The following is a 144,179-nucleotide window of genomic DNA, read 5'->3' as shown; positions in this document are numbered from 1 at the left end:
AATACTGTTCTGCTGTGGCACTCGAGAGCCCACATCAGAGAGCCTGCTGATTGGACAGTTAAGAAGCTAGGAGTGACAAATAGCCCAGAAAAGTGATTTGGTCAGAATATGTATGAGGGAAGAAAAAGTAATGCAGCCTTCTTTGATGCTTCTCAAATTCGGTTGTTCAATAAAGTATCGTATACACACCATCATATTGTAACATTTATTTTGCTAGTATGAATGCTTCAGTAGTGTGAAAACAATATCCTCTGTCTGTTGATTCAGTAATTTTTCCTTCCTGCAGTCTTTTTTTTTCCCCCCTGCACCCTGACTGAAGCAGAGAGAATTATGGCACCTGTGACTGAACACATGGTTTCAAACCTATTGATTGTTGCTGGTCACAAGAGAAATCATCTACAAGATGATTAGGTAAATAGGAAAAACGTGCTGTAATACCGATTGTGATCAATGTGGATGAAAGATTTTTTTTTTTGATAAACCTGTGTTGTGTTTGCAATTGTTTGATATCCATGAGGGCAGAGTATTTTTGTGAATTTTTTAAAAATAAAAGATCAAAAGGTTAAACAATAAAGACAATTTTTCACAGCCTTCTTTGCTCATATTTACCAAGGGTGCCAATATTAGTGGAGGACACCGTGTACATTATGTGTTTTGCAGCATTTTCAGCAGGTGTTTTCGAAGGCTGAGACCATTTTAGACCATATATGTAACTTACAATATTGGTGAATAGTACATACTCTTGGTGTAATTCATTTAGCCTAAGTTCCATTTATGGTCTAAAACGGTCTCAGCCTCGGACAACACCTGCTGAAAATGCTGCAAAACACAGAGAGTGAAGTGGTGGAGGGGGAATCCTTTGTCTCTGATTTACAATAATGGAAACTGGACAATCAGCTGATCAATGATGTCACTGGGGAAGCCCTGACCTCAGCCATGCTGAACAAAGCCAAGCTGGAATAAGCGCAGCAGCTGCAAACAGAGTTCACTGGTGTCCCAGGTGTTGATCCCCAACACACACACACACACACACTCATCAGGGAGGGAAGGAGTGTAGTATCTTTTAAAAGTTCTCCCCGTTGCAAGTCGACCTCTTTTGCATAGGACTGAATGAATGATTTTTGCAACTCAGCAGTAAGGATAGTTCACCTCACTTCATTCACTTTGCTGTGTAGTTGATCTTCACAAACCAAACTCTCCTGTGACTTTAATGTATTGTCGTGCAATGGCCATTCTATTGAAACTGTCATTTTACTCACTAATCTTCTATTACGCTTGTCCCTATATTGCCTTGTATTTTGCAATATTGGGGGTGTAGGGACAAAACACACGGTCTGATTACACAATCTGGATCTGTATAAACCTCTAAAATATCAATATCTATATTCGTATCTGTATTCAGAACCTGAAGTGGGCGTGGCCTAAACCAGAAGAGGATTTTTTTTTTTTTTTTTTAATTCACTATAAACCCTACCACTATGCTCCTGGAAAAACACTGGATAAAAAACCCCCTGAGGTTGAAATGGAAGCAGTGTCAGCATGCTGTGTGAATTCTGGCCCTGACAGTTCTTCAACCGCTGCTACATCACTCAGGTTTATAATCTGTCTCAGATTTAATTTATCTGGAGATGTGTGTGGGGCTGTTTTTTTTTTTTTTTTTTTTATCCAGCTCACACAGCTATTATTTTTGCTATATGTTTGTATTTGCCTGTGATATTTTCCAATGAATTTAATTGAGTCTGTTTCCCAAAATATAAACAAACCAGGTAGTTGCTAAAGATGCTCTAAATGTCCTGGAAGATTAAAATCTGACCACTCTCTCACCAAAAAAAGATAGTGCACCTCCTATTTACATCTGTATATGTACCTGTTTGCATTAAATGATCTGTTCATTTCAAATACGGTATTCAAATTCGGTTATATCTGTATTGCACTATAATTGCACTTGATCTATATTTTGTCAGATTGTACAGTATGTGTGTTTATAGATTGTAACTTCAATAAAAATGACTTGAAGCAATAGTGTCTATGGATTTACCATTTTTCAATGAAAACATTTAATCGGTTCATATTTTCATTTCACTTTATTTAAAAACCCATTGAAAACATATATATATATATATATATATATATATATAAAAAAAATTCTCTCATTACTTACTTACATCACATTACATTTTTGTACTGTTGTGAAGATTTTAATTGGCTGATAATTTGTCAATTTGCTAATTTGTCTGTCAAGTTTACCTGAGTAAACTTTGTCTAAGCACAGTTTACCTGTGCTTAATCAAATGATTAAGCACACTGACAGACAACCCCTAAACAGCTCCTAGCTAGATACACTACACCCCCATCTCTTATAACTCATTATCATTTTAGTTCCATGCTGACATTTTAGTGCGCTTTTTATTTTATTTATTTATTTTTATTTTTTTAAAAAATGTTTATAGCTATGGCACATTTTCAATCTTTCCATCTTCTGATATTATACAGCATTTCAACTTGATGCTCCAAGCTTCAAGTAACTTAGCTTCTTGTTTTTCTCCCTATTATAACATTATACAATCATTCCAATAATACTTATACAAGTAATTCCAAGGCACTAGCTAGCAAAATAGCCATGCATAACTAAATGAAATTGTCACCACTGAATGTCTTCATATAGTAGACCTATTTCATATATTTGTATTAAATGTCATTGGTAGTTTTGTGTTTGTGATGGTTACAGTTTGGCAACCAGGCTGTTGCTAAATGCACACCACTTGCAACCTAGCTATATACTTAGCTAATTATATACTTGCTAATCAGATTCACAATTAAATAGATTAAAAGTGTCAAACGAGATATGTATGGCCAAGCAACTATTAATTGGCCATTTTCTTAAGGGGGAAAAGAATCTAGTTTAATTGAGTTGTATATATATATATATATATATATATATATATATATATATATATATATATATATATATAAACTGTACAGAAGTATGGTTTCAACACCTTTCTATTTAACCCCTTTTCGGAATGCTATTGCGTCTTACAGCTCCATATCTCAGTTGGATCTAAGGAATCAAATGACTGCAAATTGATTTTCCAATCACAGACAGAAAGACAGCGATAGAGCTACAGAAAGCTTTGAAATATCCCGCTGAGTTTCTTCCTACCTTCAGTAGGGACTGGATCGTCTCCCTCGTGAGTTCTGCTACTGTAATCAGTGCAGGATGTATAAAGCAGGATGTTCGACTCCTTATAAATCATCCTCCCTGCTGCTCAGTCTCAGAACCACACTGTCAACTCTACACTTCTGCTTACGTGCATCGAGTCCATACCTGGAACGCAAGTATTAAAGCATAAAGTACAGTTCTTATAGAAAATAGTTTGGTTTCTTCTATCACACTGCAAGGCCAATAAGACAATGCTGGAAGTAAAAACAGAAGGAAGAACAAAATGATTGGGGTGATTCCATTGTTGGCTTTTGTAACTCTTTACAATGAAACTTTTAAGAGATTTTATTCCATATATTTCATAGGGTCGAATGTGTTCAGCTAATAGGGTTGAGTGAATGTTGCAAGGCATTAAACGGTACAGTTTTACTTAATCTATAATGGATGATTCACGGAACAGGATGTTTCAGGAATGAGATGTTAAATGGATTCACACAATAATGCAAAAATAATATAATTTTTGAAGTAAAGTGATGTGAAAGTGTAGTTATAGTGGGATTGGCAAAGTGCTGTAGATAGAATTTAAACATGCATATAGGTTGTTTAAAATGTCTTTTACCTTTACTTTACTAATTGCAGAAGTGTGACATAACCATAACCCCATAACTTACATAACCCAAGTTATGGAATCACCAACTGGATGTCCTTTCAGGTTCCCCAACACAGATTGTATACTCTTAACATATAAAGTTTTTTGCATCTTGAGTTGAAACTTGTGGTGTGGTTAATAAATGGAGCCATTCTTCCTTTTTCTCAGTTCCGGAATGAAACCAAACCACCCCGCAATTTCGAACTGGTGCTCATCCAAAGTCATAGGGCGCTAAACAGGACTGAAGGAGAGCATTAACTGCCGCCTTCTGTATACATGAGCTCACAGATGCTTGTTACTGGCTAGTGTCACTCTGGTCCACAGGGAAGAGAGAGGAATGCCAATAATGAGAGCCAATTATGCTCTGTTGGACTGCCAGACACGGCCGACTTTGGCATTGTGAGAATTCAAATCTCTTAAGGTCATAGCAAATGCTTTACAATTGTGCCAAATATATACCATTTCTGTGAGAAGGAGTCATTGAGAGGAACCTAGAGAAATACCCAGAGCTAATCTTTGTGAAAAGGCAGCATGTTGGCACACCATTACTGCCTCACGGTTTGATCCTCAGCTGAGGTTATTGTCCGTGTGGAGTCTCGCATTTTCTCTTTGTGTCCACGGAGGTTGCCTCCAGGTTGTCTGGTTTCCTCCCACCTCACAAAACATCGCAGTAGGTGAACCGCCCAAGATAAATTGCTACTAGGCATGAATGTGTGAGTGTGCATGGTGCCCAGTGATGGATTGGCATCCCACCCAGGATGTATTCCTGCCTCATGCTGTGTATTCCCGCAGGATCCACTGAGCAGGACATTGATGAATGAATAATATTTCTGAAATCTGGTGCCAACAAAGGAACCTTAGGCATCGTCTAGCCCCTAACATACTATACAGCTTCCTAAGATTTCAGCATTGATCCAAATTTAGCAAAAGGATATTTTATATATGAGCTACAGCGGTGACTTATTTACGTGGGGTAGGGGTATATTTCAACACGCTTGACCAGAAGGTGGTTAATGTCGCAGCAGTGCGGCAGAGGGCGGTAAGATCTGCAGAACAATGACATAGACAGACACATACCCCCATCAGGCATGGAAGGGAAAAAACATGACCCCTCTAATTATCAGTCTATCGACCCATGTCTAATAGGATTTGAACTATCCAAGTCTCCCATTTATAATCCCACTCTCAGTGTGTAATGAATGTCTTTTCTGCTTTGTCCATTAAATATCCCCCCCCATTCCTACGACACACCTTTCCTGAATCCACTGTAGCATTTTTCTACCGTTAGATGGTGTAAAACTGGCCATGGATTGATTCATGTGTTGAAATGTAGAAGCAAGAGACTTACTTGCTAATCAAACAAGAGGTTCAATGTGTTGTTTTATTGGATAACAATGATGAATTGCCTTATTAAATGATGAAGCATGCTTGTGTGTGTTGTGCTCTTGCTAAAGCTGTTGTGATGAATCTAAACATGGTTGATGCTTGCTGTGAAAAGACAGCAAACTGCTACCCCAACCCCCCAGCCCCTCACATCCAGATCCCACGCATGCAATTCTCTCCCACACACTAATCCATTCGTATGATGGATTAATTTTGATGAAAGCCGGGAATTTGAAGCTTTCCATATGCCCTGCGCAGCATGTGGCCTGTGATTGGCTCCGTCACTCGCTGATATCTTTGCCCTCGCTAACAAGCCATAGTGTGCCCGCACCATTCACTTCACTTCCTGTTTTGTTTTTTCACAAGAAGTTTCATTGTAAATGGAAATGTAGACATACTTTTTCATTGCAATTTGATGACTGCAAACTGCTTTCAATAAGGAGTAAGAACATTACATTAGCCGTACTACATCATGATGGTTTGTGAGATTATTGGGTTTCATTTGCAGGAATAAGCCTGTGTTACAGGGTAAAGAGCTAAACGCTATGTTTACATTACAGTCACCCAAATTGGATTTAAAAAAAAAAAATGACTTCAGTGGGACACAGATATAATTAGATTTTTTTTTGCTGTGTGAACACAAAAATGAAGATCTTTTCAAATCAGATATGAGCCACTTTCATATGTGACCATTGAATTGTAATAAGAATTCTGATAAATTCACATAAACTCTTCTTTTGGGCTATATTTACATATCCAGTGACACAAATCTGATTTTCTGCCATAATGTGACTCTCATCTGATTTTATTCAGTACTGTGTGGACACAGAAATCTCATTTAATATGCAGTAAGTGGCCATATGCATGAATTAGAGCACTCAGAACTAAATTTGTGGGCTTTTTTTCATGACAGAAGTCCAGAAAAACAATAATGAAGGACAGCATCAGCAGTGACTATATTAAAGTGGAAGAATTGGTGATTTACATGATATTTGGGGAATTGAACTGGAAGGAACCTACTGAAACCAAGTAGTGTTTGAAAGAACTGGGCAAGAAATTGATGTGCGCATGTGGCACATTTCTGGGAACAGGGTCATTCATATTAAAGACAGAAATGGGTTACTTGAGGTTATGACTGTGAACTATGATGATACACAGATCCAATCTGAGCAAAAAAAACTGAATAGTGTAGAGAAAATTCTATGCAAATTATTTATAAAGGACTGAAGCGACAAATCCAAACAATGGACTTGCACAAGCACTTCCGCATTATAGCCAAGACGGTTTTTCTGCTTCCAGATCGTCCACTATTATGGCAGTGTAGCACTATTATGTACTATTTCACGCTCAGTGTCTGCAGGAGTTCCTGAAATATATATCAACGATGCTCATCATATACTGCATGCAAGAACACTTGCAAAGAAAGGCATCAGAGTGTGTGATGTGCCATACATAAACTATTATGAATGTAAGAAAATACCATCCATCCTTTTTGCATACTGCTTACCCTACACAGAGTTGTGGGGGAACCAGGAGCCTATCCCAGGGAACTAGAAGCACATGGAGGAGGACACCCTGCATGGGGTTCCAACCTACTGCAGGGCATAATCACACACACCACAGATGATTTAGAAATGCCAGTCAGCCTACAAGGCATGTCTTTGGACTGGTATAGGAAACCGGAGTACCCAGAGTGCAAAGGAGAACATGCAAACTCCTCAGACACAGGGCAGAGGATTCACAGGTTTCAAACCCCCAACCCTGGAGGTCTGAAGCAAACATGCTAACCACTAAGCCACCGTGCCCCCGGAAAGAAAATACCTATTAACAGAAATGTACACCCAAGCTAACCTCAGCACAACACTATGACTTTATTGTGAGACCAAACATTAAAGACCAAACATTATCAGAGATGTAAGATTCCTGCTATTTCAAAAAAGAAATACGGCATAGCCCAGACTGCAAGCAGCTCATTGGCTTGAACTATTGACTTGAACCAATCATATGGCACGTGTTGTCTGAGATGCCTTCAGTTCCCCACTCACAACTTTCATTCCCACCTGCAATTAGTTCCCATTTCCTGTTTGACACCCAAAAAAGGAAGAAAAATGTATAACCGCTGTTTAATATTATCCTGTCATATACAACCCTTCAGTCAATGTTTCTAGAGACGTTACAAAGGAAAATAAAGTTTGGAAGTCATTTATGAGCTAGGTGATTGTATGTAGCAAGTACAGTTAGCTTGCTTGCTAATCTGGTAATAAAGCTAGATATAAGCTTGGCTTGTAACATAACTATGTAAATCAAAAACAAAAGTGATGAGTATAAGTTGTATAGTGGGCTGTCGGCTATACTTTTTGGCTGCTACTGTTTTTCAAAAAACTGAACAGTGCATTTCGACAAGTGACAAACTGCAAGTGTCACAAACAAGCTAAACAAACATGCTAACTGCCTAGGCTGTAATCTGAGCAAAATACCAGAATTTAGCAAGAAGACTTGTAACTGGACATGGCTCTGGCTCAGGTGGTAGAGCGGGTTGTCCACTAATTGTAGGGTTGGCGAAGTGTCCTTGGGCAAGACACTGAACCCCAATTTGTTCCGATGGCAAGCTAGTGCCTTGCATGGCAGCTCTGCTACCACTGGTGTATGAGTGTGTGTGAATGGGTGAATGAGACACAGTGTAAAGCACTTTGTAGAACTGCTAAGGTTAAAAAAAAGCAGTATGTAAGTGCAGACTATTTACCATAACATTAATGTAATAGATGAATAAGGACACATTTGACCTGAGTGAAACTAAAAATGTCCTCCATACCAAAAACTGACTCTTTCTTTTCTTTTCTTTTCTTTTCTTTTAAACAGGTGGCCATGGTCTTTATAGCCATGCTGTGACTCAATCAGTGAATGAACTCCACCTGTGTCTCATTCACACAGCCTGAATGAGGAGCTGGACCAATTAGTTAGAAGTCTCTGGTCTGGGTCTTCAACACTAATAAATGTCTTTTCAACCATCTTTCTGGTTTTAGAAGAGTTCTAAATGATTAATTTATTACCAAAAATGCATAGAATACATATTTATACACAGTCTTGACTATAAACTAGATTCACTTGGAAACATCAGACAAAACGAGTCTCTGTGTCTCTTTTTCAAACCAGGTCATGCTTAACAGCTCCAGTATTTCATATAACTCAGGCTGTACTCCTGATTTATGGCCGTCACTATTAGTTACTGAAGCTTGTGCCGTTAAATACAGAGCTGAAGGCGATTAGGGAACAGGTCAGGCACTGAGATGCATGGCCTTTATAGAGATCCAGAGAAGCATACTGAAACTGGGTCGTTCCCTGGAGCTTGTTCCATACATAATTATGTAGAAATGCCTCAGTCTGGATACTGTCCTCTCTGTCTGTACTGCACATTCTGTAATGGACACTTGGCACAAAGTGTCTTGGGTAGACTATTGGGTAGGAGCTGTTGAGTAGTATGGAGAAGACATCACTAGTGGAGAAAGAGACAATTCTCAATTCTGATTGGTCAGAAGGTGTTAATTAATTTTCTATAGCAGTAGCAGCTCTGACACTCACGGTGCCAGCTGTAATTCAAATCACTGGTTTATGTTAATGTGTTCTTTCTAATATGTTATTGTTTCTATAGTAACAACTTGTTTACAGGGACCTGTATGGCAGACTCTCCACATAATCTAATAAGACTAATAATAAATGTGGTCCCTGTTCCCCAAGTTCCCTGGGATAGGCTTCAGGCTCCCCGTGAGGGGGGCACAGTGGCTTAGTGGTTAGCACGTTTGCCTCACACCTCCAGGGTTGAGGGTGTGATTCCCGCCTCCACCCTGTGTGTGCAGAGCTTGCATGCTCTCCCTGTGCTTCGGGTGCTTCCTCTGGGTACTCTGGGTTCCTTCCCAGTCCAAAGATTGGCATTGTAGGCTGATTGTACTACCAAATCTGTCCATTGTGTGTGAATTGGTGTGTGAGTGTGTGCCCTACGATGGGTTGGTACCCCGTCCAGGCTGCCCCCGTCTTGTGCCCCGAGTCACAAGAGATAGCCTCCAGGCTTCCCGTGACCCTGTGTAGGATAAGCGGTATAGAAAATGGATGGATGGATGAATGTAGTAAAAAAAAAAATTATTTAACAAAGAAAAATGTATAATCATTGTTACAATGAAGCTTTCTGTACATGTATCATTTATCTGAGGAGCCTCCAGTGTCAGCACTTTGTAACAGTCAGTTTTCCGCCACAGGAAAGTCTTCAGGATGGAGGACTGAGGTTTCTCAGTAGTCTGTTGTTGATTACTTTCTTTAACCAGGGAGATGGTGGAGCTTCAATTATTTCAACTCTATTTTCAATGTTTGCCTGATTAAGAAAAATAAACTTGATTACTGTTACTATTAATGTTAGCAAACTACTGGAAGATCAAAGTTCTGTCCATGATCACGTTTCACAGTTATCACCAATTTAGTCCCATTTTCTTTAACTCACAGCAGGCAGGAGACATTTTATAACTGCTGAGCTACCTACTGCTTAAATATATCTACTTGATGTCATATTTCTTAGTAAAATATTTTCAGAACTTCTTAAGAAAGTGGGAATGGACATGTTTCCAGCAACCCCTCCTTGGCAGTGTAAAACGGACAGACCTCCTGATAATATTTTCCACCTGGAAAATGTGAGACATGTCGGTCCATCTGGTTTGTGGGTTTCTTTGTACTTCTTTGCAATCTGGAGGCTGGCATCATTAAGTACATAAACCCTCTTCCACTTCAATTGTCTATTTAAAAAAAAGAAAAGAAAAGAAACGAAAAGAAAAACCTTTTATGGCAGCATAACACTTCATGTTGAGTGAAATCAAAGCGCTCTCTCTTGCATTTTCTAAATTAGGCGACAAGATCACTAAAGTCAGATGCTGCAAATGTTTATCTGACTCATGTGTGCCTCCGGGGATGTTTATCTTAATACGTAATAATGCAAAATGTCCTCCTGTAGTGCGAGAGGCTTCTGAATGTGATGTTTTATCGCTGTGTCTGTATGAATGAAAATGCTTTCCAACAAAACACTTCTTTTTGCTATTACAGATAAGAAACCACAGCTTGATAAATGTAAGACTTCATCCCGTGTATATATCTAAATGAACATTTCTGTGTTTATAAAGGACAGGATAATGAGTAGAATACTAAATTTGGGCATAAAGCATTCACATTCTTGAAGAGTGTTTGTACTTCTGACTCATGTTCCAGTCTAGATATTTCCTAATGATTTGCAGTTCCCAAACAACAGTTTATGTCCCAGGCTCACCCTTGGTTCAGTGGATAATTGCATACATACTGTAAATTTGTACCTAAGAACTGCTGCTGTAATAATAAAGCCTGTTCTGTACTCATCCCAGAACTCATACACATACTCTGCTCATATTTCAGTACTGTTCACCTTTTTACGCCATAAAATTGTAGGAGTAATGATTTATAATCTGGTGTCACCCAGAAGAGGATGGGTTCCTATGGGTTTGAGTCTGGTTCCTCTCAAGGTTTCTTCTTTATGTCATCTCAGAGAGTATTTCCATGCCAATGTTGCCTCTGGTTTGCTCATTAGAGAACTAAATCTACATCCTGATTTCTGTAAAGCTGCTCTGTGACTATGTGTATTATTTAAAGTTTTAACTGAAAGTTTTAAAATGTTGCTCGCAAGAAAGTGAATTTATGAAAGGACAAAGGACTAAAATAAAAAATGGAATTAGCTTTCTTTTAAACGTAGCCACACTAGCTTTTAGTCCACTAAATTACAGCTAAATTACACAGGAACTTTTGTTGCAGTCAACACTCGAGTATTGCAGATTTCCACTGCTAATAAATCTTGCGAGCAAAACATTGTTGAACTTTGACACGCTAATTCACATCCATGAGAAATAGCGCAACTACTTTGGCTATATTGGCCTCTGTACACACATTCTTTCCTATTTCAGTGTATAATATCCCAAATAGAGTAGGTGCTAACGTTAGCAGAATACAAACGATGAGGTGTTAATACTTCCTGATTGGACTTTAACTTATTCCGTAAAAAAAGAGGTGATGGTATGTTGTCTGTCATCAGGATTAGATTAGGATGGATTAGATGTTTTGACCGTACTTTACTAACTTTGCTACCTTCCACAAAATAGGAGGTTTGTTTTGTCACTAGTCTACCCTACCCTGTCTTAGTCATGCCACAATTTCACAAGAAAAAAAAATCTAGTATTAGACAGAGGTAGTAAAAGTACCCAAATTCTCTAATCAAGTACTTAAGTGCACTTGTCTAAATAAATCTTTATAGTAGTGAAAGTCTTAAATTCCCTTAATTTAGCAAGGGCTTTTAATTTACTTTTACTTAAAGTAAAAGTACAAGAAAGATTCCCAGAAGAAAAAGATGTCTGCTTCAAATCACACACTGAGTTTAGTTACTGATGTTAAAAAATTAGTGCCTCTTTCACCAAGGAACCAAATAATGTATGAAAACATCAGCTAACAACAGCTTTTTCCTCTCAAATTTTAGCTAGCATGATGACTCTGACTCATGCTAATAGCTAGCTGGCACAATACAAACTGCCTTGGTAAAAACAAAGTGAACATAACAACGGATAAATTACAGTGACAGGTATATGCTCTCATTCTTGCTGTTACGTGTTTAAAGTTTAGATGTGTTAAAGTTTAGACTTGTAATGTAGTGAAATGTAGTGATGTGTTTGAAAATGTATTGAGTAGGCAGTTGAGATTTTTTTAAATTCCTTTTGAAATGAGTAAAAGTCAAAAGTTTTAGGTGAAAGATGCTTAAAAAAAAAGTATAGTAACAAATTGATCCTACCTCTGGTATTAGATTTCCCTCAATTTTAATTTGTGAACTTTAACCATGCAAATGTGAAAGAGTGGAAGCATGAGTGAATTGAAAAGAAGAGGGTGAGTTTATAATAATATCATTATTCCTTATTCCTAAAAACACAAACAGATGAGATGCTGATTATTAAATAGAAGTCAAACCAGATTTTGCCTGGCTAGCTAGCTAAAGGTCACAACATTCCTTCCAAAATCCTTAAAAATGAATTCAGTGCACAAAGCCTATGTCAATGTGATTTGATAGCTTTAGCTATTTACCCAGACCCATGCCATAAGAGACTCGGAGTGCATTTGTGGTCATTAAAAGCCTTCTATAATGTGTCACAGCCTTTCCAAGTCACGTAGTGATAAGATCTTTGCAGAGTGTGAGGTGTGAAGTCTGGAAGTGAGCGCAGAGCGGCAGTCCTCTGGGAGCTTCAATTTCCACATGTGTGCATGCTGCTGGTTAAGAGTACAGTAGCTCCATTGAGCCCTAACATCTCCACTTACCTCAAGTCAACAGCTCCTGACAGCAAGCTGTAGATGTAAAGGGACGCTGATTAGGGAGTAAGACGGATCAAAATGTTCCACAGTCCAAATGACTTTATGGCAAGCCAAATGATAAACTTTGAGGGAAATTTGATGGGATTTATAGACTGTTGAGAGATAAGTGTTGGAAAGAGTGGGCAGAGTGGATAATCTGGAAATGAACATAGTCAGTTTTGTATTTAAACACTCTTTATGGTGTTTGGTTCAATCCTGAGCTCGGGTTACTGCCTGTACAGAGTTTCCCATGTTCTCATGTCTGTATGGGTTTAGTTCAGGTTCTCTGCTTTCCTCATATCTTCTAAAAACATGCTGGTAGGTGGATTGGAAAGTCTAAATTGCCCCTAGGTGTGAATGTGTGTGTGCATGATACTCTATGATGATCCTATTCTGCATGTATTCCCACCTCATGCTCAGTGTTCCAATGATACTTTCTGGATACACCCTGATCCTGACTGGAGATGAATGAATGAATTAATAATTATTATGAATCTAATCCTGGTGGCAATATAATAAATATTAGTTGCAGTTAGAGTTGAGTGTGAAAGATTGTGTCCCAATAGTACATGGTGAAAAACATGGAAAATGTTTTGGAAAAAACAGAATGTACAAAGACCAAATAGACCTAATATGAGCTAATGAAGGAAGCTTAGTAAAACTTACCACGGTAAATGTCCATCCAGCCATCCATCCATCCATTCATGAATCCATCCATGAATCCATCCATCCATTCATCCATTCATGAATCCACCCATCCATTAATCCATCAATCCATCCATTAATGAATCCACCCATTAATCGATCCATTCATGAATCCATCCATCCATCCATACATGAATCTATCCATCCATCCATCCATTCATCCATCCATTGCTTATCCTACACAGGGTCCTGGACAGGGTGCCAACCCATCACAGGGCACAATCACACACACATATTCACATTCTACAGACAATTTAGAAATGCCAATCAGCCTACAACGCAATGTCTTTGGATTGGGGAAGAAACTGGAATAACCGGAGGAAATCCCGCGAATCGAAGCATGGGGAGAACATGCAAACTCCACGCACACAGGGCGGAAGCAGGATTTGAGCCCCCAACCCCAGAGATGCAAGGCAAACGTGCTAACCACTAAGCCACATGACCCCCACCCCCAAGTAAATGACTAAGTTTTACACATATAAATTTGATATTTTTTATACATGTCTACATAAGCAGTAGCTCTTACAGCTTAAGCCACACCGCATATGGGAAACCTTTTAAGGTATTTCTTCAGACATCCACGTAAGCACCTGTTGCTTTTAGGATTTAGTGAAAAAGTGACTTGTCTCAGAAAGGAAAATGTGGTATCCTCTTCTTCAGGTGGAAGAGAGGGGGGGGGGCCTTGGAAAGAGGGTTTTGGTATATTCTATTTATCTTATGCATAGAGAAAATCCTGGATAAAGGGTCTCCCTCCCTAGGGAAATTTGCTCTCAGTTCGGTGGCTAAAATCTTCTTTGTGCTGATGAGAAAACCAGTGGACTCCTAACTGAAAAATGGAGTGCTGGTGAAGGAAGTTTTACAGATGTTATACAAGCTTTCTACGTCATCTATGAATCATTATTTATCATGGCATTTCAAATCCTAATATGTCGATCTTCAGTCATATTTTGATTAACTGATGTACTGAGAGTGACTGCGATTTCCTGCACTTATGAATTTTTAAGAAAACATTCAATGGAACAGATTCACAGGGAATAAAGTAAGTGTTCCATGACTTGACGTGCAGAGACATTCAGACATCCGGACCCTTACATAAGGTTATTTCCTGATATGATAAATGGAGGCTGTTGAATAATAATGGATTCTGTCTACATGCTTCCTGAGAAATCCCAAACACATGCCTTTAGGTCGTCGAATCCCTTTCACCATGGCTCCCTTCCATATGGTACAGGTTACCTGACACATAAGAGAGGTGGTTCAGTGATCATTACATTTCTATTCCTCATACCCTGGTCTCTCTCTCTCTCTCTCTCTCTCTCTCTCTCTCTCTCTCAGACTACTGTGGATACAGTGGATTATTTGTTATAAGACAAAACTCAGACGAAATTGCCACAGCTGAACCATCAAGACTGCAAAATAGGACTTCCTGTTAGGACTGATGCTCTGTTAAATTTCCCCGGCATTACAATGCCAAAAAACTTTCTGTGAAAAATTATCTGAGTGGAATCGTACACAAAGGTTTTATAACCACATTAAAAAGCTGCCAGGAAAAATAATAACCAAAGGAAGTTAAAGCGGTTCTAAGAGAGGATTAAACTGTTTACTGCATTTCTATTATTAGAAAGCCTTAACGTGTTTTAAGTAAGGAACAATAGAAAAATAATCAACAACAGGGTGGTGTGATGTGAAGCCCATAATGACATGTTTTTTTTTATTTTGTTTTAAAGAACAACAAATTGTAATGTGGAACGTCTGAAGTTAGTTCCTGTTATCACTTAATGTATGTTGTAGCAGGTATAAACAGCATCTCGTAGCATATCATATAACAGCATATCAGCGTTTTGTAAAAGTACAAAACTTTTAAAAACAAATAAAAAGTCCTCCGTCATGGAATAATTAAATGAACAGCTTTACTTTTTACTGTGATTGACATAAATGTTAAATAAACATTCTCCTTACAGAAATCCTCAATTATATGATTATAATTATACTTTGTTGTAACATAAAAAAAAATCTGTTTATTGTTGGGCGTACAATAAATGAGTGTCCACAATACCAAATAAAAGTCCAAGTGAATTCTGAGCGTTCTGAGATGCTTTTCTGTTCACCACAGTTGTAAAGAGTGATTATTTGAGTTACTGTAGCCTTCCTGTCAGCTCAAATAAGTCCGGCTTATCTCCTCTGACTCCTCATCAACAGGATCAGCATCAATATCAACAACTGCTGCTCACTGGATATTTTTAATTTTATTTTTTTTGCACCATTTTGTGAAATCTCTATGACTGTTGTGTGTGTGAAAATCCCAGGCTATCACCCATCTGGCACCCATAATTATAGCATGGTCAAAGTTACTGAGATGATAGTTTTTCCCCATTCTGATGTTTGATGTGAACATTAAATGAAGCTCTCGACCCATCTCTGTAGGATTTTATTTATTGCGCTGCTGCCACATGATTGTATAACTACTAAACAGGAACGAGCAGGTGTACAGGTGTTCCTAATAAAGGGTTCAGTGAGTGTATTATTATGATTGAATTGTTCATTTTTAATTATTAAATTAAAACTAAGTATAAACCTGTCTTGTATCCTGCATCTGCACTATTGCCAGAGCTGCTGTGCAAGTACAAATAACCAACAGCACTGTGGTATAATAGACTAATCATATTGAGGTGCAGAGAAATATAAATCAGTGTTAACCACTAGAACCATGTAACATTAGCCCATAAATACGTTTTTCATTAAAGAAAAAGAAGTGTCTGGTATAGATGATAAACACGCATACTGTATCTCCATTAAAAAAAGAAAAAAAGAAAATGAGAAATGTCAGTAGTGGTATGGAGGAGTCTTAATAAATAAATATGAGGTGTCATAATTCAGGCAAAGGCTTTTGTCTGATCCAAGACAACCTCAGATTCAGACAAAGAAAACCCATTCACAAAGAGCACGATAATAAACCCCGGATCTATGTTATCCTTCCTTCAACACAGCTGTAGAATTAGATCTGGCAGAATCTTAATGAAAACCTGAAATAGGACACGATCGAATTCGCTGTCCTCCTTTCATCACGATAAAACATGAGCGAGAAGAAGAACAGCCTGCAAATTTGACTTGTGGAGGAGGACACTACAATACAAAGTGTCTCTTTGTCTCTTTCTGCCTGTCAGTTTTCAGGCCTTAATGATCCTCAATCAATTTACACACCCACCACTCCGCAGATAAACACATTATAGGTGTTCATTCATGTTCATGAAGTAGGCCTTGCTCATTGCACCTGTCAAGCTTGATTCATTCATCTCCCGACATTCCAGCAGCAATATATGACATGGACATCTTATTTGACACCCAGTTTGTCTCAGATTACAGAATAGAACAGAAGTGATACCTCTATAACTATATAAATATGGGACGGATTAAATAAACATACAGTGTGCTGCATATTATGAGTTCTGAATGGATGCACACTTCAAGAGCAAAATACAATCCTTTTTTATTTATTTTTTGGCCTTGTGTTAATATGAGCTGGTCTGGTTCAGATAAGGCGCTCGCTCAGGGACTTACTGATAGCAGGTTATTAGACTTCATCCATGCTCCTCTGAGCCGATAGGCTTTGGGTAAATGAATGAAGGACTGATAGAAGTCTGATAGCAGGGATATATAGAATGAATTATTATCATCATGTAATCGCTGTTAATTAAAGTGTCGGATCATATGAATCGACATGCTTTGAAAAGAAGCTTTTATTTGAGAAAAAAGTGACCTTGAATGATTTATTTTATTCTGCCTTTGTGTTTTCATTAAAGATCATTTAATATCAATAAATGTTTATATTAAAATGCAAATACACTACACTGCTGCAGGACTCACATACTGTTTTTGTAACATTACATAAAAGAAATAAAAAAAAACATTACCGGTTGACTGCAATGGAGTGGCGCCCCATTAAAAAATTGTAAATGAATGTAATAAATGAATTACATTAGCTCGTTTGGTTGATGCTGACAACTGAGACTGGATACAATCGAACTGTTAAGGGTTTTGCTCAAGGAGCCAAATTTGATAGCTCGACAGTGCTGGGATTTGAACTCATAACCTTCCAATCAGCAACCCCCGAGCCACCACTTCCACAATTATCAGTTGAATAACATCCGTAAGCTTTAAATGGATTTTAAGCAAAAAACTTACATTGCTAATGTCGAAGACAATGAGATACAATACACACTTTCTGCCAATGACAATGTTTCCAGATACATGTTTCATGTTCGACTGAGAGGCAAAAGTTTCCACTATTGATATCTATGGTGGTGTAGTGGATGTTGCCGGATTTGATCCTGAGCTCAGGTTACTGTCTGTACTGAGTTTTTCATGTTCTCCCAGTGTCTGCTTGGGTTTCCTCCAGGTTTTTTCTTAGACATCCTCCATCTTCTTTGGTTTCTTCCAATTTCTTAGGTTTCCTCCCAAAAACATGCCAGTTGGCAGTGTGAATGTGTGAATATGTGTGAATGATGCCATGCAATGGACTGGCCTTCCATCCAGGCTGTACTCCTGGCTCATGCATAGTGGTATATGCTCTTATACACTCTTATATAGCGCTTTTATCCAAAGCGCTTTACACTGTGTCTCATTCACCCATTCACACACACACACACACTCACGCACGCACGCACGCACGCACCAATGGTAGCACTGCCATGCAAGGCGCTAACTTGCCATCGGGAGCAACTTGGGGTTCAGTGTCTTGCCCAAGGACACTTCAGCATGTGGAGTCACGTGGGCCGGGAATCGAACCACCAAACCTACGATTAGTGGACAACCCACTCTACCACCTGAGCCACAGCTGCCCCGAGCATAGTGCTCCCAGGATAGGCTCTGAATCTACAATGACTCTGACCAGGATAAAGAACTTACTGAATGAATGAATAAATGAATGTGTAATTACAGTAATTTTCTCTTTATGGGCTTTTAGTGACTTTTTTTTTGTTTTTGTTTTTTTGCATTTTCCATACTGTCCCAACTTTTTCGGAATTGGTGTTGTAGACTGAAAAATATTTAATTCATAATAATTTCATAATAAGAAATATTAGATACTTTTATTAGATATTTTCACTTGCTGAGAAATCATTTTTCACTGATGTTCCACAACATCAATGTTACTATAAATCAAAGCTGTTTGGTAGATTGCCTGTAACCACAAATCCTTCAACTGACAATTGTTTAGATAATAGTTGGGAAGGTGTTGTGAAAGGTTCTGTCCCAAATCAATTACTAAGCAACATACACTGAATTGGCAATCTACACTTCCTCAGAGACATGGCTATCAGCCCCTTTATGCCTGTGCGACTATTCAGATACTGACACGATAGCTTGGGAATCTGTAAAAACACCAAAATTAGACATAGACATAGATCAAAATTAATTAAAAAAAAATGTGTTTGACACACACACACAAAAAAAGAGTAATAATTCATACAGAATACATGACTGATGCACAAAGCCGTGCACGTATCTTCTCTTGTCTTTTGAGTTGCCTTTATTTTGACTTGTGTTTACAGCTCCATTTCACTTCTTCGTCTTGAGAGAGTGTGGGTTTGAGAGATAGGACTGGGGCCATCCGTCACACGCCAGCGAACATTTCAGGAAACCTCTACTGAACCCCGAGTTAAATCTTCACTTGCTTTTGTAGGGCAAGCTGGAAATTGTATAATACTTTCATGTGGCCACTTCCTCCTACTTTCCTCCCCAACACGAGGAGAGGACACAGCAGGTTATTTATTTTTACAAATAGCCATCTGCTGTGGCAGATTGTCAGATGGCTGCTTGCTAAATAACCTACCTGACCTGAACCTTGGGAACTTAGCCTAGTAAAATTGCTCATGGAGGTAGAGAGCTCTTTTCTTTTTTGTTTTTTTTATATAGTAAGACATGCAAACCTAGGGGAAAGACATTAATTAAGGCTTTGACATTTCTGTTCAGTTTTAACTCCAAAAAGTGTAAATATTTCATTTTGTCACATGGTTTGTCACACAGGTTTATCTCAGAGAAGCAGAAATAAAAAAGCAGCCTGAAAGAAATAATTTAGTTTAACGTCTCTTGGAAACCAGCCCCACAGCCTGCCTATTTCCCCTATCGCAACTTCACAGAACAGTTCCAGAGATGTGATTTAGATGGAACTTGTAAATGACATCCTCTGAGTCACAGCCATAGCATATTTCCAGTCCATATCATTTGACGAATGCTAATGATGACCCACCTAACTCCCAGAGTACCCATCTGTTGTTTGTCCAGAGTCCAGAGGGAGTGGCAGAAAGACAGAGAGAGCAGCAGGTAGAGGGTGAATTAGCTCTGAACCATGACCTTTGCTTGCAGCGAGGAGCCACAGGTGTGCTGGAGAGGAACGATGCCAATCCTGCTGTGTCCTCTGTAGCAGATTGCAGACTGGACGTCAATTACTTGGGCCTGATGAGAGGTGCGTTAGTGTAGACATCCTGTGTGCAACGACACTGGTAAGGAAATGAATGAATTATTTAATTCACTCATCAAGCCTATCCAAGAATTCACCCTGGACAGGACGTCAGTCCGTTGCAGGACACCATGCATACACATGCATTTACGCCCTGGGGCAATTTAGAGTAGCCAATCCACCTAGCATCATGTGTTTGGACAGAAAACTAGAGAACTCACAGGATTGAACCTGAGACCCTGGAACTGTTAGGTGGCAACACTACCGACTTGTAAGGATTTCCACCCATCCATCCATCCATCTTCTACTGCTTAGTCCTTTTCAGGGTCACGGGGAACCTGGAGCCTATCGCAGGGAGCATAGGGCACAAGGCGAGGTACACCCTGGACAGGGTGCCAGTTTGTAAGGATTTACATAATCAATATGGGTAGTTCAAGAAAATGTGCGCTGACAACCCCCAATGTTATCATAGCAACTACAACTAGACACCACTTCACTAAAATTTCAGATAAACAGCACCATTTTGCTTGTTCAGTCAGCTAAACTGTGTGCTAGTGGGCCTGTTGATAAGTGACGTAAAAGAATTATTGTGTAAATGAGATGTAATTATTATTTCAATGAGGATTTGCATGTGCAAACTCTTCTTGATAGCTGTGCCAAGCTCAGAAGAGTGAGCTAAAACTTGCCAAACACATTGTACTGTATGCATAAATATATAGTAATATGTCAAGTATAATTGTCAAGTCGAGTTTAAAGATCAAAAACTGTCTAAAAACCAATATAAAATGTGAAATAAAAGAGTTTAGACAAAAGTATTTAGAGTATGTATTGTTCAGAAGGTTTTGTGTAAATGATAATAATAATAATAATAATAATAATAATAATAATAATAATAATAAAACTCTCTATTTAAAATGAAGCTCAGTTTTAGTACAATAATAAGCCATAGCTCATTATTTTGAGATACTGGCACAAAAATCTTGTTGTGCATCAGCATGAGATGAGGGAAAAGTGTTTAATTTAATACCTGCCCTTTGCTTGTATTAATTTACACATGCAATCACTGTTATTGACATGGCTTTCAGAATCACATTGTGAGTGCTAAATGAGTCAATGCATTGTCATTGTCATTGTCATTGCATTGACACCTGTCTGAATTTATTCCCCCATTTAGGTAGAAACAACCTAAATAATAATTGTCAGGGCAAAATAGGCAAGAAGACTGTGACCTAGTTTTATCAATCTGAGAAGAAGCAGCCAGGACTGGATTACAAAACTGTCAATCAAACCAGGATGTGAAGATGAAACATCCAAACAGATGGCTTGCCATGGTATCTTGAGAGCGAAACCTCCTCACCCTCCCCCCAGCACCAATCCAGACAAGAATAAACCATTGGAGGGATGCTGTAAGTAAGCCCCTTAGATTTGCTTAAAGTCCTTCTCCTCATCCATCTAGTATGATGAATGTGTATAGATCATTTATTTAATGCTGTACAGACAGACAGATTCTTAGATATTAGATCAGGTAAACCAAGATATTGCTTTAGGGTACCGCTTTTGGCATTTAGAATAGCAAAGACATTTGACATTATAGCGTGTGCATGCATATTATTCATACATGCATGCGTGGTTGAGGTTTGGACTCGACTGTCAGAGACAGGAAGCTGACCCTTTCGGCCTATAGTTAAAATGAAGACAAGACCGGGTCTTATCTTGAGCAGGTGACCTTGCTGACATCTGCCGCAATTCTCATCATCATCAGCGAGTAGCAAAATCCTCACAATAGACGGCATGCTTTTGTGGAGCCTATCTGCATAGAAAAAGGTACACTTTCATTGTTTTTAAAGGGAAATTGCTTTTATGATAAAGCAGGGGCGTTCTGATGACCGAGCAGTTTTCACATTTAATTGCCATTGTATAAATTCTTAGGTTTTTGCTAAATTTTAAATCAGCTTGTTTTATGAAATACCATCCTGCATGCTTTGAGCTTAAACTGTGCAATACGATTTCTTATCTGCGTTACAGTGTAAAATAAATCCTTTATCATTTTGAAGATATGGAAATGAATTTAGTCATCAAATATTGCTTTTCATGAGCCTATTTTCCCCCCTCAAACCTAACTAAGTGGAAAAATATCATTCTTGAAAAAAATATCGATCTTTTCCTGTCTAAATTTAAGCACTGACCTATAATCATTCATCGTGGAGCAGTTGGTTGCACCCTCCCCCTTCTTGACCTGGTTAATCAGATTTAAAAAAAGAAATCTCTTAATCACCAATGCATCCAAATGTGCAGTGGGAATATTTTTAAGATGGGATTCTTGAATATTTTGAAGTTGGGATTCTTGTGTAGTGTGCTGGAAGCTCCATATTGACTGCACATAACAGTTATGAATAGTGGAGCCACGTTACAACTGGCAATGACAGCAAAGTAAAGAGTCATATATATGGTGAAAGGCCATGAATATCAAGAGGATGAGATAGGAGCGGCAGAGACAATGGAAGAGCTTCTCATAACAATTCAAGGCATGCATGTATGTGATATTGAATCTCAGTCTCATGTACAGCCTATAAATAAACATCTACAGCAAACAAAGACGTTGCAGTATGGATTTAAGCTGCCCTGAAAGACAGACAGTGAGGAGAAGAGGATTAGAGATTGAGGTAGATAGAGTTCAATCGAATAAGGCACTTTGGTATTCAGTGCAAAGAGTCACTCAGAGAGGGGGTTTGACTTTTTGAGATCTGTTGCACTGAGAGGGGTCACTGAAAGCCCACAGCTTCCAGATGTTCTCTTAACTGCGAGCAAGCTAGATGAGTCCAGCATTACAGACATAGACATATTAATTTGCACATGCTGATGAGAATAAATGTTTCCAAGGATTCTTTTTAATTTTGTTTGAATACCGAGTTTTTGAATTTTCCAGGCTGTAATTTCTTTTTCTGGCAAGAAATCTGATCAAACTATTACGTCTCATCTTTGGTTTATGTATGTATGAACCAGTTAATGCCCTTGAAACTCTTAAACTCTCAAACTTTATTATTATTTCTTATCTTTTTTTTCCCCAAGTTTGAATGAGCTTAATTGAGGGTTGAGCTTTTACATAGAATTAGCAAATACAGAAAATGTAGTTAACTAGCATCCATGAAAACATTCTAAGAATTTACTGAAATTATTTTTCAATATATTCTCTATAATATATTTTCTATTTATAATGTGGGTAGCATGGTAATACTGTCAAAATGACATTGTCAGTCAATATCACTGAAAATTAAAAAAAAAAATTGATGATGCAACTTCCTGTTGTAACAACTTCCTGTTGTTAAACTTCCTGTTTTTTTTGTTTGTTTGTTTGTTTGTTTGTTTGTTTTTTACTTTTTTTCGCATAGACTTTGCAAATACACAAACTATCTATCATCCATGCTAATGGAACAAGGACATTAAGGAGTTTCTAAACTAAATTTACTTTGTCTATAATTGGGATAACAGGATCATATGTTCAAAGTAACCTCTGTCAGTCCATATCCCATCATCAATGATAATAAGAAAAATAATGTTTGATAGAACTTACTTTTCTTCTTCCCGTGATCTTCAGGAAATGTGTATGATGCAACCTCCTGTTGAATATGTGACTTGTGGAATATTCGAAATCATTCCTAATATTTGAATGTGTTCAGGTAACACAGTTGAGTGATATGTTGTGGGACTAAAATGTACATTTTTATAACACGGTATTCATGGATTTTTCAAGCATGAGATTCAAATAGATTCAAACCTTAATGCAAAAAAAAATATATTTATGTTTATGTTAAGAATACATGACTTGTGTTCAAAATGTATTTTACCTTTACTTCACATACAGTACATACAATGTAAATGAAATATCCATGGGAGACGAATGGCACCCCAATTATGGAATCATCTATGTAACTGACATAAATATATTAAGAGATGTATGAAATAGCTAGACCAAGGTTCAGATCTGGTCCATAGTGTACACATTTTGAAATGAAGTTGTGCTGTGGTTGGAAATCCTGAGCTGGATTCAGTCTGTCTGGGCTTGGGATTAATTGTCTGAGATGGCAGAGGAAGATTTGAAGGCGACAGCCCTGAAGTCGTTTCCATGGAAAGGCAGGGCATTTGTGATTAGCAATCCTTCTGGAGCCATCAGTTATTGGTGCAATGCAAATGTCATTGTTTATGTGAACTAACCGACTGTGGATTTGCAGTGATGGATTGACTCTTATGATCTTTTCATGAGGTTTTGTCCTTCCATAATGGAGTAACTCTTGAAAATTGCTGTGCGGTTTCCTATGAGTTGGATGATAACATGCACACTCCCTCAATGTAAAAATGTATCTAGTGAACATTTTGAGGCGTACCTCACCACAAACCAGTGCATTTTCACGTAATGTTTGAAAAACCTACAATTTCCTTTCATTTATGTTTAAATCTTTGGTTTATAGTGGGTTGCCATGGAGACTGGGTGGAGATTGAAATGATGAAAGATGCTCAGAACTGGAGATTTTTTTCTTTTTCTTTTTAGGAATAGAAGTCTGGATTCAATTTGCCAATGAATTCAAGTCTTTGTAGCTTTGGAAACAGTAGCCTGCAATTTTAACCCCTCATTAATATGATCTATGGGACAGCCTCAGAACTTTTATAAGTTTATTTTAAGTTGCTTGCTTCTGGCTTGTGTAAAATCAAAATGACTAACTTGCGTTACTAATGTGCTGGTGCCTGATCCTGACACACTTCCACTGCTGTGGCTCGTCTTTCCCGCCGGACATGCCTGATCCATCCTGATGCTCTACTTGAAGCTTCTGCACTTCTGACACACGTTCTACTCTTATAGATGGCCTCACCTTGAAACCATAAATGTTTGAACATTCTAAAAACAATCTCACTCTAGCAGTTGTGGATATGATCATCTGCTGCAATCATAAAGACTGAACATCCTGAACATACCGAACATCATTTCAATACATTTAGTATTGTTTGCCTTTACAGTATACAGTTATAGAATAGTAACGATTTATAATCTCGCTATCTGGTGTCACCCAGAAGAGGATGGTGACCATTTTGAGTCTGTTTCCTCTCAAGGTTTCTTTCTCATATCATCTCAGGGAGCTTTTCCTCACCATTGTCGGCTCTGTGTTGCTAAATAAGGATCTAAATCTTCCTCCAGATTTCTGGAAAGCAAATTGAAAAATTGCGCATTAAGTCCCTTAGCTACATTATTCTAAAAGGTGGGTCATATTCAATGCATTCTGTAAATACTAGGACCATTTTTGTTCTTGTTGTTGTCTGTAAGTCAATAGATTTGAAATGAAACAAATTGAGTATACTGTGAAAGAGCAGAACTTCTGCCTGAATGCTCGATTGTGATTGGCTGGAAGGTGTGTGTTCAAACCGTATAATGCACAAGTAATTCCAGTCAGTTTAATCACTGTTGTAAATGAAAGTACTGCTTATAAACACTTCTAACCATATTTACATACAGTTACAGCTGGATACAGTAGTTAAACTCACAGCTTCATTATTATGAGATGCGGCACAGACGCAGGTAATTCACTGGACCTCATTGGTCAATCTTTGAGTAAATTTATGTGTAAATACTTTCATAGGCCAAACTGAAGAAAAAATTCCTGCCAGATTTACAAACGTTTCATGACCACTGTTTTTCTTTTACCTATGTGTGTATGGTGATGATAAAATGCCAATCACCAGTACATTACCAAGCACTTCCATGACACAGTTGATTTACAATTAGTGACATCCACAAAACTCCATAAAAGGCAAGCTGAAAGTGAGCTGAAAATAACACAACGATGACTAAACAGTGAAAGAGCACCTCCGAAGCATTGCATGCGATAAATCTTCCAGTAATGCAGCTCAAACACTGCAGCGAGTCAGCTAACATAAGCACACACTAACTCTTCCTCCATTACAGCTCTAGTTATTTTGTCCTAACAGAATAGTTAGTCTTATTAGTTTTAATTCATGGATTTGTTTTGGATTGCTTTCTTTCAAGTCATGTCAAGTCAATATGAAATAACTGACTGTTTTCTTTTAATCCTGAGAGCATAATCTGTATATAAAATTGCATTAACTTATCACCAATTATACGATTTGATGCTGATCAGACAAGTTTTTCATTAGTGAGTCTCTCTTATATGTAAATTTTGGACAAAATCAGGAGTTCAAATGTTTTTAAAGGGCTTCTTGGACAAATTAACATAATCTTTGTATTGTATTCTTTGCAAATCAATGATATTTTCAACTCCCTTTGTATTTTTTATTTTTTTTTGGCCTCATATTTAGTATTCAGTCTTGCTCAGTTGGGCTCAGGTCAAGTGATTAACAAAATTTTCACTCATAGTTTCACTCATCCAAATTCCACACTCAACGTTTTTGCACCCATAGCAGCATGTTAGAGGTCCTTAGTTTTCTGCAAGGTTAGCCAGGATGTAATTAAATTCAAAGCCTTTAGTTGCATCTGACCAATTAAGATGCTTCTGTTCACTTCAGACTTCATCCCACTGCTGCTATTGGCATCAAATCATTAAATCGAAATGCATGAGTCAGTTCCACTGATAAATTGACATGCTCAAGTCACCATGTTTTACAGATAAGATGGCAGACTTTGGATTAGAGCAGAAGCAGTGCCTGTTTTTTCTCATGTCATTCTGGTCAATCTTCATTCATTTTGTTTATAAGTCTAAGAACTCTAAGTAGTCTATTTTGATTAAATTAGCCTTTCTATTCTCGAAACATGTCAGTGGTTTGAGTCTTGGGGTGAAGCCTATATTTATGCAAATATAGATATTTTAGGCTTGTCTTTGGCACATCTCTGCTTCCATCCTGAGAAGTATTATTAACAGTTCAACGGTTTTTCTTTAAGACTAAAAATATTCTTGTCTTCCAGCACCGCTGTTCTCTTCACTGTGGTCTGCCAGGGTGTTTGCTGGTTGGGAAGAATGTCCATAAGGTTAGATGACGTTACAGCTATCTGATTATCTAGCTACACTTTGCTAATATGAACACATTGTTTGGATATGATAACAAATTCAACCATAAATACAATTATGGAGGAAAAATAGCTTCATACCTAGTCTAAATGCTTAAAACTGGGTATACACTTTCAGGAATTTCAGCCTGGTTTCGCTGTTGCAGACAAACACTGCATATTGTAAAATAATTCTTTGGTCTTGAGATGAGATTGGTGGTCTGAGATGGCATTATGTAATGTTTAGTGCTAATGCAACTAAAGACAGCCAATGACAAAGTTCTTGTAGAGTCAGAATGTTTTTAATTAAAGTCTGGGGGCCTACAGCTTGTATAATATGGCATGATGTTTGTATAAAAGCTGCCAACAGGAGAATGGCATAGGATTTCACTAAATTCATGAGACAGCTACAAATACAGTAGTGGTATAATGGCAAAATGGAAATAAAACATGTTAACGGACAGCAAAAATATCCATATTGCCGCAAGCTCATTTTCTTTTGATGCGAGCCCATTTTCTGCAAGAGCCTGAACGACGCTGATTGATAACATAAGATTTTTCTTGAATCACAGGTCTATCATTAGGGCATCTTCATTGAACAATCTGACATGTCCCGTATAATGAACGCATGTCATAGCAGCCTGTTATAAAATGTGGTGAAGATTTTATTAGGATCACGTCATACAGTGTGACAAGTCAATCCTAAAAGACTGCTGTAATCACACAAGCGTAAGGTCTTGCTTCCTTTGGTTTATTCACCCTTTTGAAAACTCTTCATTGGCAAGCACCTCTAACGCATGATCAAATCACAATGTATGATTAGCAAACTTATAATGTTATTTTTGTTTTATAAAATGTTTGCCTTAGTTCATAATGTCATGAACTGTTTTTTCTTTTCTTTCTGTGCTGTAGTTTAGCCTAGAGGAACTTCGATCCAGCAACAGGGCCAAAGCACAAGAGATGAAAAAAATGGCAAGGCAAATATTTAATAAGCCACAAGGCTGTCAGTTAGTGTGGGAAAATCTGTTTGTACTTGTGTATGAGTATTTTTAATACATGTGACAGCATGTATAAGAGAGAGTGAGTGAGAGAGAGAGAGAGAGAGAGAAACAGAAAGAAGGCATGCAAGCCTGCAGGAATGGCCATGAGTAAATCTTATCAATACATGGTAATGCCTAAACACAAATTTCTCCCTATGCATCACTCATTTAGCATTCTAAAGGTTCAAAAGGTTTGTCCAACTGGAAGAACCCTTGCAGCATCCAAACAGAACCGCTTTAAGAAACTTAACCATCCAAATGCTTAACCATCCAAAAAAACCCATAAGGAACTGTTTGTCTAAGAGTGAACAAAAGCATCAGCTGAAGGCTTCATGAAAGCGATCAACAAATATGTTTTGCATAAACACTTCTTGAAGCTCCAACAACTGTGTTTCATTATAAGTGAGTTTTGAATATATTATTTTCACAAAGAAATGCAGAGGCTTAACTGACACTGGTGACACTGAAGACAAGTCCTCACAATGCTTTCCCAATGCCTTTCACAATGCCTGTTTTTTTTTTTTTTTTAAATTAAGTTAAAAATGTTTTAATGTTTAATGCAAATGCTTTCTGAAATCTATACTCACAGTTTCTCAAGATCCTGATGTCTATACATTTCCATCAGGTTTCTTTCTCTGTGAATCCTGATGTTTGATCCAAACATGGTGAAATGCATGGGCGTTTATAGAGTTTGATCACTTCTGGGACACAGGCCACCAAAGAATTTATAGGGGGGTCCAGGGGCATGTAATATTAAACTAATGAAATGTTCTGCAAGGGGGTTCAAAACATTTCATTAGTTCAATTTTTTTTCTCCTTTTAATTTACTGTAAAGGTTTTTCCTGAATGCAGTACTTAATTACAAAAATAATGGTTGCATTAAAATAAAACTCACCAGTTGGTGCCCAGATGGAATATTTGAAACTTAAGTGTGAAAGGGTTAATGCTTTGACAGTTTTTACCATATCTGGGTAATTTGTTGATCTTGTGATTGTAGATTAAGGTCAAGGTTATGAAGGATTTATTTGAGGGGTCGAGAAATGAAATTCTGCATTGAAATGTAGATCATTCAAATGCAACGTTTTTCCCCGCTGTCTGCCAGGAGTGTAACCTGGCCTGGGCTTTGAGGGCTGTAGCCCTAAAGATTTTTTCTTTAACCCTGAATAATTGGAGCGGTTTGTCACTACTTAACTGAATGTCAATAAAAGAAGATTGAATCCCTTGGAATTGTGTATCTTCAGTGAACGGAGGCGAGACCAATCAGACAGGGTTTACAGGAAAATACGTGGAAATACTCGTGACTTACAGGTTGGCTGACAGGTTGAAACTGAAATACTAATATGCTTTCAAGTCTCATGCCCAGTGAGGGGGGTGAGGCGTGTGATTGAACCTACAACACTCCATATACTGAAGATAAAATACAACACTCCATTCAATAAAATACAAAATTACAACACTGCCGTCTTCTTTTACTGACATTCATTTACGTAGGAACAAGTCAATGATATATCAGGAAACATTTTACTGGGGTACAGCAAAATTTTACTGGAGCTCGTGCCCCAGTTAAAAGGGTCTAGTGATGCCCCTGGTGAAATGTAACGAATAAAATTCTTCGGGTTGCGCTGTTATAGGAAAATAATCACTGGAGACTCCTCCCAAAAAATGCAAAATAAACGTCTCAACACAAAGAATCCGTTTTATCATTATATTCTGGAAGTGTTTAAAAGTTCTGGTGTGGATTTCATTTGATTTAAATTTTTTCTTGGCAGGCGCTCGATCCTGATGAATAAAGAAACACATCAGAAATGCTTTTGGTTAGTGAATGAGAACTGCCAATGACCAAACTGTGAGAAAATCGGGAGATGCTTTTCCCCGTGCTTATTCCTGTGTCTTGTAGAAAATCACCACAATTTTTGTCCACTATTTGTCACACATGTGCAAGGGTCTACTGTTTAAAAACAGCACTATTTGCATACGAGACTAAGTGCAATGGAAATGAGTGGAAATGGATTGGAAAGCTCTTCTCTAAGTGACCAAATACGATGAGATTCCGCTCTCCTTTTAATACTTAATGAGCTTAACGCAAACGTAGTAGATGAGACGGCGGCTGAAACATACCAAGGGACTCTCCACACTCTCGTGTGGCTCATGGGTTCCTGAAGATAACAGTCAGCTTAAAGCCTGAACTTAGCTGCTTCAGCAAGCTGCTCACCAGAGACTGGAGGCTTTCCAAAGCATTTAACTGCATTACCCCTGCATTACCATGGTATACATGCAGGTTACTGTCCTCTGGGAGAAGACTGAGGGGGTTTGTTTTAAACAAGAGTGGGCGTGTATTATTAGCATATCATGTTTAAAAGGTTTTCAATGTTTGCAAACATTCAGTAATCTCCATCATACTAATGGTCTTCTCATTCTCCATCTCCTCATTCTGCCTGGTATTTTTTCCCCCTGGCATTAATGCATGAAGGAATTTTGTTTTAATCTTTTTGATGTGTGTTTTTGAATGAGCATGAAACTCCCTCTGGAAGCAATTGTAGAACGTATACAAGTAGCAACAATTAGCCTGAAGCGACATGGCTGCATACTAAAATATGTAAAGACCCTCTTTGACTACACTACGTATGTTCTCTGACATATATTGTGGAGCTTGGGGCAAGTTTGGAAGATTGAAAGATGTTAAGATGTCGCAAGTCTTATTTATTCACATTTAATAATGAATAGCAGAGCCGTTTGTTGTTCTGCATTAACATTTCTTCGCTGTGTTACATTTTGGCATCTCATTTGGATTTTTCTTTACTTTGTATATTCATCCTCAAACCCCACAGTTCCTTCATTTCTCATTTATGAAGTACTACAATAAAAGCCAGGACAGGATAAATGACCAGTTTGACTGCTATTTGAAAATCAGTTCCCTTTCAAATCAGCGACAGAAGCATGCAATGTTGCAGTGAAGCAGGAAAAAAGATTGAGTTGCTCACCCGCTTATCACACCGTAATGAACAGCCATTAGGTAGTTGAAATGGGCAGGTTAATGTGCAGTGGCGCTGTACCGCATCAGGAAATGATGGAAGAGCAATGACTGAAAAGTGTTTTCACTTAGTGCTCATGCTTAGCCTGAGAGTCTAACCTTGTTTAAATACTGACCAAAATGTGAAGGGAAAACAAAAAAGTAACATCTTATAAAAGATACAGATTTCTCTCCGTTTAAGTATCCCATAAAGTCATTCAAATGGGTTATATAGCTGAAACTGAGATACAAGAACCAATCGTCTGACTTTGTGACAGCTTGGAAGCTAATGGGCCCAAGAGGCGATGTTTTCTCCAGCTTCTCAACGTCCAAACAACTTGTCTTGCCTATCGCTCGTAAACTGACACTAATGGAACGACCATACTGTGAAGAGTTTTCAGCAAATTAGTTAGCTGATCTAAGCAAAGTCAACACAGGTCAATACTGTTCACAAAAATAAAAGCAGCATAAGCAAAGTGGAGATGGACAATTGAGCTCCATTCCAATGGAAAAAAAGAGATGTTAGGCTAAATTGAGCATGGACTTGTAACTGAGACTGACCTGAAGTGCATGCAGCATGGAATGCCTGGGCAAAAGGAACTAGCGACATTCTGGTTTAAATCCCAAGTGGGGCAATAAGAGAATGTAATAACTTTTTATTGACCAGTCTTTTGGACCCAAAGATGGATTGCTAAGATGATTCCTTTAATGTTTTGTGTGTCATTAAAAAAGAAAAAATGGTTATCATTTTTATTTTATTTTATGACTTCTACATTATTGAGTCAGTACAAAAAAACATTTTAGATTTCCAAACTTTAGTTTTCCAGCACAAAGTTAAATGCTACAGAAAAATGTTTGTATGTCATTAAAGAAAGCAGCATATTACATAAGAGACACTTTTCAGATGATAAACACAATGAAGGCTGCTGGATTTTGCTGCAAAAATAAGAAGTGAGTGCGACAGTCAAAGTCTCCAGAAGAGCCGTGTCTGGTTCTGCAAGATGCTCAATAAACCTTACAGCTCATTTCCTTATAAAACTGCACTAACTGTACTGGAGACTAGTATTTTTATTTTTATTTTTTAGTCACACCAAATATTGAGTAGTAAGTTTCATTAACTACTGTTCACTGCTCTTTATGGTATTTTTTTTGTTTGTTTTAAATGTAGAAACAATTAATTTAATTATTTTGAAGGCAACTTTGCTCTACAGCATTTCTTTGCATGTGCCTAAAACTTGTGCACAGTACTATATATATATATATATATATATATATATATATATATATATATATATATATATATATATATATATATATATATATTAACATGTTATCAAGTACCAAAATTCTTAACTCAAGTAAAAGTGTAATTATTCATCTAAATAAATCATCTGGTAAAAGTTACAGTTGGATGTAGGAAAGTATAAATTGTTAAGTTTACTTAAAGTATGAAAGTACAAGAAAAAACAAACACTGATTTTATTTACTTATGGTAAATAAGTGCCTCTTTCACCAATAAACAAAATGGAATAAAAGGAATGTGAGAAACATTAGCCCAACTAACAAAAGCTTTATTCGTCATCTCTGAAATGTTAGTTAACGTGATAATAACTCTGACGATACAAATGAGTTGAGTGCAAATAACTTGCTGTCACAATACAAACTATCGTGATAAATATGAATTGTTCGTAGGAGCAGATAGGTTACAGTGACTTGTATTAGGTCTCACTCTCTGTCACATCTCTTAAGTTTAAAATTGTTAGGAATTTGATACTAAAAAAAGTTGCCTTAAGACTTCACAAATACTGTATATGGTTAGTGAAAGTAGTGGAAAATATATAAAACATGATTAAATTTTAATTGTTTAAGCAATGGCATCAGCATGATTGTATTATGTGGCTGAGAAAACCCATTTGGAAAACTGCGCTCTAGGCCATATTGCTTGTGTGGTTACATAGGTGTCCTGTAAGTCGTTTTATATTTGCACCTCTTCACTCAACCCACATCTTAGTTTGTTCCGAAGGAAGACATGGGGAAACCCAGTAAGCGCCCAGATCCTTTTACTGTAGCAAAAAAATCGACGGCATGCTTCAAAAACCTTAACCACAAGAAATGCTGTAAAACCAAAATAAACATTGGTAGCACTTTACCAATAAAATAAAATGTATTAATGTTGAAGGGAATTATAGACGTTCTTCTTATAAAGACTTTAATTGTTTAATGGCCGGCTTTACATAACGAAGTATATACACTTAGCTAACACCCTATTAAGTATAGTAAAGTAATCATACTTTGATACTTCCAACCTTGGGCTATATTTAGTTAGTAACGCTGCTCACATTTTTGCGATCCTCTTCAATGAAATTTCTCATTGGACACAATCCCATTTGGCTTTCAAACTGAGGAATTTCGTTTGTGTGACACATAACGGCTATGTAAAGCCACTGAATACACTCCGCCCAGCTGTCCATGTGCTCCCCACTGGGCACTGGCATGAACAAAACTCATTTGGCTCCGGCTCCTATGAATCAAACATAGTGTTCGTGGAGAGAGGTTTCATCTTTTCACAGTCACGTGCATTTGGCAGCCAATTACTTCCCAAACAACACCTTTCACAGTATATTTTGCTGTGCCACTACTTTCTCTGAAAACAAAACCAGGTAGCACCGCAGGGTCCTTGGGGCTCAATTAAATACCTGTCTCCATTTTCTTGGTATTGACTGACGACTTTCAGTCTCTGCTGAGCGTGAGGTGTTTTTTGCTCACCTCTTTCGAGGGAACGCCTGCAACCCGTTTCTGTTTGAGATCTTTTTCACTCTCTGAGAAAAGGAGGCAATCTGCACAAACTGAAGCACCAGCACTTTTTCAATCCTTTACTGTTGGTGTTAGTCATTGTTATCGAACTTGCTATGTAGCTAAAACAAGAGAGCTTTCAGAAAGGCATATGTTCATGGATTGAAAAAAACCCCTCACTCCTTTAAAGAAATGTAGTTCTAGAAATGACTACTTTGGTTTGGTTTCTTTTGAAACCGACCTCAGCAGAACATCCCTTTTGGTGAAATCGCAAATAGAAGTTCAATCTAGACTTCATAATTCATTTGAATTCAATTTATATCACATAGGCATTGCCGTGAATCAGCTCTGGTCTTAAGTGAACATTTCAGCATTACAATTCTTTTTCCATTTGGCAAAATGACCAAATGAGCATATGCAGGAACAGGACCCTTCGTGGTACAAATGTGTCCTCGTGTGCTTGGCCCTGTGTTTGGCGTCTGTTTTGCTTCATTCAGTAAGTAATGCTAATGACCAGACTCTGGCTAGTCTTCACTGCAGTCCAAAATAGGATTTAGCGTGACATGGATTCATGCCCTCTTCTTACCAACAAAGGGATCCATGGCTACTCGACTTTCTTTTGGCAAACTCAAGTGGTGCAATCTGATCTGTTGCAGAATTTGCAAGAATTCTAGCAAACTACTACTTCAAACCCTGCCCTGAACTCTAACCCTGCTGAGTGGTGAGGCAATTTCCCAAATAAACTTATCCTTATTTCTCTCTCAGTCAATTTACCAAAACTCACAGGGCAGCACAGTTAGATATTATCTTTGACAGCACGTTACATTATACAGTATTTACCCAAATTCTCAATTCTGACCTTTTAGCTGCAATTAAAAATGAGCTTAAAACATTAAAGGGACATTTTGAAACACTATATCTTTACATGTAATGGAAATGACAGACACATCACACCACACCAAACTGATTTGCCCAGTTGAAGCAGATTTTTGTTCCAATATGCAGTTCAGTGATTCATTGAGATTTCTTAGATAAACCACTCAGCAATGTCCAACCTCATATAAAGAATAAAACACTACTGGGCATGCTGTTATAGAAATTAATCATTGGTGGGGTGGTGTGATGCGGCTGAGTGAAACGCAGAGCTATTCGCACAACCTTGATAGTTGATTATTTTCCAATAACAGCACATTGCGAAGTGTTTATTCCTCTTATACCACAGAAAATTCCCAACAAAGCCCAACACATCATACATTTTATTAATTTATAGTTACATTTAATGATGTGGAACATCCATGAAACCAGTATTTGCTGGTTATAGCAGCTATAAACAGTCACACTCTCACAAACAACTATTTTTTTCGCTCTCTTTGTCACAAGTGCTGCTGTCATGTCATTCTCTTTTGTTCTTTATAGTCTCTATCAATAAATACATCTTGATACTGGTTCACTTGGTCACAGACTAAGAGTACTATCAGACTAAAAAAAACTCTGTTGGGGAGGTATTTATAATATAAAAAGCATACAGACAGCACCAAAAAGTTTTTTTAAGTGATTATATAAGTGAGTTAAATGACTAATATAGAGTGTTCAGTTCCAGCTGTGCATTTCCTACTCATCAGTCACTACCTGTCTAACATAAATAGTAAAATGAAGAGGTAGGAAATGTAATATCCCAATTTGTGTAATAAAATGAAGTCAGCTCAAATTTACATTCCCAGTAGACCCCCACTTGCTGGAAAACACTGCAGGAGAAAGATTCCGCCAACGTAATACACCTCAGGAATAACAAAGTTCTAGCCAAGATAAGAATACACTCATTATCACCTTGTTGACTCGCAGGTTTATCTAATCACTTTCCCATGTGTGTCTGCACTCTGCCTTGCATCTAAAGTAGAGTTGTACTGGTGAGTAGAATGCAGGAACAGCAGATCATTTAACCGCAATCAAAATTGCTCACAGAAGCGGTGCTCGTTTTTTAACCAGAGTCGATGAAAACAGGTCTGTTGCTGACTTCTCCATCAAGGTGTGACAGATTTTTTTTAGAAGATGCAAATCCTTGTTGCGGTCAAAATGAACCAAATAAATTATGTGATTCCATCTACATTTACACATACAGGGGTCCTAGGGGTCTGTCATGTAGATCCAGGGTGTACATGACTGTATTGTTTCTTTAAAATTGACATGGCTGTGGTGGAGATTACTATCAAATAGTATCAAGGCTGTTATGGTTATTATTTCATCATAGCTATAAGTCTAATTGACTGATATAATTGAAGTGAAAGAGGTTAATCTAAACCAATAACTATGAAAACAAGTGTAAATAATCTTCATTTTAATCTAACTGAAATTTTAATTAAAAAAAACAAACAGGAAGTGCTGGAGCTGTTATGACTCAAATCAATTAATATGATGGAAGTTAATTGCCTTGCTGTTCTTAAAATGAAATCTGTGCTGTGATCATAAGGGCAATGCTTTAATTCTTGGAGGGGTTACTGGATGCAAAAAAATTTGGGAACCCCTGCTCTAATGAGTTTTCTTTGACTCATAGATCTTCCGAATATGATTGCAATGGCATCTATTCTCCATGATGGAACTGGTCACAAGCAATATGGACCATTTTTACACTTGGTGAGGAAAGATACAAACACTCTGACACCATTTCACATGAAGCATGAAACATCTTTTGGTTATTATGGAACTAGAGTTAAGTGTGACTTTTATTGTTTGGGATTCTCAGTGTTTTTGGCCATTTATTGTTCCTATATGTGCTGGATTATATGTGCAAGGCTCAATTGCATGCAAATCAAGATAAGTAGTCTACATGCTGAAACATGCTCAAAGCTAATGGGGAAACATTCTGGAGGAGGTAATAACTTAGTTTTTCATTAGACAGCCACATATCCAACTCAAGTACTGTGCAGCCATATGTCTGCTTCCAAAGGAAGGCTCTTGTAAGAAATGTATCTTAAGGAGGCCCAGGCAGCCAGGGTGATTGTGGGGGGACAATCACCCATTCAACAGCCCCCCTATTCCTTCTCTATGAGCAAAGGAGAGGAGAGATGGAGGGGAAGAATGAGGGAGGGGGTGACCGGGTATAAGCAGAGGATAATATTTCAGGGCTTAGTGATTTAGTACCATTCACAAGTGTGTAGAAATGCTTTTGCAGTGCAGGTGACTGTTTGGCAGAGGAAAAATCATTGAACCCATTCACTGGCTTATTAGACACAGGACGCTTGGAAGACACAGGACTATCCATCTATCCGTCTTAGCTATATTACATGTCATAGAGCTCATGCTGATAACCCGAAGCGTCTTATCTCTGAGTACGCTCCAGTGGTCTAGGGGTCCAAGCACTGATTGGAGTGGTGGACCACAATGGAAATCTACCACTCAGATGATTTTAAGCGAAGGCTGCTATAAATATGCTTGTCTCACATTTTCTCTAAGGCATATGAGTCATGCAGAAGCTTTATGTAGTGGGACTCAGTCTCTTAAGTCACGGTAGGACATCAGCCTTATTAGAGACTCCTTGGTTGAACTTTTTATGGTAGTTTGGAAGTTTGACTCCGTCTCGGTAGTGACATAATCAACAACAGTTGTATTTCGGTATCCTTGAATAGCACGCAAAGATTACTGTAATTTCCACCAAACACCACATGGAAGTGTATACAAGGTCTCCAAAGAAATGTTTATTTTTCACAGTGGTTGCAAGAATTAGTATGTGCTAGCGTGTGCTTTTTTTTTTTGGTTGTTCTTACACCTTGAGCCTGAAACAGTGTGCTCTTTGTTTTGAATCCTGCCCAGTGCTACACACATTGGAGGTTACGGGTGGAAACGAAAACAAGAGGACCACCATGCCCATTCATTCCTCATGATACTCCTTCAGCATTTTAATGCACTAACTCTTTTCAGTAATGGACTTTGCAGGCGTCTAAAGCTTAGACCCACAATGGGATTGGGGGTCTGCTGTGCATGTCAGTCACACACACGAATGAATCATGTAAGCCTAACCCCTTTAGTCATTCTTCATGCTTTTAGAGGAAATATTAAGATAAATGGAGGGTGAGGAACAGATACTGTATGACAGACTTGCGAGAGTGAGACCAGCAGGATGTGAGACCAGTAGGGTATTTATTGCATATGTTGCCTCCATATCCTTACAGCAATTCCAGACCGTAAGAGCAGATATTCATCTCGCATTTTAGTACAGTATATGCATAGACTGGATTGTTTACCAGCTTTACAATGATGCCCAGCAGATTGATTGTCAGGTCTGACTGTCGAAGTCTGGAGACATTCAGTACATTTACATGGACAACAATAATCCGATATTAACCTGATTAAGACGATACTCTGATTAAGAAACTAGCATATAAACAGCAATTTTTGATGACCTTAATCCGAGTAAAGTCACACTCGAAGTAAACACAAATCGCATTAAGACATGTGGAGTACTCCTCTTTAAGTCGCATTATCGACGTGTATTACAGACATGTACACACCTTAATCACATTATTAATGCAGTCGTCATTTTGCACGTACAGCATGACAAATAATTAACTGCACTTGAAGCTTTCGTAAAATTAAAAATTAAAATAACGAAGACCAACTGTATGTTCCATCTATCCATCTTCTATACCGCTTAATCCTTTTTCAGGGTCACGGGGAAACCTGGAGCCTATCCCAGGGAGCATCGGGCACGAGGCGGGGTACACCCTGGACAGGGTGCCAATCCATCGCAGGGCACAATCACACACCCATTCACACACCCATTCATATACTACGGACACTTTAGACACGCCAATTAGCCTACCATGCATGTCTTTGGACTGGGAGAGGAAACCGGAGTACCCGGAGGAAACCTCCACAGCACGGGGAGAACATGCAAAGTCCGCACACACAGGGCCACGGTGGGAATCGAACCCCCAACCCTGGAGGTGTGAGGAGAACGTGCTAACCACTAAGCCACCATGCACCCCCTAACTGTATGTTAATACGTGAAATTCTGGAAGGAACGTCAGACGGTGTGGCGTGGGGACGTAATGACGTGTGCCGTTAATTGATCTCTGTTCTATAGCATGTACAACGGGAACATAAAAGGAGTATTCTAAACACGACTCATATAAACACCTTAATCACAATATTGTCTTATTCAGAATAAGGTAAATTATTAGAATATTGCTGTCCATGTAAATGTAGTCATTGAGAGCAAGATCTAAGATCTGGTCAAGGTGAGTGCTGAAGAGTGCTAAGGTGAAAGTGACAGCGATATGCATTCACGTCAACCCTGCCCAATCAACCTTAATTCCTGTTGCCAAGCTATCATATACTTTGATTTCTGAGCATTATTCATAAACTCTTAGTCTATATTTTCGTGCCTGTCAGAGATGCCCTGATCTCTCTTTAATCCCTTAAACTCACAGGATCCTGTGATGGGTTCAAACTCCCATTTATCACCTATTAGTTTGGTTTTGATTACAGAGAAATTCATCGTATGAACTGATGAATAACTCTATAGTACTGTAGTGCAGTGTGCATTTCATCTCACAGCTCCAGGATCCCCCAGTTTGACCCTGAGCTCAGCCTACTGTCTGTGCAGAATTCGTAATGTTCTCCCTGTCTGTGTGTGTGTGGGTTTCCTCCAGGTTCTCTGGCTGACTAACAGCTCCCAAACACATGCTGCAGGATTAGCTATGCTAAATTGCCTTGAGGTGTGAATGTATGTATGCACAGTAGACTGGTGTCCCATCCAAGGTGTATTCCCGCCTCACGCCCAGTGATCCTGGGATAACCTTCAGATCTACCACAACCCTGGTCAGAATAATGTTCTTACTGAAAATAAATAAAAGGATGAATGAATGAATGAATGAATGAATAGTAAGATAGGACTATAAAAAGTTAACCTCATGTACACTTTTATTGGGTGGATTTTGGCAATATTTTATGCATCTCCTGTAAAACAGGAGCAGTTCATTGTGCCCATTCAGCATAAATACTAGAGTCTCTTTTTATAGGTCTTTTATTAGGTTTTAGTTAATCTCTGTTGGTTGAGTCGGATATGCATTTAAGAACTGAGCATGTGCAACGGTACTGTCAGTAATGAAGACCCAGTAGTTTGAGTGATTTTTTTGAGAATGATAGCTGATTCAAATTGAATTTGATGATGTGTGTTGGAGCACAGTTAGAGAAATCTGTCCAGTTCAATTCCTGTTTTACAGTCATGGAGGTCTGTGAGAATAGGCGGTTATGGGGTGACAGAGACAGGCCTTGGGCTGTAACCCAGCTGGACGGTGTGTTATGGTTTCAGGCCACCACTGAGGAGTTTCCTCCACTATTAAACAAACCTCAGGTTTTGAAGCTAAACACTCAATTATAGAGGCACTTTATGAGTGTGGCATTTTGAAGGGCAAAGATCTTGTTCTGTGCCAAGCTGATGTCATGAAATAAGCTGGTCATTGCAAGAAATCTTTTTTTGACTTACACATGCACCGAGAAATACATCAACATCAGGACACAAATATATCCAGCTTTGCTATTATGGCTAGTCTATGGGGTAATGGATATGAAATAGAATTGTGTTTGTTTGGGTGCATTGTGGTTTCGTACCCTTGAGAGTACTTTACTTGAAGGTTAGCCCTGCTAAGTGTGTATCTCAGATTACACTCACTTTTGGGGGCCAGCACTTTTGTGTTCCTTCCATAAAGTGATTTCACCTTCATCGAAGAAGAACACTTTTACAACATCTGATTAAATGTTCTTATAATACCTTAAATATGAATAGTTAAAATATTCAATGGAAGCCTCAGCCTCAGAAGAAGTTCAGGTTCTCATATTCTAGCACAAAAGAACCCCCATCTGAACTGACGGCCTTCATCAAGGCAAGTGCAAAAGTAATAACACGTTGCCGTGGCAACCACGCTAGGTGATATATCGCACTGTAACTGCATTAACAGCAGTATATTTTCCAAGATTGAATAACTGACTGATATTTTTCTGCAATAAATTTTCATTTGCTCTTTTCCCCAGAGTGGGTAAAAAAATATATATCATCCTGTATAAAATTAATCTGAATTGGATTTACTTCCCATACCATAGACAAAATTGCCAATGAATTTTACACATTCACTGAAATATAAAAATTGGTTCCTCAGTACAAGATATGAGCATTTTTATACATTACATTTGTCTGTATTGTTGCCCATGCAGGATTGTCGGTCCTGTTTGATCCATATCCTGACACTTCCTGCTTATTATCACCTGCACCCACCCTTATTGACCATTCCCATACTACTGAAGCTGACAAACTGTGTTTCTGCCCTGCTTTCCTGTTTTTTTGGTTATCTATTCGCCTGCATTAACCTTGTCTACCGCTACAATTTTGACATTCAATATTTTATTACCAGAAATATTTATACAGTCATAACACTTCTTTTTGTATTTCTTGACACAGAAATGGGCATTCATTCATTCATCTTCACACCCTGGATACACCCTGAATGAGACAACAGTCCCCTGGAGTGCTCCATGTTCACACATTCACACACACCTGGAAGAAATTTAGCATAGCCAATCCACTTACCTTGGGGAAGTACGTGGGAGGAAACCAGAGAATCCAGAGGAAACTCAACATGGGGAGAACCCAAAAAAGTTCAAGATCGAACCAGGGACACTGGAGCTGTGATGCAGCAATGTTCCCCAGCTTGAAAAGTTGCAGACCAAAAGTACATCTTTTTTAAATAAAAGACTAATAAGCCTAGTTGACATTACAGTTCTTGTGTTTGGTTTCTCAGTCAACACTATTTTCATTTTTACATCAGACTCAGTAGGTCCTATCATCTGAAAGGATGATTTCATTCCCTATAAAGATTTTATTGTGAAATGTATTGCAAATTATTTTCTGAATTGGCCATTGTGGGCTCTTTGTTTCATTCAGATAGCCCTCAACATTTTGGCACAATGAACTCCTGTGGTCTCCAGGAGATGGCTATATATTATAATATGCAGGAGGGACATTAACTGCTATAAATTATTACACTTCTCAGACAAGGCTGTAACCTTTCACTGCATTTTCCTAGTCTTCAGGGACAGAGAGAACTGGCCAGAATGTAGTGGGAACTGAAGGTAGACGATAGCAAATCTTTGAAGTACCTCCAACGATATAGATCTATTTTATTTATAAAGATAGACAGTACTGTGTAGGGAATAACTTATCATAAACTACAGGTATGCAGTATGTATATGTTTGAAATTACAGCACAGTGCTCTCAGATTCAGTGTTATTTGTAATCCTGTATTGTTAAGCATGAACCAGAGACGCATTCGTCACCTTAGGTTTGTAGATATTTGTGTTCGTGTCTTTAAATGCATTCAGGACAAGCAACAGCCTTGAGGAGTAAATTAACTTGACTCCCTATTACAGTACCAAAGTCATGTCTGTAATAGCATTCATCTCAAAGCTCCATGCAGTCTTTTCTCTTACTACACAAACACAGCGGCAGGACTGGAAAGTGAGAGAAATGAATGTATGATGACAGCATGTGTAGCATCTCATGAAAGCTATACAAAGAGAAAGCTCATCTTTATTATTAAAAAATAAAATGAGGATTCTTTATTGAGTTGCTGTCAACAAGGAGTAGCAAAGTCGCAAAGGAATTTTTCTCGAATTTATATTTAAGCCTGGGAGCTTAATTAGGAGATCCTGTTTTTCTTCCTCTTAAGAATTTAAGTGAAAGGATGCCGAAGGAAATTTGAGATTAATGACTCTTGCTTTAGTGTTGCTAAGCAGCCAGAAGTCCTGTGGATGCCGTGTTAGTGCTTGGTGAATGTTTTCAATATGTACAATGGAAAAAGGAAGGAGTATGATTCAGCAGGTCTGGTTCTGGCAGGAACGTCTGTCTGAATGCCGGATAAAAAGTCATATGAGTCAAGTAAAGTCCTTACTGCCAAAACGCAAGCTGTGGTGAGGTGAAAGCCAGTTTTGCAGAGCTTGAACATTCTTTATGAATTAGGCTCAAGGTTTGTACCTGAACTACGGCACAGCTGACTGAGACGTTGAAAAGATATCAATATTTAAAAAATAAATCGATCCTTTTTTCATGTTTTTATTAAAGACGCGTTAGTCAAGATGAGACAAGATTGCAGCTGTAGTGGTTGGGTACGTGAAGTACAAAAATGTCGGAATGATATTATTTTACTCCTCAAACCCAACTCCCATTCCTGTCATGTACAAAATGGCATGCCCCAGAATCTGCGCTGGTTAGCGGTGTTCAGGTAGATGGAATTTAGCATTGTTTAGCGTTGGTTTTGCCCATTTGGCCTTTCAGCTGCGTGATAGCCAAGTTATACCAATATAAACATGTGAAATTCACTTAAATTGAGTAGAGAGCTCTCATGGGTTTTTCAGCAGACCATCACTTCCAGTGATAGCTAGTTAGCCTTGTTAACTGTATGGGGGTTTGATGCAGTTGTCTACCATTACATGAATTTCAATGATGATATTTCATCCAAAGCATTACCTTACCTGGCTCTCTGTGATAAAATGCTATCTCCTTGATTTGGTATGTAAATCCAGCCATTTGAACAGTGCTCAATGCTTTATACATATTGCGTTTACATACATATCCAGGAGAAACTTTCCATGTCCAACTCCTTCACTGGTAAATAGTTTCTCCATGTTTGAAAAATTTTAATTTTCTAGATGAGCTACATTTCTTTTTCCTTCTATTGTGGTCAACCAAACCACCAGTTCTCCCCTATTATATGGCAGCTACCGAATGGGGAGCATGAAGACAAGCACGTGCTTCCTTTGACGTGTGAAGCCAGCCAACCAAGTCTTTTCAAACTTTCGCTCATGCTTCATCACAGGGCAGTCTAAAACACTTGGTGGAAAGTGTTATCTGCCCTCTTCCACATACCCGATCTTACAGATGACCACGATTGACTATTGTTGCTGTGATTGACAGGGGAGAGATTATGCCATTCCATCCAGAAAGCATGGTCAGTTTTGCTACCTTAACTCCTGGGACTTACTACATTTCTTGTCATTATGTATTTTAGAGGCATAACATATTTTTTCGCTCAAGTATCTGGGCACTTACAAATTCATTTTCAAACTAACTGAGACGGGAGTGAAGAGTAGTTGGAGCATGTCTAAAAAACACTGATAGGAGGTCCATGTAAACACAGATAAGCATTTCACAACGGACTGCAGTTTTCCAAATTAATTTTTCTCAGCCACGTAACACACGTGTTGAACAATGTGTTGTTTAAACAACGTTTAAACAATTTCCTTTTTTTTTTTTTTTAAAATCATGTTCTACATCTTTTCCAAGTACATGCACTAGTAGGAAATAAAAATGTAGTTAAATTAAGCAGCTATTGCACAAAAAGTTTCAGAAAAGCTAACATGCTAATTTTATGCATAGTAATTACCAGTGTTCTGTATTTTGAATGTGGAGAATAAGCAAGAACAAATATACATGAGGAGCATCCTGTGATGATAGTCTACGTTTGCATTGTAATGTATGTAATTATGCTAGGCCTTTTATTTTCTAATGGATGCTCCCCTGGGAAACTGTAGAGAATGTTTTTTGCTCTTCAAACATCTCTGAGAATGCATGCATTTGCATAGGAGGCCATTTACATGCTTTTCCCACTTTCTCTCGCACGCATATGCAATGTAGATGCATATAGATGTGAACTGGACAGAACAATGGCAAGCTGCACTGCAAAATTACTGCATACAAAGGCCATGAGGACGGGTTAATTTTTTTTTTTTCCAAGAAGCATTAAAATAAAGAGCAGATACAACAATCCAGGAGGACTCCACTCCTGGCAGAAATCTCAACTGTCCGTTTATTGTAAGGTAACATATCAGGGCTTCTGTGACTACCACCTGCTTTGTAGGAGGGAACAATAGGACAGTTATGTGGGGCGAAAAGCAAATGTAACATAATTTTGCTGGAGGTTTTACTATCACTTACAAAAAGAAAGGCAGAAATCCCTTACTAATGCAGGATTAGATGTGTAAACCATCACTGTTGGTACAGTGGGATTTCTTAGGGATTTGTGGAGTGTTACCGCTAGAAAGTGTTCAGTCAGTAATTGCAGATTGAAATTTCTCTGGAGAAAACTTAAGTACAAACAATAGCAGTGATTGGCACTTGAGGTGCCCGCAGCCAATTTTATGTTCTGAGTGAGGACACGATGAAAGAAAGCAGCAGGTACAATAAAATGGCTGCAGGGATGGAAAAAAGGACAAGTGAAAGGCACAATGGGAGCGGTGGACACCTGGTGCTGTTCAAGCACATCTCTGTTTGCAACAAACATTGTTAGCATTTTGATGACGGGCCACAAAATGTCCCACTTCTACAGGGTTTGCATTTGTAAGGCAGCACACCTGCAAGACGTGTACCTTTAAATCAGTCAATTTTAGAGTGGTTAAAAAGAATTAAAGGCACATTGATTACAATTTGTGGTACCAAGCACTGTACACCAATTCATATAGATTTTCACACATCTGATCATTTATCATATGGCAGATTGCAGTTTGTGTCTGATTATATTTGTCCATCTTGGTGCTTGCTTTGAAAATGCCACAGCTTATTGTGCATTTTGACCTCATCTTGCATCCGCCTAATGGTGCATCCATTTCATCCATCTGCCTTCCCGTAATGAATGTTTGAAGCATCACTCACCGACGCTCTTGAAAGCACCTCATCAGATCTTCTGTGACGCTGCCTTCATTTACCCAAGGCTCCTCGTGACCTCTCCTGTGACCCCTTTTGCCCTGAAGCTGTCTGTTTGTTTGAAGTTGCAGAAGTGCTCTCTCCACAGCTCAGCACTGAATTAGTTATTATGAAATCTGCTATTAAAAAGCACAACACAACAGATTCTGTAATTGAAGGTATTCTTCAGTTACCCTCATCTCCAGGGACAGACTTTCTCTATGGATGCTATGGTAATCGTGAAACAAAGTGATAGGGAGACATATGATAAAACCAAGCTGAGAAGAAAGGCCCTGAAAGCACCTTAGCCACCAAAACTGACCCTCAAAGACCTCCTGTTCTGACTCTAAACCTGTAGGTGAAGGAAGACTGGTCAGAAATGTTGCCTGCGCTCAGATGTTACTGAAACGTTCAGTAATGTACTTCATCCATTTCCCATACTGCTTATCCTAGACAGGGTAATGGGGGAGCCTGGAGCCTTTCTCAGGGAACTCGGGGCACAAGGAAGGGGACCCCCTGGGTGTGGTGCCAATCCATTGCAGGGCACAACCACTCACATATTCACACACTGCTGACAATTTGGAAATGGCAATCAGTCTACAACGCATGTCTTTGGACTGGCAGAGGAAACTGGAGGACTCCCAGGAAACCCCCAAAGCTTGGAGGGAAAATGCAAACTCCACAAACACAGGACTGAGGCAGGATTCGAACCCCCAACCCCAGAGGTGCGAGGCAAATCTGCTAACCACTAAGCCACCCTGGAGTAATTTACTTGACATTTTATAAAAAAGGTTACAAAAATAACCTACAATGTTTTGAAAATGTGACATAATAATAACAACTGACTTCACATTGTTTCAAATGGAACTTCATGCTGTTTCTAGACAACAGGCAAATAAACCAGCAAAGCATGAACTAGCTAATCACTGAGGGAAATTGTGAGTTGGTAAACCTCAAAATAGGTGCTATGATGACACGTAGAATTGACTGCAAACCAAACGTTCATGGGCCGCCATATTAAGAAGCAACACTCGACCTCACATGTAATGCTGTGAAAAAGCTGCTGCTAGGCAACTGAAAAATACATATGGCTAGCAAGGTCTTTTATTTAGATAATGTCAAGCTATAGCGAGAGTGGAAAGAAGACAACACTGTTGGGAATATTAACATTTTCCTTAGATATGTGGGCAAGACTTCATACGACTAAAACTACACTGTAATTACTCATCACATCAACCACAAACCAAATTTCCATGGGTTTCATCATTTAGAGAAACATCAACATTGTGTCACAACTTGAACTCTGATCTGTCAAGACATTTCCATTTCCGAAGTGGAAAATACCACAAGAGAGGGAACACACAGCAGTTTGGACACACTGATATACATGATATGACCACTGTAAAGTTGTTGCTAGGCAACAAGGAAATATAGATGCAATATCATCTATCTAAGACTTTAAGACTTGACAATGTAAAGGCATGGTGACAATGAAAACAAGACATCCATCCATCCATCCATTTTCCCTATTCCTTATCCTACACAGGAGTGTGGGGGGAGCCTGGAGCCCATCCCAGGGATTTGGGGCACGAGGCGGCGGACACCCTGGACAGGGTGCCAACCCTTCGAAGGGCACAATCCAGTCACATCCATTCACACTCTACAGACAATTTAGAGATGCCAATCAGCCTACAGCACATGTCTTTGGACTGGGGGAGGAAACCGTAGTACACGAAGGAAACCCCTGAAGCACGAGGAGAACATGGAAACTCAGCACACACAGAAGGTGCGAGGCAAACGTGTTAACCACTAAGCCATAATGTCCCCTTGAAAACAAGACAAAATTGGTAAAAGGTTGACTTACAAACATTCTGCTAACGTGAAATTGTTAGCATAGTTTTCAAAAGATTTCATTAAATAACTTTTATATTAACCTCCGAGTGCTCATTATAGTTACAATGAAAAAAAGTAACAAGTTAAATTATGTGATATTTAATATTGAAAATCTATTTAACAATATTTAATTATTGTTATTAGTATAATAACTATTATTAATATTACAGTGCTTTGCATACATATTCACCCCCTTGAACTTTGCAGTGTTACAATCTGGATTTGACTTCCATTTGTTTTACACTTTATATATTTTATTATGTCACAAAGGTTAATTAAAAGAAAAAGCAGACATGTGTTGGTTGTATAAATATCCCCCCAAAGGTAGATTTACCTTTGTTTGCAATCACATCTGCAAGTCATCTGGGATATACTGTATCTCTATTAACTTTGAACATCTGGATCCTGAATCTGGAGCCCTTTTTCCTTGGGAAAATTTCTTTAGCTCTGTCAGACTGAATGGAGACTGTTGGTGAACAGCAATTTTTCAAGTCTTACCACAGATTCTCAATTAGATCGAGGTTCGTGCTTTAACTGGATCATTCTAACACATGCAGGTTGTTGGTTATGAGCCACTCCAGTATATCTTTTGCAGGGTTGTTCTGTTAGATGGTGAACTTACTGGATCAGTCTCAAAGGGGGGAGGGGATTACTTATGCAAGTCCTACAAGTGGGAGGTTTCTATTTTGAAGCCAGTGGTCAAATATGAGCCATGTGCATTAACATGCGGCAATCTATAATAACTTAGGAAAGGAACTGTCAAAAGTCAGAGTTCCCAGGCCCTGCTGACAGTGATGGCGTTTCTAGGTCTGGGTTTTTTTTCTCAGTGTTTTCCACAGGTTCCAGGAGCGTAGGTCCGAACCCAGGACAGATACAACAATTTAACAGATGTAACAGATACAAATACAGATGGAATTTCATTACACTCCTACGGAGCGCACATTTGCAGTGGATGGCCTGGTAATTAAATTGATTATTTTGTCATAGATAAATGTTTGAGGTACACTATATGGCCAAAGTGTTTGAACATTCAGTTGCAGATTTAATCCCACCCTTTTATTTGTAATAACCGCCACTCTTCTGGGAAGGCTTTCCACTAGATTCTGGTGAGCTTAGGCCCCAGAGAGGAGGCCAGGTGTGCAGTCAGTGTTCAAGTTCATCCCAAAGGTGTTCAGGTTAGGGCTCTGTGCAGGCCACTAGAGTTCTTCTACACCAACCTTGGCAAACCATGTCTTCACACACCTCACTTTGAGCACAGGGGCTCAAATTGTCCTGCTGGAACATGCTTGGGCCCTTAGTTCCAGTGAAGGGAAATTATAATGCTACATCATACAAAGACATCCTATACAGTTGAGTGCTTCCAACATTGTGGCAACAGTTTGGGGAAGAACCACATATTGGTGTGATGGTCAGGTGTCCACATACTTTTGTCCATATAGTTATTTATTGTGAAGAAGCAGCAGGGACACTAACTTAAATAGTGTTGGTGTAATGAATGAGGTCTTTCCTGAAGTACCATATTTTCAGACACTGACCTTGGCTGCCTGTAGGTTAAATTTATTGAGTTTCTGGCTCCGTGTGTAAATCTGATCTGGTGAGATCACATAGTAGAGTCTGCACAAGACATGCTGTCTGGAAGCAAACAGATTTATTGTGTAAATGGCATGGAACATAGTTATGATAAACTCAACATCCATCATGGACCTTCATTTACTCTCTAATGACATTTGGATCTGATCAGAAAGAATGAATTTGCAAATGGAAATACTCTTTAGTCAAATTTCATTGGTTTAAACTCCATGACCTTAGCTTTACTTCACACCTGATTGCAGTAAAATAGCACATTCAATCATTTTGATGAGTTGACCTTGTCACGCTATGGTGTTATGAAGGTGAAAATGACTTTATTGCTTTTTTCTCCAGTAGTTATTACTGTATACATTCTGTATAGGATATATTATCAGATAATATGCGTTTGTGGAAATTAAATTCAACCCAATGTAGTTCGTATTTGCACTTGTTTATGAAGTAACCTAAAGCTAATGTCGAGTTCCATTTATTGCTGAAAGGAAGGAGCTCATTAAGGATAAAATGGAATATGATGGTGATCATTTATACTGCATAGCCTGTGCTTTGAAATTCTCATTTATCTTCATGTTTCCATCCATTGCCATGGATGAGTACACCTCTGATAAATTTCATGTCGTTAAACAGCTAACACTGCAGAAATGTATACTGGTGTTTCCAGTATATAATGGGAGAGAGATCTGACGCTGTGTGTGGTAAATGATAAATGTTGGATAATCCTATAGCAATAATAATAATAATAATAATAATAATAATAATAATAATAATAATAAAACCATTATACCTTTGATATATTTGTTTATGTAGTGTATATCCTGAGTATATATATATAAAGTCCACATTATTTATAGAGTTGCATAAGGATTTAAAATTGACAATAATTATATGGCAGAGATAGTATTGCATAAATGTTTGAATATGATAAACCCACTCAAATTAATTAAAAAATATTGGACAAGTGTCAAGAATTATTCACAGAACACCAACTGCTACCTAACCACACATTGCCAAGTTGCATGTCTTCAGAGATAAGCTATATTAGCATGTGCGCTGTGTGTGCAAGCATGCTCTAATATGTGTGCATTTATGTGTGAATACGCACACGGTGTGTGTGTGTGTGTGTGTGTGTATTTGTGTGTGTGTGTGTGTGTGTGTGTATGTGTGGGGCAGAGAGGGAAAAAGAGCGCTGCCAGTCCTGGTTGGCGGTGCTGAGGCGTGACATGTCCTCTATTTAACACCCTGCAGGATTACTGACACGAGGGATAGTGATGTGCAGATGAAAGGAAGTGGTGATAAGCAGCAGAATGAGAGATGATGGGAGGGCAGGATGGTGGGAAAAAGAGATAGATGGCTAGAGAGAGAGAGAGAGAGAGAGAGAGAGAGAGAGAGCATTGGTGCGGAGACAGCATACCAAAGTGGTAAGGAATTTTCATTTGAAATTTCAGATGAGGGACGAGAAAAATTGAAGGAAAGATGAAAACCTGCTGAATGACAAGCCACTATATTGAAAAATGACATTTCAGGGAATTGCAGCTCATTCCAGATGGGAAAAGAGGTTGTAAATAAATGCATATATGGGGTTAATTTTTAGTCTTGGCCTTATAAATGCATGAATATACAAATGTTGAAGATCCTTTATTTACTATGTGGTATATCATAATACTTTTTAAATACATATTTGCATTTACATTTATAGCATTTGCCTTATCCAGTCTCCATGAAATGTTCTCTATTCTCATGCTCGGACTATCAATCTAGGACTATCATGCTAGGAATACTATCAATCTCTAGAAACATATTTAAAAAAAGCACAGAACTTAATATTGTTTGAATAAAAGCAGCAGATAGACCCATCAGCATCCATCTCACATACTGTACATCTCTCTGGAGATTTTGCTTTATCTGGCTTCTTGGAAGACGGCTATGTGAAACACAGGTAGGAGGAGTGTGTGAAACTGAATATATATTTTTACTAGGCTGCAGAAGAAGCCCTACCCCAAAGACAAATCTTCTTAACACATGATTACAAGAAATATCCTTCAGTTCATGAAAAGCTTTCTAAAGCTACACTATAAGCTACTTGGTAAAAATAGTACTATATTGAAACAGTATGCATTATGTAATGCATAATTTACAGGTGCATCTCAAAAAATTACAAAAATAATAAACGAATAAAAAATAATAATAATAATCTGAGTGAAGACACCAGTTGGTTAAGTTTAGCAAGCGGAATTTTCCCCCATTCATCCATTATGCATTTCTTCAGCTGTGCAACTGTACAGGGTCTTCATTGCCTTATATTGCGCTTCATAATGCTCCACACATTCTCAATTGGAGACAAGTCAGGACTGCAGCAGGCCATGTTAGCACTCGCACTCTCTGCTTACGCAACCATGCGCTTGTAATCCGGGCAGAATGTGGTTTGGTGTTGTCCTGCTCTGGATGGCAGCATATGTTGCTCCAGAATGTGTACATATCTTTCTGCATTAATGGTGCCATCACAGATGTGCAAGTTACCCATGCCATGGGCACTGACACACCCCCATACCATGACAGACGCTGACTTTTGGACCTGACGCTGATAACAGCTCGGATGGTCCTTTTCCTCAGTTTTGTCCAAAAACTATTTGAAATTTTGACACGTCGGACCACAAAACACGATTCCACTGCGCTACTGTCCATCTCAGATGAGACCAAGCCCAGAGAAGTCGGCGGCGCTTCTGGACCAAAGTATTCTCGCGCCCTTTTTTGGAGGCTCCTTATATACTATGATTAGACTATTTCCTCACCTGTTTCACATCACCTTCTTATTTCACCTTCTTGTCACATCGCTTAGTCCTAAATTGCCCCTGTCCCAACTTTTTTGGAACATGTCGTATGCATCAATTTCAAAATAAATGTTTATCTTCAAAAAAACTACGCAGTTGATTAGGTAAAACGTCAAATACCTTGTCTTTATAAGTTTTTTTTGTTTAAATACAAGTCAAAGTACATTTACAAATCACTTCTCTTTGTCTTAATTTACATTTTCCAAGTACATTCCTGTTTTCACTTACGTTATAACAGCTAAACACATTCTTTCCCTCACCAGCTGTGTTTTTTCTCTATTGTGACGTTAATAAGACACAAAATGCAGCTTTTTACCAAGAAACCACAAAGCCCTCTGTCCTGAAAACTTTACCACTGACTGGTACAAAATGCCGACACTGGATACTCCTTCCAAAAAATAAACTTCTCCTCATAGAAAACTTCACCATATCTACAATTACATGAGTTGTTTTATAATCCATTTATGCCAAGGTTCCATCACTGAAGTTCCTGTGTTAGTTGTTCATAAAGATATGATTACTTTCTGACCAATCAGAATCGAGCATTCAGCAGCACTGTGGTATAAGTTGGTACAATGTTACATTTTAATTCAAAGATTAGCATTATGCTGAAACAGTTTATAAGGTTGCATATTTTAATATAAATTCAAGACTATTGAAGTGGAACATTAACCCTGATCTAAAGTCTGTTCCATTTTATACCAGTGAACATGTAGGTTTGGGTGAAGGGAGCTGACTGTAGGTCAGTGTTAAAAGGAAACTCCTACCAAGCAATCCACAGCAACGGGGGTTATATCCTTGGCTAAGCTGCTCTGTCCCAGTAAAGAGCCGTGATCTGCTCTTTGTTCCCCGCCTGGCTGTCCCATTCTTTCACAGAGAGATGCATCGCAGCGAGTAGACAAAGGGCACGGAGGGCATGACTCTCGCCACAGACAGGGTTGGGAAAACAGATGCACAAAAGCTGCTTCCTCAATGAGACCATCCAGGAAATCTTCAACCCTGCTGAGAACTCAGTCACCTCAGCTTGTTCTTTAAACCTTTTAAGACTTGTGTTTTTTAAATAGCAGGTGCCATACACTGTCAGCTCAGTGTACAGAGGTAGTCTCTGTAATCAGAGTGAATTGCTGTGTACTTTGCCTCATTGGCAAGAGGATCGCTTACATTGTAAATATGTTCTCTGTGTAGCTTTTTACAGTGTGCTGTCGGCAGTGGCTGTCGAGGTGAAAACAAGCTTGCGGCTTGTAGACTCAGAGACGTAAACCTCTGGGACATCTTAATCTCACCAGAAATACACCCTGACACTCAGCCCTGAGGCTTTACCTACATGGCATTAATAAATCAACCAGCCTGCCTGTCTTTCCACTGCTCTTGCAAAGAGATAAAGCATCGTTCTTGATTCAGCCAGAGACAGGCCTGTATTCTCGGAGGGCTTCTACAAACAAATCTGTCTGCCCCAGTGTGGATGCGGTGGCTAACTTGAAAAGAACGACTGCGTAGCTGTGATGAAAATGTCTCAGCATGCCGACGTATTGTGACATATTACAGTGTTTATTTTATGGAGTGAGGAGAGAAAGACAAGACTTTTGTCCTTGACTTGGAGGTCACAAGAGGTACCAGTCAACTTGCCTTGCAGGTGAATGGTGGAGTTTCAGGCTATCTGGTCATTTTTTAGCCATGATGTAATGCCACCAGGTAAGACTGTGGAAGGAGAATGAAAAAGGTATGGACAGGATAGAAATATTAGACAAGTTGGAAGGTCGTTCGAATCAGATCAAAATTTTATGTCAAATCAAGGCTAAGGTTCTTAGCCTTTTGAGTCATGTTTTCCATGACACAGGTGTCTCATTGGTCTACAGTGTCCACTTTCACCCACCAAAGCTATGTGGCAGCACCACAGTTGACTCATTTGATGAAGTCCCTGGGACTCAAGGTCAGGTCTCAGGTCCCTCAGGTCAGCCTTTCTCTGCATTCCTTCCTCTCTCTGCCCACATTTCACAGCCTTCATCAGATTAAGTGGTGCTTTCCAGTCCCTAGGGCCAATTTCTTGAGCAGGTGACAACATTGCATCTCAAATTCCTCTCCATTTCAATCGAAGGCATCTTGTTCGATCATCTTACAGTAATCAGATCCCACTGTTGTTAAAAGCAGCTGTCACATGGAATGGGATAATCTATTGATAGGATTCCTAAAAAAGAGGGCTCTACTTCGACAAGGGTCAGTGATGTCTCAGGACTGCTTGAAGGAACAGTGAAAAGCTGTTATCAGGTGTAACTGCTCAGTCCTTTCTCGTTCCTCGCAATAAAGTTCTACTTCAGCACTTTCATTTTGGCCCAAAGGTCCCATTCACCGAGCTGCCATTGCTGCAAGTTGTTTAAGAGGAAATCATTTATTTGTCTTTGTGTGTCCAGCTCAGCCCTGTTTGCTTTAAAGTATTGCATCTCTATCTCAGTGAGGGAAAAACATTAAATCTTCACTTTTGCAAAAATATACAGAGCATGATTAGAAAGAAAGATGTGCACTTTCAACCCACAGGATTGTACTCATGACCTCCTTAAATCCACATGATCCATTGTTTGAGATGTTCTCAGCAGTCCTGGACCTCATTCCACCCCCTATGATGAAATGGAAAAGAATGAAAGATCCTTTGAAAGGCTGGAAACATGATGGGGCGTGTTTTGTACAGTGAAGCTTCATGTTCTCAGTGGTGCAGATCCAGACCATAGTCATTAATCTGTGATATTTATGGGTCTCCATGCACCAATTTCAACAGGTCATGGTGCTTTAATAGAAAGTGTGCTTTAATGAAAACATAGAAGCACCATGGAAGCAGATAAAGCTCCCCGAGCCTGAGGAACACAAGACTCGCAAGGTCACAGGGGTCAGGGTAAAGTTCTAATCCCCTGTCACAGTTAGCAGAAATTTACAGGCTTTTTAAACACACATACACAGAGGTTGCTGGCCTGTGTGTGGTCCAGGACATCATTCAGCCGGTTTTACCCTGCCTTAGCAATTAAGCCTGGGTCTGCAACTAATCTTTCCCATATACTAAAAATTCTTGCTTTTCTTTTGCTTAGATTTCACTGCAGAGCCAATAAAGGTTGTTTTTCATTAGTCTAAACCTAATGACAATTTATCGCTTAGTCTCTATAAGACTAATAAGCAGCGGATATAGATAGGAAATAGCTCTTTACTGCTGTATGTTGCTCCTGCTTTTTCATTTTTTTTCATCCTTGTCTTTGTTTTAGGAATGACAAATCCCCAATAGATCACTTTTCCTTTCTTTAACTCACAGATGGCATGACCCTCATTTGCTGAGAGTACATTTTTATTTCATCTGCAGACTTTACACTTTAAACAGACCATTAGTGTTAATATCTGAGCACATGAGCCAACACCAGGGTAATAAAAGTGACAGGAAGTGACGGGTTCTGTAGCCAAACTGGCCAAATGACCTGTCTTGCATTAACCCATCCGACTCTGGCTCCCTGCTGCATAATGGATGACCGCAAGGCTGAAAAGGGAAGGGAGGTTGGAGAAATGGCAATATTACCTGGGAATTCATTTTTAATGAGGTAAACAGGTCTGTGCAGGTCACCGGGGTGCCTGCGAGCTGAGGCCACGTCCCTCCAGCCCTCTGCTCTCTTATTGCAGTCTTGCGGCTCCTGACACTCGACTATGCCATAGGCAGGAGCCACTTCCTCCTATAATTAGATCCCACTAGCTCTGACAGAAAGTGTCTTGCTACCCGTTGAGCCCTTGTGCTTTTCTTTCAGTGGACTGCCACCAATTACAGGGAGGAAAAAATACTGCCTGAACTCAACTACCTTTTTTTTCTCCCTAAGACACAAACCTGTGGATGGTACTTTGTTAAGGCCACTCCAATGTAGAAAAACGTGAACATAGTAATTGTTTTGCTAAAGTGCATCACAAACGTATGGTTGCGTAATGGCCTGTTGCTTGGGGATCAAGCATTTTGCTTTAAAAGCCTTTAGGAAAACTGTTGAAATCAGGTCTCAGTAGTTGAAAAGAAAAGCTCACACCTAGTCTCGCTGTAAAAACCACATTATCTGTTGGTGCTGCTGAGAATAAACCTGGATCACGCAAGCGAGCACCTGCTATAGAAATTGGAAAACAGGGGGAGGAGGTGAGCAACACTGTCATTTGGGAAATCAGGACTGCAGGATATGTCTTTCTCTGAATGCCTGAATCATGGGAAAGCTTGATGAACTGAGGCACGTGTTTCTCTGAACACAGTTCCTCATGAAGGACGAGGGCAGAGAGAACGTGTGAGAGAAAGGTGAGAGGTGGAACAGATGGAAAGAGGTGCTGTGTGTTCTTATGAGGGCAGGGAACTTGTCTACCTCCCCCTGAAGACATAGATTCACACACACAGAATAACAACCAGTCATTCTTGCAGGTGGTCTACTGTGGTGTGAAGCGACTTTGGGAATACTGTCGACTTCTTCTTTTGGTGTGAGTTTGGCCATAGCAGAAGACATGGCTTATTATGAGAGTGTAATGTGTGTGGGTTGGAACCTGTAATAGAGGATGAAGAAATAGCAGCACTTCCCCTGTTTAGACACAATATTGTTCGAATTTTCTTTGTTTGCCGTTGATATGGATTGAGCTTGAACGTACCGAGGATTTGTTCCACTTGGTGGAAGAGTGATGCGAATTCCATCAGTGTCCCGGTTTCTCATCTTCTCCAAAACGAATCCCAGAATAAAATCCCACATGGATGGTGTGCATCATCAGCAATGCATGACCCCATCAAGCCTGTTTTGATCAAGCTCGATTTCCCTCATCAGAGAGCACATTTCCAATTCTTCCCATGGGGAAACCCCTCCTGGTCTCCACAACCCCCCATTCCAGGCACTGAAAAGCTCCAGGGTCAGATTTCCCCCACCCAAAGAGTGTCATCATCTCCAGAGCTGATGAGGCTCATTGGAAATCTTTAAAGGGCATTTCTGCTTGGCGGCTTAGAACCGAGAGTGTGGGGCGCCTTTGTTAGTGAGTTTATTTCAACCAGGGATCCTGTTTACTAGAAATGTGGGGGCACTGCGTGGGATGATAATTGAAGCCAGCATGGTTTGGGGTTCCGTTCTACCTGCAGTGTGTGTGTGTGTGTGTGTGTGTGTGTGTGTGTGTGTGTGTGTGTGTGTGTGAGTGATGCTGGAGAGATTTCAGAATTCTGATTAAGTGCTGTGTGTTTACAGAAGCGCACCAGAGAACTACGATCCAGCCTTCTGAGGTAGAAACAGTTCAGCTTTCTGGAACATCTACCTTGACTAAAATGACTTTTTTGTTTGTTTGTTTGTTTTTTTCTCATTGAGCTGTTGGAAGTGGGATTATGCTGATCGGCATGCAAATCCTGTCATTGGTGGTGTCATCACCATCATCTAACACATAGACTCATAGACAAGCTCGTTTTTCTTTTCACCCATCGTTTATTCTAATCCTGAAATGTATGTTAATGCAGCCTTGGGTTTCTTCCTCCCACCATTTGCTGCTCCACTTTGTAGCTTAATGCTTGCTCTTTCTCTCTCTCTCTCTCTCTCTCTCTCTCTCTTTCTCTTTTCTCACATAGCCTCTCTCTCTCATTATACTTTTTATCTCACGCACTTTCCGTCTCACACTAGCTCTCCGTCTCCCGAAAATCTTTTTCTCTCACCCCCCCACACTTGTTTTTTTTTTTTTCTCACACACTCGCTCTGACTCTCCCTTATGCAGCTCAGCTTAGAGGCATCCCGTTTCAGTTCTCCAGCTTCCATAGTGAGAGAGAGAGAGAGCGAGAGAGAGAGAAAGAAGGAGGGAGAGGAGAAAGAGGAGGGGGATATATAAGAATGGTAGGTGGGAGTGGGGTCTGACCGCAAAGTGTCTACTGTTTAAGAGAAAGGGACTTCTCCCTCCCTCTCTCTCTTTCACTGGCTCCCTCTCTCCGGCTGCAGCGCCAGCAGGCTCCCTGCCTCCGTGGATCACTACTGCTGAGAGGGGAAAAAAAGAGAGAGAGAGAGAGAGAAATGGCACAACTTGCATCTCTCTAGGGAAAACAAGACAGCACACAGAAAAAAGTCACAAAAAGAAGCTTTGCAGAGATTTTAAGTTTTTTTTTTTTTTTTTAAAAAAGAGTGCCACATAGTAGATAAAGAAGAGCACATTATTTCAGACACTAAGGTAAGTGCAGAGCTACTGACATTTATGTTGACCTGTAAGAGTTGTATTGAGTGGCTGTGCACTAGAATGTTCTTTTTTTTCCCACTTGCTTGGTGTTGCTTGATGTCTTGACATCTTGTTCTAAATGGTATTGCGATTACTTAGATCCACTGCAAAAAACTTAAAGGATGTATAAATGTTATGTGCTTTATATTTGTACATTGCACTGATTGAGGATTGACTGATATACTTGATATACCTGAGAGTAACTGAATATGTGGACTGCTTTTAAAGGTTCACAAGGGAAGGCTGTTTTTTACGCACTGTGTCCACTTTGGGTTAGTCAGTGCATATTACCTGCCAGGATAACTGCATCTGGATTTTTCTATGCTGCCCACCCATGCCAGGAAAGTGTCAGCTGGTTAGTGTTACCACTGTTATTTAGTCTCCTTTCAGCTACTGGTAAACAGCGATCGTCAGATTCCACTTCTCCTCTCACATCCTTTCACGGCAATGAGACAGTATGAATATCCTGCCTGCTTAGGGCATCATTACGGGAGAGATTTCGTAGATCATCTGAAAGAGTGTTTGCTCCTCTGTGTGTGGCTCTATGAAAGAGAGAGAGAGAGAGAGAGAGAGAGAGAGAGAAAGAAGGAGAGAGAGAGAGAGAGAAGGGGCGGGGGTTCTGACAGAGACCCCCAGGATCTCCGGGTTCCTTTTAAAGAAACAGACTGTCATCAGAGAACTTGCTATTCGTATGTAGAGCTGCTCACATAGTTTTATAGACATTCACACATTCTATACATTTGTATTCAAAATTCAATTGAATCTTTTTAATGTCGGTTCTGTATATGGGTCAAAGATGAAGGTCAAATTGGCGGTAAAATTGTGAATGAAGATTACTTTAGAACGTACATAATTTTCTTTCCTGGACACTTTTGTAAGAAGTAAGCGTGTAATGATATAACGATGTCATACAATACTTAACCATGTTAATATGATTTGGATTTTTGGAAACATCTCAGAAGGAATCTTTGACCCACAACAGCTTATAATTTAGTCTTTTTGTTTGTTATGTATAGCTCAATGAATAGCAAATGCCCATTAGTGTTGCTTTTTTGTCATTATTGCCAATCGACGTCTCAAAACTAATGATTAGGGTTTAGATTATGACTCTGGCCTTTCCCCAGGCACTAAATGTATGTTGTAAATGTTTTATTGGTGCTATGCTCAGGGCATTCACTGACACTGGGTACAGATGAATGGGAAAGTAGGCTTTGTTTCAGCAGCTGCTAGCATCAGAGCATTGGCCACTCTGAGACAAATTGGCCAGAGTGTTCTTCGTTCAAATAAATAAATGAATAAACTGAGGTGTTAAAATAAAAAAGTGTCATTGAGGCAGTACATGAAACAGTACCTTTTCAGAATCTGTACTGTAATGTATCTTTTCCATCTTTGGTTAGAGGAACATACCTGTAGAGGAAATTAGAGGTAATTAGACCATTGTACATTAGGGAACAAAAGAACTCCACGTGTAGGACATTTCTTATTCCTACTATTTCACAAGGAACCTTACAATGTAAATTTTCACACAAGGATGCACATTTGAGGAAAAAAGATTCCATCAACAACCCTGTTTCAGTTTATGCTTAAAAAGATAGAACTGTTAACCAATCAAAGAGCTCTTGAAGAACCTGTCATTTAAATGAGTATATCAAGGTTCCATGATAAGGCCTGAGGGTGACTCAAGTGCTTCTTTGGATAGATCATATGGTACTAACAGTTCAAACTTTCTAACAGGGTTCTACCTGTAACCTATTCTGAAAGAAAAACATTCTGCTGTACAGTTCTACATAGAACCTTCAAGGGTTCTCCCAGAGTGACACAGCAGAGGTTTGTTAGACGCTAGATAGAACTATCTCATGTTTTTCCAAAAACTATCAAATTCCAAAGATGTCTGCAATGGTACCATTATTTTATTAGAAAGTTTGTACGTATTTAACAGGTTCTAAGACGGACAGGATGTAATATTTGAATGAATAAGGATCCTGAAGTGTTCTAAAAACATCTGGTGTAATGATGGTTATGTTATTAGAATGTTGTTCTAGAATGTGTCATATTAACATTGTGGAAATATTAATGTAAACGTTCCTACTACTTAAAATCTTATAAAAACTTAAAAGAATGAACCAAAAGTACTTAACGTTCAGAGAATGTTCTGCCAATCAAAAGCGGTTGAGTCTTAACTTGTTGTACAAATCACTGCTCAGATCATGATCATCTCGTTTCATGTCAGATGGACTATAAAGTCTATAAATAATCACTTTTTTCTTCCCAATTTAGCCACAAAGGCACTCTAAATGATTCATGAGAATCCATGAACAAAGATTTCCTCAAACACTCTGCTGAGTAAAACTCCAGATGGTTTTAATGTCTGTCTGATGCTAATGCAAGAGGTCTCGCGAAAAGCCGCCGACTCAGAGCTCTTTATTCTGCCAGTGTCTGTTCTGCTGAAATCCAAAAGATGAGCACACATGTCTGACTCAGCGCCAGTGATCCCTCGAACAGGAATGTGCACCATTACATGACCAAGACAAAAGCAGCAGACGGTTTAGTCTGGAAATGTTATAAAGATTAATAAAAGAATACAGTTAGACCTATCGTTCTGAGTTTATTGACCCAAGTGGACGGAGTTCTCTGCCCTGATGTGCGTCAAACTTCATGCCTTTGTTACAGAAGGCAAAACAGATGTCCTCACCCCACAGCCAACATTCCAGCTGCTGGAAAACGGGTGTTTTCCTGTCAGGATGGCGGCAGTAAAGTTAATACTTGACTTCGGGTTTTCACAGACGTATATTAGCTGGCAAAAATGTTACTTTTTTCAATGAACAACCCCACAATTGTCATACTGCAACATGGTGATATGAAGCACCTTTTCCTTTTTTGAGTTTAAAGTCCTCCAGGAAGTCTCCTTCAAACTGTCAACTTGACAATTCGGCCATGTTTCTGATAAATGTACGTGTTGTTCCATGGTCAGAATTGTGTGCATGCCAGAGTCATTGGCTTTTACTGCCGTGTAGCTCAAAGGAGCAGAACCAGGACCAAGGACAGAGAACGTCCTCCAGCTCTGAAATGAACAGCTGTGGATTCAGACTAGTCAAGCGTTTGTGCACTGTTCTCAGTCTGAGAGCGAATGCTCCATTATCTGTCAGTGCTGAACAGCAAATTCTTCACTTCTTACGCAAACAGGAAGTAATGTGCCTTCCTTAAATCATCATATTGGCACGATTGAAGAGGTGGAGGAATCTATTGGAGCGAGAGTTGCTTTAAGTGTAATTCTGCTATGAAATTTATATATCTAGCATATTCAGTGTTCGCATCTGAGATCCAAAAATGATGTCAATATTTATGCAGGGAAAGTTACATGTTTTCAGAAATGGGTTACACAAGTCGAGTTCCAGATTCATTCCAATTATGGTAATCATTTGTGTGTGATGCATGCCTTCAAGGTTGCCTCCAAGACTTGACTTCAATAAAAATGACTGAGACAAGGTTTTTCAATAGCATCTAGATTTCCACAGACTAAAGAAGCAAAAGGCATTTTTTTCTTTGCTGTTGAATGAATAGATGAGCAGTAAAGTACAGTAGTTTGAATTGATCATTGAAACATTAATAAAAAAAAGAGGAATACGATGATATAGGAATGAGAAATGTGAAATAAACTTCTAATAGAAACCTTGTATCCTAATGCTAGTACAGTTTCAGTATCAGCACTCCACATTAAGCATGCTTAACTCAACTATGAATATGACCCTTGATGTTTAATTGTGTATTGACACATACAAATATACTCCTGCTAGAAAGAACCACATGAAAAATTCAGCAGAAATTTGATTTCACCTGGCAGAGTAACCTGATCCTCTCACACGCGCCCCATCTGGAAGGTTTCCTTCTCTTGTGGTATCCAGGACAAGGAGTACAGAACCTAACTACCAGAGCCCTTGTGAACCAAATTAGATTGAGCTCTAGGTTTTTTTGTTTGTTTTTTTTTTAGATTGAGCTTTAGGTTGGAAATAAAAGCAAGAAGTATGGGAACAGGCATTATAAAGACCACTCTGTTATGAGTTTTCTGAAAATACAGGGATCGGTTGTATTGTAAACAGAACATCTGAGGACTGCTATTCCGGGCGCTCCAGGGGTCAGGCTAATAAACATCAGGTCACCAGGGCTTTTAAGGTAAAACCAGACTCCAAGTAACAAATGCTCCTCTATAATTATACCATATGGGACGAATTGAAGGTGCACATGGGCCTCGGGTCAGGAAAGGTTAGCCTTAATTCCAGGGTCACGGTCAATGTCAATTGTATCTGTTTCACCATTAAGTCGAAAGTTGATATGCTGCTTGTTTTGAACATGTTCAGTTTCACTGTCTTTAGTATCATTTGTCAGAATGTTTATTGGACGAGTAGACTGAAACATAAAGCAGAATCTTGGCGTCAGACAAATTGCTTAAGTGCTGATGTTGAAACATCATCAGATCCAGACTCCAAGGCATCTGGATTCAACTCAACTGCTTTCTCTTCAGCAAACCTATTATTTAGTCTTCGTAACTAAGTCCTAAGTCTAACTTTCCATTTCCTTTACGAAGTCACTCAACCCCAGTCTACTTAGCTTAGCTTAAATGCTGCTATTGTAAAGCACTGTGATGTCAGCGAACTGCTAGACCTCTCAGAGCAGTGTGAACACAGCTTTTTCTCCACACACCCACCCTCTTATCACATGTGCGCACACACCAACCCGCTTATCGATGCCATCTGAGCCTCCAGCATCATTAAAGCTCTATAAATGGGGCTTGGCTAGCATGAAAATCAGCCTTTCCAGGCTGAAAAACAGCCTTCACTCACTTTCAGTCACTGTGCAGATGGAAAATGGTCTGTAAACTCCAGGGAATGAATGTCATGTATGAAAATAATGTAATGTTTTCTTTTATGTTGTATTCAGTCTCTGTGGCTTGTCATTTTTGTAAATTAGATTACCCGTTATTAAAATAAGAAAGGTTTGATTTGTTGTAGAATTCTGACATTGAACTCAATCAGTTTATAATTGCATTATAGTGGAATTTATAACATTTGCTGTTTATTTTGCACTGTATCTCACTGTTTTTCACTTCAAGCTAGCAACTCGTCAGTATGTCTTTTAAGAGCCCTGAGAGCTTCTGTATTTGTGGGTAGTTTTCTCTCTCTCTCTCTCTCTCTCTCTCTCTCTCTCTCTCTCTCTCTCTCTCTCTCTCTCTGTGTGTGCTTATGCATGATTATCATCACCCGAGATATTCATTTGCTTCGATCTGGTCACTGGACTCCAGCCAAGGTTTAAATGAGTGCCTTTTCTACAGCACATTGAGCCAAATAAAATAAAGAGCCAAGAAAGAATTGGCACCCACTCCGAAAAGACTTATTTGGAGCCAGTGGACTGTTGCAACCCATAAGCTAAGGCTCAGCAAACCAACAATTTCTCAGCACTCTTATATCTTTCTGTACTTATTTCTTACAGACATAATATTTCATTTTTCACTGCTTCATATTTACATGGTGAAGAAAATATTAGAGTAATATAGACATAAAGAAAAAAAAGACTACCAGCCAGACAGTAAAAAAAAAAAGTGAGAAAGTATAAATAAAGAAAAAGTGAAGGAAAAAGCGAGCAAAAACATTTTGAAAGAACCTTGCACTAGGAACTCCACGCTCATTTCTCAGGTGAGTGACAAGTTGAAAATCCATTAATGAACCGATAATATGAGCAAGTGCTGCTCGCTGGGCCATCGATCCAAACTCACACACACAGGCAGACAGTGTTATGAGCTAGCCTGGAAATCCATCTCTTTGTTTGATGATTAGGAGGCGCAATCATAGTGCTATCCTCAGCAGCACTCTGTCTCCAATTGTGACCTTCCAGGTTGGCAGGTCAATAAAAACTGGATTTTGTGAGACAGATAAGTAGGTTTCTCATATCTGAAAGACCTTTTCATTGTGATTTGTCCAGTTTCAGTGTTGTCGCCAAGCTAGACTGTTCAGTCCTTGTGCTTAACATTGACCTTGACTCCTTCGGGAACTGAACTATGGCGTATTCTTAAATGTTTGTTCCCAGTGGTAGGGTCTATAGCATGCACACTTGCTTTGGGAGAGACATTTCTTTATGACTTGACTTTTTCTTCCTTTTACAGTGAGTGACAGTGAATCCGTATCAATCTGTACCTCTCAAGGTGACTAAAATCTCTAGACATTACCCATTCATTCAGCACTGCCTGTGACCCACATTAAGAGAAGAGATGTTCTATCACGGCTGACCTACAAAACCGAGCGAGCTTGACGACTTCAGACAGAAAGTGTTGTGACTCTTTTCTGTAACACAGCGTGGGGTTGATGTTCCACATAACTGAACATCTACAGTATTTTATACAGTGGGATGATCTGTCACATTAAATATGATGTTGCTTTTTGAAGGTCTGTGTGTCCAAACGGTGTCTCTGGGTTATTATTATTTTTTTTTTTTTACCATACTTTACAGTTTTTAGAGTGCATGAAAACACAGCATTTAAAATCATATTAAGAAATACTTTTCATATTTAATATAGACAAAGCTGCATGCAGTATTGCTAAGCATCTGTGCATGAGCATTACCACATTACCGTTTTGTATACAGTAAGTACTAATCTGATTGAGTTGTAATGTAGTATATCAGTATTTCAGTAGCCACTAGTTCTCACCTGAGGTATGTAATTACTTTGAGAGTGGAAAGCCTTATCATCAATCATCAGCCTCCCAGAACAAATTAGAAAACTGCGCCACACAAAACAGGTCACATTCTGTAAGGCGGGCACCAGGAAAGCAATCACTGAGGGAAAGCGCATTTACAAAGTAATTTAATTTCGGTTGGATTTATGCTTGAAATAAATTCAGTTCCTTACATATGGATATAAATGTAAGGAATAAAAAAAATGACAGGGTGGCTATGTGGGTAGAAAATAATCAACAATGGGGTGCTATAATTTTCCAATAATAGCATATACTGACATGTTTTATTCATCTTATTCCACAACAATTTACCGATTTTTCTTAAATAAAGGACGACACGTTATACTTTTCGTCCATGCATAGTTACATTTAATGTTGTGGAACATCTGTGAAATATGTTAATTATAATAATTCTAATGTAATTACTTACATTATAACAGCTATAAACAGCAGTTCACTCAACAGTCTCTCTCTTTTTTAAAGGTTAATAAGACAACAACAACAAAACCTGAAGACTTTCCCATGATTGGAAAACCTAAAGTTACAGGTTTACCTTCGAGTGTTAGCACCGACACCGGAGACTCCTTCCATACTACGTATATGCATGTTCGGCATGTTTAGTATGTTGTGTCCGCCATACAAGTTCCTCAATAAGATAACATATTAGAAAGAGCGCATTTATTTAAACCTAGCAGGCAAACCTACTGTCAGAGATGCCGTTATAGAAAATGAATCAACATTAATCTGACTAAGATTTTTTTTTAATCATCCAAAATTTATCTTTGTAATGCTCTGTTTAATATATGACATGGATGTGCTAATATAAATGTAGTCATTTTTACAGATCGTAAAACATAATGTATAAGAGTTACCAGGGTTATAAAATGAGCATCAGTGCTGTGATGCATTAAAACCCCGGGGGGGGGATATCCAGACTAGGTGCTTTGACTAACCCCTAATTACACCAGCCTTTCATTTCCCATCCGATAATTTATGCATGAGCCCTTTTCTATCTGGCCATTTCACGAAATGTTTGAGTAAGTCCAATCTATTTTATAATAGCTATTGAGATGCCACTGAGAGTGATTTTATTTTATCTACACAATAACTCTTTAATCTTGCACTTAGCAAAGCCCATATAAACTTTTCATTCCTTTCCATTCCAATTCTCTGTGGTTGCAAAATATGTCCCCATGTGAAAGCTAGTAACTACCTGATGAAATAGTAAAATGTTGGAAAACTGTTAATTATTCATATATTTTGAAGCTCCCTGAGCACAATTTATCACCTTATTTACCACAAACGTAGCTTTATTTGACGAACCCAACAAACTGCAAGTTAAGCAAATAATCTTTTTTATTACACCGGAACGTGGCCAGTAGAGCTTAGATCTAATTAACTTTTATGCCTAAGCTTAACGATGTATTAAAGTTTTCATTTGGTCACTGTGTGCGCTAGTTTTTCCTTTTCCAGCTGCTGTCATAAAAATAAAGGAGCAACACAGCACTGCATGAATACTGATATTTTGTGCTAATACTACTGTGCTAAGAATATGTGCTTCCAAGTTCAGCTTTAGTGAATATGATACATGGAGGCCAACTTGCTTAGCAGCAGGATGTTAGAAAGTAATAATTGTATTGGTTCCATCTAAAAGTACATTCTGGCTATAGTTCAGTCCTGATGAAGAGCTGATAAAAGGAAGGATTTCTTTGTCTGTTTGTCAGCATTGGAAAGAAAAGAAACACTAGTACTGCTACTACTATTGGGTTTTTCATTCATAACCACTGGCATACTTTCCATAGCCTTGTTAACTCCTTTCGAGCGCACATGAATGGCTTTTGGTTTACTTTTCCAAGAGGCTCTTTGCTTCCTTCTTACTTTGTGTGATTCATCTGTCGATATAGCAGCTTCGACAACAGATTCTGTCTGGAAATGGCAAATGTAGTCAACAAAGACTATCCTGAGGCTTCTTCTTCTTCAAATATTTGTGGAAAAAAATTATACTTCAAAGTTATGAAGCCAGCTGTCCACCTAGAACTAAAACCCTAGTAGTGACACAAAGAAATTTTCTGGCTATTTTGTTGATTTACTCCTTGGGGTGAGGTGTAAAACAGGCACAGGTGGTGGGGGTGGTACTTGACAGCCTTGATAGTCCAAGGAATATCCATCATCAGGATGCTTTAGCTCTCTAGCACAGGGGCAGTCATCCTTGTCTGTCTAATCATGGATGTGTGGTGCAGCTGTGGGATACCTCTCTTTCCTGCTAATCACATGTCAAGACGGCTCTGTGCTCAGAGCTCTGCCTCTTAGACCATATTACCTGCAGCTGACTTCACTAGCTGTGAATAGAACAGACTGTCAACCATCTATGTTGTCTCAGTCAGCAATTTCACCACAGTATATCACTTGTTCGTAGTTGAAGGACACATGCCACAGGGAAGGTTTCTGATCATGTGAATCTATAACGAGTATATTTTAAACTGATTTAATGAGAAATGGGTACAAATTTGATCAAATGGGAGAAATCTGGTTGGATTGTAAAGACAAAAGAACACTTAAGAATAACATAGCATTAGACATTTTACTAGGTGGTTAAAACAAGGCTAAATAAATAGATAATATAGTGTTCATAAAAAGAGCTAATGAAGTGTTCAAAAGCAGCCTCTGAGATACATTTCCAGTTATATTATGGAAATTTGGGTTTATGCTCCCTTTCAGAAATTTGCAGAAAGGCATGTTATGTTCCAAAAAATACATAAAAAGTAAAAAGTTGGAACATGAAAAATATGCACCTGTCTCCAATTCATATAAAAAAAAAATTCCAACCGACCATTGCTCTGAGCCCAGAAAGATTTTATTTATTTATTTATTTATTTTTACGAAGAAAGAAATATCTATTCCATGTGAAGCTGTATCTTTGTCAGGAGAGCAGTAGAAAAATGCTGATATTTGAGAATGGCATGAACTCTGATCATCCATGATAGTAGGGGACACCGCAGATGTTTCCTCTATACCAGTATTAATCTGTCATCTTAGATTATGGAAAACCAAGACAGGAGAGGCACTAGCTGCCTAGATGCAGGTGTTACCTGCTTTGTGATTACAGAAGAGTATCAGAGGAAAGGTCACTGTCAAGGATTAGGTAATGAAACACAAGGTTATGCATTCCTCTTCCATTTGTAATGGCCAGAGTAATTCCTCAGCGAAATGTAGAAGAGGGAGAGCTTAAGATTGGCAGCTGAGAATCTGTGTCCCCTGCCATGTGAACCACACACTGATAAGGGTTATCACAACCTGATAATGTATTGAGCTGCCTTTTTACAGATGTCTAAAATGAATAATTTTTGCTGAGATTCCTTGGCACTGTTCTGTCTCAAATGTACTCTTTTGGTTTTGCTGGACACAAATTGCAGGAGCAAGTAATGTTAAATTATCAAAATCTTTACATGTATCATTCACTACATGTATGTCTAAGCTCCTGCAGAATGGAGCACATAAGAAATGACATTACCCCTTTTCTGTCTTAATTTCCAGTTCTAAAGCTCCATCTAAAACTGAAAAGTACCTTCTTCTACACTACTCTTGGCTTAATCAAACGTCAGAGTGAGTGTGTCATCATGGGGATGCGAGGCCTGCTTCTGGCCTATGTCTCTATGGCCATTCTGTTGGATCTCTCCATGGCTGGCCTGCTGAGGAAAATGATCAGGCACAGACGAGAGTCACTAATGCCACCCAAATCCGAGAACATGACCCTCCCTAATCCAGACCAACCAGTGGTCTTCAACCATGTATACAACATCAATGTCCCAACTGGATCCTTGTGCTCTGTTGACCTGGATTCACCTGGAGGATCAGAAATGAAGCCCAAGTCTGTCCCCTCCGAGCAGCACATTGAGCACACTGTGGATGGTGAAAACCAGATAGTCTTTACGCACAGAATTAACATACCCAAGCAGGCTTGTGGGTGTGATAGCCACATGCCAGACCTTAAAGATCTCCTAAATAGGCTGGAGATGCTGGAGGCTGAAGTGTCTAGTCTGAGGGAGCAGTGTACCAGTGGGAATGGCTGCTGTGGAGCTCAAGTTACTGGTGAGTATTATTAGATTAGAATCCTCTGAGAAGAGTCAGGGTACATTTTTTGACCTTTGCATCCTTCAAATTCTAAATTAACTTGTTAGTTGTTTATGCTGGTAATCTTATGGAATAGCATTATTTTTTTTTTCAGTTTACGGTTGTGATATTAGGACCTTAGAATTGCCTTATGTTTTTTTTAGGTGAGATCACTACCAAGCCATATTGCAATGGCCATGGCAACTACAGTATTGAAACCTGTAACTGTGTGTGTGAGCCTGGCTGGAAAGGGCCCAACTGCTCAGAGACAGAATGCCCTAGTTCCTGCCAAGATCAAGGCCGCTGTGTGGATGGGAAGTGCGTCTGTTTTGAGGGCTTTGGGGGAGAGGACTGTGGAATTGAGCTGTGTCCTGTGGATTGTGGTGAATATGGCCAGTGCATTGATGGGTCTTGCATGTGTGCAGAAGGTTACATGGGTGAGGACTGCTCCATGACCAATTGCCTCAACAATTGCCTGGGTAGGGGACGCTGTGTGGACGGTGAGTGCTTGTGCAATGAGCCATGGACTGGCTTTGACTGCTCAGAGCTTATATGTCCCAATGACTGCTTTGACCGTGGCCGTTGCATCAACGGGACCTGCTACTGTGATGAGGGCTTCATTGGGGAGGATTGTGGTGAGCTCACCTGCCCAGATAACTGTAACAATAGAGGCCTCTGTGTTAGTGGTCAGTGTATCTGCAATTTCGGCTATAGCGGAGAAGACTGCTCCAAGCTTACATGTCCAAATGACTGCAGTGAGAGAGGCCACTGCTACAATGGAAGATGTATCTGTGATCCTGGCTTCCAAGGTGAGGACTGTAGCAGCCTCTCCTGCCCTGACAATTGCAATGACAGGGGTAAATGTGTAAATGGGGAATGTATATGTGAACCTGGATACCAAGGTAATGATTGTTCTGAGCTTTCCTGTCCCAATGATTGTCACAACCATGGACGCTGCATTGATGGAAAGTGCATTTGCCAACAAGGATTTGCCGGAGAGGACTGTAGCATCAAGACTTGCCCCAGTGACTGTCATGACCATGGTGAATGTGTAGATGGCAACTGTGTCTGCCATGTTGGCTTCATAGGCAAAGACTGCAGTGAGTTGACATGTCTTAACAATTGTCACAACCATGGACACTGTGTGAATGGTCAGTGTGTGTGCAGCGAAGGATTTACTGGTGAGGACTGCAGTGAAAAAACGTGTCCCAACAACTGCCTAGATCGTGGGTTTTGTGACAATGGACAGTGTATCTGCTATGAGAGTTACACTGGTGTCGACTGCTCAGAGATGACCTGCCCAGGAAACTGCAATGACCAAGGCCACTGCTTGAATGGCATGTGTATCTGTGATTTGGGATTCACTGGGGAAGACTGCTCTGAAAGTAAGTCAGTTTATGATTTTATTTTTTTACAAATTCAACCTTACAGTGAATGCTTAGTCCAGCAGCGTGTCATTATGTCTTCTCCGTTCACAGTCTCTCCACCAAGGGACCTGGTTGTGACTGAAGTCACCCCAGAGACAGTGGATCTGACCTGGGTCAATGAGGTACAGGTGACAGAGTACCTAATCACCTACATGCCAACTGCTCCTGGTGGTCTGGAGTTAGATATGCGAGTACCTGGTGAAAAAAGGTCTGCTACTATTAGGGAGCTGGAGCCTGGTGTGGAATACTTAATCAGTGTCTATGCTGTTCTAAATAACAAGATGAGCATTCCTGTGAGTGCCAGAGTGGCAACACGTGAGTCATCGATTACTGGTCTTCAGAAACTTTGAAATATTTAACTGTAGTACCCTTATTGAACAATGGAAAGAAATGTAATATTTGCCCCTTAAATTTGAACACATTGTTAGATCTTCCGGAGCCAGAAGGCCTTAAGTTTAAAGCCGTGAGAGAGACATCAGTGGAAGTTCAGTGGGATCCTCTTAATGTCCCCTTTGATGGTTGGAACCTCATCTTCAGAAATACAGTGAGTACATTGCCTCTTATTGCATGCCACAAACCATGTCAGCATGAGGATGGTTATGGTAGCATTTCCCTGAAATCTGTGGTAGGAATACCACATATATTAAGGGCCCTGCCAGTAACTGTTCAAGATGGGAAACTGTATGAGTATCCTGTGGAAAATAGTCAGTTGGTGCCAATATGCAAAGGCTGCTGTCTGAAAGTCTAGGGTTTTGTTCCACAAAACCTCCTAAGAAGCTTCTGGCGGCAACTCTGGTGACCATGTGCAACAGGACTGCACTGTTTTCACAATACTTTTCTTTTTCAAGGGCTTAGGCAAACTCCAAAAAATAGCTCCTGTCAGGACATGCAAACCATGTCTTCCTATACTCCATTCTTCCAGAGTTGGCAGCTTTATTCATACATCAAGTTTGAGGCTTTCCATGCCAAACAAGTCCTTCACTTTGAAGTGCAGCACTCAATTCGAAGTGGATGCGATTGAAAGTCCCAAGTGTTTACTTTCCAAGATCTCTCTAATTTCTCTGTATTTTATGGGACTGTTGGGTCCACAAAGCCTGGAGTCATATCCATGGTGCCATTTGTGGTTTCTTTTTGTTAAACATGCACATAAATAGAACAAAGATTTTGTATCCAGTACCATAAAGACGCTTTGTACTGCTTTCAGTACAATGTTTTGTACAATCCATATAGAAATTATGAACTACATATACCAAAGACAGTAAATATTGTCTTCATTATTCTTTTGACAAGTTGACAGCATGAAATCGGTATTATGTATCAGATCTTACATCGGCTGTGTGGTGTTATGACATTCCAGAAAGAGGAAAATGGGGAGATTTTGAATTCATTGTCACCACCCGAGAATACCTTTGAACAATCTGGCCTGGGCCCTGGACAGGAATACGAGGTTAAACTTGAGGTGTTAAAGAACAACACTCGCGGACCTCCAGCAAGCAAGAATGTGGTTACAAGTAAGCATCACTTTCATTAATTCAATTCATTTGTTTTGTTTCCAAAATCTGTAACCTACTGGGACAGGTAGCATTGCCTCAGACTGTGTTTCCTCTAGGCTCTCTGGTTTCCTCCTATAACCCAAAAACCTGCATGTAGGTGGACTGGTTATGCTAAATTGCCCCTAGGTGTGAATAAGAATGTATATGGTGACCTGAGATGGATGGCAACCCCCCCAGTGTGTATTCCTGCCTCATGCCCAGTGTTCCTGGTATAGGCTATACTTGGTATTTATCTTATACATTCTCACAAAAATATCAAATATAATTATATAATATATTTTCAGCAAATATAATTTGTTTTCTGTCACAAGCTCTGCCCTCAACCTTTGTGACTTAAGCACAGCTGGAAAAAGCTTTTTACCTTTTGTGATATTTGGGAATATGCTCAATTTCTTACTTGTGATTTGTGCTTAGCTTGTAAAATGCTATGTTTGCACTGAGGTGATCCCTTTTAATGTCACAGTAAACCATTTGTAGCATATTATTTCAGGATAAAATTTCAGGAAAGTGCCACAAAGGAAAAAAGTAAGGAGCTTGCAGAAACACAATTAATTAAATACAACAGTAGGCTCCATTCATAGGCTATAATAAAGAAGGCTACTGTGTGCTCATATGATACCAGCTGAACAAATCTTCCAGTGTGCCTCTCACTCAATTTCAGAGATATGTGCCAATAAGGAATTGCCCAGAGAGGAAGCACTGATTTTTGAAAGAAAGGTTCTACCTCCTCCTATTCAAGCTGCTTGAGAAGCATTCCACCCTCTAGAGGATAAGAGCTTTGCTTACTCACAAATCAGCTCCAAGCCGAAATGCTGATTTTCTATTTTATCTACAGCTCAGGGAAAAGTGACATTTCATATTTCACCACTGCATCTCATGGGGCAAACACCCCCCATCCCAAAGAGCCTCTCTTCACTTTAATGGAATACATAATATTGTATAAAAAATACCATATAATTAAGTTCATTGACCTTATATACACTCAAAGCAAAAAATTCCTAAAGCATACTGTCACGCTTTGGATTTAGAGGCAGATGCAAATGCAGAATCTCAGTGAAACATTTAATAAAGTATTAAATAAAGCACAATTCAAGACTTATATGGACCAAGACAAGCATAACATGATACATAGAGACAGAACAAGCAACACAAGACAACAGTGCAGTGCTGAATGTGACTACACACCAGTGCTAATGAGCTAAACGTGAAACAGGTGAATGAGACATGTGACATGGTGCAGTGGCTGATGGGAAACGTACTTTTTTTTAAGCAGGAGTTAGACAAATATCTGATGGCTTTGATTTACATGACTATTCTGTGTATGAAAAGTATGTTTAGCTGTGTAAGCTACTTTTTTTGTTGCTTCTTTTCTGTCTCCTCCATGCAGTGATCGATGCTCCTAGCCAGGTGGATGTTCGGGATGTAACAGACAGTACTGCTCTGATCACCTGGTTCCAGCCCATAGCTCAGGTGGACGGTGTCTCTGTGTCCTATGGGCCTATCACTGGCTCCTCAGACAGCCACACAGTGGAACTGTCATCTATCGACACCCAGTACCACCTGGCTGAACTCTACCCAGACACAGAGTACAGTGTGTCTCTCATGGCCCGCCGAGGGGAAATGACTAGCGTGCCTGTCTATGAGACCTTCACTACAGGTAAGAGCATCATTTTCTTTCCCATATGAGCTATTGTTAATAAAATAATGACCAAGCTACTCATCTAAGAAAAGCGACGTTGTCTAATGACTTGGCTCTGGAGCATTACCACCCACAGGAAGTTGCTAGAGAAATAATATGCAATATGATGTGAATGTGCTCCAGACCTAGATGCACCTACGAACCTGCGGTCGATAGATCAGACAGATGAAAGCATCACACTGGAGTGGAGAAACAGCCAAGCCAACGTTCCCAGCTACCGTATCAAATATGGACCACTATCTGGAGGGGAACATGGGGAGCTTACCTTTCCTACAGGCCCACAGGACATCACTCAAGCCAAGATTTCAGGTAAGGGTTAGAGAGAATCAATTTATCTGTGCATAAAATATTGAATTGGAATTCATGAATTATTATGATTATTTTGTTTTGTTTCCTAAAACAATACTAGTAAGTGTACGTATAAGTGCATTAAAATGACATATTTGCCTGCCTAAAGGCCCATCTTTATGTTAAAATATCCAGAGCAAACCTCAAAAATGAAATAACAGTAATAGTACGTGCTTCAGTTAGAAAATTATACATGGAAGATGTTTTTCATCTCATTACTATTACACAGGAGGAGGAGAGTGTGTATAAATCAAAATGTGTAATAGATTCTTTGTCTGGTCGGCTCTATTGTCCTTGGGTGGCTTGTGTCCTACATAAGCCAGTGAGTCTATTTTAAAAACCGAGCATGCTACACACACACACACACACACACACACACACACACACACAAGTGTAACTCATCTCTTTTACACAGTTATTATCTATAATTGCTGTCACACTTGTGATTTTATTGGTAATAAGTGATTCCTCTGTTTTATAATTTCATGCTGAAAGCCTCTTGAATATTGACCTTTATAGGGGCCATACAAAGGATAAATACAGAAATTTGGGCTGGGGCCTTTTATCATCTTCAAGAGTCTCTTGGAAGACTGTAATTTCTGCTTTTAGTCCAATGTGAGAGCCTTTTCAGTGTGGCTACTGGAAAGGCCGTGACTGAAACAGCTTAAATTGAAAATGACCAATAGCAATTATTTAGAAAAAATATTCATAATGGACAGGCTGTGCAGTCAAAATACTCCCTCTGGAAATCTACAAGAAACTTTGGATTTGCCTTTTTTACCCTAACCTCTTCTTAAGAAGTAATTTCTTGACAACTACAGTACATAGAACTGTATTTATGCACGTCTGCATTTTTTTTGTTGTATTTTGCAGGTCTCAGGCCTGGGATAGAGTACGGCATGGGAGTGACTGCAGTCAAAGATGAGAAGGAAAGTTCTCCTGCCACCACCAATGCTGTTACCGGTGAGATGCTCCTGTATGATATCAGAAATCAGAAATAATTTTAAGATTCCTCTTACAAGGAAATTGATTTGGTAGTTGCTACATTAACAGAGAATAAAATGAAAGGAAGCTGTGAATTACTGACATAAAATAGAATATAAGATGGGGGGGGTTGGGGGTTCGATTCCCACCGCGGCCTTGTGTGTGCAGAGTTTGCATGTTCTCCCTATGCTTCGGGGGTTCCAGGTACTCCAGTTCCAGGTACTCCCCAGCCCAAAGACATGCATGGTAGGCTTATTGGCGTGTCCAAAAGTGTCCATGGTGTCCATAGTGTATGAATGTGTGTGTGTGATTATGCCCTGCGATGGAATGGCACCCTGTCCAGGATGTCCCCCGCCTTATGTCCTATGCCTCCTCGAATAGGCTCCCTGCGACCCCGTAAGGATAAGGGGTAAAGATAATGGATGGATGGATGGATGGATGGATAGAATATAAGATAGAACTGTAACAAAATGCCACTATCTGTAACTGTATACTGTTTAGTGCTCCAAATAGTGTGCCTCCTATTTGTATCTGTTTAGAACACGAGTTGTTCAATCTATGGACAGATATATGCATATATGTTTTATAAGATAAATAATACTACATACAATGCTACAGCATGTGCAGATAAGCAGTATATACAGAATAAACAAGTGAACATTCTAAACATGTCAAAATGGGCAAATGTGAACTATACTGTATGTGAACTACTGTGTCATATAATCTGACCGAATTTACAACAGCTGCGAGGACACTGTGCAGTTTTCTGACACTATTCATACCACAGCTCATCACACATGACATTCCAGTGCCAAAGCCATCTCTACTGTATATGTTAATTAATGAAACTCACTCTCCTTGTCAGACCTTGATGCTCCTAAGGACCTGGAGGTGAGTGAGACCTCAGAAAGCACAATGGTGCTGATCTGGAGGCGACCTGTGGCTAAGATCGATGTCTACAAGCTCGTGTTCGTGGCCGCTGACGGTCACAGGGCCGAGTTTGAAGTTCCGGACAGTGTCAGCACCTACATGCTGAGGAACCTGAACCCTGGCATGCTGTACACCATCACCCTGACTGCAGAGCGAGGGAGGAAAAAGAGCGTGCCAGTCAGCATCCAGGCATCAACAGGTCAGTCCTATACCGCTTATACTGTTTCACTGGTGTATTGTGCTCGGTATTGCCTGACGCTTGTCTAAAACTTGCTGTCTTTTTAAAGATGATGAGATATATTTGTTATGAAAGTTGGATTCCGCAAGCTTGAGTTCTTTTTTAAAGAAAGACAGATTTGTGTGGTTTGTAACTTTATCATACATGCCAGCCAGAATGAGGACTGAATTATCTTTCCTTTTTCTACCAAAAAAAAGGATCAATATTTCTTTTGTGTGAGTGTGAAGGTTTTAAATTTAGTGGTCTGTATAAAATTTAATTCGAGGTTCCCTCTGCTTCCTTGCCTCTTGGCCAGGGAGATCTTTTCCTTCTATACAATGTGCCTCCAGGCGTCTAAGCCAAGCTCAGGAATGAATTGAACTCATTGTATGCTACAGCTTTACATCCTGTGTGAGTCCCTTTTCAGCAACAACATGTGGATTTATTCGACGTCTTAGAGCACCAAAGGGAAGACAAATTCGGATGATTATGGCTTTTATTTAAGGTCCTGTGGTCGGAGTATTGCTTATACGTCCAAACCAAATATTTAATTACATTAAATGTCTGTTGTTATGCAACAGTTTAGAAGGGGTTTGAAGGTTTTGAAGGGGGTGGTAGTTTTGAAGGGGGTGACATTTATATAGTAGGAGAGAGAAGCAAGCATGGCAAAGAATAAAGAGGAAAACAAATATAGATAGGTAGAAGCAGGAATAATACATATTTTTCTCAATCTTTAATACATCTGCAAGTTTAAAACATATGCATAGATAAAAATCGGTTCTTGAGAAGAGATTGGGCTAAAATTAGGGTTATGAATATGGAACACACACACACACACACACACACAGCTCATTCATGTGATAATTGTCAAAATGAGGCCACTCCTCTCTGGTTTTGTGCGATTTGACCAGGACAAAATGAGGGGTGGGATAATAAATAGGCCCCCCTGCTGAGGCAACTGTTAAAACATTGTCTCTGAAATCAGCAGTGCTATAATCCCACGGATTCATTTCTGCTGCCATTATCAGCCTCAGACATGAAGTACAAACATGGAACATAACACTCACCACAGGCTCATTATAGGACGAGAGAAGGCGGGGTGTGGTGAAGGGAATCCTCTTGATTTAGGCCTCTTTTCTGAAAGACACACATTGAGTACACTGAAAGGATTACAGAAAAAATCACTTGGGACCAATATAGTGCTATCAATACAGAGCAGTATACCCTGAGCAAGCATCCCAAGACAGTTTAGTAGAACCTCATTACCAGAATAATGTCATTCAGGTGGGAAAATTAACAGTGATCTTTTACAAGGGATTTACAGGGCACTTGTTTCACAAGGTCCTTAGATGGGCTCTGATGTGAGAGTCATAAAACCACTTTGCTCCATAAGCATGAAGGCCATACCTAAAGCTCAGCATACACTACATAACCTTTTTTTTTTTTGCCATAATATCATGCATTCTAGAAGATTAGGCAAAGATGACATTTCACACATATTTAATGTAAAATTTCACATATCAACATTTCAGACTTAGCACTTGTATATCTTCATATAATTGAATATATACAGAATAAAACACTTCAGCGCATGCTGTCATAGGAAAATGATCAATGACAGGGTGGTGGTGTGGCCTGATGCAAGGCAGAGTCACTGCTACCATCCCGAAGTGTTTTATTCTTCTTATTCAAATTTTAACCTTATAGTTACATTTAATGTTGAGCTACTTCAATTTATTTCCTGTTATCACTTATGTTACAGCAGCTATAAACAGTCGTCTTCTCACCAGCCTTTTTTCCCACTCTCTCAAAGAGAGAAACCGAGAAACCAAGAAACTGAAAACATAAAGTCCTCTATTAAACACTTTCGCATGGCAGAAAACTTACTGTTACAAAGCGCTGACACTTTAGACTCCTTCCATAAATGTTAAATAAACATCTTATTACAGAAAACATCATCATATTTGAAAACAAAAAAACCATTTACTATCAGCCTTAGATTATGTCGAGCATCCATAATACAAGTTGCTGTCAAGGAGCTACTATAGAAAAGATTATGTATTAAAGATAATGTATAAACCTGTGATTTGGATCACAGCTGGAACTACTGTTAGAGCTGCTGTAATAGAAAATGAATCAAAACATTCTGATCAATCAGAATAAAAAATTCAACAGTGGTATAAATTATTTTATTTAGGGAGAGCAAATTTGTGAAAGAATTTGGCCAAACATCCTGTAGTGTATGCCTGTGTTACGGTTAAATACATGAATGTTTTCATCAATCATCATGGACTAGCATGGGAATGATTAATAGTTCTGATCCTCTAATTGACAGTGTTAAATTTTCCCAGCAATGGTACTTTTAAATTCTCATGCCTGGGAACTGGGAAAGCCTTTCACTCTATCCTCTTTGTCTTTCACTCAATTCAGCAGTACGCTTGTGTCCACTTGATTGTGCATTAAGAGGATAATGGCAGCCTATGGTGCATCTCCAAGCTCTTTGCTCCCATCTCTTCATGAATGCTGATGGGGCGCAAAGATATTCAATTATGGGTTGCGCTTTCCTGCACGGCTTCCTGCTTTATTTGAAGCAATCTGCGTACTTCTGCTCAAGCAGACTACGCAGAACCTTCAAAAAATTAATGGCTTCATTCTGAGCCATTAATACTAAAGCAAGCTGCAATCAGGTGCATGTTTTTTATTATTATTATTTTATTAATGAGGTTTGACAAAAGGCTGCTTGTGCAAACAAGCTTGTTTATTATTGCAGCAGATTTCATATGCCAATTTTTCATTGCATGGGAAGATGGGTTTTTTTTCTGCATGGAACAGATGGAACTGAACAAATATCAACAGAGAAAGACGTTTGTTACGTATTGTTTACAGAGGAGATGGTCTTTTTCCATCAAACATTTGACATATATGGTTGGTGTTGTTGATGCTTAAAAAATGGGTTCATACAATTGCTCTTGCATCTGTCATAGAAACATTTTCAAATTTCCCCAACACAACATTTCCACTGCTAATTGAAACTACATTGGGGGAAGATACACTAGACCATTGGTTCCCAATCCTGGCCCTGGAGAACCCTTGCACACATGCTAGTCTTTGGAACAATTAATCTAGAGAGCATAGTAGTAGAAATGACATAAAATGAATACAATCAAGAAATCAAGTTGTCACTGGACTCTGGTAAGTGTTTTTCACTTCTTTTACATATGTATTGTTCTTGAATGTACTGACTGTTTTATGGGTGTAGCATGTGAAAGAAGACTAGGCGCTATCTTTACACCAAAATTTCTTCTAAGACTTCTTCTGGTCGTCTTGCTCAACATCTTGCTGCTCTCCATCTGATACTCAGCTCACTGAGCTATACTCGTGCTCCACTGCCTGTTACTTAATCTCTTCTGTTTATCATCCAGACAACGAAAAGCCCCTGGTGGGCAACATCACTATCTCTGCTGTATCCTGGGATGGCTTCAATATATCCTGGGAGCTGAAGAGGGGTGAGCTTGATGGTTTTCTGATCGAGTTGGCTGACATCGATGGTCTCTCCAAGGGCCAGAACTACACTCTGTCAGGACAGGAGTACAGCTTGGCTATCACTGATCTCTCTCCTAGCACTTTTTACAGGGTCACTCTGTACAGCCTGTATAGGGGAGATCTCTTAGAGCCAGTGTTTGGGGAGGCTTTCACAGGTACCGCCGTTCGACAAGTGCTGGTGCATCAGCATATGAAAATTCTAACATTTTCTCAGGAAGCAGCTCAGAATGAATACTAACGAGTTTATAACCCACTGGATGCTTCAACTGAAGACTAACATTTTCCTAATAGCAATCTATCTACTAATTAAATCACTCTCAAAGTCTACTTTCCCCCCAAACCACCCATTTAAACAGGTATTAGCACCTATTTTTTGTGCATGACTTTCCACCCAAACATGCTATTATGCCACTCTTTGATGTATACATTACCCCTGTAAACTGCAAGCAGTCTTTTTTATGACAACACCACATTTGTAGAGCCAGTGCTAATGTTTTAAAGCTTCAGACCACATTTTCCTGCCAATTATGTGTTGGAGCATGCTGATATTCAGAGCACACCTGCAGTAGCGTAAAATAGAGCCCTGCATGTTCTGCTTTGCCTAATCACAGACAAAGCCTGCAGGTGCACATGCTGACCGCCCTCTATGATCACAGCCTTATTTATGCTCACCGGCCAAAGAAAAGTCAAGTGAATAATGCTCTTTTATTTTTAACCACCCATAATATACAAAGCATATGCTAAGCATGCCAGTGAACTGTCGTTTACGGTTAGGAAAACACCGCCTTCTAAAGACAGGAGATTAAAATATTCTTAGTCACTGAGCTGTAATACCTCTGCTGCCCACAATAGTACTGCTGCTGGTTATTAGCTCCAAATCGTAGTTCGGCCTTTGCTTGATTCCTTGACGAATAAAGATGCCGACTGGGCAGAAGCAGTTTGCCAGGGAAGTGATCCTAAGGAGTTTTTGTCACTTCTTGTGAAAGATCTCGTCAGTATGCAGACCCGGTTTTCAAACTCTGCAGCGGTCTTCACTCTGAAGCGCCACTTTCACACATTTTCTTGGCATTTATCAGGCCGCGGCTGCAAGTGCTGCAGTTTTTGTGGACACTCGAGTGTGCATGCTAATAGGTAATTTTTTTAAAAGGAGACTGCAGACAGATTATTAAAAGCCATTTTTATAAAAAAATTTTTAAAAACTTTTTCCTACATATATGTTTTGGAAAATGGATTCAAAGGCTTTTATATTGTAAACATCCATTGAGTTCTTGGTATCACGCCTGATCAAAAAATACTGTACATATCCTCCTATTAGCTCATGAGCATCAACTATATCCGAATGCCAAAGCCTGTGAGGTTACCGAGATGAGCGTTCCTTTCAGTAGCATGACCTCGTCTTTTCTGCAGGTTAGCTGGCGCCTTGTTCCTCCTTCACGAACAGATGGCTCTTTGTCCTGGCCAAAAGACTAGGAGAGACCAGTTTGATGAAAGTGATCTGCAGTTGCCACTTTAGCACTCTCACAACACCCACAAACAGCACCCCCCTCTAATACTCCTTCTGACAAACCCTCCAGCTAGCACTATGCTAATGAAGAGTGACGGCTCCACAGGATCTGTCCCCGCTCCAGTTCATTTCCAACCACTTCTCCTCCTCAGAACAAAAAATATAGCGAACCTCGTGTCAGCCCAAGCTTGAGAGAGAGAGAAGAGGTTTAGTACGGTCAAGTGTTCTGAGGCACTCCCTTTGCTATAGTAATTATAAGAGATACAACAACTACTGTATAAAGGAGTCACTTTAGGATATGCTAGGTTTTGCATTTTCTTATTTCATGTAGTCTACCTTCTAAAGCCAATCTCTGTGTGATACTGCCTTCATGTAGAAGAATCTTTTTCTCATTTAATATTCAAACATGGGCATGTTGTTTTATTATTTATAATGGTATTTTTTGGGTGTAGTGGCACTCATCCATCCATTTTCTATACTGCTTATCCTACTGGGCCGTGGGGAACCTGGAGCCTATCCCAGGAAGCATGGGGCACAAGGCGGGGTATACTCTGGACGGGGCGCCAATCCATCGTAGGACACACTCACATACACATTCACACACCCATTCATACACTACCATGCATGGGGGAGGAAACCAGAGTACCTGGAGGAAACCCCTGCAGCACAGGGAGAACGTGCAAACTCTTCACACACACAGGGTTGCGCCAGGAATAGACCCCCCAATCCTGAAGGTGTGAGACGAACATGCTAACCACTAAGCCATTGTGCACCCTAGTGGCACTCCTATATACTGCATATCATGTACCATTAATAAAATGGACAATAATTTCTTAGGGGGCATGGTGGCTTAGTGGTTAGCACTTTTGCCTCACACCTCCGGGGTTAGGAGTTTGATTCCTATTCCAAACTTGATTCGAGTTTGCATTTTCACCCAATGCTTCGGGGTTTCCTCTGGGTTCTCTGGTTTCCACCCCAGTCCAAAAACATGCATTGCAGGTCGATTTCTAATTTGTCCATAGTGTGTGAATGGGTGTGTGAGTGTGTGTGTGATTGTGCCCTGCAATGGGTTGGGACCCTGTCCAGTGTGTCCCTCACCTTGTGCCCCAACTATCCTGGGATAGGCTCCAGGCCCCCTGTTACATTGTGTAGGATAATCAGTACAGAATATGGATAGATGGATTGAAGGATAGATGGACAATATTTTTTTCCTTTGAAAACACTGCAGCTCTCAGACCTATCATCATTAAAAAGTGAAGCAGTACATACAACTGTCTATACATAGAAAATGGTTGCTACATCATTTTCCATGTGGTAAAGAGTCTGGGTGACTTGGCAGGAGTGGATGGTCAAGCTTAATGGTAGTAATTGCATGATGTGATGGAGACCAAGGGAATTACACAACCAACCAGCGACTATTAATAATTGACCAAATTTTATTGGCAACAACAAAATCCTTTGTTGAAAGCATGGTTGCTTGTTCGGTTAAGTCACCCACAATGTTCTAAAATGTTCTCAGTGTTACATACCACATTCTCACAGAATAAAAGTTGGGTAATGTTTCATTAATTATATTTCTCTTAAAATATCAATTGCAATCCAATAGCACTATTGAACAGTACCATTTTTGCAAAGTGAACACATTACAGTCTCTTGCCCAAAAAAAAAGCCAACCTCTTTTAATACAGATTATTATATTGTTATGCAGAAGCATCTACATTACAGGTCATCAAAACACTTGCAGAATATGGTCCAGATGTGTAACCAGCAAAGATTTTCAGTGGACTGAATCGAGTATTTGAAAAAAAAAAAAAAATACTGTAGAAAAACGAGTAAACATGGAAAATAATGGCTGTAGTTCAGTGACTCTGGTTGTCTAAACATGACCAAAATTACTTCATGTATCAGATCCTCTGTTGTGGTCTATCGAATCACAGACATTGATGTAAATTATTTAGCTGAAGGCAGTTCATCAGACCAGAGACTAGCTATAGGACTAATAAATCTTAATCACAACTGTAGTTTTCCATTACTTTCAAACTTTTCTCTTTGCATGTTGCATGTGCATCTTCTAACTGGATGGTGTTTATTGGATAACATCACAGATAGCATTGCCAAACGCCTCTCCTCGACATAACTTACACCAAATTATGATTAACACAGAAAAGCATGCATAATAATCAGCTGTAGCTTTGGGGATAAAAAAACATCTGAGCATGTTTGGAGACCACAGATGGAAGAACGCCTGTATTCCTTTGTCCACCTAGAGGCAGAACCTGAGGTGGAGCAGCTTTTCACCTCCAACAACAAGCCAGACAGTTTTATGCTGCAGTGGACGGCTCCAGAAGGAATCTTTGAAATGTTTATTATCAAAATCTCTGATGGATCGGGCAAGCAAAGACAGATGAGTGTATCGGGAGACAAGAGAACAGAAGTGATCTCTGGCCTCGATGAGGCTACAGAGTATGAAATTGAGCTCTTTGGGACAATTGCAGGACGGAACTTCAAGCCCATTTCAGTGAAAGCTCTAACAGGTATTTGGATATGTCTTGGACAAGCAAGCCGGTGAAGTCAGTCTTTAATCACTATCTTTTCACAATGTCTATAAATGTTAGTGAAGAAGTTTAGTCCAAATACTAACCTGAGCTGAGTTTCCCAAAAGCATTGCATCACAAATATCACTGCTAAATGTTCTGATGGTGGTAGTTATAACGGTGCTTTTGGGAAGCTGGTGCCTGTTCTTATGAGTAATATTGGAATCACTTAGTCTTTCACACAGGCAATCAATGTTTCTTTTACAATCATTTTTGTATGTCTTGTCTGTTGTTTGTCCTGAGTTACTAAATCACCAATTCTTTTACCAAATCCTAACCTCTTCAAAAAGGGAGTTGTATACAATTCCATAGATATGCAGAAGAAATCTAGATATACTCAAATCTCTTTTCTTTCTACAGTTTCTTCTTCTTTTGTATCAGAGATCTTTCACCAACTGTCCAGTCACAAGGTTTACCCATTGGGCAGAGCAATTGGGTCTGTGTTTTTCCTGAATATGTGTCTGTCTCTGGTTGTCTGGCTCTGTCCCAGGGGGCCTCTCTTCGCTCTTGAGTCTGACGTTGGCATGTCACACCATTGTACTCATGTAATGGGGGCAAGTTAATCTCCCCATGTCTGTCACGCAAGATTTTGCGGGCCAACATTGAAAAATGGCCGAAAGGCTTAAGCTCTTTTTATCCGTTTGTCTCAACGCTGTCTTTCTCTATGCTATACTAACCTTTAATATTTCATATACCTCATATTTCTGAAATAGCTAGCCGGTGTCTTTTTGAAGCCATCTGTGTACTGGACTGGGCTCATCTTGGACTGGCATCAATAAGACTTGTCCAATTTGTGTTCACACAGCCTCTAACACTTTGTGTTTGCTCTGCTTGTTGTCTCGTTATGTGTTGTCTCCTGCAAGGTCTGGGCAAACCAAAGGGTATTCACTTGTCTGATGTGACCGATACCTCTGCTGCCGTTCACTGGACTGTACCCCATTACCGAGTCGACAGCTACCGAATTACCTATGTGCCCCTTCATGCAGGTAAGTGTTCCCTTTATCATAGACATATTCTGGCTTTCTCCTATTGCTACAAGGCCTTCTATGGAGATTCATATTTTACAATGTGTTAAGTACTTATCCAGCTGAAGTTCAGTGCATTGTGGGCATTGTAAATGCTCTACAAGCGTAGAGCTTGCAAATAATCCATCATCTGCACCATTATAATCATTATAATCTTAGTATCCACAATCCAACACATTTATATTTATTTATGACAAATTGACTTTGGAACATCAGTTCTTAGTTTGTCTTCCTTGTATGTTTGGTTTATAAAGTACCTTATATATAAGACAATTATTGTCATCTTTTTGGCACAATATTTTAGTTTTAAAAAATAATAATTCAAAGGTTCTAAAACTTTCAGAGTTATACAATGTTCTTTTTGGCATGGGAATGATTTGCTCAGGTTTTCAGATCAATCAGCATGTTAATGGATGCAATCCATCAGAGTGGTCTGTTTTCCCGATCAGCACCGTCTGTCCCATAGTGCTGCCCTCTTGTGGTGTTCTGTATCACATGCATCAATCTGGCACAGTCCATGGTTAAAAGCTGGTTCTGTACCCCCTCTGCAGGCAGTCCCATAACAGTCACAGTGGACGGAGGTGAGTCCCAGACTGTTCTGCCCAACCTGATACCCGGGGTAACCTACCAAGTGAGCGTCATATCAGTGAAGGGTCTAGAGGAGAGTGAGCCAGCCTTTGATACATTTACAACAGGTACAAGTTACACACATAGTTCTATGATGAATGTTAAAGAAATACTCCACCATTTTTCAGCCATATGTGTAGAATGTGTGTGATTATCACAGAGTCTTTTCTATGTTTGTTGTCTCATTATGTTTCGTCTCCTACCAGGCCTGGGCAAACCAAAAGGTATTCGCTTCTCTGATATCACCGATACCTCTGCCGCCGTCCACTGGACTGTCCCCCATTACCACATTGACAGTTACCGAGTCACCTACGCACCCATTCATGATGGTAAGTGTTTCCACCATCATTCTACATTCTGGCTTATTGCCAATTACTACAGTATTCAGTGAGATTGATATTTTATAATGTGTTGATTACTTCTCCAGCTAAAGTTCAGTACAGGAGCTAGGAGTTTTTCTATTCTTGTTTAATTAATTGTCACCCACTCTTTCCTGCAGAGCACTTTAGGTTCTGAGATATTCTTGGGACTTCTTGCATAACATGTTTAAGAACAATCTATATATTTTGAAATATGTTCAAGTCAGGGGACTGTAAGGGGCCATTCCAAAAGCTTCTGTTTGCATTTCATGAAGTAGTACATGGTGGATTTTGTGGTATCTTCTAGATCATTGTCCTGTTGTAGAAGCCAACCTCTTTTTAGCTTAAGTTTCTTGGCTGACTGTGTCACATTTGCTCCCAGAATTTTCTGATCTTTACTGGAATCTAATCTTAAATCTACCTGTGAAATATTTCCTGTTCCACTGGCTTCTACACAACAACCCCAAAGCATAATACATCCCTCCCCACCCCCAATGATTAACAATTGGCAAGGTTTTGTTTTTTTTTTCTCCAAATGCTGCTCCTTTTTTTTCTATAAACATAGATTGTGGTGATTGTGACTTATTTAACTTGGATATTGATTTGCATACATTAGATGTTCACGTTTATGATTAAGTTCAAGGTGAGTTTTCTATCTGATGACTCTTCCATGCAGATCTTGTTTGTACGAGCAATTCTGCACAGCAGAACAGTGCACCACCACTCATGTGTCAGCTAAACCTTCCTGCAGGTCCTTAGAGTGATAGAGTTTTGCTTTACCTTTCTGGCGAGAACACAGGCAGTTTTATTTGAAAGTCTCCTTGGTCTTCCACCATCAGAGATCTTCTGTCTCAAAGTGCTGCCATCTTGTGGTTCTCTGTATCGCATGCATGAATCTGGTACACTCCATTGTCAAAAGCTGGTTCTGTACCCCCTCTGCAGGCAGTCCCCTAACAGTCGCAGTGGGTGGAGGTGAGTCCCAGACTGTGCTGCCCAACTTGACACCTGGAGTGACATACAGAGTGAGTGTCATATCATTGAAGGGTCTGGAGGAGAGTGAGCCAGCCTCTGATACCTTTACAACAGGTATAATTCACAAACACACACACACACACACACACACACACACACACACAAACAAACACATTTTTTCACACAAAAATGTACAAAATTATAAGTCAAACCCAGTCTGTAAAACTATCAGATCATTCACTAATCAGTTATTCTCCTGGATATGATGCTGAACTGGATGTTAAACAAATACTCCACCATTTTTTCAGCCATATGTGTAGCATATATGTGATAATCAAAAACCTTGCTCTGCTTGTTGTGTTATCTCATTATGTGTTGTCTCCTGCAAGGTCTGAGCAAACCAAAGGGTATTCACTTCTCTGATGTCACTGATACCTCTGCCACCGTCCACTGGACTGTCCCCCATTACCACATTGACAGCTACAGAGTCACCTACACGCCCATTCATGGAGGTAAGTGCTTCCTTTATCATTCCACATTCTGCCTTATTGCCAATTTATATACAGCTTTCAATGGAGATTTATATATTTTATAATGTCTCATGTACATTCCCCACTGAAGTTCAGTGTAGCTTGGGCATTGCAAATGGTAGTTGTAGATAGATCTGCAAGCATGGAGCTCACAAATCATCCATCATCTGTGCAGTGACACATTTTTGACACAATCCTACCATCAGAGTGTCCAAAATCCATCTTATCTTACAAATTAACTTTAGAATGTCAGTGCTTGCTTGGTCTTTCCTCAATGTGATTTATAAAGTACCTTTTACAGTTGCATTCAAAACCTGGGCACCCCTGGCCAAAGTAAATATTTTGTTACGAACATTTGGACATGCTACTAAGTCAATACTTAGTAACACACCATTTGGCAGATATCACAGCTTGCAAATGCTTTTTGTAGACAGTTCATCTATTCTTGTTTGATAAACTATCACCCACTCTCCCTTGTAGAACGCTTCCGGTTATGAGATATTCTGGGGCCATCTTGTATGCACAGTATGTTTAACATCTACCTACATATTTTGAAAGATATTCAAGTCAGGAGACTGCGAGGGCCATACTAAAAACTTCAGCTTGTGCTTCTTGAAGTAGTTCATGGTGGATTCTGTGGTAGGTTTAAATCACTGTCCTGTTGTAGGTGCCAATCTCTTGTCAGCTTCAGTTTCTTGAGTGACTGTGTCACATTTGCTTCCAGCATTTTCTGACATATAGTGGAAACCATTCTTGCATTTATCGGTGTGATGGATAATGTGCCACTGGCTGCCATAAATCCCAAAGCATAATAGACTCCCCCCATGCTTAACAGTTGGCAAGTTGTTCACCAATTGCTGCTCTTGTTTTCTACAAACATACCTTTGGTGATTGCGACCAAAGAGTTCCATTTTTACTTTATCAATCCACAGCACTTTTCCAAAATGCCCCAGGCTTATCTACATATTGTTTTGCACACATCAGACATTTACTTTTGTTATAAAGTTGCAGCTAAGGTTTCCTCCTGATGACTCTTCCATGCAGATCATGTTTGTGCAAGCAATGCTGCAGAGTAGAACGGTGCACCACTACTCCTGTGTAAGCTAAACCTTTCTGCAGGTCCTTAGTGTCATATGGGGGATTTGCTTTGACTTTCTGGCCAGTATACATGCAGTTCTACCTGAAAGTTTTCTTGGTCTTCCAGATCTCACCATGACTCTCACAGTTCCCCTTAACTGATATTTGTTAATGACATTTGTGGACAGTGAAAATTGTGAGCTAGAAGTACTTTAATATTTTTTATAGCCTTCCTGTGCTTGGTAGTTATCAATCAGCTTCATTTTCGGCAGCTGCTTAGAGAAGCCCATGGTTGTTAAACATTAGCACAAGGTTTTAAGAGTCTGAGCATTTATTACACTCTCGGATTTTTATTCCTAATGACAATTTTTAACCTGCCCAATGAGTCCTAATGAATCAGCTAAGGCCTAATGAGTTACTTAAGTTCTGAGACTTTACAGCTAGAAGGATGTCCTAACTTTTGCACATGCCACAATTACTAATTTTTTCTAATTTTTTTTCTATTTAAGTTCATTATATATAAAATAATTGTGCATTAAAGAGGACCTATTATGCCCCTTTTTTACAAGATGTAATATAAGTCTTAGGTGTCCCCAGAATGTGTCTGTGAAGTTTCAGCTCAAAATACCCCACAGATCATTTATTATACTATGCTGTAAATGCCCCTTTTTGGGTGGAAGCAAAAACATGCTGTTTTTGTGTGTCTCTTTAAATGCAAATGAGCTGCTGTTCCCCGCCCCTTTCCAGAAGAGGTCTGTGTCTTTACAGCTCGTGCTTCTGATACTACATCAACAGCAAAGGCGGGTTAAAGTACACATTGTTCGGGAGCAGCCAATGAAGACCACTGGTGTTTTTTTTTTTTGTTGTTGTTGTTGTTACAAACCTAAGTAGGTTTGTGCAGAAAGTAAGTCTGGAATTACTGACGACTTGTTTCAGGCTGTTCAGAATTGGTTCTTTCTTTTGGGGGACTTTGTTCTGTTGTGCACTTTGATTTCTGAAACTTTGCAGACTTTTTACATTCACAAACAGCTATATAACACACTACATGAAAGGTATTATCTGAAAAAGCATAATGGGGCACTTTAACATTAGCAGAAAAAAGCATTATTTAAAATATAATAATAATTTGCTTCAGAGGTTGTCTTCTTTTCACTTAAAAAAATTATTCAAATATGTAATTTACCCAAGGTTGCCTAAACCTGTATATAAGAAAATTTATTGAAATCTTTTTGGCAAAATAAATTAACAAAAAAAATATTATTAAATAAAATTAATTATAGGGTTATAATTAAAGTAAATTATAACCCTGGAATCTGTAAAACCTCCAGAGTTTTTTTGGTATAGAAAGGAGATTTTCAGATCAATTAGCATGTCTGGGCAGTCTGTTTTACCGATCAGCATCTTCTGCCTCATGGTGGTGCCCTCTTGTGGTGCTCTGTATCTCATTCATAAATATGGTGCACTCCAGGGTCAAAAGCTGGTTCTATACCCACTCTGCAGGCAGTCCCCTAATAGTCACAGTGGGCGGAGGTGAGTCCCAGACTGTGCTGCCCAACCTGACACCCGGGGTGACCTACCAAGTGAGTGTCATATCAGTGAAGGGTCTGGAGGAGAGTGAGCCAGCCTCTGATACATTTACAACAGGTACAATTTACACACACATGACTCTGTGCTTAATATTAATAGAATACTCTACCATTTTCAGACACATGTGTAGCATATGTGTGATTATCACAGCATCTTTGCTCATCTCCTGCAAGGTCTGGGCAAACCAATGGGTATTCGCTTCTCTGATGTTACTGATACCTCTGCCACCGCCCATTGGACTATCCCTCATTACCACGTCGATAGTTACAGAGTCAACTATGTGCCTATTCATGGAGGTAAGTGTTTACGGCATCATTCTACATTGTGGCTTATTAGCAGAAAATAAAATAAAGAAGAAAGTCTTTGTCACATATACAGTGAAATTCTTATTTATTCATATATCCTAGCTTGTTAGGAAGTTGGGGTCAGAGCACAGGGTCACCCATGATATGGAAAGCTTGTAGTAGTGCTCAAGACCTGTCAGACCTCTTTTCTGGTGAGGATTCCTGGTCTGTGCCAGTTCTCAAACTGTTTCCACCACAGAGAAGGTGGTTCCAGACCAGAAAAAGCAGTTCCACCCCGGCCCTAAAGACTTGCTGGACTGGAACTACAGAACTGGTTATATCGAGGGCGGGGTGGTGCAGGGGTGGGGAAATGTAGTGTCAGTGATAGCTTGGTAGTTCTGGGGTAGTTGTATCAGCAGCGAAGAGCTTAAACCACTGGAGATTCATATTTTATGCATTAAGTGCATCTCCAACTGAAGTTCAGTGTAGGATGGGCATTTTAAATGTTACAAGTAGATCTGAAAGCTTGGAACTCACAAATCATCCATCATCTTTGCAGAGACACAGTTTTGACAATCCATTCATTCTAACCAGAGTGTCCACAATCAACCTCATCTTATAGTTCAAACAAATTGACTTTGGAATGTCAATGCTATTTATTGTATTTTCTTTGGCATGATACACTATAATCACAAAAAAATTACAGGTTATAAAAGTTCCAGAGTTACACAATGTACTTTTTGGTATGCTCATTTTTCAGATCAATCAGCCTGCTAATGGTTGCAATCAGCGTAGTCTGTTTTACCAATCAGCACCTTCTGTCTAATAGTGCTGCCCTCTTATGGCACTCTACATCACATGCATGCATCTAGCACCATCCATGGTGAAAATCTGGTTTTGTACCCCCTCTGCAGGAAAACCTATGACAGTCACAGTGGGCGGAGGTGAGTCCCAGACTGTGCTGCCAAACCTGACACCCGGGGTAACCTACCGAGTGAGTGTCATATCAATGAAGGGTCTGGAGGAGAGTGAGCCAGCCTCTGATACATTTACAACAGGTACAGATTACACACACATGATTCTGTGTTGAATGTTAAAAGAACAGTCTACCATTTTTCAGCCACATGTGTAGTGTATGTGTGATTATTACAGCATCTTTGCTCTACTTGTTGTGTTGTCTCATTATGCATCATCTCCTGCAAGGTTTGGGCAAACCAACTGGTATTCGCTTCTCTGATGTTACTGATACCTCTGCTACCGCCCACTGGACTATCCCTCATTATCACGTCGATAGTTACAGAGTCAACTATGTGCCTATTCATGGAGGTAAGTGTTTACGGCATCATTCTACATTGTGGCTTATTAGCAGAAAATAAAATAAAGAAGAAAGTCTTTGTCACATATACAATGAAGTTCTTATTTTTTTTCATATATCCTAGCTTGTTAGGAAGTTGCGATCAGAGCACAGCGTCAGCCATGATATGGCAAGCTTGTAGTAGTGCTCAAGGACCTGTCAGGCGTCTTTTCTCTTGAGGACTTCTGGTCTGTGCCAGTTCTCAAACTGTTTCCACCACAGAGAAGGTGGTTCCAGACCAGAAAAAGCAGTTCCACCCCGGCCCTAAAGACTTGCTGGACTGGAACTACAGAACTGGTTATATCAGGGGGCGGGGTGGTGCAGGGGTGGGGAAATGTAGTGTCAGTGATAGCCTGGTAGTTCTGGGGTAGTTGTATCAGCAGCGAAGAGCTTAAACCACTGGAGATTCATATTTTATGCATTAAGTGCATCTCCAACTGAAGTTCAGTGTAGGATGGGCATTTCAAATGTTACAAGTAGATCTGAAAGCTTGGAACTCACAAATCATCCATCATCTTTGCAGAGACACAGTTTTGACAATCCATTCATTCTAATCAGAATGTCCACAATCAACCTCATCTTATAGTTCAAACAAATTGACTTTGGAATGTCAATGCTATTTATTGTATTTTCTTTGGCATGATACAGTATAATCACAAATAAATTACAGGTTATAGAAGTTCCAGAGTTACACAATGTCCTTTTTGGTATGTTCAGGTTTCAGATCAATCAGCCTGCTAATGGATGCAGTCCATCAGAGTAGTCTGTTTTACCGATCAGCACCTTCTGTCTAATAGTGCTGCCCTCTTATGGCGCTCTACATCACATGCATGCATCTAACACCATCCATGGTGAAAATCTGGTTTTGTACCCCCTCTGCAGGAAAACCTATGACAGTCACAATGGGCGGAGGTGAGTCCCAGACTGAGCTGCCCAACCTGACACCCGGGGTAACCTACCGAGTGAGTGTCATATCAGTGAAGGGTCTGGAGGAGAGTGAGCCAGCCTCTGATACATTTACAACAGGTACGGTTTACACACACCTGATTCTGTGTTGAATGTTAATAGAATAGTCTACCATTTTTCAGCCACATGTGTAGTATATGTGTGATTATCACAGCATCTTTGCTCTACTTGTTGTGTTGTCTCATTATGCATCATCTCCTGCAAGGTTTGGGCAAACCAACTGGTATTCGCTTCTCTGATGTCACTGATACCTCTGCCACCGCCCATTGGACTATCCCTCATTACCACGTCGATAGTTACAGAGTCAACTATGTGCCTATTCATGGAGGTAAGTGTTTCCGGCATCATTCTACATTGTGGCTTATTAGCAGAAAATAAAATAAAGAAGAAAGTCTTTGTCACATATACAATGAAGTTCTTATTTTTTTCATATATCCTAGCTTGTTAGGAAGTTGTGATCAGAGCACAGGGTCAGCCATGATATGGAAAGCTTGTAGTAGTGCTCAAGGACCTGTCAGGCCTCTTTTCTGTTGAGGATTCCTGGTCTGTGCCAGTTCTCAAACCGTTTCCACCACAGAGAAGGTGGTTCCAGACCAAAAAAAAGCAGTTCCACCCCGGCCCTAAAGACTTGCTGGACTGGAACTACAGAACTGGTTATATCAGGGGGCGGGGTGGTGCAGGGGTGGGGAAATGTAGTGTTAGTGATAGCTTGGTAGTTCTGGGGTAGTTGTATCAGCAGCCCAGAGCTTAAACCACTGGAGATTCATATTTTATGCATCAAGTGCATCTCTAACTGAATTTCAGTGTAGGATGGGCATTTTCATTGTACTAAGTAGATCTGAAAGCTTGGCACTCACAAATCATCCATCATCTTTGCAGAGACACAGTTTTGACAATCCATTCATTCTAATCAGAATGTCCACAATCCAACTCATCTTATATTTCAAACAAATTGACTTTGGAATGTCAATGCTATTTATTGTATTTTCTTTGGCATGATACACTATAATCACAAAAAAATTACAGGTTATAAAAGTTCCGGAGTTACACAATGTCCTTTTTGGTATGCTCAGGTTTCAGATCAATCAGCCTGCTAATGGATGCAGTCCATCAGAGTAGTCTGTTTTACCGATCAGCACCTTCTGTCTAATAGTGCTGCCCTCTTATGGCGCTCTACATCACATGCATGCATCTAACACCATCCATGGTGAAAATCTGGTTTTGTACCCCCTCTGCAGGAAAACCTATGACAGTCACAGTGGGCGGAGGTGAGTCCCAGACTGTGCTGCCCAACTTGACACCCGGGGTGACCTACCAAGTGAGTGTCATATCAGTGAAGGGGCTGGAGGAGAGTGAGCCAGCATCTGATACATTTACAACAGGTACAGTTTACACACACATGATTCTGTGTTGAATGTTAATAGAATGTTCTACCATTTTTCAGCCACATGTGTAGCATATGTGTGATTATCACAGCATCTTTGCTCTGCTTGTTGTGTTGTCTTGTTATGCATCATCTCCTGCAAGGTCTGGGCAAACCAATTGGTATTCGCTTCTCTGATGTCACTGATACCTCTGCCACCGCCCACTGGACTATCCCTCGTTACCGTGTCGATAGTTACAGAGTCAACTATGTGCCTATTCATGGAGGTAAGTGTTTCTGCTCTCATTCTACATTGGGGCTTATTAGCAGAAAATAAAATAAAGAAGAAAGTCTTTGTCACATATACAGTATAATTCTTATTTTTTCATATATCCTAGCTTGTTAGGATGTTGGGGTCAGAGCACAGGGTCAGCCATGATATGGCAAGCTTGTAGTAGTGCTCAAAGACCTGTTTTCCGGTGAGGATTCCTGGTCTGTGCCAGTTCTCAAACCGTTTCCACCACAGAGAAGGTGGTTCCAGACCAACAAAAGAGGTTCCACCCTGGCCCTAAAGACTTGCTTGGCTGGAACTACAGAACTGGTTATATCAGGGGGCGGGGTGGTGCAGGGGTGGGGAAATGTAGTGTCAATGATAGCTTGTTAGTTCTGGGGTAGTTGTATCAGCAGCCCAGAGCTTAAACCACTGGAGATTCATATTTTATGCATCAAGTGCATCTCTAACTGAATTTCAGTGTAGGATGGGCATTTTAATTGTACTAAGTAGAGCTGAAAGCTTGGCACTCACAAATCATCCATCATCTTTGCAGAGACACAGTTTTGACAATCCATTCATTCTAATCAGAATGTCCACAATCCAACTCATCTTATATTTCAAACAAATTGACTTTGGAATGTCAATGCTATTTATTGTATTTTCTTTGGCATGATACACTATAATCACAAAAAAATTACAGGTTATAAAAGTTCCAGAGTTGCACAATGTCCTTTTTGGTATGCTCAGGTTTCAGATCAATCAGCCTGCAATGGTTGCAATCAGAATAGTCTGGTTTACCGATCAGCAACTTCTGTCTAATAGTGCTGCCCTCTTATGGTGCTCTACATCACATGCATGCATCTAACACCATCCATGGTGAAAAGCTGGTTCTGTACCCACTCTGCAGGAAGACCTATGACAGTCACAGTGGATGGAGGTGAGTCCCAGACTGTGCTGCCAAACCTGACACCCGGGGTGACCTACCGAGTAAGTGTCATATCAGTGAAGGGTCTGGAGGAGAGTGAGCCAGCCTCTGATACAGTTACAACAGGTACAATTCACACACATGCACACACCCACACCCGCACACACACAAACCTTCATCAAACAATTTTACTCCTGGATATGTCCTGTGTCCTACAGTTCGAAAGACATGATAATATTTATGTAGTTTAACCAACTTTCCTCACAGTAAAAATCTTCATTTGCAAAAACATTTGACTGAAGAATTCAGTATTCAGCTGCTTAGTACCACGCTCTTCAAGTCTTTGTTGTACTAACTTCCTCACTAACTTCTATGCAACAGAGTTTCTCAGACCATAGCCTATTTGTGAAAGCATAAAGATTTTTCAATAGAAGCTTCAATGTACTTCTGTAAAAGCTTTTGCTAAATGCTGTAAATGTACCAAAAATGTTTAAAATATATGTTTTGACTGCCCCAATAACTGCCCTTAGACTTCCAAGTGGATTTTGAGTAGACTGAACAGGTTTTCTGGTTTCTTCTCAGCACGAAGAACATCTGGGTTATGCATGTAACCCTGTTCCCTGAGAAGGGAACAAGATGCTGCATTAGCTGAACGCTGTGGGAAGCTCCCTCACGTGATATATAAACGACACCTGTGAACTGTGCCGTCAGCCTCTATTATCTGAAGCAAAAACGCAATTCACAGGCATGCCCCAGTATGACAAAGCTACACAATGTCTCGTTCCCTTCTCAGGGAACAGGGTTACATGCGTAACCCAGATGTTCCCTTTCAAAGGGAACTTATGTTGCGTTAGCTGAAAGCTGTAGGAACGAGAATACCCACTCCATCATATTGAGGGTACGGCCTGTTCAAAAAGACCTGAGCCCGAGGGTCACTGCAAGATACTCGAGCCTGGGCGGGAATGTATATCCAGGCTGTAAAATCAAATGAATGTGTGTGGCATAGACCACCCCGCCACAGCACACACATCCTGTAAGGATACCCCTTTGGACAAAGTCTTTGAGGAGGCGACCCCACTTGTGGAATGAGCCCTTATGCCCAGAGGCATAGCGAGACCGCGCGCCTCATAAGCGATAGATATAGCTTCCACTATCCAATTAGAGATGCGCTGTTTCAATGCAGCATCACCTCTGCTGTCACCGCCAAAGCCGACCAGCAGCCGACTCTGGCCGGAGCAGTGGACGTAAGTACAGAGAGCCCTTACTGGACACAGTCGGTGCAATTTCTCTTGTTCCGGTATGAGGAACAGAGGAGGGCAGAAAGCCTGCAACACTACTGGCTGGGCAGCAGATGTAGGCACTTTAGGAATATAATCCAGCCTAGGATACTGGAAGGCCTTGGCTAATCCAGGGGTAAAGTCAAGGCAGGAAGGGGCAACAGAGAGCTTGCAGATCTCCTAATCGCTTGAGAGATGTCAGGGCCAGCAGAAGAGCTACCTTTAGAGTCAGAAGCTTCTCAGAGGCTGATATTAAGGGCTCAAATGTGACACCTGACAGACCTTCCAGGACTACAGAAAGGTACAAGGAATGTATGTGTGGTCTGCAGATGTGCCTCAGCTGCCTGAAACCACGCATAACCCTCGAAGTTAGAGGACCTTGCCCCACAGAGGGTCCAACAATAGGGGTGTGGCTGGCCAAAATGGCGATCATGTAGACCCTGATTGTAGGAGGAGCCAACCCCACTGAGAAACGTCCTTGTAAGAACTCTAGGACTGTAGCTATTGCACAGTTCGCTGGGTCTAGCTGACATTCCTCACACCACGAGACAAAAGATTGCCACTTGAGCGCATACAATTTCATCATGGATGGCATCCTAGCATTCTCCATGGTCTCTATAGCCTCAGTTGTGAGACCAGAATCTATGAGCTGGTGCCCCTAAGGGGCCAGATCCACAGTTTAAATAGTTCCGGCCGAGGGTGATAAATCAGCCCTCTGGCTTGAGACAGTCGATCCCTGCGAATCGGAATCTCTGAAGGAGTGCCGTCTAGCAGGGATATTGTCTCTGAGAATCATATTCGAGCTGGCCAATGAGGTGCTACTAGCAGCAGACGTAGACCGTTTGAGCAAACTCTCGCTAGAGCTTGTGGGAGCAGAGCGATCGGGGGAGAAGCATGTAGATGTGACCTTGGCCACATGTGCACCATTTCATCCAGTCCTAATGGTGCGGGAGGAGTGAGGGCGAACCACAGCGGGCAGTGTGTTGTCTCCTCGGAGGCAAACATATCCACTCCCGCTTGGCCAAACCTCCGCCATATGGACTTGTGGATGGACCCACCAATCCCTGGGCCTCAGCCCCTGCCTCAACAGGATATCTGCCCCCACATTCCAGTTGCCCAGGATGTACATTGCACTCTCTGACAAAACCTTCGCTCTGCCCAGAGAAGAATTAGTTGCGCCTGCCTGAACAGGGGGTGTAATCCTCCCTGGTGGTCAATATATGAGACCACCACTTTGTTGTCTGTAAACACATGGTGCCCTCTCAATTGAGGAAGAAAGAACTTCAGTGCTAGAAATATGGCCCGCATTTCTAGTCAATTTATATGCCACTCCAGATGAAAGCTGCTCCAGAGACTGTGAGCTGGACAGCCATCTAGGACTGCGCCCCAGCCCATGAGGGAGGTGTCTCATTACCGTCTTGCGCTAAGGAGACACCCCTAGAGTGTGACCCAAGGCTAGAAACCGGGGACACTTCCAAATTCTCAGGGCACGTAGGCATCGCCGTGTGACACTGATTACTCTCAGAGGTTTCATCCTCGGACGAAACCCCCAACTTCTCAGCCACCAGTGAAATGGTCTCCTGTGCAATAGGCCCAAAGGTAAGACATTGGCTGCTGCTGCCATAAGCTCCAACAGTCTCTCATAGAGACTGGAGGGGATGCCAACATCCAGCTTTATCTTGCTCAATGTTGATAGGATTGACCCTACGCATGTTGGGAATAGAAACGCCCCATCATAGTAGAATCCTTATAACCCCTAGAAAAGTCCACTGCATACTTTTCTGAGGTTCAACCTGAGCTCCAAGCTCTTCATGTGGGCAAGAACAACATCTCGATGTGGAACTGCCAGTTCTTTGGATCATGCTAGAATTAACCAGTCATCCAGGTAGTTTAGTACACGGATGCCCTGGAGTTGCAGTGGAGCCAGAATGACATCCATGCACTTTGTGAAGGTCCAAGGGGATAAAGCTAGCCTGAAGGGAAGAACCCAATCTTGGAATGTGTTGCCTCCAATGCAAACCCCAGAAACTTCCTGTGACTGGGCGATATCTCTATGTGGAAATATGCACCTTTTAGATCTATTGTCACAAACCAGTCCTCAAACTGAATCTGTGGAACGATAAGTTTGGGCACCAGCATCTTGAACCTGTATGTCCAAAGAGTACAGTTCAGATGACGCAGATCTAATATTGGCCGCACACTCCACTATTTTTTGTGGACCAGGAAATAACAGCTGTTTTTTTTTTTTTTTTTAGCTTTGGACAGACCTCATAGTTTGGTGGCGGTCAACATCACTGATACCACGGCGCTGTTGCACTGGCAGCCTACCATTGCCACGGTGGATGGATATGTGATCACCTACAGCACAGAATCAAGTAACAAGCCACTATAATTCAGTCTAAATCCTAAAACTAAACTGAGATTCTTGTATTTTCTTTTGTTTATCACATACAAATCATGAGCTAATTACCATGATCCTTTTCAAGAGCTGAATAAGGTATATTGTCTAGCAGGGGTGAACAAATAAAATAAGTACATTTATTTGCAAGCACACTGGGCAAATGAAGGCTCCAGTGTTCTGCCAAGTGTCACGTTTTCTCTTGATTGAGGTTAATAGGCTAAAATGTTATAGCTAACATAATATAATAACGTATAGAAAGCTAGTTTGCTAGTTAAGCACAATAATACAGAGTAAAGGAAACAACTGAATATAAAACATTAGCCAGCGTTTAAGTTATATAAGCTCTAGTGTTCTGTCCTCACACTGCATGTAAAATATATTATTCGATTCCGGCTTGCTTCTTGATTATCTCTATAGATTTCTATAGATACAGTGCCCTCCACTAATATTGGCACCCTTGGTAAATATGAAAAAAGAAGTCTGTGAACAATTGTCTTTATTGTTTAACCTTTTGATATTTTGTTTTAAAAAAAAATTCACAAAAATACTCTGCTCTCATGGATATCAAACGAGTGTCCAAAATAAAGACAATTTTTCACAGCCTTCTTTGCTTGTATTTACCAAGGGTGCCAATATTAGTGGAGGGCACTGTATGTTTGACCATGAGTGTATGATATGGTAGCAGGAGAGTTTGAACTGTTCTTTATTTTGCTCAGGTGTGTGTTAGTGTTTCTATATACCTGCATGGTACTGATAATGAAAAGTTTATCTGTCTTCCTCTATGCATGCTAAAAAAATGCACCAAAAAAATGCTAAAAATGCAAACCGGTTGAGCCGCTGCCGATGTGTGTAGTGCAGCAGGCAGTGGGATTGAGAAAACATAGCACACACTTGACTTTAGTTACAGCATCAAGGTGCATCACAATTCGTGCATTAAGTTTAAAACTAGCTACGTACCAAATTAAAACCTTCGGATGTCAATAAGGAATTTGTTTTCTGGTTGTTAAACCTGGTTGTTGACTGCCAGGCAAAAATGAATTAAAAACAAATATCCCAGACACAAAATCTACTTGTCCCGGGCTAGTAATATGTCCACCACTGTCTACACTAAACGAATTACTATAAATGGAACCACTGACAATCCAGCTTCATACAGTTATTTGTTAATGCTGTGTTTTTTTGTTTTTTTCTTTGATAGTGCCCCCAATAACAGAGCGAGTTTCTGGAAACACTGTGGAGTTTGAGATGAGCTCGCTCTACCCTGGCACTGAGTACACTGTTAAAGTCTATGCAGTGAGGGAAGCAGCCAAGAGTGCTGCCACAACCACACAGTTTACTACTGGTAAAACACACACACACACACACACACACACACACACACACACACACACACACACTTAAACTTCAGGGTTGATTTCAAAATTTTGCTTTATGTCTACAAGGCACTTTCTGGTTTCATGCCCCAAAACATCTTCATCCTTACTCCCCCAATAGACCACTCAGGTCTTCTGATCAACTTTTATTTAAGAGTTCCTCGTTCTCGCTATAAAACTAAAGGCGATCGTGCCTTTTCTGTTTTAGGTCCTAAGCACTGGAACAGTCTTCCTTTTTACGTGAGGCCAGCTTCTTCAATAGCCACTTTTAAATCTTTTTTGAAAGCGTATTTTTATTCTTTAGCTTTTGAATAGGTCCATTAATAGGCTAAATAGGTAAATGTTGTATTTAAAGGTATCTGTTTATTAATCACTATTTATTATTGTTACTATATATCCAAACATAACTTTGTCATTTTTTTATATAATAAACAAATGAATAAAATTAATGACTTGACTGAGATGATGACTTGATGAGAAAGTCAAGGTCTACATTTCTATCTTGCTGAGCCATTTTCAGAATCATACACCTTCATGTACTGAATGCCATATAAAGCCACATATAGTGGCATACATATACGTTATAACCATGCTATATTATATGCTTTTTATTCAGCCATTCAGCGTAATGCATGTTATTCAGTAGTAAGTATAAATTATTCTGTTACTGTACCAACACAGTAGAAAAGATTGTGTGTTGAAGAATGTAAGTCAGGACCTGGTCAATGATACTGATACTAAGTGTTAAAGTAGTTGACTCCATGCCTCCATAAAAACCAGCTATAATGCCAGTCCTAAGTGTGTGTCCTCTGCTGCAGATGTTGATTCCCCTGAGGACCTGGAAGCCACTAACATCCAGACAGAGAGTGCCACACTGACATGGAAAGCACCACGAGCACAAATCACTGGCTACATCCTCACCTACGAGTCTGCTGATGGTAAAGTCCGGGTCAGTGGAGCACATGTGACAAAATCTTCTTTAGGTGTTGATGTTTGATACTATATAGTACATATTTGGATTTTTAATACTGCAGTAAATATTTTGATTTTATTCTACAGTAGATATTTTAATAGGTGATAGTGGCTAGTATATTTAAATGTTTTTCCATGTTTCAGTCCTGCACAGTTGATGCTTGCGTATTTCCCTGATCAATTCAAGTCACAGTACATAATTATCATGCTTTGGGGCAGCTTTTCTCCTGCTAGAACTGGGGCTTTTATCAAGGTGGAGGGAATCATGAATAGCTACAAATACCTGTTGATTTTAGAGCAAAATCTTCAGGCGTCTACAGTACTAGTAAGCTGAAAGCTGAAAAATCTGTGGTGACCTAAAGCAGGGTGTGCACAGGAGACGCCCGCACAATTTGATGGATCTAGAATGTTTTTGGAAAATTTTGGGAAGGAAAATGTGCCTCTGATAGACTCTTACCATAGAGAGTGGTGTAATAAAATCAAAAGGTGCTTCAGCAAAGCAAAGTATTAGTTTAGGGGTGTGCACTTTTACGCAACTACTGCGTTTTGTTTTATTGTTTTGTTTTGTTACGTTTTTTTATTTTTCCTTTTTTCCCTAAAAATGTTTCTGATTGTTTTTCACTTTTTCACATTTATCTTGGTTTAATTTTTTTTTTTTTTACACAAAAAATGTTAACAGGGGTGTGTAGATTTTTTATATCCATTGTATACAAGATCAATGAGATTAATGATACTTTTATTTAAAGTCTACAAAAATAAATTAATAATCTTGTAATGGAAGGGGAAAACAAGAATTTGGTAACAAAAATTAAAACGTCTTTTCAGCTCCCTGTCACTGAAAGAGTCAATGGCGTTGGTCTGTGTTATAAAAGTAGTAGTGTTCTCTCTGCATTGTCTCAGAAAAGTGTATTGTGATGTTAGTAACATCCAGTCACTGTCTGCCCTGTCTTGTTTCAGGAGGTCGTCCTCAGCCCCACATCCACTTCATACACCATGAATCAGCTAAGCGCCTCCACTGAATACACAGTGCACCTGCAGGCCATCTCGGGCCCCCTGAGGAGCCACATCATCTCCACTGTTTTCACCACCAGTGAGTCCTCACTTGTCAAAGGGTGAAAAACTATCTATCTTTATAGAAGTACAGTATATTTCTCATCAGCTACTCATGTTTTGCTATATCAGGAGTGCATTATTTTAAAATGAAAGCACTTGCAAAGTCATGTATGAAACTGAAAGTAATCTGAACGTCTGGGTTACATAAATTTTCCTAAATATGTTCACTTATACAGTCCTCCAGTAACTACCAGGTGTGCTCAAACTTTTACTTTTTTTGCCAGGGATCCGTTTAACTGTAAGATTCCATAGACTACTCAATACAGATTTAATTTTAATTAACATAATTTACTATTAAAACTATTCAAAAATTCAACTTATTATTTAAATGTGTACAATATTTGGATGTGTCTATTCATTGGAGCCATAGAGCTTTTTGATCATGAACTCTCCACCATCAGAACACATTAGGTCCAGGTTTGGATTAAACATGGTTAAAGTGACCAGTCAAACTGAGTAATAACAATAAGAACTCAATCATAAATATAATACATTTGATAACTCTGAGTTGTGATTTTCAACATTTTAACAAAATTCAAAAAGAAATTTAAAAAAATTCATGGACCTCATGGCTATGCTTCCCAAACCCCTGAAGGTCCCCAGACTTCACTTTGAGAACCACTGCTCTATGTATCATGCGTTATTATCATTACTAGTAATAACTGATAAAGAATGCTGTAATATTATTTGCAAAATATAATATGATCATTCTGTGTCAGTTTTTAGCATTTAAAAAAGTCCTAGTTATTAGAATGTGGGCGCTACTTTTGGCCTTGACTTTTGCACCCATCTGTAATTAACAATATCTGATAAATTGTATCTTTGACTAAAATGTCTGGACAGTTAAACATTACCAGATTATGAGACTACACCCTGTTAGACTACACACATTACAGATCACCTGTGTTGAAAAGTTTCAAAACCTCCTTTACATATTGTTTTCTTTTTGTTTACGTATGTGGCACAGTCGGTGTTCTCTACACACACCCAAAAGACTGCTCCCAGGCTCTGCTGAATGGAGACACCACCTCAGGCCTTTACACAATTTATCTGCGTGGTGATGAGAGCCAGCCCTTGCAGGTCTACTGTGACATGACTACAGACGGAGGCGGCTGGATTGTACGTAATTAACTAACTTCCATTTGTTAAGTAAGGAATAAAACACAACAGGGCGTGCTGTTATAGAAAAATAATCGATGACACGTTCATGTGATGCAGAGTTATTCTTTCCACCCCAACGTTGATTATTTTCCTATGAGAGCATTTTATTTCTCTTATACCACAGCTGTATATGCCAGTGATGACATTTTTTTATTCGTTACAAAATGACTTCTTGTACCGTTTATCTGTGTATAGTTATATTTAATGTTGTGGACTAATGCCCATGTAACAAGTTCATCTTTTCACTTATATTATAGCAGCAATAAACAGTTGTTCCCTCATTAAACGTTCCAAAAATGTAGCTTGTTTTGTTACAGACCAACTGGAAACAGCAAAGCTCTCTGTCCTGAAGCCTTTCCAATGTCAGAAAACTTGCCGATACTGGAGACTCCTTTCATAAATGTTAAAGAAACATCTCTTTACAGAAAGCAATAACATACCGTCATCTGGAAAAATAAATACCCCTCATGGAAATTGTTGACGTTGCTGACATATTTGGACATGCAAACATTTGATCCTCTTTGAAACAGTGCCTATTAATAACGGTGATACAGTCTATCAAATGACAGTAATTATGGATGTCAGTGAACCTGCTAAGGGAGTGCAGGTGGCACCTGTATTATTTATACCCCTCTCGTATCTAGTGTCTGTTTGTTACTGAGGTGTGTGGTGTCATCATGCCATTTCTTTATTTGAAAGACATCATTCCACTGTAAGGAAAATCATCTACAAGTGGAGCAGATTTCAAACGACTGCCAATTTGTCCAGAAATGACCGTCCCAGCAAATTCAGCCCAATAGCACACCGTCTGATGCAAAATGAAGTCTTCAGGTACCCCAAAATTTAATCACAGGATCTGATAGTAAGTCTTGCAACTGTTGGTGTCAAAGTGCATGCTTCTACAATTGGAAGAAGATTGCACAAATTTGACCTGCATGGGAGGCGTGCCAGGAAACAGCCTTTACTTTCTAAAAAGAACATTAGAGCAAGAGTACAGTTTACCAATGAGGTTATAGGCAAAGCCCAGGCCTTTTGGAATAATGTTCTCTGGACAGACAAATCAAAGATAGAGTTGTTTGGACACAGTAACAGCAGGCTTTTCAGTAGGGATGCTCCGATCAGGATTTTTGCAGCTGATACTGATTACTGATTTCCGATATCAATCCCGATCATTCAAGCTTTATATAAGTGATATGTAAGCTTTCTGTTGACTGTCACTGTTAAGATTTTTTTTTTTCAGTTAATGTAGTACCATTGATGTTTCCTTGGTTATATTATTTACAGTAAAATAAACAAGCACAACAAATATTCATTTTACAATTAACGTTTTAATAGGCCTTTAATAATACACGGCAAATGGCGAATTTTTCATTGTTTCTTGAGACCTCGTAATAATTCCACACTGGTGAGGACATGACTGCATCGCTAAAGTTTAACATCATCATATGTTTCATGTCCTCACATGTTTTACGTCATCAAATTGTGATCGGTTTGTGAGATTACTAATCGAGTCATAGAATGTGATTATCGGCCGCTACGATTGGCGGCCGATCAATCTGGGCATCCCTACTTTTCAGGAGAAGCACCTCATACCAACTGTGAAGCACGGCGGTGGAAATGTTATGGTTTGGGGTTGCTTCGCTGCCTCAGGGACTGAACAGCTTGCATTCATTGATTCAACTATGAATTCTGCATCATATCAAAGCCTGCTTGAAGATAATGTGAGGCCATTTGTCCGAAAGTTGAAGTTGAACTGAAAGTGGACTTTTAAACAGGATAATAATCTTAAGCACACGAGCAAATCCACCAAGAAATGTCTCAAAAGGAAGAAATGGAGGGGTATGGAATGGCCTAGTCAAAGCCTGGATTTGAATCCCATTGAAATGTTGTAGGGGGATTTGAAACGGGCAGGACCTGCAAGAAAACCCTCAAACCTCTTGCAACTGAAAGAATGTTGCATGGAAGATTAGTCACAAATTCCAGCAAGCCGAGGTCAGAGATTGGTGGACAATTATGAAAAACACCAAAAGAAGTTATTTCTGCTAAAGGGGGCAATACTAGCTTCTGAGGCCAAGGGTGTACTTACTTTTTTCACAGAAGAATATCAGATATATTGATATTTCTCTTGAATAAATGATTGAAAAAGTTAATTTTCCTTGTGGTTTTGTTCAAGTATACAGTATCAATTTCATTAACAGGCACTGTTTCAAAGATGATCAAATGTTTTACTTGTGCAAATATGTCAGAAAAGCCAACCGTTTCCATGGGGTATACTTATTTTTTTCACATGACTCTGTGTTAAAATAAAACTGTGATTTGCCTTCCAGTCAGAACTAATGAAAATGAAACACCATCTTGACCAAGGTGACTAATCAGTTTGGAGCACTGTGGTATAAATTTGCACACTATATTTGCACACTGGAACTGAGTGATACCCTACAGTATGTGATGTTGTTCTTGTTCTGTCCCTGTGTTGATTCTAGGTTCTTACCATTTGTTTACTCATACCTGCGAAATAGATGGAACATAAAACATTTGAGTGTGCATAGTAATGTGGGTTAATGTGCTATTTGCCTGCAGGTGTTTGTCAGGAGGCAGAGTGGTAAACTGGACTTCTTCCGTAACTGGAGGAACTACACTGCAGGTTTTGGGGACATGAACGATGAATTCTGGCTTGGTACGGATCATGTGAAAATGTCTGTACATTAAAAATACACAATTATAAATTCCTGAAATGTGTACTCGGAGCTAATGCATGAGCCACACACTGCGAACTAGTATACCTAAAGTCAACCTTTTTAATGACTCGTATCACTCCCGTTGCATCTAGGTCTCTTGAACCTGCATAAAATTACCTCTCTCGGTCAATACGAGCTGCGAGTGGATCTCCGAGATAAGGGCGAGCATGCATATGCTCAGTACGAAAAGTTCTCTGTGTCTGAGCCACGCAGTCGCTATAAGGTCCACGTGGGAGGCTACAGTGGCACGGCAGGTAATAAACCTTTGACGTAGACATGTACTTGAAAACAAAACATCGATAGATCCTAGTAAAAATCTATATAGCTAATCATAGAAAAAAAAGATCTGATTTATTGCTATTGATAAATTCACTGCCTTTTATTCCATTTTTCTCACCTGACTGTATGTAATGCATGTATACATATTATATCATATAGTATGTCATCTGTTGATTTAATACGTGTTTTAATACGTGACATTTTCTAGTATTGAGTTACTTCCTGAATGCACTCTGATGGAAGATTATCCCATTTCCTGTGTGCCGAATATAAATCAGTTCCCATTATAATAATAATTCTTCACTAATCCTCTTTTCTCATTTCTAGGTGATTCAATGACATACCACAATGGCCGTCCTTTCTCGACTTACGACAACGATAACGACATAGCTGTCACCAACTGTGCCCTCTCATACAAGGGAGCTTTCTGGTATAAGAACTGCCACCGGGTCAACATCATGGGACGATATGGGGACAACAGTCACAGCAAAGTATGACACCTATCTAAGGATGTTTGTTCAAAACAATACACATAGCACAATGATAAATATATCCATTTTAGACCTAAGTTTTGCTTACAATTGGATATAAAGCTATGACACCTACATAACCACGGACATAAGCCTATATAAACGTATATGTAAAACATATGGTACCACTTTTAAGCCCATACTCATACATAACATAACTGTGCTTATAACATTGGTAATGATTCTTAGTAAGCATTTTTAGAAACTCTGATAATGCCTCGCTTATGAAAGTGTCTCTATTCATTATAATTCCATGTGTTTTGGACGTTATAACTTTATGAACTAATAACTAACTAATAACCTGTTAATAACTATAAAGCAATTGTAATATTCATTAACAATTTTAAAACATCATAAACACTGCATTACAAACTACTAATTATTTTTTTTAAAAACAGCACAGTTATAATGATTTAGGAGTGTAGGCTTTATAGCTATGCTACGCTATACAATACACATAACATTTAAAAGACTGTGTTCATAAAGCTATATGACACCTACATGAGCTCTCCGTGGCAAATGACATAAGCTATGACATATTCAATCATAAAAAAGTAAGTTATAACACCTTTTTTGAAGCCTATATTCATAAATCATTATACTAGTGCTTATAATTTTTTGTAAGTTGGCCATGATTCCTTGTAAGCCTTTTTATAAACTCTAATCATGCCTCATAAGACTAACGATGTGCTATATATAGTATAATTCCTTGATAACTTAAAAGTGCCATTATTAGTAATAATAGCATGTTGTACTGAACATGTACAACATGTTGTACTGAACATTTAAATCTAATAATGACATGTATGCAATAATAAAGCAACTGTAATATTTATTATACTTATAAGAACAGTTATAATGATTTATGAATATGGGTGTCATAGAAAGATATTTCTTCAAAGTAATACACATAGCACAGTCATCAATACATTTTAGAACATGCATTTTTAGTTGTTGCAGGAAATTGCATACAAATTTGACATTAAAGTGCTCCTAAATCTATATGGCACCTGCTTTTATGAGACCTTCATGACATAAGTAATATAAACCAACATAAAAATTAATTTTTTTTAAAAGTATTTTATTTGTTACTCCTTTTATTAGTTTTGAAGTTAACACCTATAATTTTTTTTTTTTCAGGGTGTGAACTGGTTCCACTGGAAGGGTCACGAGCACTCCATTGAGTTTGCCGAGATGAAGATCAGACCGTCCAACTTCAGAAACTTTGAGGGAAGAAGAAAGCGATCGTAAAAGAATCATTTTTTAAAAAAAATAAAAAAACGCCCACCTTTCTGCCGTTCTGTCATTCTGCCCTTACTGCATCAGTCCAACCTTTTCAGCTACCAAAGCAGAAGCTTAGCCGAGTCTCCCACCTCTCTCTCTACAGCTCTCTTTCTCTTCCTCATCTCATAACCCAGTTATAACTGACATCTATGAGTCTAGGCTTACCAGGCTAGAGCTTGCCACTGATCGCGTGCAGCACCAGACCACAACTTCCTTCACACACAGTCTATACATGAAAAGTTTCGATCTCTTTCTCTCTCACATACACAAACACACCAAAGCATACTTGTGGGAGCGGTGACTCTGAAAAGTAATTCAAGTATGGTTTGCGTTCCAAGGGTAGAATGTGTGTGTGTGTGTGTGTGTGTGTGTGCTCTTTTTTAGTGTTTGTGCCTCTTCACTGTTTTAAGCGCCTCACGTTCAATTGTCATCCATCCAGTGAAGTTGAAACCCATTTTGTGAAAATTATCCTCAGTGTGATGTTATCCCTGTCCTTCCACCGTCGTTCCAGCTGACCAGACAGGAAGAATGTTGTCATGTAGCATGTTTCACCACACCATACACAGATGTCAGTTTTCAGACCTACAGACACTGCTCCGTCATCGTCCATGCACAGTGTGGTGTGTTTTCAGTCCGTACAGGATTTTGCTGGATTTTGTTTTTGTGATCAAGCACAAAAATGCTTGATTTTGTTGTTGGCTTTTTTTTCCTAAATTTGCGATGCAACTTGCAGAGTTTTTGTGCTTTTTTTGCGGAAAACTACTTGAATTGACGAAATCGCAATTGCACGAAATTTGTCTTTCGCAGTGATGTTTGTTGGTAAATGCGACCTTTTAGCTGTACTCATGTTTGACACATGTGACTCTAAGCGGGTGTCTTGGCCCGAATCTGCGGAAAATCTTGAAATCTGTGGTAATTTTGAAAAATTGCAAGCTTCTCCGAATATTGCGGAGTTTGCTTGCATTCAATTCTGTGATCGCAAAATCCTGGAGGGACTGGGGTTTTTTTTTAAACACCTCTTGCATGCTACATTTAAATGACTGGTGCTGAATCTCTTCAGTTGATGACCTGAAGTTCATTTCACACTGGTGATTTTGCAGTGGACTGCCACTGGGACACACAACTACGTGCTTCATTTGATTTTTAGCAACTGTGTCTGCTCAGAAGTAAAAAGGCGGGACCTATATCAGTATGTCACTGATGTAAGCAAGTTCACCCAGGCAGATTATGAGTATGATAAATAAACGAGAGCCATAAGATTAATGTTGTGCAGCAGATAAATACTTAAGAAAGGCCACTTTCATTTTGTAATCAACATTGTACATTTATATAAAAGGTATTGTACACAAAATGAATTAATATACAGAGTGAGTCCTCGTGTCCCCCCCCCCACCCCCTTCCTTACCCTGACACCTTTCCTGCTATAGACTAAACCACTGACCCTATAAAATACCTGTGTAAATTAAAGTCTCTTGTTTGGTATTTGAATATGATTTGTTTGTTCGTTTGTTTGTTGTTTTTTTTTTAATTGGGTGAACAACAGGTGTTTCTCTGTAACCCATATTACAATAAAATGGATTTTGTTTTTAAAAAATAGCACTATGCTGCTGTAGTAATTATTTGATTTTCTTTACTTGTTTTTGTATAAGGGTGTACTTGCAAAGGCTGCATACTAAGTTTAAGGCTTGGCTACAGGTGTACGTCCTGCTACCTGTATAGCAGATGATGTATTCATGTAAACAAGTACTATTCATATTTCTGTTAATAGTGTTTATGTAATCGAACTAGATTTTTGAAACAGGAAGTCAGAGTGAAGGGTGTTGAAGTGCTTGACTGATTTAGACATCAGTCAATAACGTTCAAGGTAACTAAACTAACTTGACAGTAGCTTAGAAAACTAGGCAAAGTGCATGGCTAGAATCATAGCTGCGTCTCAATCAGTTCCCTAGTTCAGTAGTCAGGGCACTGGTCAATCGCGAATTCCTTCCAGCGCACTAGAACGCACAGCAATGATGCTTACTATGTTCGCTTACTGGAAATGATATCATGTTTTCTGAAGCCTCTCACCTCTAAAAAATGGTTTACGAACTCTCAGACAACTTCATTTACAAGTAGCTTGTTATAGCCAAAGCAACTAGACGCTCTCCTGCTGATCCTACAGCTAGTGACTTTTCCACTGCCTGTGTCGAGTCTGTGTAAAAACAGATGGGTGCTTTATCACCGTGGTTTCTGAGAATAAGAGAAGTGCTCTCTGCATCAGAGTCTGGCTCAACCACAAGATTTTTTCCTGTTTGCTTCTGATTAGAGCTCTGCTGAACAAAGTTTTCTCATGTAACTGTTGTTTACACATCTCTGGTTTCCTGCCCGCCTAAATTATTTTCCTTTCAAAGTTTCATTTTTGATTGGTTTAGATTGGTTGAGCTATTTTAGCAAATCCAAGCACCAGGGTCCTACAATAATTCAATGTGCCCATAAGGCTTTGTACCTGTTTTCTCATGTCAGTTGGCTGATTCTTGCAACTTTCCAGCTTTTCTGTCATCGATTGGGAAATGTCTTTCAGTACTTCCTATAATTTCAAAATCTACTTTGTCTTTTGCCACTTCCAACTTTTTTAATGATGGCTTCAAGCCTGCAAAGGTTATCCTGTTAAGGACCTCATCGAGTATTTTAAAATGCTCTTCACCTCTTTAATCTGTTATGATTAAAAGATCATCTATGTACACTGTTACTTTCAACGCTTTTCGGATGTCTATCATTATTCCTTGGAACACATTTGGAGCGTTTAGATAACCTTGTGGCAATACATTGTAGCACTATTGCTTTCCTTCATAAGTGAAGGTGAGTATTTTCTAAGAATTCTTTCCAATTCTGTTTTATCTTGGACGACGGTTTCTTCCAGGATTCTTTTCATTTCTTTGTTTTGATCAACTGGTTTAATCCAGGCTACTAGCTTTTTGAGGTCTTCTGGACACACTTAAACCTGATTTCCTTTGATTACTGTCAGGCCATCCTTCTTGTATAGGTTTCTTTCTTCTGCTTTTCCTTGGTAGTCTGATAGCTACTGAGACATATATATATATATATATATATATATATATATATATATATATATATATATATATATATATATATATATATATATTATAGAGAGCATTTACTTGGATGAACGACCAAGACTAATACAAGATGACTCATCAAAAAACTTTCTTTTAAAAATAATTTTCCTAAGTGATGAATTAAATGTTTTTTGTTTTTTAAAAAAAAATATCTCCAAAACTATTTTTGTACCACCCCCCTTATATATATTATCATATCATTTTTCATAACGCTAATTTTGATTTAAGGGGCACTTTAAGCTCCCACTTAGTCTGAGCAGTCTGCCATGTTGCGTGGGGCAGCATAGATCACCGAATGATCCCTGAGTGGGCGTGTCTAATAGGGTCAGAGTACGTGAAACTTCACGTGGACTCTGACCAATCGACGTTTTATTTTGTAGGTCGTCTTCTTTTAAGTCCCGCCTACCTGTAGGGGAAACACCCCCCCCAAAAAAAACACCAAACAAAGTCAGAAGATATCAAACATCGTGCTTTTTCGCTGTATTTCCAACACATATCTGTATATATTAACATTTTGCTTGTGAATCATGTATTTGTTTTTTTAATACATACTTCTTAATACAAATAGATCTCTATACACGCTTATCGTTGATAAGGGATCTTCAGTGCGCGCCAACCGCGTAAGCCGCACCCCTTGTTTTGTCATTAACAGCCTTTGTACTGAAACAGGCTTTTCATTTGAACGCGGATGTTATCTGCTGTTTCTAATTGAGATTCGCGTGCAGTTGTTTATATAAGGGGTCTTTTGGAGCAGGAGAACTGTTTACAGTCACACACGGACTGTTTCTGGACGCACTGTTAACACTGTGGGAAATACTAACGAAAAGTGATCTAAGATGAGGTTTTCGTTAGTCGCCCTCGTGTGAAGAGTGTCTTAAGGTTTGTTTTTGTGTTTTGTTTTGTTTTTCTCATCCTCGCGCGCGTTTGTTTTCGTAGCAGCTACGAGTTTTGTAAGCAATGACGACGTCTCTGAAGTTCCGGATGCTGAAATTCATCGTCCTGGCTGCTCTCGTTGCTCTTACATGGTATGCTTTTGAGAAACGCAGTGCTTCGTTACCACCTAAACCGTATCGCCTTCTACCAATGGAGTTATACAAGATAATCTCTCCATTAAATTACAAATATCTCCTCAACCAGCCTGATTTGTGCCAAAACAGGAAGCCTTTTCTGGTTCTCCTGATCCCTGTGACACCTCAGAACTCTGAAGCCAGGACAACTATCAGAAAAACATGGGGTCAAGAGAACCTGGTCCCAAACGTGGACATTGTCAGGGTGTTCGTTCTCGGAGAACCGAGAGAACATGACCCGAAGCTTGAGGAGGACCTTCAGAAAGAGAGCGTGGCATACAGAGACATCGTACAAATGGACTTCCTGGACACTTATAACAATCTCACTATCAAAACCATGATGATTATGAACTGGGTGGCCAGCTACTGCCCTTCTGCCAAGTATGCCATGAAGATCGATGCAGACATCTTTCTCAATGTGCCTTATCTTATAAAGTACCTCCAAAACAAAGCCAAGCACAACTACATCACAGGTTCAGTCATCAACGATGGCCGTCCTCGCAGGCACCAAGACAGCAAGTGGTACGTTTCAGAGGAGCTGTACTCGGCGAACATGTTTCCACCCTATGTGGCTGGTGCTGGATATGTCTTTTCAGTTGACCTGGCCAAAAAGATATTATTGGCCTCCAAGTTTGTACGTCCAATCCCAATAGAAGATGTTTATGTCGGCTTGTGCTTACATTTCTTAAGCATTCGGCCTGAGTTTGCGTGGACGCTTTTGCCTTACAGGAACCTGTTCGAGCTCCGTTGCTTGGAATATGACAGATGCACTTTTGCAAGGCTCATCATAGTTACAGGTTTTACTTCCACAAAGCTCATGAGCATGTGGACTGATTTCCAGAATGCTGCATTTTCATGCTGATGATTCAGCACTTCAGTGATGCACTGAAATCTATAACCAAAGTCTATATGGAATCAATCAGGATCACTTAGTAAACACTTGGTGGCCTTTATGAAGGATCTATAGTTTACTTCTTGACCACAGCACTGCAACGTCATGGAGAAACGCCATTCTCTTAACAGAATATCAGGATAAATTATTAATCACTGTTGAAATGTTGAACCCGGTGCTCTTAAAGAATATTTTATGTGCCTTACTGAATCAAAAAACTGTTTGCACATATTATGGAATATTTTGTTTGTTTTTATGTTTTATTTTAGTATTATTTTGGTTATTATTATTATGTCTATTTTTGTAATGTTTTATGTTTATTATTTTTACTTCTATTTTTGTTAAGTCTGTTATGTTTTTTATTATGTCTATTGGTATTAGTTCTGCAAAAACAAAATTAAACATTCAAAACATTACAGGCGTCCAACAGACGAGGGCGCTCTTTTCCTTTCAAATGCCACATTGGTGTGTATTATTGCATGAATTATAGCAGTGGTCGGGAACCTTTTCAGCTGGTAGAGCCATAAAATCACAATATATATATATAATTATTATTATTATACATAATATATAATCTACACTATTATTGCATAATTATAAATAGTGGCAATGTAATGAATTCCATTTCACATTTTGTGTTCTTGACCTTTAGCAACAGCCTGCACTTCACCTAATAGGCCTGTAGGTGGCACTTGGACTTCATTTAAACACCTATGATCGTTTCATCAAATGGTAAATCAATACAAGATGCAATACGTAAGAAAGAGTAAATTGAACACTACCATTACTGCGACTTCCTAATATAGAGATTCATATTAATAGATAATAATAATAATAACAATAATAATAATAATAATAATATGCATGCTTCAATATGTTCCATCTGATCAGCATAGTCACAGAAAAGCTTTCCAAGACCAGGAAATAGGGATTAGCTACATGTGGGGTATGAAGGCTAAGAGATCCAAGTTGTCATTGGAGCACTAGGAATAGTGAGGGAAGGACTGGAAAAATACACACACTGCATCCCAGGAAATATCAACATCCACGTACTATTGAAGATCACGTTCTTCAGGACAGCTCATATCCTCTGTACAGTGCTGTCTATCAAATAGAACATCATTATCCACCCTCTAGTGCCCAAGTCCATGGTTTGGACCCAGCTCTAACGGATGTACACAGCAAGAAGGGAGACTATACTACTACTACTACTACTACTATTATTATTATCATTATTATTATTATTATTATTATTATTATTATTATGAATCCTGCTGTACTCAATGTTCCATGTTCAGGCTTGTTCATGATAAATGTATGTAGGTTGATTGAGATGTTTAATGTATAATGTATGAATACACACATCATTTGCACTTCTGATAGAAACACTCAGGCAAGATTGTAATGATATAAGTGAGTCTCATCCATGCTCTCGCTTTGTGAATGTTAGAAATGGCAGAAATAGCATGATGAATCATTAGCACTGCAGTGTATGTGTCAATCTGAACAGGTGGCTATAACACTGATGCATCACAGCAAGGGAACACAAGCCAAAAGAGAATGTGCTATTTATGCACAATTTATTTATTCATGTATTTATTTGTTTTAAAACATATTCAGGATGTTTTTGTGTGTGTGTGTGTGTGTGTGTGTGTGTGTGTGTGTGTGTGTTTCATCCCATTTACATTTAACAGTAGTGAAATAAATACATTTGAGAAAGAAATACTCTGAACTGAGTGAGTTCTCCTGGTGTTAACAGCCACTGGTTTCTATGACAACCGATCAAACGCGCATGTTCATTAGCATATTTGTCCCCGCCCACGCAGTGGTGCATGAGGGAGAGAGAGAGAGAGACAGGAAGACAGACAGAGTCGGTGTGTATGAGTGGACGTGTTTAAGCGATGCTGCTTTAAACACACTGTATCTTTCACACACTGAACCTGCACTTCACGGTAAGTGAATACTTGTTTTAGTTTCTCTCTTTAACCCGTTTAATCCCAAATGTTTTCCTTTTACATAGTTATGGAACAAAATGCATGATTTTTTTTTAAGTAGTGAAAATGTAGGCTAGGTGTTATTCTTGATCACAGTTAGAAAACAGACTTAAAAGTTGATCAGTTATAGTAAGTTGTTTAAAAATGGGCATACTGGGGTTATAATGTCTTTTTCCTGTGAAAACAACACCTGGAAAAAGTGCATTTTCTGCCATTTTCAAAGGAATGACTTTGTAATGTTAGTTCTAACATTAACTGACTTGTTTCATGGTCATTCCACAAGATTGTATATAAATATAAATGGATTTTTTTTATTATTATTTAAGTATGAGGTATCATTGTCTGATAAAAAAAAAAAGTCAGCATTGGCAAGTTGATGTGGTAAAAGAGGAATAATAATAATATTAAAAAAACATCAGTCATAATTGGTAAACCACATAATTAAAAGTAGGTTGAGTAATTAGACTATTTTTTTTAGAAATAGTTAAAACCATACAGTACGATAGACAGAACATCAAGAAAAAGTGGACTGTTTATAGCCGTTTAAACGTAATTTATAACTGCAATGTAATTGCTTCATGGTAACTCCACAACATTAAACATAACTATAAAGGGATAAAAGGAATGACGTTGTTTTATAAATGTAACTATATCATGTCTATATATGTCTTGATTGTTTAACTTTTTGATCTTTTGTTATAAAAATTCACAAAAATACTCTGCTCTCATGGATATCAAACACAACACAACACAGGTTTATCAAAAAAAATATCGTTGTTAAATATAGGTGTGCAAGAATTATTAGCACTCTTTTAGTCAATACTTTGTGCTACCTCCTTTTGCCAAGATAACAGCTCTGAGTCTTCTCCTATAATGCCTGATGAGGTTGGAGAATACATGGCGAGGGATCTGAGATCATTCCTCCATACAGAATCTCTCCAGATCCTTCAGATATCAAGGTCCACAGTGGTGGACTCTCCTCTTCAGTTCACCCTACAGATTTTCTATGGGTTTCAAGTCAGGGGACTGGGATGGACATGACAGGACCTTGATTTTGTGGTCAGTAAACCATTTTTGTGTTGATTTTGATGTATGTTTTGGATCATTGTCCTGCTGGAAGATCCAACCACGGCCCATTTGAAGCTTTCTGGCAGAGGCAGTCAGGTTTCCATTGAATATCTGTTGATATTTGATAGAGTCCATGATGCCATGTATCCTAACAAAATGTCCAGGCCCTCTCGCAGAAAAACAGCCCCAAAACATTAAAGATCCACCACCATATTTAACCGTAGGCATGAGGTACTTTTCCATATGGCTACCTCTCTGTGTGCACCAAAACCACCTCTGGTGTTTATTGACAAAAAGCTCTATTTTGGTTTTATCTGACCATAGAACCCGATCCCATCTGAAGTTCCAGTAGTGTCTGGCAAACTGAAGATGCTTGAGTTTGTTTTTGGATGAGAGTAGAGGCTTTATTCTTGAAACCCTTCCAAACAGCTTGTGGTGATGTAGGTGACTTCGGATTGTAGTTTTGGAGACTTTCTGACCCCAAGACACAACTAACTTCTGCAATTCTCCAGCTGTGATCCTTGAAGATTTTTTGGACACTTGAACCATCCTCTTCACAGTGCGTTGAGACAATATAGACACACGTTCAGTTCCAGGTTGATTCATAACATTTCCAGTTGACTGGAACTTCATAATTATTGCCCTGATGGAGGAAATGGGCATTTTCAATGCTTGTGCTATTTTCTTATAGCCACTTCCCATTTTGTGAAGCTCAACAACCTTTTGCCGCACATCACAGCTATATTCCTTCGTCTTACCCATCGTTATGAGTGACTTAGGGAATTTGGCCTATGTGTTACCTCATACTTATACCCCTGTGAAACAGGAAGTCATGGTTGAACAATTTTCTGTTCATAGTCACCTAGGTGTACTAAAAAAAATTCAAATACCAATGGGACTATACTTCAAATATATTTTTCTCATATGAATTCATAGTGGTGTCAATAATTGTCACGCACACCTATATTTAAAAAATATATTTTTTAATAAACCTGTGTTGAGTTTGCAATTGTTTGATATCCATGAGAGCAGAGTATTTTTGTGATTTTTTTTCAACAAAATATCAAAAGGTCGAACAATAAAGACAATTTTTCACAGCCTTCTTTGCTCATATTTACCATATTATGTAATGGTGTGCCATTCGTCATCTGGAGTTAAACCAAATGTGTCAATCACAGAAAATTACATCTTCACATGTTAGTCAGACCTTCATGTTCAGCACTGCAGTCAGGTTTCATCCTTAGTCAGATTCTTCATCGTGCACTTCTTTGTTCTTGTGTTCAGTTGTTGCATACAGTTGCTTTGCTTGTACACTGTGGTTGTGTGTGTGCGTGTGTGTGTACCTGTTCATTGCTGCATATGTGTCTGCTTTTCCTCTGCGCTCTTTCATTAGGACTCCATCAGCTGTCCTACACTGTAATGCTCTGACAGACTGTTTCTACACCCAGCCTCAAGATGAATGTGAATAGCTTATTAAACAAATGGAGTAAGTAATAAATACTTAAATTGCTCACAATTGAAGTTGATTGCTGATTTTATACCTTGTAGGATGTTGCAGCTCTCCTTTATATGAAAGGAAACTCCAATCTTTGTAAATTCCTGAATGATGTATAATTGGCTAATCATTAATGCACTAGTATTGGAATTTGCACTTTGATATCACAGGAGGAAAAATTAGCTTCTTATAAATACATTACACAGTACAATAATATTTTATAAATACAAATTTAGATTTTATGATTCACTGCTATCCTTAAACAATACTTAACCAGATATTATTAAAGACCTGACCACTGTCTAATATATTTCAAGGTATATATACAGTATGGAGCAGTATACTCAAAGTATAATATTTTGTCCTTATTCCACAACACTATTAAATTCTGATTGGACAGAAAGTGTTGGATAAGTTTCTATAGCAGTGGCCTGGACAGCAGCAAGGTTTATATTAATGCGCTCATTCTACTCCATTACTGTTCTGTAGTAACCATTAACACATACCATGGCTTTACATAAACAGAATGTAAGCTGTCTGTGAGAAAATATTTATTTAGCATTTTTTGGGAAAGAGTCACCAGTGCTAGTGCAAGCACTTTGTAACAGTCAAAGCCTAAAGCTAGAAATTCAAGCTTTCAAACACAGGAAAGTTTTCAGAAGAAGTTTCTGCATTATGCTGCAGTTTCTGCATCATTATAACATGCACTTTTGTCTTATTTGTCTGAACTTCACTTGTGGATGTTCCATAATAGTAAATGTTACTATAAATGGATAAAAACGTATGTATCATTCTTTAATAAATAAAACATATCATAGTTGGCAAATTGCTGTGGCATAATAAGAACAGGAAAATGATTAATGATGGGGGAGGGTCTTTACATCCTGAAGTTGATTATTTTCCAGTAGAAATATTTTTCATTTCTCTTATAACACATCAATTCACCAAAGATCATTTAATATTGTATTCTTTGCAGATCTTCAAACTCCATACTAGTTTTTATATGCTTTTCTGGAATAAACACACACACACACACACACACACACACACACACACAGACAGACAGACAGACTACTGTAGGTGTCATTCTGCATGGTAAGTGCGCAATCAGCATTGCTCTTTTCTAATGTTACTCAGAAGTGTTGCCTCAGTAGGTTTGCAGCCATCTTATCCTGTGTGGTTTGTCTCCTGCATCACATTTAAAGGGCCAGGAAGCAGATCGCTGTCATGCTGCTGTTGATGGAAATATAGCAGTTAGTTACTGACAAACAGCTATAAGAGCATGTTTGCATTATGTCTGCTCTTTATATAATAGCAATGATGTCCGCAATAGCATGTGTTGTCAAATTGAGGCATATATTATTTTCCTGTAATACCACTCCACCATGTGTTTTATTCTTTATTTAATGCCCAAAAAAACTACTAAAAATGGCCTAGGAATAGTCTATTACTACATATAACCATGAGCTATCAGTAACCGTGAAGTAATTTGGAAACTGTATTCTTACTATCCCAAATTGCTAGCCGGCTAGATACTACAGTAAGTGCTAGTAAGCTTAGTTCACATTGTCCCATCTTGATTGTAAATATAACTATACCATAACAATTGAAAATTTGTTCAATACATAACAGAACTTATCTAGACATCTAAAGTAGCATACTGATACCTGCACTATAAGTGTCCATTGGGTGCCAGTTCATCCTTTATTCTTGAACCTGACTTGTTCGAGAATTTAATGACATCACAACCTGAGCTCATACTTAACCTTTCCTGAATCAGTGTTGTACAATAGTACAGAGAAAATACTATGGAAAAATATGGCTCGTGCTCTGTGATGACGAATTTGACTCACCAACACCAACCTGCAATATATAATCAAAATCATCCGATCAAGATGATTTTTTTTAGTTCATTATAGGTTTTTTTTTAGTTACCTCAAAGCAGTTGGTAAAGAAGACGCAAATTTATTTTTTTAAAAAGCTACAAATCCTGTCTTTTTTTATGACAGCACTGTTTCTTTAATACCCTCTCTGATGTTAACCTTAGAGAGCTATTTAGAAACCACTCTTATGTAATGTAATGTTTTTTTTTAAATGAACAGTACCTAAGAGAATTTTGCCCTTTTTTCTGCCATTTACCTCATCACCGAGACCAAGCTAGTGACTTAATTCAGAGAGTGGCAGTGATCCTGTAGTCTACAATGACCCATGAAATACACACTCCTCAATCCTCTCTCATTCCTTCTTTCATCCTTTTTCTACGACTGTAGCCTATTTGTTTGCTCTAGCTCTTAATTAATGAAGGCAAATTCCTGTAAGGAGTAAGGAGTATTTCACTCGTCAGAGTGCGAGATCCTCCCTGTCGATATCCTGGACTGCCTTTCCCTGTACTTTAGCATTAGGCAGGAAAATGCACTGTCTCACTTCCCCTTTCCTCACATCTCACTACACACACACACACACACACACACACATACTACCACATTCTTGTATGAGGACTGACCTCTAAACTGTTTTGTGTTCACTCTCTCATGGTTGAATCCTTGGCGTTTTCAAGGTTTAGCAAATACACCTTTCATTGCATTACATTATCAGTGAGAACATGTGATAAGGCTTCATTTGACCTCTTGAATTAATTGTACAACATAGTCCAAAAGTCTGTCCACTACTCAGAAAGCATAACTTAAAGAAAGAAAAGAAATTATATTTATGCTGGGTATTAAGAGATGCATCACTCATCAATATGTTAGTATTTGAATTAAATTGAATTATATTGCCTCATAATGATTAATAATTGAAGCACAAGGTGTGCAAAGAGGTTAAGAAATGATTAGGAGCTATTATAGAAACGTTTGACTTTGTGTTCTCTTTCTGTCTATAAGAGGAAGACGCACCAGTTCCCATTGATACTACTTCAACTTTTTTTGGTTCGCGTTTCTAGTTCACTACCACAAATTCGTAAGCATGTGAAAGTGGAATACTACTCAGGTACTGTATGTTGTAATCGCACGTCATTGTGCGACCTTTCTCCACCTTAGGCCTCGCTCCAGTTCTACAGACTCAGCGTGACTCTCAGGAGCAGAAAGCATTTAGCACACCATTGATCCCTAATGGGGATGTTTGGCTGCTCATGTTGTTGTTAACAGGACAGGCAGCTTTAAAAGGAGGCTTTGTGGGAATGAGAGAAATGCTTCTCTGTGTTGGAAAGAGTAGTGAGTTAAGAGCTGGCTGCTGTAAATGCCTCTGCAGCTAAGAGCATATTGAGGAAGTGCATGACGTGTGAGTGTGTTAATCAAGTAGAAGAAGGGGGAACCCGCAGGAATTGTTGCTGTTCGGTTGTACAGATAGAAACAAGCATCTGATATGAGATTTATCAATTTGAGCGGAAATGTTTAAAAGTACCTCTATCATACATAGTATAATAGTATAGTAACATTTAGTGTTTTTTTTTTATTGGGATCTCCTCCATGATGGCTAATTGTGATTTAGTTTGGTATTTGGCTCATTACCACTGTGCAAAACTGACAATATATAGCCTCAATGACACGCAAATATACTGAAAAATACTGAAGTAAGTCTTCTTCAGTAATTGCTTTATCATGGTCAGGGTCATGGTTTTTTCAAAGCCTATCGAAGCCGGGAATGCGTGGTGTGAGAAAGGAATACACTCTGGATGGGATGCCAGTCCATCACAGGGAACCAAAGAGACACATCCACACCTAGCTTAGCCAAATCCACTTACCACCATGTTTTGGGAGGTGTTAAAAAACAAAAAAAATCTTGTTTTTTATGTTATATTCTGATATTTTTGGCTACTCTTAAATAAATTGAATTGCCAGAATGACAAATCCAGTCTCTGAGACTGAAATCCCACTTATTTCTACCGTCTGACAAATGCTAACTCATATACTATCAGTTACCTACCTCGTTAGCTATATGCTAATGTTACCAACAGTACAGTGCAGCAGTTCTTGCCTGGTTTTTATGACTACGATCGCATCATACGTTTAATCTGAAATTAGCTCTGCACTTCAATCCTGCAATGACTATCACACCCATATGTGCTTTTTGAACATCCCACTCCAGAGATCCAGAGTCCCCCCGTTTGCCGTTATAATAACCTCCAATCTTCTGAGAAGACCTTGGCAAACCATGTCTTTATGCACTCGTGTACAGGGGCATTGTCATGCTGGAACAGGTTTGGGCCCCTTAGTTCCATAAAAGACATCCTATCCAATTGTTTGCTTCCAACCTTGTGGTAACAGTTTGGGGAAGAACCACATACGGGTATGATGGTCAGGTGTCAACAATATTTTAGCCATTTCACTCTCAGATTATTTTGGACTGTTGTTCCTCTTTGCCTTCTCTGTGCATCAATATTGGTTCATATCTAAACTAAAAGTGGCAGCATAATTACATGTCATGTAATGACAAAATGCACATTGTTTTCAGATGAAGCCATTGTCTTGGAGCATCTGCTTGATGTAAACATACCCAGAAACAGAGAGACAGAAGTTTACCACAGTTGTTAGGAATGTCATGTTGCCCACTGGTTTGCCCTATTCTGTAGAGCTGAAGTGGGAGAGAATGTGAGGGGGAGAACATTGAGTCCTTTGCCAAAGCTTTCTCAAATACATCTGGTCTAAACCATGCCACACAATCTGATCTCCATTTCCACATTAACTCTGTAAACGCCCAGGTTATCATTCATTCATTCATTCATTCATCTTTAGTAACCGCTTCACCCTTGTCAGGATTGCAATTTCCAATAATAAAAAGAATAAATGACACAAATATGCATCAATAGGGTATTCAGAGTCAAGTTACTTAATTAATATATATTTTATTTATATTTTTATTTTATTTATCTAATTTGACAAATCAAAATAGCGATCAAAACTTCATGAATGAATGAATAAATCAAAAGCTTCATGTGATATTTTACAAAAGAGAACAATGATAGGTGTGCTATTTTATATCAAGTGCTATTTTATAAACCATATTGTTACATTAAACAAAATTTGCAGTAATTAATGTCATTAATGTGATAATTGCAACTAGGATTATTCATGTAGGAGTATTCATATATTGCGGATATAGTAATTTCCTATTACATGTTTATTTCAATACTTGCCACCGTCTCTTTCATATATTATTGTATGTTTGTTTTATAATTAATAAATTATCTCTTGCTTTATATTACATTTGCCAGCAAAGTAAAAATTAAAAACTGTCTTTGGTCCTTATTTTCTATCCCTAGACACTGGTAAAATTGACTTAAGCAGGTCTGAATATGAGGAACTTTTCCTGTGTTAGTTCTGACATAACTTTTGGACTAAAAGAATAAAGATAATATCAATAAATAGTATGTATAGGTACATTAAATTCACAGTGTTATGTACAGTTATCTGATACAGTATGCACAATGAGAGTTGAGTTTATATACAGTACATTATTAGTATTGTTATAAAAAAAAAAGGGAAAATACAAGGAAAATGTTTCTCTAATGTTCTCCCCATAAGACACATCCAAATATCCCATTAGATCAGCATTAAAGGAAATTCACCTTTATCACACTGCAAAATCAACACGAGAGCAAATCTTGTATACACAAATTAACAGACATTTGCACGGTTTGTGAGATATTCATGCGTATGTGATGTGTGAGCTATTATTTCAAGCAAATATTTGGACAAACATTTGTTGCTTGAGCTAGAGGAGAAACGGTGCGGTCATTACTGACACGGTCATTTCTGTCTTCTCTCAGCATGAGTTACTGGAATGTCAGAGTTGTGTACAGACGCTTTACTGTCTCTCATGTATCTGTGAAATCGGCACATCTTTCTCGTGACGCCATGCTTTTACATGACTGGACGCTAAGCTTGACTTGTAAACATTATGCATGCCTGCTGTCATCTATCCACTCCTTCTTTTTTTCTTCAGTCCCTCAGTAACGATGGTATTTTGCACTCAGGGTAGAAAATAACTGAATACTTATAGGAAAATAATCAACGACGAGGCGGTGTGAGGGGGCTCGACATGAACCGGAGTTATGATTACCACCCTGAAGATGAGTATTTCTCAAACAGCATTCCCTGAAGTGTTATACAAGAATGAATTGCCACGGTTAACATTTTTCTAATTAAAGAACAATACACCATACAATACACCATACTGCCACATAAAGTTACAGCGTTTCCTCTGACTGTTAATTACTGACACTGGAGACTCAGTGCATAAGCAATTTTATTAAAGATAACTTCACCATGTCAACATGTCATTTTAATCCGTTGCTATGTCAACACCTCGTGATCAATCAGAATCAAGCATTCAACAGCACTATGGCATGAAATAAACATATATATGTATGAATACCAAACAGGGATTACAAAAAAAAAACACTGTGGTAATCATGAGAATAGTTAATAGGGAGAGACTTTATAAAGCCAGACAGCACAGTGCCACCATGTCTCAGGGAAGTTCATATTTACAAAAGATTGGACTCATAATTATCACACATATACAGATAAGATAAGATAAGATAAGATAAACTTTATTGATCTCACACTGGGGAAATTCCCTCATTACAGCAGCTTTTTTTTTTTTTACACAAAAAAACAAATAGGAAAGAATACATATTAAATAGGAATAGAATTGAAAAAAAATGTCTAAAAGATATATATACAATAGGAATAGAAAAATAAGAATAAAAGTAGTAGTAGTAGATTAGCAGTAGTAGATCTCAGCAACCCTGTATGAAGAAGTTACTATTTAGTTAGTAAACTGCGGTTTTAGAGCAGGAGCAGGCGACTCACTGTGCTGGAATTTGCTCACTTGTGTGACTTGGTAAATTCCTGCCAAGACCAACTTAAAAACTATTCGTAAAACGTAATGCTGTAAAACATCTTTGCGGATGGATGACGGATAACGTCACATTTTGATTTAATAACTCGTCTTCTCCAGGAAGTTGTATTTCTGTGTCATTTCTTTTTTTTAAAAATGTGTCAGGTATTGCATGGTAAACCCAGAAACAATGTTTAGGCTCTCTCACATGCTAAAAACATGCTGCGAGGTGGACTAGCTCTTCTAAATGACATACGTTACATTATATAGATGCATGGGTCAGGTCCTGCTGGTTCATGTCAGGGATGAGCAGATACAAAATCTGATCCAGAAATGTTTAAAACCTTTAATAAACTCTGACATCATCTTGCATGTACATAGAGAATGTACTGCAAAGAAAACATTTGTGCACGAGGGAACAAGGAACTTATTAGTATTATTAGCTGTGTTTGTTTGTTTTTTTAACACTTCTGGCATGTCTGTCTGTGGGTGGGTTTGTGCCTGAGAAGAGAGAGAGAGGAGAGAGAGAGACAGACAGATAGAGATAGTCAGAGAGGAGAGAGTAAGAGAAATAAGAGAAAGAGACAGTAAGAGAAACACAGATACAGAGATAAATGAATAGTGAGAGAAAAACAGAGAGCGAGAGAGACAGAATACAGAGAGAGAGACAAATACAAAGAGCAAGAGAGACAGAAAGACAAAGAGGGAAAATAAGAGAGACGGGTAGAAAGAAATCAGAAAAAGACAGACAGACAGACAGAGAAAGTGAGAGAGAGAGAGAGAGAGAGAGAGAGAGAGAGAGAGAGAGAGAGAGATCATGTTGTAGAGAACGTGTGAGAAACCATGACAGTCCTACAGCTGCACTGTAAGTGTTTTCTACATTGAGGCTGTATAGGTGTGTGTGTGTTTGTGTGTGTTTGTGTGTGTTTGTGTGTGTGTGTGTGTGTGTGTGTGTGTGTGTGTGTGCGTGTGTGTGTGTGCATGTGCGTGTGTATGTGCTACTGTCCTGATGAAACAGCAGTAGATCATTTGGCCGCAACCACAAAATCAGGCCACTTGTGTAAGTGTGTCAGTCTGTAGTTTTCCCCAGCTGTGAGCTCTTCACTGTAACTGCCTTCCCCATGACACTAATGACTCCAGCCATGTGTACTCATATCACCTGCAGAATAAACATGTGCATGAACCAGCACTATCTCCTGCCAATCAATGTGAGTAATACTGAACATGCTAGATTGTAGTAGGAATATTGTCCACATGCCGCGGGACCATCTGGTGCGAGTTGTAGATTTAACGCTTGTAACCAAAAGTCTACTTTACACTATTTTTCCCTTAGCATAAATAAAGTCTGTCAGCCAAAACCGAGTGGAAGTCAGTCTCAAAGCCAAGCCAGCGACAGAGTAAGACAGTGTTTTAAATAACCGATTAATTAAAAATGCTTGGTGTAATTTGTAAATATTGTGTTCAATTTGAAAAGGATTTTAAAACTGTGTAAGAAAATGATTTGGGGAGTTGCAAATTTTGAGTTTTGCTTTTATTAACCATTGAGCTCTTTAGACCTGGTAACCCTGGTGCCACTTCTTGGAGTTCTTGTTAATCATTGTAGATTTGTAAAGGAAAAGGCCACACAGAACGTGTTGCATAATAACCTTTATAATCAACATGTGATCTTCAACGGCATCCAAAAAACCTTGAAGTCGACCATTTTAGTTTAAACATCTTTATCAACGTATTGGTTTATTTTCTTTGCTTAATAAATTTCTAAATGACCCACAATGCCATTTGACTACCTGCTGATAGTTATTCTTGCTTCATCTCTACCTAAAGACAGCAGTGCAGCAGTGCTTTAACCCTTTAGTCTGTCCGGGTCTCTCACTTCCTCATCTATTCCCTCTGCTCAAACTGATCAGCTTCCAAAGCTGACCTAGTATAACTTGTATATCTTGGAGTCCAACGTCTCCACTACTTCTATGTTGGATTTCTCATGTTGAACGTTGCTAGAAAATGATAAGTGAAACGGAAGCTTTTGTTTGTAGAAACTAACAGCGAAACCTGACTGTCATCCCTTTTGTTTGGATAATGTCGAATTTGTTTTGTCTGTTAAACACTACTGTAACATTGCCTTCCTGTGACATCAGCACAACAGATAACCGCTAACCTCTCACAGCAATCAAGAAAATACAGCACCAACTAACAAATTAGCACCAGAAACTCTAAGCAGTCACATCATGGATATTTCACTATTAACATTTTATTGTTTCCTTTCATTCATTTGAGCCAGAAATTTGGTTATCAATCTTGCTAAATTTGAGGTCTAAATTTGACCACCCCTACCTTTGACTGTAGTGATTGAAAGCCCATTGAATGTGAACCTGTTCAGAGCTCTCCTCATCACCATTTTAAGATTTCATTATTTATCCTCCAACATTTTGTTCCACACAGCTCTGATATATATATTATATATATAAAGCTAATTGAGCACTCCTGACATCAAAATCAGGCTTTCACTTTCATCAGCCCACACTTCCACCTACATGAATGAAGTGTCTGTGTGTTGGTTATGATTAACTGTTCAGACCAAGCTTCAGGTTTGCTTTATTAATATGTTGCTTATTCAGGCTGGTGCTCTTGATGTGAAGTAGTTCAGACATCACAGAGTAGTATGGGATGTAAAAGCTCAAATATTAGCTGTTAATCTTTCTTAAGGACACGTAGGTTTTGCTATCATCAATTATTACAACCACAAAAAGTGACTTCATTCATAAGCACAAACTTGATGTGCGGTGGCCTTGGAAAACAATTCACATGGTGAAATTTTGAGAGTTTTTCCGAATATATACTACAAACTGACAGTGGCTTGGTGGTTAGCGTATTTGCCTAGCACCTCTGGGGTTGGGGGTTTGATTCCCGCCTTTGCCCTGTTTGTGCGGTTTGCGTGCCCTGCCCTGTGCTTTGGGGGATTCCTCTGGGTACTCTGGTTTCCTCCCGTCCCGTCCAAAGACGTGCATTGCAGTCTGATTGGCATTGCCAAATTTTCCATAGTGTGTATGTGTGTGCGATTGTGTTCTGCAATGGGTTGGCACCCCGTCCAGGGTGTCACCCTTCTTGTGCCCCAAGTCTCCTGGGATAGGTTCCAGGCTCGACTGCGACCCTGTGTAGGATAAGCAGTATGGAAAATGGATGGATACTACAGACTACTGTGTTGAATTGTGATATGTTTCTCTTTCGCATGTAAACAGAAGTAAAGTTCTAGCATTTTAAAGTCTGGTTTCCTAAAACATTCAAAAATTCTATTTCATTCCAATTTAACTGAACAATACCAACAAACTGTGTAAAAGCAAACGCTATAAGTGAAGCATAATACACATAGGGGAGTGCTGTAACGGGGACTTATCAATGATGGAGTGATGAAGCGGAGTGACTGTCAACAACCTGAAGTTGATTATTTTACAATAACGGGATGTCCTGAAGTGTTTCATTCCTCTTACATTACAGTAATTTGTCCTTGATTACAATTTGGTATTTATTCACACTTTTAACTCTTTATAGTAATATTTAATGTTCTGGAACAACCACGAAACCTCAGTCTCTTGCCAGCTTCTCATTTTTTCTCTCTTGAAGTTAATAAGACAAAAAAAAGTTTTTTGTTTGTTTTTTTGTTACAAAGAAACCAGAAAATGCATTATATGACTGGAAATGTCCTCCGTCCTGAAGGCTCTGAAAACTGACTGTTACCAAGCACTGACACCTGAGACTTCTTCCATAAATGTTCAATTAACAGCTCCTAACAGGAAGATTCAGCATGTTCATACATGTTTATACATCTTTCTTTTTAAAATCTGTTGATTTTTATGCACGGCGTTATAGACAATTACTCAACACGTTCTGACCAATCAGAATATATACTATATTGACTGAATATATACTATATATTGACAGAATTTGCTTTTACTTTTACATGAAATAAATAAAAGCCTAAAATAATAAATATGACCATGAAAACTATGTCTATCTTTATACCTGGTTTTATTCATAGCTGACAGATGTTTTCCCTGAATTCTCATCTACCTTAATGTGAGATTTACAGGAAACCTAGGCAATATACATGATTTTGGGGGAAATATATTGGTGTTTTCTTGAAGTAGACCTGTCAAAGTATGTAATAGGCTGAAAAATCCAATTTTGGTCAAAAAGAGCACACACATGAACAGGTTTTATTTTTTAGTCTAGTCTGTGCACCGTGTACAGGTTTAATGTCCTCTTTACAACATCTGTGTTGTAGCTCAGATCCACAGGATGTGTGAAGTGGATGTGTCGTCTGAACCGAGCAGTCCAACGCTGTACAGCGAGTCATCAGATGCATATTACCACGTGGACCGCTGGCAGAAGCTGCGCACAGCCGTGAGGAAACTCGAGTTCTGGGAGAACTTCAGCCATGAACTTATTGGGAGCGGCTTCTTCTCCAAAGTCTATAAGGTAAGAAAAGGCCGTGCGGTGTCACAGATGTTGGGATGTTTGGTGGTTTCTCTCAGATAGTTCCCACTTAAGTAGAGCCTATGGAATTCTAATGGATTGAAAAAAATTAGACATGTATATGACAATTTTGGTTGAAAACTATATCACAGCAACAATTTTATGCATGCACTTACCATTGGATGTAAGAGAAAAATATAGGTTGCTTTATTTCTCTGTAGAGGAACTAGATGGTATTAAACATGTAATAATATCTAGGTTATTAGAGTACTTGCATGTTGAGTATTCAAGTACATAGCAACTTGTGTAAAATGATTAGGTAGGTTCTACAGTCCAACAATGGGTTACATAATGGGTAAGTACTTAGTTTTACACTCAGTGGCCACTTTATTAGGAATACCATACTAGTACTGGGGAGGACCCGACTTTGCTCTCAGCCTAATTTCATCATAGCATGGATTCCACAAGCTGTTGGAAACATTCCTTTAAGATTTTGGTCAATGTTGATATGATTGTGTCACATAGTTGCTGCAGAATTTTCAGCTACCTCATCCAAAAAGTGCTCTACTAGATTCAGATCTGGTGACTTAGAAGGCAATTAAAGGCACCGGACCAGTTCGAGATGACTTGTGCTTTGCTACATGGTGCAATATCATGCTAGATGTAGCCATTATAACCTTGATGGTTGTTGGGTTTTTTTTTTTTTGCACTATTTACACTTTATACTGTTGTGCATGAAAATTCCAGGAGTTTTTGACATGCTCAAAACAAGGCCGTTTGGCACTAACAACCATGCCACAATCAAACACTCTGAGATCAGATTTTTTTCTCCCTGATTCTGATGTTTGACACGAACATAAAGTGTATCTCCATTATTTATAAATTATAAATTTTATAACATTGTTTTTGTCAGTCCAGCTGCCATGTGTTTGTGTTTTGAGGGTGGGGCTTGAGAGAAGTTTAAAGTGTGGGACTGAAGTCCTTTGATATGTAAATATATAATTTACATATGTGATTTCTTTACTCATTGTGCTATTTGTATCCCGACATCCTGGTTTTGTGTGTCCTGCCTTTCAGGTGATGCACAACAACACGCGCAAGGTGATGGTGGTGAAGATTTATAAAAATGACGTGGACCAGGACAGCATTGTCCGAGAAATCAGCCTCTTACAGAAACTTTCTCACCCCAACATAGTCAGGTAACTGTCCCTCTTTAAAAGTGTTAACCCTGCCCTGGATGTTTCGCATGCAAGGCGATCCTTCCATCCAGTTAGACCTTTCCTGATTTCATCAGTACCTGGACTGCTTTATATACTGGTGGGAAAGTGGTGGCTTGGCGATTAAGGCTCTGGGTTACTGATCAGAAGGTCATGGGATTCAAGCCCCAGCGCTGCCATTCTGCCACAATTGGGCCATTGAGCAAGGCCCTTAACCCTCTCTGCTCCAGGGGCACTGCATCATGGCTGACCCGGTGCTCTGACCCCAGCTTCCTGACATGCTGGGGTATGCAAAGAAAAGAATTTCACTGTACTGTATGTGATCGATAATGACTCATTATCATTATTATAATACAATACAATCTGTTTTTTGTTTGTTTTTGGTTGATCTTAATCATAACCCAGAACAGAGGTACACACTAATACTTTTTATTCATCTGACTTCATTGTATCCAAGTTACTGATACATGTGAACAAACAGAGCCTGTGACGTTGAGTACTGCCGGTATCGAGTCAGAGGCAACATGACATCATGGGGCATTTTATTTGTCTAAGCAATCTAAAAGTGGTTTGTTCCTGTGCGTTATGAAAGCACAAGACTCTTCGGTGTCACAGCTCTACAGTTACCTGGTACCAGGTGTACTTTGCACACAGTTTATCAGGCTGTTATGCATTTAACGTGCTTCACAGTGCTTTCTGGAGATTATACTGCAGTTCGATCTTTCACTGTATATCAAAAATATCATGAATGAAACATGTTTTTAAGTACGTCCTCCAGCCACTTGAACAGGAACAACTGTACAAATGGTCATTCCTGCAATTAGCACACCAGCCAGTCGTGTCGCAGCAGCACAATGCTTAAACTCACAAAAAAAAAAATGTGATCTCACTGACCTTGATCATGGCCTGGTTGTTGATGCCAGACAGGCTGGTGGGAGTATTTCAGAAACTGCTGATCTCCTAGGATTTCCACACACAACAGTCTCTGGGGTTTACATTGCGTGGTGCGAAAAACAAACAAACAAACAAAAATCCAGTGAGCAGCAGTTTAGTGGATTGTTGAAGATTGGAAATAGACCAGGCAATATTCTTCCCAATGTTCGCCTGTCCAGGTTTGGTGAGCCTGTGCCCACTGTAGCTTCAGATTCCTGTACTTGGCTGAGAGGACTGGAGCCCAATGTGGCCTTCTCTTGTCGTAGCCCACTTCGTTTAACTTGTTGTGAATTCTGAGATGCTTTTCTGCTCCCCATGGTTGTAAAGAGTTGGTTATTTGAGTTACTGTCAGCTGTAGTTGTAGGTGTACTGGTTTTGTTTTTTGAAACAGAGGCACCTAGACAAAGCATAAAGCATAAGGATTATAATCCGTACTATAGTCAGCATTAATATAGGGCACACGTGATTATTTCTCCTTTTCCGTCATTGTTTCAGGTATCTTGGTATCTGTGTGAAAGAAGACAAGCTGTATCCCATTCTAGAGGTGAGGTCCATGTCTCTGTTAGTTATTTTCTCCTATATTATGTGTCTGACTGCACATTTGTCACCTCATACACCTGATGTCTCTCTCTGACACTGCTACAGATTTTGCCATGTACGTTTAAAAGTCTTTCCTTCTGTGAAGCTGTTATCTGATAGGTGCTTAGTTGCATAATGTTAAGCTGTAAACTTTAACCAATAGGAGGTAGGATGTGGCAAGGCAGATTTGCAATTGGTGGGTTATGTTATAGCACTGCTTTTGTACCAGCTGATAGCTGAATATGCAATTTGGGATTGCTTATACAGTTTATCCGCTCTCATTTTACAGAAGCTCTGTTAGACAAATATGGCAACATGCAACATGTACTGTAGTGAACGGATCAGATAGAACAGTGACAGAATAAACCTCATCCGACAATTGAAAACCATGCTAACTAATGACCAAGTTAAGAAGCAACAACACTCTTTTCCACATTTAGAAGTCTGTATTTATTTATTTTTACTAGACAAATATGCCAGAAAGTGACACTTTCTGTGAGTCACAGAGTTGATTTCAAGTCCTGTACACAGGTTTTTAGCACCTTCTTGCCCTAAACAATTTTTTTACCAGTTTGTCTGCCTTCATTTGCGGATGTGTGTGTAGTATGTTAGCGGAGGCTGTCTGGAGGAACTGCTAGCTCGGAAAGATGTTCCTTTGTGCTGGAGGGAGAAAGTGGACCTGTCCTCAGACATCACCAGAGGAATGATCTACCTCCACTACAAGAACATCTACCACAGAGATCTCAATTCCAAGGCAAGCCTTAGAGCAAACAATACCTCTTCTTTTTTCTTTCTTTCCTAAATTCTAACTGTTTTTGTTTATTCATAATGCTTTTTATAGAAATCCATGGCACAGAGCCAATATTCATATCTGAGCTTTGTATTGCCCAGCACTAGAGAGGCAATGTGTGTGTGTGTGTGTGTGTGTGTGTGTGTGTGTGTCCGAGGGTCATTAGTTGCCAGGATTCCCACAAGTGCTCACCAAGCCTCTAGTGATGAACAGCAGAGTTAAATCAACAAGGCCAGGCCATTCTTATGCTAATACACTCACTCCCACTCTCATACGTTGTCTCTTTCTCTCTCTCTCGCTCTCTCATGCACAAAAACATACACACACACAAACACAGCCGTTTCCATATCATCTGAAAATGCATAAGGCTTGCTGAGTGTATAGTCCAGCCTCACGCACCCACACGCTCTTTTCATGTTTACGCTGCCCTCGGGTGAGATCAGCGACCCATTTGTCAGCCATTTAGATAAGAACAATTGAGCAGCAGGGAACAAAACTGAGCTCACACACAGCACTGTGATGTCCGACACACCAGCTACCACAATGAATAGGCGCCTTTCACACATAGCTCTGTGCAGTTGCATAAACTTGTGCCAGCCTGTGAAATATGTGAACTCTGGTTTCCCTTGGCATAAAAAAAAAAAACAAACCACAGCCATGCTGAAGCACACAGGTTGTGTCTGATTTCTGAAGTGACTGACCTTAATATTTCCAAAGTCCGAAACTGCAGTGTAATAAAAGCTTAACAATTAGAAAAGGGAGTTATGAATCTAACACTGGCAAGACAATGTGTTCTATTTCAAATAATATGTCTAGTTAAGGGATTTCAAACAAAATAGCACTAAATTTTTTCTTAACACATCATCCAAGGGTGAAGTTCATAAGGCTACATGATACCTACACTACATAAGCATGTATAACATATTTACTCTTATAGGAAAAGAATCAACAGTAGGCTTGTGTGACATAACCATATTATTGTCCCTACATGATATTATGTTGCTGCAATATCCAGTGATGTTTATGACTGATTATATTATATTATATAACCATTATGCATTGGTTTGATGAGGTAACTCAGATTCTCTCTTGTTTGGTCCGTGATTCCTGAATCAAAGGCTGGAAGATTCCCCAAGTACTCACATAATCAGAGGCCACTGCATCTGGAAATAGTAAAATAACAGTCATGCTGGAGGCTGTAATGCAGGCCAGATGCTGAGCTCAGAGAGAAATCCATTTATCAGCACTTTCTTCCTCAAAGCTCCCATTAGCCCATGTTTCCAGTGGGACTTTTGGAGCAAAAGACAGCTGTTACTTCTTTTTTTAAAAACTTTAGTTTTTACGTCCTTATGTAACGCGTGAGTACCAGTATGTGTGGGGTGTAACGTAAACCCACTAGCTGTATCTGTTACTGTTACCTAAATATTTGTATCTGTATCTGGATTTAAATCCAACGTGGGTGTGTCGTAAACCAGAAGTTGTTTGTTTGTTTGTTTGTTCTTTAACTGAGATGTGTGCAGGACTGTTTTTAAATACAACTCCCAGTTATTGTTTCTGTTTGTATCTGCCTGCAACATTTTCTAACAAATTTAGTTGGTTGTATTTCCCAATAGATAAAAACATGTAGTCTAATTTAAACCACCTGAACCCTGACCAGGCTGTTACTAAGGATGAGAGAATGAATGGTGTAAATGCAGTGTTAACATAGGCTTGTGGTCTTTCTTTGTCTCATGAGCTGTAAAAATCTCTGTATGCCCTGTAAGCATTTGTGGCAAGCTTTCTTTTCAAGACAAAAATAAATAGCGCACCTCCTATTCATATTTGTATCCATTTAGGACACATTATCTGTTCTTTCTGAAGAACGTATTTTGTATTTGGTTACATCTGTACAGTATGAGTATTCATCAGATTCTCCTGGTGCAGGTCCATGCCTATTTTCTCACTTTCAGCAATAATGCACACAAAACGAAATGTACAATAGCTTCCGCTTGTGAAAAACCTTCAGCCTGTTAACAATGAATGAGTTACAAACCAGTTCCATGTGGTGCTTTGTGTCATAGTATCATGATGACTCTTTAATCAATTCCCTGAAGTTCTTCCCTCACTGTTTTTTTTTGTCTTCCAAACCCACCATTCTGTGCTCAATATTGCAAGACACTACATAAAGGTCTCACACCTGGCAAGGACTCAAACTAAATTTAGCACTTGGGAGGCTACAGGCCAGATTCCCAAAGTACTCACATAATCAGAGGCAATCTGGATACACTAATGCAGTCCAGATGCTGAGCTCCACGTCTGGCCTGTTTACCAGCACCTGTTGCCCCAAAAAATCTCATTGGCATGTGTTTAACCTACTTCAAACAGGACTACAGTTCCCCTTACACTCATGCCAGCATCTGTGCCACACTACTATGGTCAGGTGGGGGTTTTTTTAATTTATTTTTTTTTTACATGATTTAAAGTCATCAGGCATGGAAAGAAGCGTCACTACTGATCTTGAGTCAGAAACCTCAAGTGAGTCATGTGTCTAGACAGGCCTTTAATAGAGCATGCAAAAAACAGGGCTTAGTTAGAGGCTGCTAATATGCCCTCGGGAAGCCCAGGGACATAGAGGATAAACCAGAGGGGTGATGGGTAGTGAGACCCCATGGAGGAACACAGCATCAGGATTGAATAATTCATGCAGTTGAGAGAGTGAAGATGGCAGATTTCATTGAACCAGGCTGGCGGAAAGAGCGTGTAGGAGTTCTGTTATAGCGATCAGTGATGCACTTCTCTTTAAAGCATTAGTTCTGCTCTTTTACTGGATTTCATTTACACTGGCAAGCAAATGACCTATATCTGATCATTTTTGGCTAAACCATGGGTTTGAACCATGTCTGTATCTGTATTCAGAATTGAAGCAGGAAGATTTTGCCCCAGTGATATTTTCTAACAAGTTTAGATGGTTCTATTTATCAAAACGTACACACTACTAGCCTAATTTAAGACACCAGAACCCTGACCAGGCAGTCAATAAGGATGCTGAAAATACATCGCTTGCACAGCACATTCTTGTTAATTAATACAGCCTTTCTTTAGTCCTGCAGACTTGATATATGACTGTTCATTAAAGTTTTTGTTTCATCCCATGGCGTCCCAATCCTCTAGATGCCCTGTATACCTTCGTGGCAAGAATTTTCTCCCCAATTTGATCACCTGCCAGTTTCTGCTGACCAGCCAGCTCTCTCCTATCATAACAGCAACGAACCAGGAAGGGTGAAGGCTAACATGTGCTTCCTATGAAACCAGCCAACCTCATTATTTTAAACTGCTGTTCATGTCACGTCACAGGGCAGCATAACACACTTAAAGTAATCAGAGGGCTGTTTGCTTCTTCCGCATACGTGAGCTCACAGACGCTCATGATTGGCTAGTGTCATTCTGATTGACAAGGGAGAGAGCGTATGCCATCCCTCCCACCTAGAGAGTATGGCCTAATTGGCTCCCTTGGCTCCCAGCCACAGATGGTTTTAGCATGAATTAACACATTATCTGTTCATTCTGAATAATGTATTCATATTTGATTACATAATATACTGTATATGTAATAGGAATAGGTATGTAAGTAATAGGACATGACTGTATGAAGTGGCCTGATGCAAAGTAGAGTTACTGTTAAGGCCATGACCGCTATACTCCTTGACAGCTTTTATTGTTCTGATTTCATATTTTTTTTCTTGTACACCTAAAAAATATTTTTATTTTTAACCTTGAGCTACAACAATGGAAAGACCACAGATTTGAAATCAACATCATGTTAGCCTATTGTGTGTATATACGAGACTGAGAGTGTGTAGAGATGGGACGTTGGCTTACACTGCCCTCTTCTGGCTCAAAATAAGTGCTACGCTGGAAATTAAGGAGGTTAAAAGTGACTTTTACTGTTTAATTACATGGATTTCCTGATTAAGACAATATTATCATCCAATTCCAAGAACCTATCTAAATCTAAATATCATATCCATCATCACCAGAGTAATTCAATATTTAAGGCTAAAAAACTTTCCACTTTAATCTTTCAATATTTATTCTACATCCTGCAAACTGAGACATACTGTACTGTAGTATGCAATAATACTTCTATGTACAGCTATATTTAAACCATTTTGATTTTTTTTTTCCTCCTACTGATCTCTCATTTGCTTTTCTTTTACAGAACTGTTTGATAAGGGTGACTGCCCGAGGCAGGGAGGCTTTGGTCACAGACTTTGGTTTGGCCAGGGAAGTAGTCGAACTTCCTGCCAAAGACAGGAAGCTGTCTCTGGTTGGTTCAGCATTCTGGATGGCACCAGAGATGCTGCGTGGGGAACCTTACGACCGCAAGGTGATGACAAACATTCCTAAAAATAAAACTGTTCATGTAATAACCACTGCACATTTACAACATCACCAGCAAATCACTTTGAGAAGGGAACTTAAACTCACTTTATGAGTCATTGTGCTTGTCTCTAGCATGCTGTTCTTAAGGTTGATTTGGCTTTTGTGTTATAATTAGGTCGATGTGTTCTCCTTTGGGATAGTATTGTGCGAAATCCTGGCCAGAGTCCCAGCAGATCCAGAAATACTTCCAAGAACTCAGGTAAACATATAAATATAACCATGGTCAAACACTGTAAGGGTTCAAATATAGCATATATGTATGAATGTATATATACATATAATTAATATGTCTGTGATTGATATTTTCGGTCTGACCTTACTGCTACATTTTCTCACCTTTTAATACTTTTATGTGTGCGCGTGTGTGTGTGTGTGTCAGGACTACGGCTTGGATGCTTCTGCATTCAAGAAGATGGCTCCTGGATGTCCACAGCGTGTACTCGACCTGGCATCTAACTGCTGTTTGGTATGTACCAGGTCTTCATAACACATACAGTGCTGTGAAAAAGTATTTGCCCCATCCTCATTTCATTTTTCTAAGTTACTTCAGAAATGAAAACAAAATCTAAGATAAAGCAAAGGCAGCCTGAGCAAACACGAAATACAGTTTTTAAATGATAATGTTATTTATTGAAGCAAAAAAGGTTATCCAATACCAACTGGGCCTGTGTGAAAATGTATTTGCCCCCCCCCCCAGTTAGTAATTCCCCAAATCTATGAAACTGCATTCATAATGTGGTTCAGCTAGACTAGATACAACCAGGCCTAATTACTGCAAACCCTGTTCAATCAAATCATATACAGGTCAAGGAGTTTCAAAGGAATATAACTAAGTAATCTTAGTTATAATAAAAATAAATAAATAAATAGATAAATAAAAAAGAACGTAAAGAAAAAAATAACATTTGAACATTTAGAAGTGCAATATGAACAATTACTCTGAATGACAGTAGTCAAATATAAGTGTATAGATATACTGTATTTATTTGTCTTTTCATAAATAAACTTTGGATTCAAAAAAAGTCATTTTGTCATTGCATGATATATATACACAGTTAAAGCCTGGAAATTTGAATAAGAGATTAAACAATATAATGTACACAATGTTCCCCTTACCCCAGTCAAGACATGTTCTGGGTTTCACATTGGCTTCTTATGTTTTGTGCTGGACCTAATTCTCAACAAGTAAATACTTAAAAAATAAATAAATAAATAAATAAATAAATAAATAAATAAATAAATAAATAAAAGCTTATAATCTCCAGTTAACGTGCAAAATTTATTCCTGAATCATCATGCAGTCACCTCAAAAGCAACTGTTTGGCTCAGTAAAGTCTATAAAACAGTAGAATATGAACATCATTTTCCTTTCTCCAGTGTAGAATTGTTCGCATCACCTGCATATCTTAATATATTTCACTGTCAAATATTCAGATAGAGGCATTCCGGAGGCCATCATTCACCGAGGTGCTGGATGAGCTAGCTGAGATCGCAGAGACGCTGGAGCCGCCTACACACACAGAGCTGACTACTGGCTGAGCTTGATCGTACACCAGTCCTAGAGAGAATACTGCATGCTTCTGTACATACACCCGAGCAGCCAAGCAAAATCTCTCACAGAATTCAGCCGGACAGACGGGAAAAACAAGGGCAGTGGTAACTCAGTGGTTAAGACGTTGGGCTACTGATCGGAAAGTCGTGAGTTTAAATTTCCAGCACTGCCAAGCTGCCACTGCTGGGCCCTTGAGCAAGGCCCTTAAGCCTCAACTGCTCCGTTGTATAATGAGATAAATGTAAGTCTCTCTGGATAAGGGCGTCTGCCAAATGTCGTAAATGTAAATGTAAATGAGAAGACAGAGCTGTGAGCCGGACTGGCATTATCAATGAAACAAAGACGCACAATATTCTCAGTGTTCTACTGCTGACCTAAGATCAGTTCAATACAGTTATGCAGAAATATCAGAGCTGCTGCTAAATGGACTTCTATAATCTATAATCATCACCACATTCAGATTATAATTCTAATTGGATCTTTGCTTAAGTTTGTAACAGTTTTCGAGCCTTAACCAGTCACACTTTTGGGACCTGCTGTGTTGCACAGGCTTATACCTCTTATTTTGATATAATCCAGACCTGGAGGATTGCAAAGAGAAAAGATGATGAGGAGGAGGAGGAGAATCTATTTGATATTTTTTGTAAATGTTTTGTACATCAAAAGTCATATATATACATTAAGTATTTTGGTACACAATCCTCCATATTGTATTTGTATCTTGTTTCTTGCTTTCTATTATAGTGTGCTTGCTGAGTTGTGTAAAATAGTTCTTATGTAATAAGGGGAGTTGTACAAACATAACTTCCTACCTAGTGATGTGTGGTTTTAGTTCAGGAAACCTTCTGCTTCCTCATGGGAGGACCATTTACACACACACTTTCATTCTCAGCAGTGTTTATGTTTTCTAACCCAGGAGGTCAATCCGTGTTTGGTAAAAGACTCAAGACTCAATAGGATTAAAAACTGTGCTAGAATTTTCTGTCTTGTTGTTTGTGTAGCACCTTATTGATCATTTCAGCTCCCTGTTATATTCTTTAATGTATTAAGTATATATATATATATATATATATATATATATATATAATTTTTGTTTTTTTTCTTAAATGAGGAAGTCTTTACTCTATGAATATTGCACAATATTTACATGTATAAATTATATACAGACATGGTCAAAACTATTGGTACCCTTCTGTTTTATCCAGACAGTGAAAGTGCTGAAATTAAAAGCTTTATGTCATCTATACGTGCATATTTGGTTTGCCGTGAAAGAAAACAAACAAATGTTTTACGTTGTCGACAATTTGGGCATTATGACCAGGATAATATTACTCACAAATATTCATATGAATTCATTATGCATTTGTTAGGATCCAGGTACATACAATTCCTTGCTTAGAAAAGGTCCATATAAGCAACAACAATGAATAAATGGTGAACATTTACCCTTTAAATCAATGGTCACCAACCCTGTTCCTGGAGATCGACCTTCCTGAAGGCTTTAGCTCCAATCACAATCGCGCCTAATTCACCATCTAATGATTGCCTTAAGAAGTTTTTAATCAACTAAAACAGGTATGTTAGATTTTGGTTAAAGATGAAACCTGCAGGAAGGTAAATGTCACTGATTTAATGCTTAACCATTAGTGATTAGTTCATGTCTGTAACTCAAATTGAAGTGGTTATGTTTGGTTTCATAGTGGTGCTTCACATTCCCACATTTGATTAGCTGACCTTCAATCTTCAAAAAAATTTTCAACAGTTTCAAGTTGCACCATTTGTTGCTGTCTGAAATGGATAAACATAGTATTTGAGTAATGGATATAAATGTATTTTTTTTTGGTAATCATTGGCAAATCATTGGGCGGCTGTGGCTCAGGTGGTAGAGCGGGTTATCCACTAATCGTAGGGTTGGCGGTTCGATTCTCGTCCCACGTGACTCCACATGCCGAAGTGTCCTTGGGCAAGACACTGAACCCCAAGTTCCTGATGGCAAGTTAGAGTCTTGCATGGCAGCTCTGCTACCATTGGTGTGTGTGAGTGTGCATGTGAATGGGTGAATGAGACACAGTGTAAAGCGCTTTGGATAAAAGCGCTATATAAGTGCAGACCATTTACCATTGGCATAAGAGGATTAAAACCCATTGTGATGTGCTGTTATTAGAAAATAATGAACTTCAGAATGGTAACAGTGACTTCACACCACCCCATCATTTGTTATTTTCCTATAACAGCACGCCCTGTCATGATTTATTTCATACTTGTCCTGTTATATTATAAATGAATAGGGCTGTCACGCTCTCTCTGATCTTGAAGTGTACTGAGGCCATGTAACACCTCTTTCATAACACTCAGGGCCTTATTAGCTTTCATATCTAATGACCTGCTATTTTTCTCCATGGTCTGAACTCTTAGCTATGTTAATTATATAATAAACCAGGCTTGTTTTACTTTGAAGCTTCTGTCACTGGACCACTCAATGCAAATAAGTTTAGTAATCTTGTGCAGTAAGCATCATCTACCAACCACCTTAACAAAAACATAGTATGAACAAAAACCCCCAAAAACAACAACAGTACCAAAAACAGCAAATACTAATAATTGAAGATTAAGGAAAAGGACAATGAAAGGTGATGATATTCCAGTCTTCCAAACTAACCAGTTTCAGTGTGTTTGTTTCTTTCTGTTCTTAGCTGACAGGAGCAGAACCTGATGAGTTTTTCTGCTGTTGTAGCCCATCTACCTCAAATGTTCAACATGTGCATTCTGAGATGCATTTTATTGCTCATGGTTGTAAAGTGTGGCTATTTGAGCTACTGTAGCCTGATCTCTCTTTTCAACAAGGTGTCTCTGCCTGCAGAACTGCTGCTCACTGGATGGTTTTTTTTGCAGCATTCTGTGTAAAAAATAAACTATTATGTATCAAAATCCCAGATCAGAGATCATGAACAACTCAAAACAGTTTGTCTGGTACCAACAACCATGACTGAATTACTGAGATAAAAATGTTCCCCATTCTGATGTTTGTTGTGAACATTAACCGAAGCCCTTGACCCATCTCTATATGATTGTATGTGTTGCACTGCTTCTACATGACAGATTGGATAATTGCATGAATGTGCAGGGGTACAGGTGTTCCTAATAAAGTGGCTGGTGAATATACTGTCCATTTGTTAAACATAAGGCTGAGCTTAATGTCCATGCATTAAGGAAATGCCCCCATTTCTCATCTGAGGAATAGCTCTTGTGTCTTTGCCACTGCTGAAAAGTGCTACAGTCACTTTAATTCCTTAAAATAGCTTAGGTCTAGCTAATTAATTACAGACCTATGTCTAATTTCAGTCTCCAGGCTTGCCGATTCATAAGAATCAGCACTTCTGGATTTGGATGGTTAAATTAGGAGATGGGTTAGCAGTCTTTTTTTTTTTTTTTTTCATAAAAAACAAAACAAAATCAATCCACATCCTCCTTCGCTCATTCGATGTCTTACAAATTTTGCACAATATCAATTTTACGGAATCACTGAAAGAGCCACTGAATTTTCAATAACATCTATGAGCCACTCCAGTCTAGTCCTTGTCTCATCTCATAGCACCAACGCAAGGTTTATTAAAGACTTTCTTATTGACTCTGAAGCCCCTAATATGCTTACGTTATTGATCTTAGCTAACCTCTTGACACCATCAGCCATGCCATGCTTATTATTACTGGTACAGCTCTCCTGATTTACCGCTCTCTCTTCATTAAAAGACAGTATTTCAGGTCTGTCACGAAACATTTTCTTCACTGCACCATCACTCATGGTGTCCCTCAGGGATCTGCCCTTGGCCCTCTTCTTTTCATGATTTACAACACATGCTTCAACTTGGCTACATAATTCAATGACATGAATTTTTACTGCGATGTTGATGATAAATACATTTTTATAAGTAAGTGCTCTGCTCTATTCATGCCACATACCACATGCACTCTAATTTCCTCCAATACAGAACTCATGATTAGTCCCAAAATACTGGTATGTACAGTTGCTTGCGTAAGTATTCACCCCCTTGAAACTTTCATGACATGATCCCAATTAAATCATTTCGGTTCCAGGTTGTAACACTACACTCTGTGGAAAAGGTCAAGGGAGGGGTTGAAAACTGCTTAAATCTGAGGGCTGATATACATGGAGTGCTGCTAAAACCTTCCCAGACTGTTTGGAATCTCACTTTTGAAGCTTTCTGCATTTCTTTCTCTTCCACAGCATAACAAAAGTGTACCTTACTTAACATGAAAGATGCAGAAACTATTGTTTATGACTTCATGACCTTTTCACTGGCCTTCGAACCAACACCACTGTCAAACTACAGTATAAACTACATTAGGTAGTGTTGCATCTTAGAGTTTCAGGGTCCCTGGTTCAGTCCTGAGCTTTTCAGTACTGAGATTTCTGCATGTTATCTCCATGTCCACATGAATTTTCTCTGGGTTCTCTGGTTTCCTCGCACCTCCCAAAAACATTCCAGTAGGTGAATTGGTCAATCTAAATTGCATAGTGTCCTGTGATGAACTGGCATCTCATCTGGTGTTCCCAGGACAGACCCTGGATCTACTACAACCTTGACCTGGATAAAGCAGTTTCTAATAAATTGTGTTCTTAATATAATAGCTTATACCGATTAATTTGATCTAGCTTTTTCAATAGGGTGTAGAGTCAATTATTGTTTGTTTTATATTTATTGTCTTACTGTATTGTATTATGTCTGTATTTTCGTATTTTATCTCTATTTCCTGTTTTTGTAGCACTTTCAGTATGAGAAAAGTGACATTATATATATATATATATATATATATATATATATATATATATATATATATATATATATATATATATATATATATATATATATATATAGTAATAATAATAATAATTATTATTATTATTATTAATATGCCTGTCCTTTATAATGTCCAGTTGTTACTGGGTACGACTTGTAGTCTGTACAAAAATATTATGCTAACCTTTGAAGCTCTTCATGATCAGGAGCAGAATCACTTTATTCATCAAATGTAAATGTAATTTAACTTTAACACAAAAACTTATAATAAATAACAAATACACATACCATATTCAGCACTATCTGATAAGAAAAGTTCTGATACATTTTTTTGTAGATGGTTTGTTGAGTAGAGGTGAGGGGAAAGAAACTTGGTGTGTGGTACTGGGACAGTGGGGGCTCAGTAGTTAAGACATTGGACTTCTGAACAGAAGGTCATGAGTTCTAATCCTTGCTCAAGGCCCTTAACCCTCAACTGCTCAGTCTCAATAAATGCAATAAAAGTAAGTCATTCTGCATGAGGGTGTCTGGAAAATGCCATAAAATGTAGATGTACTGGTTTTGATAGAGCAGTACCATTTTCCTGAGGGCACCGTGTAGGCCATGATGATTTTTTTTTTTTTTCAGTTCACTTCTTGGCACTCATCTCATGCAACTCCTAAACTGAGAGCTGCTTCGATCCATCCAATCCACCATTCTGCTGATTCTATGGACTAGATCCCTCTGCCCTTGATATTGGTGGAACTTACTGTAGACAACTTTCCCTATATTTCATCTAATGACAGAGGCTCAAACTGGCACAAAGCTGCTTGTCAAAGCCCATCACTCACATCCCCGCAATATGAAACAACACAAAAGGCTTCTCAAGATCATAAAAGAACCAGATTCATTCTGAGATTACACAACATCCTCGGGTTTCAGACAGTATTAAAATGCTGAATAGACAAGAATGAATAATT

At 39.1% G+C, this 144,179-nt stretch overlaps 3 protein-coding genes across 8 annotated transcripts; all 3 read left to right on the top strand.

The window, feature by feature from the left end:
* Window positions 1–55,798: 55,798 nt before the first annotated feature.
* Window positions 55,799–109,723, top strand: tncb (tenascin Cb). 4 transcript variants are annotated; one of them, XM_053610429.1, is made up of 35 exons: window positions 56,604–57,812; window positions 68,117–68,671; window positions 68,857–70,077; window positions 70,171–70,434; window positions 70,548–70,663; window positions 71,477–71,630; window positions 73,060–73,329; window positions 73,495–73,680; window positions 74,593–74,682; window positions 75,569–75,832; window positions 79,273–79,548; window positions 83,165–83,431; window positions 84,355–84,477; window positions 85,068–85,211; window positions 85,350–85,472; window positions 86,445–86,588; window positions 86,864–86,986; window positions 89,582–89,725; window positions 89,842–89,964; window positions 90,867–91,010; window positions 91,156–91,278; window positions 92,189–92,332; window positions 92,478–92,600; window positions 93,511–93,654; window positions 93,800–93,922; window positions 94,817–94,960; window positions 98,367–98,486; window positions 99,711–99,854; window positions 100,704–100,834; window positions 101,815–101,947; window positions 102,938–103,089; window positions 105,712–105,808; window positions 105,962–106,123; window positions 106,476–106,639; window positions 107,819–109,723. In XM_053610429.1, the coding sequence occupies exons 2-35, from the start codon at window positions 68,200–68,202 to the stop codon at window positions 107,927–107,929; spliced, it is 6,663 nt and encodes a 2,220-aa protein (XP_053466404.1). In that variant the 5' UTR covers window positions 56,604–57,812; window positions 68,117–68,199; the 3' UTR covers window positions 107,930–109,723. The 4 variants fall into 4 exon arrangements, with proteins under 4 accessions (XP_053466403.1, XP_053466405.1, XP_053466404.1 ...); XM_053610428.1 differs by having other exon boundaries at window positions 55,799–57,812; window positions 68,857–70,434; XM_053610430.1 differs by lacking the exon at window positions 79,273–79,548 and having other exon boundaries at window positions 55,800–57,812; window positions 68,857–70,434.
* Window positions 109,724–111,527: 1,804 nt separating this feature from the next.
* Window positions 111,528–113,555, top strand: b3galt8 (beta-1,3-galactosyltransferase 8). The gene has a single exon (XM_053610436.1). It carries the CDS (start codon window positions 112,036–112,038, stop codon window positions 113,005–113,007), a length of 972 nt encoding a protein of 323 aa, XP_053466411.1. The 5' UTR covers window positions 111,528–112,035; the 3' UTR covers window positions 113,008–113,555.
* Window positions 113,556–113,693: 138 nt separating this feature from the next.
* Window positions 113,694–139,454, top strand: zgc:162952 (PKc_LIMK_like_unk domain-containing protein). Of its 3 annotated transcripts, XM_053610434.1 has the most exons (10): window positions 114,911–114,989; window positions 117,493–117,585; window positions 128,717–128,910; window positions 129,985–130,106; window positions 131,553–131,601; window positions 132,241–132,390; window positions 136,625–136,792; window positions 136,964–137,047; window positions 137,228–137,314; window positions 138,283–139,454. In XM_053610434.1, the coding sequence occupies exons 2-10, from the start codon at window positions 117,555–117,557 to the stop codon at window positions 138,385–138,387; spliced, it is 990 nt and encodes a 329-aa protein (XP_053466409.1). In that variant the 5' UTR covers window positions 114,911–114,989; window positions 117,493–117,554; the 3' UTR covers window positions 138,388–139,454. The 3 variants fall into 3 exon arrangements, with proteins under 3 accessions (XP_053466408.1, XP_053466409.1, XP_053466410.1); XM_053610433.1 differs by lacking the exon at window positions 117,493–117,585 and having other exon boundaries at window positions 113,694–114,989; XM_053610435.1 differs by lacking the exon at window positions 114,911–114,989 and having other exon boundaries at window positions 115,764–117,585.
* The last annotated feature ends 4,725 nt before the right edge of the window (window positions 139,455–144,179 follow it).

This window comes from Ictalurus furcatus, chromosome 22 (assembly GCF_023375685.1).
Source record: "Ictalurus furcatus strain D&B chromosome 22, Billie_1.0, whole genome shotgun sequence".
NCBI lineage: Eukaryota > Metazoa > Chordata > Actinopteri > Siluriformes > Ictaluridae > Ictalurus > Ictalurus furcatus.
Note: the sequence above shows the minus strand (reverse complement) of the source record. Positions and strands in the feature narration are given on the sequence as shown.

What these genes read in the sequence shown, in the direction of transcription:
- zgc:162952 (XM_053610433.1), top strand. Translation starts at nt 114,809, where the DNA reads ATGACAACCGATCAAACGCGCATGTTCATTAGCATATTTGTCCCCGCC. An exon ending in TCTTCTCCAAAGTCTATAAG is followed by an intron (nt 128,911 to 129,984) that starts GTAAGAAAAGGC and finishes CCTGCCTTTCAG; the next exon opens with GTGATGCACAACAACACGCG. An exon ending in TGGCATCTAACTGCTGTTTG is followed by an intron (nt 137,315 to 138,282) that starts GTATGTACCAGG and finishes TCAAATATTCAG; the next exon opens with ATAGAGGCATTCCGGAGGCC.
- b3galt8 (XM_053610436.1), top strand. Translation starts at nt 112,036, where the DNA reads ATGACGACGTCTCTGAAGTTCCGGATGCTGAAATTCATCGTCCTGGCT.
- tncb (XM_053610428.1), top strand. Translation starts at nt 68,200, where the DNA reads ATGGGGATGCGAGGCCTGCTTCTGGCCTATGTCTCTATGGCCATTCTG. An exon ending in ATCTGATACATTTACAACAG is followed by an intron (nt 93,655 to 93,799) that starts GTACAGTTTACA and finishes ATCTCCTGCAAG; the next exon opens with GTCTGGGCAAACCAATTGGT. An exon ending in AGGCTACAGTGGCACGGCAG is followed by an intron (nt 106,124 to 106,475) that starts GTAATAAACCTT and finishes TCTCATTTCTAG; the next exon opens with GTGATTCAATGACATACCAC.